Source organism: Herpailurus yagouaroundi, unplaced genomic scaffold (genome assembly GCF_014898765.1).
Source record: "Herpailurus yagouaroundi ecotype Mexico unplaced genomic scaffold, PumYag 194, whole genome shotgun sequence".
NCBI classification, from domain to species: domain Eukaryota; kingdom Metazoa; phylum Chordata; class Mammalia; order Carnivora; family Felidae; genus Herpailurus; species Herpailurus yagouaroundi.
This window is the reverse complement of record NW_024412425.1, coordinates 6,716,076-6,860,254: the sequence shown is the minus strand read 5'-3', so window position 1 is coordinate 6,860,254 and position 144,179 is coordinate 6,716,076. Positions and strand designations below refer to the sequence as shown.

At 41.2% G+C, this 144,179-nt stretch overlaps 2 protein-coding genes, 1 long non-coding RNA gene and 2 pseudogenes across 10 annotated transcripts in view; all 5 read left to right on the top strand.

Moving 5' to 3' along the window:
• The window catches only part of ZNF507 (zinc finger protein 507), a 47,442-nt gene extending 4,587 nt beyond the window's left edge, over positions 1–42,855 (top strand). For all 3 annotated transcript variants that reach the window (XM_040446267.1, XM_040446268.1, XM_040446269.1), the window contains 5 exons: positions 3,196–5,327; positions 6,690–6,807; positions 10,620–10,734; positions 38,775–38,909; positions 39,025–42,855. In XM_040446267.1, coding sequence (XP_040302201.1) covers positions 3,198–5,327; positions 6,690–6,807; positions 10,620–10,734; positions 38,775–38,909; positions 39,025–39,400 — 2,874 coding nt within the window. In that variant the 5' untranslated portion in view covers positions 3,196–3,197 and the 3' untranslated portion in view covers positions 39,401–42,855. The remainder of the gene's footprint in view (positions 1–3,195; positions 5,328–6,689; positions 6,808–10,619; positions 10,735–38,774; positions 38,910–39,024) is intronic.
• Positions 23,501–25,528, top strand: LOC121011642 (uncharacterized). The gene is made up of 2 exons (XR_005781677.1): positions 23,501–23,551; positions 23,785–25,528. It is a non-coding gene; the product is annotated as an uncharacterized LOC121011642 (long non-coding RNA).
• A 4,596-nt stretch (positions 42,856–47,451) lies between the features above and the next one.
• Positions 47,452–47,949, top strand: LOC121011640 (60S ribosomal protein L23-like; annotated as a pseudogene).
• Positions 47,950–56,459: 8,510 nt separating this feature from the next.
• DPY19L3 (dpy-19 like C-mannosyltransferase 3) lies at positions 56,460–134,556 on the top strand. 6 transcript variants are annotated; one of them, XM_040446263.1, is made up of 19 exons: positions 56,460–56,680; positions 58,451–58,539; positions 60,915–61,048; positions 83,829–83,919; positions 89,921–90,042; positions 90,987–91,132; positions 92,612–92,735; positions 93,681–93,815; positions 106,042–106,173; positions 107,551–107,652; positions 109,394–109,467; positions 109,636–109,794; positions 112,645–112,767; positions 113,148–113,259; positions 114,017–114,073; positions 117,933–118,015; positions 126,427–126,559; positions 128,977–129,135; positions 130,753–134,556. In XM_040446263.1, exons 3-19 carry the CDS (start codon positions 60,953–60,955, stop codon positions 130,912–130,914), a joined length of 2,010 nt encoding a protein of 669 aa, XP_040302197.1. In that variant the 5' UTR covers positions 56,460–56,680; positions 58,451–58,539; positions 60,915–60,952; the 3' UTR covers positions 130,915–134,556. The 6 variants fall into 6 exon arrangements, with proteins under 6 accessions (XP_040302197.1, XP_040302195.1, XP_040302196.1 ...); XM_040446261.1 differs by having other exon boundaries at positions 58,398–58,539; positions 91,038–91,132; XM_040446260.1 differs by having other exon boundaries at positions 56,461–56,680; positions 58,398–58,539.
• LOC121011649 (uncharacterized) lies at positions 124,700–124,777 on the top strand (annotated as a pseudogene).
• Positions 134,557–144,179: the final 9,623 nt, after the last annotated feature.

Below are 144,179 nucleotides of genomic sequence, written 5' to 3'. Positions count from 1 at the left end.
TGAAAAGTTGTAAATATTTACACAAGTAGAAAGAATAGTGTAAGGAACTCCTAGATACTTCTTACTAAACTTTAATTACAAAATTTGCTATTCTTGCTTTATTCCTACCCTCTCCACCCACCCTGACCATGTACTTGTATTGATCACGTGAAGGCCATCGATAGTATGCCGATGATCATAATCTGTGTTGTCGTCATTATTGAGCCACTGGGATTGTGTTTGTACCCTTATTTTCATCTCTGTCTTTTTTTTTTCCAAATAAATTTTACTTCACTTGACATAGGATCCCATATATATGCACATTGGTGGCCTAAGAGAAATTTTTGTGAAAATTTAAAGAGTTGGCCTTAAGGTCACAGGCCTTCCTCCCTGTGTATACTTTATTATGAACTATTCATCTAACCTTTTCTAAGAGAGACTTTTGTTTTAATGAGATTTAACTCCTATATCGATTCTGCCATGTGGACCCAAACTGGTTTTTCAGGTGTTTCTTGATGTATTTTATGTTGTCATATCTGTTTTATAGCTGCCATTTCTGTACTTATCCCCAAATGTATGCAGCCTCTAAAATGAGATACTTACATAAATGTTCAGGGAAAATTGGAGCATCTGCTGCAAATTTCCATTAGCTCTTAATGCCTGAGCAGACACAGCTTTTCAAATCTGAATGTTTTGTCAGTTTCTTTTGTATTAGTTTTTTTCTTGAGATGACTTGAACTCCTCCTCCTCTTCATTCCACACTCTTTTTAAGGTGCACACTGGAATATCCACAGGGAGCAGTTGCACTGCTCTCTTTCCTATTCTGTCATTAGGTAAAAGAGGGACCACGTGAGTCACCTTTGTAACCCTGTGGGTACGCAAAGTCTGTTGAGCAAATCTTCACTCGTTAACCTGCGGACTATCAATCAGCCTATATGGATGTCATATTTCATGGAAGAGGAGACCTTAGATCTACAGTAGACCACCAAATCTTGGGCAAGAAATTGAATGTCAAGGATTTCTGTTATTAACAATGATTTAACTAATTCCCATTTACCAATTGAACTGAAAGAAATAAAGCCTTAAGTGAATGGTCCTAAAGTGAAATCATTAGTCACAGAAACAGCTACAGCTCCCCTTGGCCGAAAAATTGTGGAATTCTCAGGCAATAAGGTGACTTAAGACGTCGCAAAGGATTTTCCTAAAGAAACAAGTTGTTCCCACACTGGTCCCTCTTCAGTGATTTAAGATTGAGTGTAGAGATTTAAAAATACTGTTTTTTCTGCTTGAGAAAGATGGAGAGGAACTACATAATCTTTTGAGAGGTAATGACCTCAGGTTGTTTAGAGAAGAGAGCGGCCAAAGGGCCGCAGTCACCCAGACTTCTAGGTCTGTGGGAGCTGGGGTAGTGGCCATCGCTGTAATGGCTGTTGGGTGCATTCCCTGCCGCGAGCGCAGTTGGACATGGAAAAGAAACGAAAGCTGATCCCATTGGACAGAGTATCAAGAAGGAGGGAAGAAGCCGAGAGGAAAATGTTTGCGTTTGTGCCTGATGTGGCCCTAGATATAGAAAGTTTGTGTGCCAGAAAGAGCAGAAAATAAGAGGAAAAGCTCTAACTGCTGCCAAGAGTAGATACGGGAGGGCTGGCACTGCAGCTGGTCAGAGTGCTGGTAGGTCCAGCAGGAGTTCGGTGTGATCTTGGCAGGGGCTCAAGGGCCCTTCCGTGTTGATTCAGCCACCTGGGGGGAGGGAAGCCATGATTCACCTCCTAAAATAAGAATTCAGAGCCTGTGATTGAGGTTTAAGAATAGTATGGTCTTTGGTCTATAGCTGGTGCCACTAAAAATTTTGCTGGCATTTATTGAATGTTGTGAGTAAGACTCCAGAATGCACCTAAAATGTGGAAAAACAAAACTTGTTGCTGGAAAAAAGCCTAAACTGAAAAATGTGATCCAAGTCAACAAATTAATCTCACTTTGAGCCAAAGGAAATGTTTGAAATGAAAGTACTGCCAGGAAATAGAGGATTCAAGATTTAGGGAGAAAGATATTGTGAGCATTTTTTGTTTTGTGACTTCCTTGGCTGTAATGCATTGCTGGAACTTACAGAGAACCCCTTTTAAGGACTCTGAATATTTAGACCTGAAACACAACTAGAATGTCAGGTCTTTTTCCTTCTCTGATGCCCCTTTCCCTTTCAGGAAAATGAAATTACATATATTCGTGCATGAGTAGCAGTTGACCACTAATATGGCCTCTAGGAAAAAACCACAGCGTTGTTTGTGGTTTATCTTCAGGGAAATCAATCGAAGGAAGTAAAAGAAGGAACTGGATCATTGCTTTTATGTAGTTTCGTTTGCATCATACTTCTCAAAATTCACTCTGCCATTTACAAGAGGTTACCAGACTATCTTTTCATAACTCCAAAGATTTGGAGTGAAAAAAACAAATTTATGATTTTAATAATAAGACTATAATTATTTTTTTTTAATTTTTTTTTCAACGGTTTTTTATTTATTTTGGGGACAGAGAGAGACAGAGCATGAATGGGGGAGGGGCAGAGAGAGAGGGAGACACAGAATCGGAAGCAGGCTCCAGGCTCCGAGCCATCAGCCCAGAGCCTGACGCGGGGCTCGAACTCATGGACCGAGAGATCGTGACCTGGCTGAAGTCGGACGCTTAACCGACTGCGCCACCCAGGCGCCCCAAATTATTTTTGATATAAGTAGTTGTCTCCCAAGAATTGTGTCAGTCATGTGTTAGTTTTGTTTGTTGGTTTTGTGGTAACTTGAGGTGGTTCCACATACCCTGGGAATGCTTGTGTCCCTTCAGTCAAGGAATAGCAGTCCTGTTTTTTTGTTTTTTGTGTTTTTTTTGACATTGCACAAAAGAGAGGGCATACTAATTGGGTCCAGCTAGATGTCTGGGGGAAAGAAAGTGAAGAAAAAAAGGATATGCATATTGTTAAAGTCATTTCCAAAGAAAGAAATAGATGGAAAGATCATCCTCAGTCTTGATAGGGGATGACATTCTCTAGAGAAGTTCCAAGCAGTTTAAGTCTCTGCTGGGGATACAGGTATGCTGATAATGGAGCTCCCAGGTTAGAAAATAACTGAGATTAGCTTAAACTCTAGGAGTAGCTCAGGTTTCCTATAATTGCATTCGTATAATACCTCTAACCCGATATTTCTTCCTGTTGTATATTATCCTTTCTAGATATGGAAGAAAGCAGCAGTGTTGCCATGTTGGTGCCAGATATTGGGGAACAGGAAGCTATATTGACTGCTGAAACTGTCATCAGTTCATCACTGGAAATTGATGAACAAAGAAAAGTTAAAACAGATCCATTGATCCATGTTATCCAGAAGTTAAGCAAGATAGTAGAACATGAAAAGTCACAAAAATGTCTTTTGATCGGGAAAAAACGCTCACGTTCAAGTGCTGCAACACACTCTCTTGAAACCCAAGAACTTTGTGAGATTCCAGCTAAAGTAACCCAGTCCCCTGCTGGGATCAGAAGGGCTGAGATGTCTCAGATACATTTTACCCCTGGCTCTCTTGCCCAGAACGATGGGAAGACCATGTCTTACCAGTGTAGCCTTTGCAAGTTTCTGTCATCATCGTTTTCTGTGTTAAAGGATCATATCAAGCAGCATGGTCAGCAAAATGAAGTGATATTAATGTGCTCAGAGTGCCACATTACATCTAAAAGCCAAGAGGAACTTGAAGCTCACGTGGTAAACGACCACGAAAACGATGCCAACAGTCACACTCAATCCAAAGCCCAGCAGTGTGTAAGCCCTTCCAACTCTTTGTGTCAGAGGCCCACAGAAAGAAACCATGAAACCATTTCTGATGTCCAAGTGAGTGTGGACAGTGCGCAAACGCACGCTGCCCAAAACGCACCCATGGCAGAAATGGGTAAGAGGAAATGGTATGCGTATGAACAGTATGGCATGTACCGATGCTTGTTTTGTAGTTACACCTGTGGCCAGCAGAGAATGTTGAAAACACATGCTTGGAAACATGCTGGGGAGGTTGACTGCTCCTATCCGATCTTTGAAAATGAAAATGAGCCCCTAGGCCTGCTGGATTCTTCAGTGGCTGCTGAACCTGGTGGGGTGGATGCAGTCGTCATTGCTATTGGAGACAACGAACTGAGTATCCACAATGGGCCTTCAGTACAAGTACAGATTTGCAGCTCAGAACCGTTATCCTCTTCGTCTCCTTTAGGACAGAGTGCAGAAGGTGGAGTTCATCTGACTCAGTCAGTTACCCTTGACCCCAGTGAGGAAGAGATGCTAGAGGTGATATCTGATGTGGAGGAGAACCTGATCGCTGATAGTCTGCTTTCATCCGCACAGAAAATCATTAGTAGTAGTCCAAATAAAAAAGGTCACGTTAACGTGATAGTAGAACGTTTGCCAAGTGCTGAAGAAACTCTTTCACAGAAACATTTCCTCATGAATGCTGAAATCGAAGAGGGAAAAAACCTGAGCCCGACAGAATCCCAGATTGGGGGTGAAGGAAGAGATGAAGTTTATCATGCTGATAAATGTACTGTTGATATTGGGGGGCTGATCATAGGCTGGAGCAATCCAGAGAAGAAAGACAGTGAGTTAATAACCAAAGGACTGGCTACTGATGAGAATGCCCCACCAGGCCGAAGAAGGACGAATTCTGAGTCTCTCCGACTACACTCGTTAGCTGCAGAAGCCCTCGTCACAATGCCCATAAGAGCCGCAGAACTGACAAGGGCCAACCTTGGGCACTATGGGAATATAAACCTTTTAGATCCAGATACCGGACAAAGGCAAGTGGACAGTACGTTGGCGGCTTATTCTAAAATGATGTCACCACTTAAAAACTCTTCAGATGGATTAACTGGTTTTGACCAAAGCAACTCTACGTTGGTAGCACTCCCAGAGGGTAGGCAGGAGTTGTCAGATGGGCAAGTGAAGACGGGTATCAGCATGTCCTTACTGACTGTGATCGAAAAGTTGAGGGAAAGGACAGACCAAAATGCTTCCGACGATGACATTTTGAAAGAGCTGCAGGACAACGCCCAGTGCCAACCCAACAGTGACGCAGGTTTATCGGGAAGCAACGTGGTGGAATACATCCCTAATGCTGATCGACCCTACCGCTGCCGCCTGTGTCACTACGCAAGTGGTAACAAGGGCTACATCAAGCAGCACTTGCGGGTCCATCGACAGAGACAGCCCTATCAGTGTCCTATCTGTGAGCACATAGCTGACGACAGCAAAGATTTGGAGAACCACATGATCAACCACTGCAAAACAAGAATATACCAGTGCAAGCAGTGTGAAGAGTCATTTCATTATAAGGTAAGCATTGGTTCGTGAAATCATTCGGAGAACCTTAGGCTTTTTAGAGCAAAGAGGGAACTTGGCAGAGAGTCCAGCCATCTCATTTTATAGATAAGGAAACTGAGGTGAGGCCTAGGAAAGTTTGGCAATTTGCCCAGGGGATCCCAACTAATTAGTATTAAAATTGGGACTGAAATCTAGGTCATCAGGATTGGTGTAGGATTGTTTTCCCGTCTGCTTCCTCCTTAACAGTGTCTGTGTTTATCGCTTTTAGTGTTTTAGCGTGTATATCTTTTTTTAAACGTGTTGACTTTAAATTGCAAGGTAATTTCAAGAGAATGTACAGGGGAAGGACTTAACAGTTGATTTACCCAGATGTAATCCTACATCGATGCAAACAAACTCCATCTTCCATGTCCCCAAAATGCAGGTTGCTCGCTTCAGCCATACAACCAGCCAACAGTAATCTGTGTCCTTGCAAGAGGGAAAGTGTGCTATGTTGGACTTCATGACAAGACAGTAAAGTGGAAATAGAGCCACATGTGTTTAATGGGCAGTTTAAGGGACTGTAAGGATTTTGACCGTGATTTTCATCCTATGTACTACCTTAAAACCAACAACCAGCATGAGATGCTGTTTTCCTAAAGGAAACAGGATTCATTGAATCATTAGTTTAGAACTTTTCTTCTCCAGTGTTGCCAGTTGACTGTCTGGAGGGCAAAAAAAAAAAAAAAGAAAAGAAAAAAGTGTCCTAAAAGGCTAACTGGGATGTAGACTTCTCTCAGCCTTTGAGTCTGAGATTCACTGCCTCCTTGGATTGCCCTCATGGTGTTCTGAAGTGGCCTCAGGCTGCTAGACAACCAGCACATCCAAATGGGCTGTAAAAGCAAGTTCCAGAAGTTTCTTTTGTTCCTGCACTCTTGATTTGTGGGGGTAGTGGTGAAGGAAGAAGATATCCATCAACACGTTAGCTGGTGTTGAAAGGCAAGAATTAGCAGGAGTCCAGCAGTTACTGGTTGGATTTATTTTTGTGAAAGCATTGGGTTATTCCAAACGCTCTGCTCTTCCCTCCTCCGGGCCTGCCAGTGGTTCAGCAAGCACGCACGTGCCGTGCAGAAACCCCTCTGAAGATAGCGGGGGCTTGCTTTTGGAGAATGCAAAAAGAACTGCCTTTTTGATGAGATTGTGATTTCTCCAGTGTATTTCTTTCCGTAAACTGTCAAATAAATCAGATAATCTTTTAGCACATTTGGTTTTAAAATATTGGTAATGTGTTCTAGGTACCACGCCATGAAAGCAATTAACTGCTTCAGCAGTCTCTTAGTAACAGTGCAAGTATATTTATTGAAAGTTACGTGGGACTATTTCTCAATTTTTTAGAGTCAACTGAGGAACCATGAGAGAGAGCAACACAGCCTTCCAGATACCTTGTCAGTAGCAGCTTCTAATGAGTCAAGAATTTCCAGTGATACAGCTGATGGAAAAGGTGTTCAAGAAGGTATCTGCATTTTTTTGACTAGCGTATTAGGTTTTTTAAAAAGCCCTTAGTTGTCATGTGGGTTATTTTCAGGACTAAAGCCGCATATGTTCTCTGTTTTCATACTGTGGATGTGAATGAATCTTACCTGTGTTCCTGAGGTGATTCTGAGCACTAAATGAAATGCTATATTAGCAAGTAGTCAACTGTGTAGGTAGATAACACGTTGAAATTTATGCTGCCCTATAAGAGCCGAGTACATCACGAACCCTTGGGTGACACCCCAGCAAGCCAGGGAAGCTGCAGTGTGGAAAGCAAGCCCTCCCCTCTCTCAGTACCAGTTGACCCACTGAGAATATAGCAGCTTTTGCAGATGGCAGGGCCCCCACCTCAAACTGTAAGTGAGGCTTCCTGCTGTGATCTTATTCTTATCCAAGTATGACTGCCAGATTTCATCTGCATTATTTAAAAAAAAAAAAAAAAAAGCCAAAAAAACAGAAGATCTTTTTGTGTACTAGTTAGGTACCAGTCGGCTGAGTTTCTGCTAATAGGAATATTAGAATCAAAAGATTTAATTAGAGTTCCATGAAAAAGCGGATGCCACATCCGGAGAATGAGGGATAAAGTGTAATAAGCTGTGCTTCCTTGCATCAGCTCTCTTAAATTGATATACTCTAAATGTCTCAAGTGCGGTACATAGTGTTTATGGGAAATAAAACATATTGGGGTGACTTTCCTTTTTAGATTTCCTAAGAATTAAAGTTAGAAACAACTGCAGAGTAAAATGTTTTACCATAATGGTTCATTAAATTATACCCCAGAAAGCATAACTGATTCAAGAATGTTTCTGAAAGAACTGATTTTGACACCACTGTAGCACCAAAATTCCCTTGTCAGACAGATGTCATCCCTGTAAAACTATCCAAAACAAAAGGAGTTTATGACATAGCATCTGTTTCTGGAAGAGATGGCTGAGCTAAAACCGTTTTGTTTCCTTTTTACAAAATAGCCCTAAATGCCTCCTTTTATTTTAATTCATTATGTTTCCATATCCCCTTAAAGGAGACATTAAAACATTTGATGTCATTGGACCATAAATCCCTAATGAAGGAATAAAGTAAATACTACTCAGCGGCACCACCTGCGTGCGGTTAACACTAGCGGCGGAATGTGTCTTTTCTAGCACCGTCTTCAAAAGCGGTAATTTATAAAACTGTCCAAATGGGTTAACAAATCAGAACTCACAATTTTAATAAAAAAGATTAAAATGTCAGCTCAAAATTAAAGTAACCAGTTTGAGCTTTACCGCGACGGCATCTGTCCACCATATTCCATTTTACGGCATCTTTTCTTTGTGCGTCCTGCTGTTTCTTGTGGTTGAATGTATGGGTTTTAAATTGCTGCCATGTCCGTTTTTCTCTCACTTCACTGCATTTGCTTTTCTCTGTCATAGTGGTCCAACAATTCAGGTGACTGCTTACCGCCTGCACACTTACACCGATACTTGATGAATTCAGTATTAGCACTTTTGAAATCTGGTTGTTGAGCCAATAAACAAGTGTTTAGCTCACAAAGAAGGTCAGAATAATTCGTGTTTTACTCTAGATTTTTTAGCCTTGTAGTAAACTTCCTGGACAAGTTGGGGGAAGTGTGCCTCAGTGGTCCCCAGCCACTGCCCATTATGATGGCACAGATAACTTGGGACAGGTTTTTGACTCAGAGACCCAGTGTAACAGTACTTCAGACATTGTTCTGCCAGAAGGCATGGCGCACCCATCCCGAGCTGGATACCAAGCTAGGTGCAGGGAGTACGGTGAAGGCCTCACTGCCTGTAAGAAACCCAGCCCCGGAGGAAGACAGAACCGTATGACGGCTGTGTCGGCAGAGAGCACACGTGCTGTGTTAGAGCCATGGGCAAAGCATTCTCATATGATGTTCCTTCGCAGACATCATTAATGAAATCATTCGTTATTGCAAACATACGATTCATGAACCCCGGGGGATGCAATGTAGACAGAACGCACAGATCCCTGTCTTCAGGGAGTCTACAGCAAGGGACAGGTCAGAGGCCTGACACAGACCTGCATGTGACGTACAGACTGCAGCGAAGGAAGAATAGAGTTCTCCTAAAGCTTACTCAATAAACCATGCTGGGAGATTCTAGAATTTCCATCCTGTAGCTGAGAAAACCGAGTCTTCAGGAGGTGAAATGCTTTGCCCACAATCATCCTGGTACTAGGTAGAAGAGCAAGGACGAAGCCCAAATCGTTGAACTTTAAATCGTGTATTCTTTCCATTGGAAACAGTTGCTTGAAGTAGCACAGGCTCTCGTTCTGTGCTATATTAAGTTTTTCCATCTGTCATTTTTATTAGTTGTCATTGATCTGTAATATTTCTCACACAAAACCATTATCCAATATTTCACACCTCATTTTTTTCAGGGTTTTAAAAAAACTGTATTTGGAACAATGCCACTTATAATCAAGTCCAAGTTTTTAACCTAGCAATTAAGAGCGATACTTACATTATAATTATGATTAGAGTGTATATTAACGTTGTAGACGTATACCAGGAAATTAGGACATTTTGTTCTGCCTGACAAAAGTAGTTACAGGCGAAAGAGAATTTCAATTTTAGAAAGCTTAAATTTCACTTAAGAATTTTCTTTGTTAAAATTTCAGCGTGGGATTCTCTTCTGCCACCAATTTTACGTTTATGCACTGTGCGCTAATATTCTACCTAAGCTTCCTTGCGGCTCTGCCTTATTCTTCAGGTTTCCATGCTTGCTTTGTTTCTGAATGTAAAGCCATCGGCCTGTGAATGGCCCACAGACTTTGTGCTTACAGAAGAGTAAAGAAGGTGTTGAATATCTTCAGGAACAGTTTTACATGATCAAATCATTCAGCTTGTGTTGTCTCAGGCTTACCCTGATTTAAATTACCCAGCCTTGTTGGTGCAGAGTAAGTGTGGTGACATGGCCTATTTCCAATCGGATCCATATATTCTGAATTTCAGAGGGCTGCAGATTCATGTTAATGATAACATTTGTCCTTGTAATGTGTCAGTTTGCCAGGCATATGCTACATTATATAGCACTTAATAATTTGCGGTTGTTTTTCCTCCCATTGTTGCACTGGTACCTGACATTTTTATAAACAAAGGAAACCCATAGGGTGGAAAAGCTTTGGGCTTTTTTATTTATTTATTTTGAGAGAGAGAGTGTAAGCGGGGCAGGGGCAGAGAGAGAGAGGGAGAATCCCAAGCAGCCTCCAAACTCCATGCTGAGCCCAACACCAGTCTCGATCCCACAAACCATGAGATCATGACCTGAGCCGAAATCAAGAGTTGGTGGCTTAATCAATTGAGCTACCCAGGTGCCCCAAGCTTTAGGCTTTTTATGTTGAGTTTGTTATATATGCTATGTAGCCGTACTGTGTAATATTGTCTTATAGTGTTAGATCACAGCTTGTTGGCAAATCAGTGTTTCCTTAAGACAGTTTATCAAGTTAACAGTATATCTCTGGTTAATTCAGCTGCTGCACAGTCAACAGGGCATCTGGCATCAGCTTATTTTATTGTAGCATTTTGTACAAGGTCATGCAGAAACCAAGTCAATGTATCTATATTTGCAGGTGAGATGATGTTCACTTTGTATCTGCTGATAGTCCAGTTGCAGGAGAAACTGGAAAACCATGTTCAAACTTGTTAACTTTATTAAAAGAGAAAGCCTTGTTGGAAATGTTGGTACAATGCACTGTAAATATTCATTTACAGTGGAGATGCTGTCATTTCTATCTAAGTATGTCACTAAAGCTCTCCAATCCCTTGTCTAGGGAGTAAGTCTTCAGTACAGAAACAGTATAGATGTGACGTGTGCGATTATACAAGTACAACCTACGTTGGTGTCAGAAACCACCGGCGAATCCATAACTCTGACAAGCCATACAGGTAAGTGTGACGGTCATAGAGCTTTAATGCTTGTGTTAGAATATCTTATAGTAAAGGAAACAAGTAGAAATAGTTAAAGATTCATAACACTTATTTAAACACAGATTGTGTGCAAAGAAACTCACTACTGGTTTCATGAGTGTTTGTTAAGGAACATGAACTTTAAGCTTGGGTCTTAGGACAATAGGCATTTTGTCTAGTTAAAATGTAGGAAAATGTCTACTTCTGTCAGATATGTTTTCAGTTTCAGTTGGGTATAAATTATCATAGCAGATTTTCAGTGCTTAGACTACAGTTCAGTAATTTGGTGGGTTCAGTAGTCAATATTTCAGAAAAGATGCTTAAAACTAAAATTCCCTATGAAAAACTCTGTGTTTGAAAATTAAGCTGTCATTTAATAGAATTTTGTTTCGTGATTTTTCACAAAAGCCAATTCTAACACATATTTTCAGGAAATACAGGCCTTGTCAGGTGATCGAATAGAAAAGTAGAAATCATTTCTTAAGTAAACTTTGCCTCTTGAGAATGCACTGTGTGTTGTTTATGTCTGGTAAAGGTTCAAACGTTTCTGCGGAAGCGTGTCCAGCTGCTACAGAGCAATCTGTTGCGCTTGCAGCCATGATGGAATGTCAGGTTCCTACTCAAAACTGACATAGTCACCATGACTAACCGTGCTAGGCCACGGGCGTGAACTGTTTCAGCTGCCTATCAAAATCTGCTTCACATTTTAACTTGTGTCCCCAGCCATGGTATGGGTATGACACAAGTAGGTGTGGGGGAGTCACAGTATTAGCAGCTAAATGAAGACTTGACGGACTATGCCTGAAAATGCCATTGTTTGACGCTCGAAGTGTGTGTCTCTCTCTATATATATGGCTTTTAATATGTAACGTGCTTAATTTCCTAAGCAGCAGACTTGTGTATAATCACTCTTCTTCAGACCGTATGTCCATTTGCAAAGACTCGTAATTCTGTGGAAGGTGTTTGGCCTTGCCTCAGCGTGTCTGTGTTTATTTCAAACACTTTTAAAACTAGGATCCCTAGTTTCCCCAGAGTACAATGAAGGCCATTAACCATTATTAACAGTAACTCAGTGCCAGAAAATACATATGAGAGTGATAGGTGGTATTTGCATGTATCATTTATGATTTGCACTAGAAAGTATTTAGGAGAACATTATGAAAACAGGGGACGCTAGTTCATCTGATAGGAGAAAGCTTTGCCTTTATATTTTGGGTATCTTTATTTTTAAATTCAATGACATACCATGCCAATTCATGTGATCCAGGCAAGAATAAAATTAGATATAGACTCTTCATTCAAATTCATTGAGAAAAATTTATTGAGCAGATAATTGTGTTCCAGGAGCTGTGCTAGGCTCTTAGACTGTAGTCATGATAAAAGGGATATCGTCCCTCTGTCATGAACCCTGTAGACAAACAATAAACAAGTAAACTCTCAAGAATACAATTAGGATAAAAGAGGTTAATGATTGATTCCAAGTCTGTAGAGGAAAGTCTCACATCTACTTGAGTAGATTAGTCTTATAGCTTAAAGATTTATCTTGACAGTTTTTGGTGTCCTGGGGTTTGTGTTTTCTTGTGTTCTTAAAATATTCACAGACTCCTAGGATTGGTTGTAATTGTCCTAAAGTCTTCCTGCCAGTGGGCAGTGCACTCTGAGAACCCTTTTCCTCTTAAAGCAGAGAAGTCTCAGCGTGTTATTTTCCAAGTTTATACACACTACACTTTGTCACTGGGTTTGGCTGAGTGTTTATGTCTCAGAAGAAATGTCATACATCCCCCTTCCCTGTAAATATAACCAGCTTTTGCTCATAAGTCTTATTTTCCAACTGTCAAATCTTGTGACTCCTTTTTTAAATACTTTAAATCCACATAGGATTTGCAGTCTACAGAGCACTGTGAATTAACACACTGTATTCCAGTATGCTTCTAGGATTTTCTGTTCCTGGTCATAAACTTTGTTTTAAGCTAAGCTAGTAAGCATAGCCTTCTTGAGGTCTAATTTGATCTAAGTTATCACAGTAGTTTTTCTGGCTTATTGCACATATAGGCTTCATTCAGTTTTGCTGCCTGGTACACTTCCTGGTCAGAGTTTGGGCTTATTTTTCTCAGAATCCATACCCTACACATTTCTGATTACCTACTTTTTTGTTAAGGAACATACTCACCGGGAGCAATGGTGAACTCCTCAGAGTTAGAGTGCCTTATTGCACAACTTGTAGTCTTTGCACAAAGGCAGAACAGGTGTGGTGTGTGTTTGAATGTGCCTGCTTTGTAATAGATTTTCTGCAATATTTATAACTGTTTTTTGCTCATGCCTTTACTTTTTATGTTGCCGTTCCAGTCCTTCATGGAACCTATTGTGTGATCTGGGCAGTACATTTTCATGTATAAGAACCCTGGTTGTGGGGACAGATAGTCTCGGGATTGAATCTGAGCTCTCTGACTTACGGCATTTGTTACCTTGAGCAAACAGTTTCACCCTGCTATGCTTGGTCTTGTCTTTTCTAAAATGAGGATAATTAAGACACCTGCTTTACAGGGTAGATGTGAGGACTAAACTAAACAGCATACGTGATGTACTGGCACAAACTAAGCACCCAGTAAGTGGTGGCCATCTAATACTCATTGGCCCGGCTTCTGTCCTCGTCCCCTCCCACTGATTCATTGTCTAACACCACCCCCCCACCAACCCCCTAAAAATGCTGTTTACCTCTCATTTTGGAAAACAAAGGATAATCCTGTTCCTGGACAGACAGACATAGCTTATTTATTTTACAAAAGGGATGCTATCCCCAGGTAGAAGTATTGTCACAGCTGAGGTCCCCGTGCCGTGTTGCCTGCCTTGAAGGCAACCTAGTGTCCTGTGTAGCACTTCTGCTTTATAGTCTCAGGCCTGGGCCATGGACCTCCTTTGCCCAACTGGGTGACCTTGTGGAGGTTATTCCAAGCTAAGCCTCCTTTCCCATACAAAACGGGAAAATACTGCCTAGCTCATGAAGCTCTGTGAGGATTGGATGAGGTTATGTGTATTAAGCACCCAGCATATTTCCCGGTGCATCAAAGGGGCTGGTTTTCCCCTGCTGCTCCTGCAGTTGTACAGGCATCTCAGAAACTCTGTCCTCATTACAGAAGGAGAGCTATTTTCCGTTCTTGTGTGAGGACAGGGAAAGATGAAAAAGGCATCATCCCGCCTCAGTCCTACCAAATCAGCAAACTTTGTTTTTCAGTGCTTTAGTAAGGAACGTTCTATGTAAAGCACATACCCATTATAGTTATACCTGATGTTTAGGACATTGGCCCCACAGTTACTAAAAGGTTCCTTTCAGGATTTTCAAACATTAGATCATCCTCAGTTTAGTGTTAATATTGCGGTTCTAGAATTCCCCCTGGTTTACATCCCTCAGTATCGCTTTTGTGACTGGCTGGAGATGGAAGATGGCATGACAAAATATTTTCCTCAAGTTACCGAGTTTCCTTCTAACTATATGACATTGAACCATTTTTCCTTAGAAACACAGTTGTGTTGGTACTTCGTTCTGAAACTCCACCATGGCACAGTGAGGGGTAGGTGCGACAACATGACGAAGAAGGAAATGGGCTTTGGCATAAAGCACTTGGTATATGACCTGGCAGGTATTAGGTGCTCAGGAAATGGTTACTGATAGTTATCTGTATACCTCAGTTTGCCTTATCTAGGAAATAGCTCTGGTTCTGTAAGTTTTTTGTACTTTGAAAAAAAAATGTATAATGGTGTTACTATACTTTTTCTTCTTTAAGTAGAAAAGCTACCCACATAAGTATGTTGAATTTTTTAAAAGTCCTGTTTTAATACCTAGGCCAAAAATACCCAATGTTTCCCTAAATGTTTCAAAAATGTAGTTTTAGGGGCACCTGAGTGGCTCAGTGCGTTAGGTGTCCAACTTTGCTTCAGATCATGATCTCGTGGTTCATGGGTTCGAGCCCCACATTGGGCTCTGCACTGACAGCTCAGAGCCCGACGCAGGGCTCCAACTCCCGGACCGCGAGATCATGACCTGAGCCGAAGTCGGCCGCTTAACCGACTGAGCCACCCAGGCGCCCCTAAAAAACATTTTTAATATACCTTTAGAGTTAGTTTGTTCATATCAGAAGCTAAACAAGGTCCAAATGTTGCATTTGATTGAAAACTCTCTTAAGCCTTTCTCTCTCTTTAAAATTTTTTTTTATAAAATTTCTTTTTTTTTCAATGTGTTTTATTTATTTTTGGGACAGAGAGAGACAGAGCATGAACAGGGGAGGGGCAGAGAGAGAGGGAGACACAGAATGGGAAACAGGCTCCAGGCTCTGAGCCATCAGCCCAGAGCCTGACGCGGGGCTCGAACTCACGGACCGCGAGATCGTGACCTGGCTGAAGTCGGACGCTTAACCGACTGCGCCACCCAGGCGCCCCTCTCTTTAAAATTGTTAATACTTTATAATTTAAGGTGGTATATGTCCTGAAAATTGCATAAATTATAAGTGTGCAGTTTGGCCAATGGGTCACATTCACTCCTCCTCTTAACTACTCAGACCATGAAATAAGCCATTGCCAGCCCCTCTGCAGCACTTTTCTCGGGGCCCCCAGGCACCAGCTCCCTTTCTTCTCTGCCCCTCCAACCATCTTGACTTCTAACATCATGATTTTGCCTTTTTTTTTGACTTAACAGAAATGATATCATGCAGTACATAGTCTTTTTTTTTTTTTTTTTTAAGTTTATTCATTTAAGTAAGCTGTATACCCAGCACAGGGCTGGAACTCACAACCCTGAGACTGAGTCACATGTTCACATGTTCTTCCAACTGAGCCAGCCTGGCGCCCTGGTGCCTATTCTTTTATATCAGGCTCATCATCATTGTGTGTAATGTAACGTAGAACTAACACTGTCCTTTTCGTTGCCATATAGTATTCCATTGCGAGACTGGCTATTTATTCATTCACTCTACTAGTGATAGGTATTGGGATTATAGCCAGATTTTCCCGCTATTGTGAATAATGCCTTTTGAACATTCTTTTACGTGTTTTTGGTACGTATATGAAATTGAGTCCATTTTCATTGGGTTTATATCCAGGAGTGAAATATCTGGGTAATAGGGCCTGCATATATATTCAGCTTTGGTAGATCTCAACAATTATCCAAAATGGCTATACCAGTTTACAGTGACTATACCAGCTCATAGTCTGACCAACACTTCATATTGTCAGTCTTTAATTTTGATCGTTCTGGTAGGTGTGTAGAGGTATGTTGTTGTGGTTCTGATTTGCGTTTTCCTGATGATTTATGAGGTTGAGTATCTGTTTTGCCTGTTTGTATACTATTGCCCATTCCCTTATTGGTTGTCTGCCTTTTTCTTACTGACTTGCAACAGTCTGTTCTGAATACAAGTTCCTTGTCTATTATGTATATTGCACATATCTGCTAAACTATGGTTTGTCTTTCTACTCTCTCAGTTATGTTTCTGACAAACAGAAATTCTAATATTTAATGTAGTCAGATTTATGAATCTTTTTCTCGTGATTACGGCTTTTGTGTCTTTATACTCTGAAACTGATGTTGATGTCTTTGAAATACCCTTGTAAGATACATGATTCGAAGTAAAAATGTGTACTTATAAAGTAAGGATTCTGATTTTAGGGATGCACATCAGCTGGGTCAAAAATATTGTGTGCTTATATGTTAATGAGCCTATATTTTGTTCTAATATAGCACAAACACTAAGAGAAAAATTTTAAAAATCCAGAAAAGTTTTAAGCAGCGCGAATCACATTTTGGAATGACAGGGGTTGCCACTCAGTGTGGTCAGTCATTAAATAAAGTCTAGTCTTTGTTTAATATAAAAAATATTACGAGTAATAATAACCGTTAACATTTTTTAGACATTCTGCATGGACCAGACAGTGTGCTAAGCACTTGATTTGTATCAGCTTACTTAACCGTTACTTAGGAATGTTGCTATCCCAATTTCATAGATGTGGAAAGAGAGACTGGGTAGATGAAACTACTTTCCCCAGGTCTCCCAAATGGCAGAGCCAGGGTTTGAACCTTTGCTTCTACCGGCTGTGTGTCTCTGTTATGCCAGAAAGAACTCTTTGTGAGGCCTACTGCCACTGCATGCCATACTATCCCCAATTTAGTGGTATATTATAATGCAGCAGAAGTTTTATTAAGCTCAGGGTTTCTGTGGATCGGGAATTGAGGAAGGCTACTGTAGGGATGGCTTGTCTCTATTCCATAAGGTCTGGGCCTTTACAGGGAAGACTTGAAGGCTGAAGGCTCCCTCACCAGCCTGACTGGTGGTTGATGCTGGCTGTTGGCCGGACCCTCAGCTGGGGATCTCAGCTGGAGCACATACACCATTTCTCCACGAGGTCCTTCCAGCTACGCTAGTGCCCCAAAGTGAATCCTTGGATTAGAAGTAGGCAAGCACTGGGGTGCCTGGGTGGCTCAGTCGGTTAGGCGTACAACTTTGTCTCAGGTCATGATCTCATGGTTCGTGAGTTCAAGCCCCACAGCGGGCTCTGTGCTGACAGTGTAGAGCTTGCTTGGATCTTCTGTCTCCCTCTCTTTCTGCCCCTCCCCCGAGCGGGCGTGTGTGTGCACTCACTGTCTCAGAAAAATAAATAAACATTAAAAAATTAAAAAAAAAAAGCAGTCAAGAATGTTAAAAAAAAAAAAATTAAGTAGGCAAGCACCGTATCACCTCTTATGACCTGTTCTGGGAAGCCACATACCATCACTTCCACCATAGTTACAGATTTCTTAAGTCTCTCTTAATCTGGAGGCATGTTGAATTTCAGTTATTTTTCTTGGCTTGGGGGAAAACTCACGTCTTTGAAAAACTTGAATTTATTTTAAGGAAACAGTTTAGCAGATAGTTTAATGTGGAGGAAAACAATATGTGTTGTTTCTGAGGGATGAACCAAAGGAGTTTGTTTTTCACAGTGGCACAAAGATTTCTTGGGTTCTTCACAAAATCTGAAGTGGCCATTTCTCTGGACCTTAGTTATTTACTCCTTTGAAAGCACAGAAAACAAATTAAATGTGGTAAAACAAACCCTACTACAGAATTTTTATTGAAATCTTTTTATGCACGTTCAAATCCTTCTCAGGTCACTTCAGATCTTACAGAACATCCAGGTTCTGCTTTCTTTCACCTAATCCCCCAAGGCAGTCATTTCCAGTTGAAGAGACCTGGAGTAAGGTCCAAGTAAGGTCCCAGGTCAGGGGAATAGGGTGTTTGAGCCACATTCCTATTTTTCTGGGGTTCTGGGACTATAAAGTAACTGACCCATGAGCAGTAGGAGAAAGCCTATAGAAAAATTCAGTCTTAGGGGGTTTTTTTAGCCAAGAAAAGCATTGGGTTTTCTTGTTGTTTGTTTGTTTGTTTGTTTGTTTGTTTGTTTGTTTGAGAAGCACTGGGTTTTCTGATGTTTTTTCTCCACCATCAAGCAGTTGACTCAGTCATCAGCAGACACTAACTGGGGGTCCTGCAAATTTAATCCTATTCTAACAGTACCAGGAGATAGCATTGGATCCCACTGGTTAAGGGCTCAGTTCCACAAGACTGTCCCCACTTCTAGGTTGTCACCTGTGCTCCTAACCAACTGACCATAAAGCAGAGGTTTGCTAGACCTGCTCACAAAACTCAGGAAACCAGTGTACTAATATTTACCAGTTTGTCATGAAGGATGTTGTAAAGGATACGGATGAGCAGCCAGATGAGAGGTTCAAAGGGCAAGGCCCTGGAGGAGCAGAAAGTCCATGCCCTCTCTGGGTCACCACCCTCTCAGCACCTTCACCTGGTCACCAACCCAGAAGCTCTCTGAACATCCTTTGGGTTTTTATGGAGGCTTCATTATGTAGCCGTGATTAATTACATCTCCAGCCCCTCACCTCCCCTAGAGGGTGAGACAGAAAGTTCCAACCCTCTGATCCTGTGATTGGTTCCTCTAGCAACCAGCCCCCATCCTTAGGTTACCCAGAGGGCTTCGAAAGGTCACCTCATTAACATGACAAAAACACATTGTTTGCTCTCCTTACGTATGGAAATTCCAAGGGATTTTGGAGTTTAGTGCCAGGAATGGGGGCAAAAACCAAATATATATTTCTTGTTAGAAATCATAATATCCCAGGTTTCTTCATCGGCTTTCTTTTGGTTGCCAAAATAGTTTTCTTGCATTGGGAAGAAATCTCATTTTTCATACAGATATGGATAGGACTTTATTGGTTGACAGAGGCAGTGTTCATTCTGGCATTCCAAAGCTTCCGTCCAACCTTCTGTAGAGATTACACCAGGAAACCAGCACTTGGTCTGTTAGGATGCTCATGTGTTTCCTCACGTCACGTATACTTTGCCTTGACAGATTTGAATAATTGAAGTACCAGATGGGATTGTCATGGGAAGAAAAAAGCAAAACAGGGGCGCCTGGGTGGCTCAGTCTTGGGGTGTCCGACTTCAGCTCAGGTCATGATCTCACAGTTCATGGGTTCAAGCCCCGCATCAGGCTCTGTGCTGACAGCTCAGAGCCCGGAGCCTGCTTCAGATTCTGTGTCTCCCTCTCTCTCTCTGCCCCTTCCCTGCTTCGCGCTCGTTCTCTCTTTCTCTCTCTCTCTTAGAAAATGAAAAACAAAACAAAATTGTGACGGATGATGTCCTGTAAATGTGCTGCTGTTATTCTTATGTCACTAAGGTTTGTTTTTGTTTGCTTTGGGGTTTTTATTATCTTTTTTTTTGCCCAGTGTGCAGGGTATTTGGAAATAGGGATGTTGACGGTCTGCTGGTAACATGGTTAGAAATGATCTGTTAGACATAATCTGTTATGCCCAGAATTCGTGATCCCCAAAGACCACTAGGGAGCCGAGTCCGATGCAAAAGCAAAGAGCCTTTATTCGAGCTAGCTCGAGCTCAATCCCCTACCTGCACCGACGCAGCGGTGAGATACCAGGGAAAGAGCGCGAGTTTCAAAAGGACAAAGGTTTTATTGGGGCCTGGGGGCAGTTGGTGAGGTAATGGCTATGGCCTCAGCCGATTGGCTGGGGAAGGGTCCTGGGGAAGGGTCTGAGTCCTGTTAGGCAGGTGAGGGGGGGTTACTCAAGGGGAGGAGGTGTGGTCAAGGTGAAGGACACAGAACAAGATGGAGTCGGCTGGCGTAGGCCCGCCCTTTCAAATCCTCTGTTTCGAAACATTTTTTATGTTTTTTCTAGGTACTACATTACATGTATTTTGGTCAGGTCGGTGTTACCTGTTCATTTTCTGACTCATGACATATACGCTCTGAAGATTAATAAAGGGAATCCTCATTAGAATGCATTTGGAGGTTCAGCAAGGGGAGCTCTCCTGCCCTGCCACTCATTGTCAGTTGCACACCCCAGCAGGAAGAGGAGGACCTTGCAGGTGGATACTACTTTACGATCCCGGCAGGAGAAAGAAAGGCTTACAGGCCTCCAACAGCTCAGCCAGTCAGAGACTGTTTATAACAGCCCTCCTAACCTCCTGCTTTCCTCTGTAAAAGAACATTCCTATCTTTGTTTGGAACTCTTGCCAGTGGTTTTCCCAAACTTCTTGTCCCAGATTGCAATAAACCCATTTTTTTTTTTTTGATGATAAAATAACTGGCAGCTTTATTTTTTTTATTTAGGTTAACAATACCTTCATGAAAGAAGATAGACAAACAACAATTTCAGAAAATAAGGGTATAGTAAGGTGAATAAAACAAGATGACGGTACAATATTAGTTCACTCTCATGTTTTAAACTAAGAGAATTTGGTTTGCTCCATGGAATTGTAAAGAGAGAATGCAGAGGGAATGGAAAGTGAGAGAATAATGCTTCAGCTAAAGGAAGCTTACTCCGTAAAAGGAAGTAGAAATACATATAAGCCGCCTTTACATAACTCTGAAGTTGAGGTTCTTTTATAGTATCTCTTGTCCTCTACTCAGTTGAAAATCACTTTAATAAGTGCTTAATCTTGTCAATTTTTTTCCACACTCTTCACACTTAGATCTTTTAATGAATAATTTGCATTGCAAGTGTCTCTTCAGAATAGCCTTTCTACCAGGCTAAGTTTGATGCTCCTAGAATTAGGGCTCAGTTGTTCCATATACTGCTCTTGCTTTCTTTATCTTCCTCTGTCAGGAAAGATTTTAAGGAGTTCTTCATATTAAAAGATATTGAGTAACCAAATCAGAATTTATAGAAGTAAGGTCTTGTCCAATAGGATGGGAGAGAGCAATTTTAAAAGGCTAGATAGAGCAGGAAAGCAAAAAGGCTTCATCTGTGTGTGTTGTTTGCATAGGAGAACTAATGAAAGTGATAGACTCTAGGTGAGCTTCTAGATCACTGTATTAGGAAAGAGCATTTCTGGGACACCTGAGTGGCTCAGCTGGTTAAGCTCCAACTTCAGCTCGGGTCATGATCTCTTGGTTTGTGAGTTTGAGCCCTGTGTCAGGCTCTGCGCTGACAGCTCGGAGCCTGGAGCCTGCTTTGAAATCTGTGTCTCCCTCTCTATCTGCCCCAACTCCACTCACGCTCTCTCTGTCTCCCCAAAATAAATAGACATTAAAAAAAAAAAAAAAAAGGAAAGAGCATTTCTGATAGTGAATAATATTTCACTGTAAATTTTAGCTATTCTCAAACTCTTCAAAGTGGCCTTGTCCTCTGTAAACTATTCTAAAAGTAATTTTAGCATTTACTTCTGGAATATGTGATTTACTGCTTACATAAATATACATTATTAATTTAAATGTACTTTATCATTCCTCATTTCTACCTCGAGTAGTAAATGATGACAGTTCAAAAGCCTTAAAAATGGCTGTATCCCACAGTTCAGGAATGTTCTTACCTCTGGGAAAGGAAGAAGAGGCAATCGAGAGGCACACAGGGAGTTTCAAAGATGTATTGGTTATATTCTATGTCTTAACTGTGAGTGTTTATTTTTTCTTCTCTCTTAAAAGATTCTGATGGAGGAAAATATACTGTATCCTACAGAATAATCAGTGATGCATGTAGATTGTTTAAAATGTTAAAAAGATACAAAAACGTTCTACTTTATTTTTGAATATTCTAATTCTTAATAATAATAGTACAGTGATTAACTTATGATACTTGCATAGGATGGAACATCATGCCCCATTGAAAATACATAACTTTTAACTTGAGAAAATACTTATGGAGCACTGTCAAAAATACAATGAAAAATCTTTCATAAGATTCCACTTTTGCTTCAGATCTACATACGTACATTAAAAAGAGTGGGAATTTTCTAGATAATTTTTTTGAATTTGTATTTGTACTTACCTGTAAATTCCACCTTTGTGTAAGGAATATAGATTATTATAGGGGTGCCTGGGTGGTTCAGTCGGTTAAGTGTCCAACCCTTGATCTCGGCTCAGGTCATGATCTCATGGTTTTTGAGACTGAACCCCAAATTGGGCTCCGTGCCCAGCCTGGAGCTTGCTGGGATTCTCTTTCTCTCCCTTTCTCTCTGCCCCTCCCCCACTCATTCCTTCCCTCCTTTTCTCTCTCTCAAAGTAAGCAAACATTTTAAAAAAGAGAGAAATAAAGATTATAGGGGCACCTAGGTGGCTCAGTCAGTTGAGCATCCAACTCTTGATTTCAGCTTGGGTCATGATCCCAGAGTCGTGGGATCGAGCCCTGTGTTGGGTTCTGCACTAAGTATGGGGCCTGCTTGAAATTCTCTCTCCCCCTCCTCTGCTCATGCTCTCTTTTTCTCTAAAATAAAATAAAATTAAAATATATATATATATAGTTTATATAATCAGGAAAAATTTTAAAATAAAAACAGCATTTGCTCACCAGTTGAGTAAGACAGAAATTGGCGTAGCAGTTTAAACATCTTTAAGCAGGGGGCCCCCATTTCAGATAGCACAGCGAACTAGATAGCCTGAACAAGTCTCCCAGTGAAGTTAACTAACATGCTGGGTCAGTGTTTAAATGTATAGCTCATCTAGCAGGGAAATCAAGAAACTTTACAGGTAACAATAAATCAGGTACTCTGTGAGGTAATTGAGCTGTACCTGTCACCATGGATGAATCTCAGAAACACTGAACTAAGGTACGGTAAGTCACACAAGAACACATAAAGTATGATTCTATTTATATGCTCAAAATCATGCAGATAAACAATTATTTAGGAATACACTACAAAATTCAGAAACATGATGCTTCTTTTGGGGAGGAAGATGAGATCTTGGAGGAACACATGAAGAGCTCTTAAGATAGAGGGAACGTTCTCAAGCAAGTATGATGTATACATTATTTTTTTAATTCCATGTAGACACCTTATTCTCCTTTTATACAATGAGTTTCATACACACACACAAAAACATTTTTTCAATTGAATGTCCAAATTAAACCACATTCTATGAGAGAAGTGATAGTAAGGAAATGAAGTTAAGTGTGTGGATTTTGTAGGTACTTCATTTTTTTATTTGTTGTTTTAATTGGGTAACACATATGAACTTCAGAATCAGCTTATCTAGTTTCCTCTAAAAATAATTCTCTTGGGGCACATGGGTGGCTCAGTGGGTGAAGTGTCTGACTCTTAATTTCAGCTCAGGTCATGATCTCACAGTTTGTGAGATGAAGCCCTACATCAGGCTCTGCCCTGACCGTGTGGAGCCTGCTTGGGATTCTGTCTCCCTCTCCCTCTCCCTCTCCCTCTCTCTTTCTCTCTCTCTCTCTTTTTCTCTCTCTCCCCCCCCATTTCTCTCTACCCCTCTCTCACTTACACATGCACACTCTCAAACTTTAAAAGTAATAATAATTCTTTGGGGCGCCTGGGTGGCGCAGTCGGTTAAGCGTCCGACTTCAGCCAGGTCACGATCTCGCGGTCCGTGAGTTCGAGCCCCGCGTCGGGCTCTGGGCTGATGGCTCAGAGCCTGGAGCCTGTTTCCGATTCTGTGTCTCCCTCTCTCTCTGCCCCTCCCCCGTTCATGCTCGTCTCTCTCTGTCCCAAAAATAAATAAACGTTGAAAAAAAAAAAAAAGGTAATAATAATTCTCTTATTTGTGTTGGGATCATGTTAAGCTTCTAGATTAATTTAGAAAGAATTCACAACTTTCTACCAACAAGGTATGGACTTTACTCATTTGTTCAAATCATCTCTTGTGTTCCTCAGTAGCATTTAAGTTTTGTCCCTGTATATTGTGTACATTTCCTGTTTTCATATGTGTGTAAATCCACGCACACATTTGTGTATATAGAAGTACGCAGGTAGTCCATCACAGTTATTCTATAATCCTTAATTTTTTTTCTTAAAGCATTTAAAAACTCTCTTACTGTTATAAATGTAGAGGGAAATGAAAAATACTATAAGATATACAGCACACTGTAACTTAATGCTTAAAAACATTAAGAATTAAAGTGTTTTACTTCTTTTGTGGGAAACTTACCCAGAATAGTCTGCTCAGTGCTCGCTTCTCCTTACAGTATTATAGGTGAGCGTGTTTTCGGTGCCTTGGCCATTTGTCATACTCCTTTCTGGGTATGGATCAGCTTTCACCATTTTATCCTTTGCTCTTTCAATTCAATTTGATTACAGAGAGTTTCTGTACTGATATTTTTCACAGGAATAACTTCTTCCGGGAACCCACTTTCTTCATGCATGCCATCAAGTTCACCTTCATGTAGATCCTCTGGCTGCATATGCAGAGTTTCTTCAGTGGCAGCCGTGTCAGCATTCCTGTGGTCCCCTATTTGTTCTATAAATGCATTTACATTTGAGCCTGATTTCACTTACAGGGTTACAGGTTTCTCCTGTATTTCCATTTTGTTGGCCAATTCCTTCTGTTGGAGTCTACATTTTTGTAAAAAGGCACACGGGACATTTTATCAGTGGGAGATTAGGAGGCACCACAACTTAATGCTTTGCTGTCTGTGAGTGACCAGTTACTGACTGAAAGAAATGACATGATTGGTCACTGATCCCGAAGCATGTCTTTGCCTAGTGGACTCAAAAGCTACCAGTGAAGTCTGTACTCTACAATTACACAGTTAATATATTTTGATAACTGAAATTTGAACAGTTGTTAGGGGGGAGTGGTGACATTTAACTAAACCATAGTAACCAGGATCCGTGCATGGCAGAACCATACAAAGCAAGGACTGCCTGCTCACCCCCCCCCCACACACACACACACTGGTTGTGAGGCATATGCTTATGTATTTCATTTTTTCTGTTGCTGCTATAACGTGGGTCTTTTCCTTCCTTTCCTAGTTTTCAATTCAATATTGTTTTTATATAGGAAAGCTGTTGATCTATACAGAACGTTCACTTTATGCCCTTATTGAATTTCTTTTTTTTTTCTCTTACTGAACTTCTTATTACTTTTAACAGTTTTTAATTGGTGTTTGTGTAGATATATAATTATATTATCTGCAAATAATTTTCTCAACCTTTCCTATATGATATTTACACCTCTTATTTCTGTCTCTTACCTAACTGTACTGGCTAGTGTTTCTGCCACATACTAAATAATAGTGGGGATAGTGAAAATCCTTATTTTGCTCTTGGGCTGAATGGATATGCTTCTAGTGTTTTCTCATAAAGCTTTAGACTAGTTTTGGGGTTAAGATAGATATGTTTTTTCATGAAGAATTATTCACCTACCCTATTCTGTGGAGAAATTTTATTAAGAATGTATATCGGGTATAGGTATTGTCAGCCTGATGTAAGTGCCTCCTAAAATATGGTGCTAGGGAGTACACAGCTGTCCCTAGGAAGTATATTTGTAAAAAAGAAAAAGTGGGGAAAAAATTTTGATCCTGAATCTAATGAAACCTTTATGTCAGTAGTTCTTAACCAGGGAGAAGGCTTTTCTCCCTCATCCCCCCACAAAGGACATTTCACGGTGTCTAGAGACATTATTGGTTGTCATAAGGGGGAGAGAAGGTGCTACTAAGACTTAGTGGGTAGGGGCACCTGGGTGGCTCAGTCAGTTGGGCGTCCGACTTCGGCTCAGGTCGTGATCTCGCAGTCCATGAGTTCGAGCCCTGCGTCGGGCTCTGTGCTGACAGCTCAGAGCCTGGAGCCTGTTTCGGATTCTGTGTCTCCCTTTCTCTGACCCTCCCCCGTTCATGCTGTGTCTCTCTCTGTCTCAAAAATAAACGTTAAAAAAAAAAATTAAAAAAAAAAAAAAAGACTTAGTGGGTAGAGGCCAGTGATGCAGATAAACATCCTACAGTGCCCAGAACAGCTCCCACAGTGAAGAATTATCTAGCCCAAAATGTCAGGAGTGCTTAGGTTGAGAAAGCCTTTTCTAGGTCTCACTGTCAGATTATAAGAAATGTGAGGGATACAGGAACATATACTGTAACATCAGAAAGTAATCAGTGCAGCACATGATATGAAAAATTCTACAAGGCAGATGACCTGGTTTCTTTAGCACATAAACACATGAAGGGGATTGGGAAAGAAAGAACTGTTACAGATTAAGAGACTTAAGATATATACCAACCAAATGCAATATGTAGATCTTGTTTTGATCCTCATTTGAACAAAACATTCCTGCAGAAATTAGGGAAATTTTAAGTGGGGGTTACATGAAACAAGACTGGTAAAGTGTCAGTCATAATTGAAGCTGGGTGATGGAATTTCATTATAATTTCCTACTTTGGTCTTTGTTTAAAGATTTCCATAGTAGGGGTGCCTGGGTGCTCAGTCGTTTAAGCATCCAACTCTTGATCTTAGCTCAGGTCATGATCTCACAATCTGTGAGTTCAAGCCCCGGGTCAGGCTCTGTGCGGATGGCACGGAGACTGCTTTGGATTCTGTCTCTCTTTCTCCCTGCCCCTCCCCAACTTCTGCACATGCACACTCTCTCTCTTAAAAAAAAAAAAAAAAAAAAAAGATTGCCATAGTAAAAAGTTTTGTTTAAATGGATATTGAATTTTAGATTAAGTTTCAGCAATAACAGTGAAAATATGACTTCTCTGATCCTTTCAAATGGTGAATCATCATGATAAATTTCCTAACACTGAGTTCTCTGTATTCCTAGAATAAGCTTCCTTTCGTCATGGTATATTATTCTTTAATATACTTGGGAATCTCTTTGCCAGCATTTTATTCAGGATAATCTACATTGATATCCGTAACTGAGATTTGGTGTTTAGTTTTCTTTTTTCTGTTGCCTTTGCCAAGTTTCAGTATCAGTGTAATTCTAACTTCATAAAAAGACTCAGAACAACTTTTTTTCTTTTAAACTCCCTGGAACTGGAAGATACAAGCTAATTTGAATACAAAGAAACTGGCTATTTTCTATTCACTTTAAATATTCCACTGATAGTCCTTTGAAAACATTGATAACTCGTTTCTTTTCCTAATTTCTACTCTAAGTGTCTTCCAAAAGAATGAACATATACTGTTGCAAACATTAGAGCTTATGGGCAGTATTCTCAATGACTCTTTTGTATCAAAAGCTTTAAGTGCCTAAAATTCTTACTATGTAAGATGACTGTCAACTTTTAATAGTCTTTATTTTTTTTAGAGCAGTTTGGGTTCACTGCAGCATTGGGCAGAAGTACAAAGACTTCCCATATACTCCCTACCCCACTCGCTTATGGCCTCTTCCGTTATCAGCATTCTCCACCAGAGTGGCATACTCATTACAGTTGATGAACCTGCACTGACGAATCATTATCACCCAAAGTCCATAGTTTACATGAGGGTTCACCCTGGGTACCGTACGTTCTGTGGGTTTGGACAAATTTATAATGGCATGTATCCACCATTGTAGTAATATGGTATGCAGAGTAGTTTCACAGCCCTCAAAACCCCCTGTGCTCTACCTGTTCATCCCTCCCATACACACATCCAGACTCCCGGTGACCACTCATCTTTTTACTGATTCCATAGCTGTGTATTGTCACTTCTTCAGCTTTGTTCTTCTCCTTCAGTATTGTGTTGGCTATTCTAGATCTTTTGCCTATCCATATAAACTTGAGAGGCAAAAACAACAAAATAACTTGCTGGGATTTTTAATGGGATCACATTGAATATATAGATCAAGTTAGAAAGAACTGACAACAATATTGAGTCTTCTTAATATAGAATATCTCCATTTATTTAGTTCTTCTTTGACTTCTTTTGTCACAGTTTTGTAGTTTTCCTCATACAGATTTTATATATATATTGTTAAAATTAGGTATTATATTTGGAGAGTGGTAATGTAAATGGGATTGTGTTTTTAATTTCAAATACCACCTGTTAATTACAGGAATATGGAAAAGTGATTGACTTTTATTTATATTAACCGTGTGTCCTGCAATCTTGCTTTAATTGTTTATTAGTTCCAGGAGTTTGTCAGTTCTTTTGGATTTTCTATATAGACAATAATGTCGTCTGCCAAGACAGTTTGTTTTTTTCTTTCCCAATCTGTGTATCTTTTATTTCTTTTTTTTACTACATTAACTAGGACTTCAAGTACAATGTTGGAAAGGAGTGGTGAGAGGGGATATTCATCTCTTATTCCTAAACTTAGTAGGAAAGCTTCCAGTTTCTCATCAAGTATGATGTTAGCTGTATATTTACTGTGGATATTCTTTATTCATTTGAAGAAGTTCCTAGTTTGCTGAAAATTTTTAACATGAATGAGTATTGGATTTTGTCCAATGCTTTGTCAGCATCTATTGATACAATCATAAGATTTTTCTTTACTTGTTAATACGGTAGATTACATTGATTTTCAGATGCTGAATCAGGCTGGCATGGCTGGGATAAGTCTCACTTGGTTGTGGTCTAGAATATTTTTTTTACACGTTGTTGAATTCAGTTTGCTAATACTTTGTTGAGGATTGTTGCATCTGTGTTCATGAGAGATACCGGGCTATCGCTTTGTTTGCTTTTTCTTATAATATCTTTGTCTGGTTTGGGTATTAAGAGTAATGCCGACCTCATAGAATGAGGTAGGAAGTATTTGCTCTGCTTCTATCTTCTGAAAGAAATTGTAAAGAATTGATATAATTTCAGGGCGCCTGGGTGGCTCAGTCAGTTGGGCATCCAACTTCGGCTCAGTCATCTCGCAATTCATGAGTTTGAGCCTCGCGTCGGGCTCTGTGCTGACAGCTCAGAGCCTGGAGCCTGCTTTGGATTCTGTGTCTCCCTCTCTCTCTGCCCTTCTCCCACTCATGCTGTCTTTCTCAAAAATAAATAAACATTAAAAACCTGTTTTAGGGGCGCCTGGGTGGCTCAGTCGGTTGAGCATCCGACTTCAGCTCCGGTCATGATCTCACAGTTTGTGAGTTCAAGCCCCGCGTCGGGCTCTGTGCTGACAGCTCGGAGCCTGAAACCTGCTTCAGATTCTGTGTCTCCCTCTCTCTGTCCCTTCCGTGCTCATGCTCTGTCTCTCTCTGTCTCTCAAAAATGAATAAACGTTAAAAAAATTTTTTTTAAATAAATAAATAAATAAATAACCTGTTTTAAAAGAAAAAAAGTTGGTATAATTTCTTCCTAAATGTTTGATAGAATTCACCAGTGATCCCATCTGTACATGGTGCTTTCTGTTTTGGAAGAGTTATTATTAATTATGGATTTAATTTCTTTTTTTTTTTTTTTTATTTTATTTATTTTTAAGTAGGCTCCATGCCCAGTGCAGGGCTTGAACTCATGACCCTGAGATTAAGAGTCATGTGCTTGGGGCACCTGGGTGGCGCAGTCGGTTAAGTGTCCGACTTCAGCCAGGTCACGATCTCGCGGTCCGTGAGTTCGAGCCCTGCATCGGGCTCTGGGCTGATGGCTTGGAGCCTGGAGCCTGTTTCCGATTCTGTGTCTCCCTCTCTCTCTGCCCCTCCCCCGTTCATGCTCTGTCTCTGTCCCAAAAAATAAATAAAAAACGTTGAAAAAAAATTAAAAAAAAAAAGAGTCATGTGCTCTACTAACTGAGCCAGCCAGGTGCTCCAAATTATTGATTTAATTTTTTAATAGATACAGAACCTCTTCAGATTGTTCTTGTGTGAGTTTTAACAGATTGTGTCTTTCAAAGAATTGGTCTGTTTTACCTGGGTTATCAAATTTATGGGCATAGCACGGTTCACTTATTCCTTGAATACCCTTCTAATGTCTGTGAGATCTGTAGTTGTGTCCTCTCTTCCTTGTGAAGTAGCCTAGTTACTTACTGGCTTATTGATATCATCCATCTTTTCAAAGAATCAGCTTTTGGTTTTCTTGATATTCTCAATTGATTTCTTGACTTCCTGATTTCAGTTTCATTGATTTCTGCTCTTTTTATTATTTCTTTTTTTTCCTACTTACTTGGATTTAATATGCTCTTTTTTCCCCCTAGTTTCTTTCCTCAGGTGAAAACTTAGTGACTGATTTTTAGGTATTCCTTCTTTTCTAATATATGCATTCAGTTCTGTAAACTTCCCTTCAAGTACTGCTTTTGCTGCATTCCATACATTTTGACGGGTTGTTTTTTCATTAGTTCAAAATACAGTAAAATTTTTCTTCATATTTCTCCTTTGACCCATGTGTTATTTGTAAGTATTTGTTTAATCGCCAAGTATTTTGAGATTTTCTACTATCTGTGTTGTTCTACCTTAATTCCATTGTGATTTGAGAACAGACATTGCATGGTTTTTCTTCTGTTAAATTTGTTCAGCTGTGTTACAGCCCAAAATATGGTATTTCTTCATGAACATTCCATGTGTATTCTGTTGTTGGGTGAAGTAGTCTACAGTTGTCAGTTATATCCAGCTAATTGATGGTGGTGTTGAGTTCAGTTATGTCTGCTGGATCTGTCTATTTATGATAGAGAGGTGTTTAAGTCTCCAGCTACAATAATGGATTCATCTGTTTCTCCTTGCAGTTCTGTCAGTTTATTTATGCCTCATATAGTTTTATCCTTTGTTGTTTGACACATTCGTGTTAAGTATCATCTGTCTTGGAGAATTGACCCATTTGTCATTATGTAATGGCCCTCTTTTTCCTTGATCACTTTCCATACTCTGAAGTCTGCCTAGTCTAAAATTAATATAGCTACTCTTGCTTTCTTTTGATTAATATTAGTGTGGTATATGTATCTCCGTCCATCTACTTTTCATCTCTATGTGTATTTATATTTAAAATGAGTTTCTTATAGATAGCATGTAGTTCTTGTTTTTAATCCACTTCAACTTCTGTCTTTTAATTGGTGTTGTAAGACTACTGACATTCAGAATTATTATTGATACAGTTGAATTTGTATCTACCATATTTGATACTATTTTCTGTTTCTTTCCCTCATTCTTTGTTCCTGTTTTTCTCTTCTGCTCTTTTTCTGCCTTTTGTGGTTTTAATTGAGCATGTTATATGATTTCATTTTCTTTCCTTTCTCAGCGGATCAGTTACACTTCTTTTCTTGGTGGTTTCCCTAGAGTTTGGAATGTACATTTACAACTAGTTCAGATCCACATTCAAATAACATTATACCAGCTTCATGGGTAGTACAAGTACCTTATATTAAAATAATCCTAATTTTTCTCTACCATCCCTTGTATCATTTCTGCCGTTAATTTCATTTAAACATAAGTGTGTGTGTGTGTGTGTGTACACATACATGAGCGTAGGTAATCAGTAATCAGATACATTGTTGCTGTTATTTTAAACAAACTTGTATTTCTTAGATCAGTTAAGAATAAGAAGAAAGTTTTTCTTTTTTAATCTTCTCATGCCTTCTCTGATGCTCTTTCTTTATCTATATCCAGGTTTCTGACCTATATCATTTTTCTTTCTAAACTACTTCTAACATTTTTTGCAAGACAGGTCTACTGGCAATAAATTGTTTCAGGTTGTTTGTTTGTCTGAAAAAGTCTTTATTTCTGCTTTACTTTAGAAGAATAGTTTTACTGGCTGCAGATTCTAGGTTGGTTGTTTTTTTCCCTTCATACTTGAAATATTTTACTCTTTCTTGCTTGCCTGGTTTCTGAGAAGTCAGATGTAATTCTTTCTGCTCCATTATCTAAAGTATTTTCCCCCTCTGGCTTCTTTCAGGATTTTTTTCTTTTTCTTCTATTTTTTGTAGTTCAAAAATGATAATGTCTAGGTGTAGTTTTTCTGCCATTTATTCTGCTTGGTGTTTTCTGGGCTTCACGGGACCTGTAGTTCGGTATCTGACACTAATTGGGGGAAATTTCCAGTAATTGTTCTTTCAAATATTTCTTCTGTTCCTTCTCTTTTCTTCTTCCTGTTACACGTATGTTATGCCCCTTTGGGTTGTAAATTTTGTATTCCAGTCTTTTTTCTGTTTGCTTTCCAGTTTTGGAGATTTCTATGGAGATAACGTCAAGCTCAGAAATTCTTTCTTCAGTCAAGTCCAGTCTACTAATAAGACCATTAAAGGCACTTTTCATTTCTGTTACATATTTTTTTATCTCTAGCATTTTTTTTTTTGGTTCTTTGTTAGACTTTCCATCTCTGTTTTCATTACCCATCTGTTATTGCACACTGTGTGTTTTATTCATTAGCACTCTTTGCATACTAATCTTAGTTGTTTTATATCACCAATCTGATCATTCCAATATCCTACCACATGTGAGTCTTGTTCTGATGCTTGCTGTCTCTCTTTAAAGTTTGGTTTTTACCTTTTAATGTATCTTGTAATTTTTTCTTGATAGCCAGGCATGATGTATTAGGTAAAAGGCACTGCTGTGAATAGCACTTTAGTAGTGGGTAACCTGTGAGGGGAGAGCAAGTAGTCTACTGTCCTGTGATTAGTAGGTCTCAACATTGTAGTGAGTCTGTGCCTCTAGACTGACTTTTACTTGTGCTACTGAGTCCCCCATCCCTTTGGTGAGACAAGACAGCTGGAATGGGCTGGAATTGGGCATTTCCTTTTCTTCAGGTCGGTGAGGCTCCAATAAACTCCAGCAGGTTAGGCTCTGGTTAAATGTTTGTCCTAGGGGTAGACCTTGTTAAAGACAGAATGCTGTAGCGTATTTCAAAGTGGTTGTTTTATCCCTCCACCTGGATTTTTCTCCAACATTCAGTAAGAATTTGGTAGAACTATAGGAGATAAACTCAGAGAAGTGTGGAGGATCCTCTATGATTGCATCCCTTCACATTTTTTAATTTTTATTTTTTTAATTTAGAGCAGGGGAGAGTGGCAGAGGGGGAGGGAGAGGGAGGGAGAAAGAGAGAGAATGAGAGTGAGAATGAGACTCCAAGGCAGGTTCCATGCTCAGCGTGGAGCCCAACACAGGGCTCGATCTCACAATCCTGGGATCGTGACCTGAGCCAAAATCAAGAGTTGGATGCTCAACCAGCTGAGCCAGCACCCAGGTGCTCCTCCCTTCACATGTTTACTTCCCCTAATTGTCTACACTTAGCTGCCAGCAAATCATCAATTACTGTTCAGGTCGCCCTGTTCCGGCCCTACTTCCTTTAGGAGTAAAAGGCCTTTCCAGTTTGGGGTGCAGGGGTGTGTCCTGTAACCTCGGTTTTCTTACAGATCTAAGATGGGTTGTTGACCTTTCAGCGTGTTCAGTGTTTTACTTGTTAGGACTGAGTGGCAATTTCCAGTCTTATATGCTAAACCAGAAACCAGAAGTTCCTGATTGTCATGTTTAGAATTATATATATATATTTTTTTTTTGCATAAAATTATAGGGAATTGTGCATTGAATGTCACCAATTGCTTCCAGGAATAGAATTGTGGGCAGCTGTAAAATATTTTATCATGGAAAATTTAAGTTACATCGGGGAATATTAACAAAATAGTCAACTTGCATGATCACAGTTTTATAAATATATGCATTTTAAGACTGGGAAAGGGGCACCTGGTTGGCTCGGTCAGTTAAATGTCCAACTTCTGATCTCGGCTCAGGCCATGATCTTACAGTTTGTGAGATCGAGAACCGTGTCAGGCTCTATGTCGGTAGATAGCATGGAACCTGCTTGGGATTCTGTCCCTTTTCTCTCTGCCCCTCCCCTATGCGTGTGTCCTTCCTCTCTCGCTCTCTCTCTCCCCCTCTCTCACTCTCCCCCTCTCTCCCTCTCTCTCAAAATAAATAAGTAAACATTAAAAAAAAAGGACTGGGAAATAAACATCAAAATGATAATATTGGTTACATCTAGTGGTTAGGTTATAGGTGATTTTTGTTTTCTTTGTAGATTTCTAATTTCCTACAGTGAATTTTTGAAATCCGGAAACTAAATTATTTATAGAAATAAAGCAATTCATTCAGCACCTAAATCTTGGTTTCTAATACTAATAAAAGTAACAAGAGAAATGGCTTAGAGAAATGATTGATCTCTAGGTAAATAAGTGAACCTGGAACATCTTACGGTGCCAGAAAGTAAGGAAAGTGCTCAACAAACAAAAGATGGGAGTATGTCAGCAGGACATGGGACCTGGAGGAGCCCTCAGTAACCTCCGCAATAAGATAAATAATGTAGTATTAAATTATATCCGAAAGTGTAAAATACATATCCAGGAGTCCATACTGACATTAATGATTGAATAATAAATGGGTGAGAATAGAGGAAATCCCTTTGCAGACTTCCCAGTGATTTTTGTAGATAACTCTACTGTCAGTAGGTGGTAACTTTCTTCCAAAGTATATACAGTGTGGAAACAGGGGATAAGAAAGTGTAACTTCCCTGTGGAGAAACTCGATCTCAAGATCAGCATCAATGGCGCTAAGTCGTGTTGCGACGGTATTCTGTGCCGAGGCTCTAGGATGGCACTGTATCTCTGGGGTCTTCCTCCCAGGAGCCCATTACCCTAGCCTAAACTGAGAAAAACCTCAGACATACCCAAATTGAGGGACATTCTACAAAATACCTGGCCAGTGTTCTTCAAATCTGTCAAGTCATTAAAAACAAAGAAAGTCAGAGAAACGTTAAAGTCTAGAAGATCCTAAGGATATGTGATGACTAGAATTGAAGGACAAAACAAAGGAAACCTGAATAAAGTATGGACTTTAGTTAATAATAACGTATCAACTTTGGCTCCTTGTTTATGATAGCTATACTTTAGCAATAAAAGATTTTAATAATAGGAGAAGCCCAACTTTTTTTATAAAACTCTAAAACTATTCTGAAGTTAGTTTGCTTTAAAAAAAAAAAAGATAATTATTTAATTGAACAATTTACTCTTACTTTGAAAAGTTTTGAGTAATAATGGAGATGTTCCGTGGGATAAATTTGCAATTTCTGACATTTGTTTTTTGACCCATTTTTCTCAGAAGTATGAAATTCTCATTGCATAAGCCTGACTTTCCATTCAGAGGACGCTTTGATGTGCAGCATTGTGTGGTTCATTCCGGGTACAGAGTTTTCCAGTGAGGTTTCAGGGCAGATCCTGAATCCAAAGTAATCTGAAGAGTCAAGAGTTTATATTTCTCCTTTCTTTAATATAAACATAAAGGTGTTCGTATTATCAGTTACCACGTAGGTGTTTGACATGTATGAAGGCATTGTACTTGGTGAAAGTCCTGAGGGGGAAGGAACGAATGGCATCTGTTGGCCTTGACTATTCACTCCTACTTGCTCAGTGTAGACCTGAGTGCCAGGCCACTGTGGTGCAGGGCAGTCTCTACTTTCTTTAAAAAAAAAAAAAAAAATTTTTTTTAACGTTTATTTATTTTTTGACAGAGAGAGACAGAGCATGAGTGGGGGTGGGGGAGGGGCAAGAGAGAGAGAGGGAGACAAGGAATCTGAAGCAGGCTCCAGGCTCTGAGCTGTCAGCACAGAGCCCGACGTGGGGCTCGAACTCACCGTGAGATCGTGACCTGAGCCAAAGTCGGACACTCAACCGACTGAGCCACCCAGGCGCCCCGAAGGGCAGTCTCTGCTCTCAAGGGACCAGGGCAGAAACGCTTGAGCCAGGGACTCAGCACATTCATCACATGGTGTAACTAGTGCAGTCGCATAAGGACACTGAGCTGAATGGCATGGAGGGGGGTGTGATCACCAACTGCTGGCCCTTTTCTAGATGTTAGTGAAACAGATTTATTGAGATGGATGGGTCCAAAGATATATATAAATGGGCAAAATAAAATGAATTAAAATTAGTTTTCTGTGTGTGGCCAGTAATAAAATTATTATGCAAGCTATAAAGTCTTTCTTTTTAATGATTTTTTCATGTTTATTTATTTGTTATTTCTGGGAGCGAGAGAGAGAGTATGTGCACGAATGGGGGAGGGGCAGAGAGAGAGAGAGGGAGACAACAGAATCCGAAGCAGGCTCCAGGCTCTGAGCTGTCAGCACAGAGCCCGACGCAGGGCTTGGACTCAAAAACCACGAGATCATGACCTGAACCGAATTCACTCAACCGACTGAGCCACCCAGGCGCCCCCAGGCTACAAAGCCTTGAAGAGAATGGGATAACGGTCTTAAAAATATTTCCAATAATAAAACATTTCAAACATTTTACCACATTTTGAAGAAATAAAACGGGGACAGCTAAAACTTGTTCTGCCCTTCCTTCCTGTTGTGCTGATGCTAATATATATCATTTCCTACCGTTTTTTAAAACTTTATTATGTGTGTGTGTGTTTACACATGTATGTATGTATTAATAATATATACTGGTTTGATGTTTTAACAGTTTATTTAAATGATACACCAAAGAAATCTTTTTTTTTAACTTTTTCTTCTCACTGACCATTATTAAAACTTCTTTTTTTTTCAACGTTTATTTATTTTTGGGACAGAGAGAGACAGAGCATGAACGGGGGAGGGGCAGAGAGAGAGGGAGACACAGAATGGGAAACAGGCTCCAGGCTCTGAGCCATCAGCCCAGAGCCTGACGCGGGGCTCAAACTCACGGACTGCGAGATCGTGACCTGGCTGAAGTCGGACGCTTAACCGACTGCGCCAGCCAGGCGCCCCTCACTGACCATTATTGACATCAGTTCATGGTAATAAGTGTACATCCAGTTCTTTTATTTTAAGCAGAGCATAATGTTCCATTATATGAAAATAAACCATTTTATTTCCACTGTGCTGTGGCAAAACAGTGGTTGTGAGTTGCATCCTTTTTTGTCTTTTTTTTTTTAATGTTCATGGCTACAGTGAGGCTTCTTGTATATGTGTCCTTGTGAACACGTAGCCGCCTAGAACTAAAATCCAGGGTCACAGGTGTGTGCCTCTTCAGCTTTAACAGATGCTACCAGGTTGCTCTCCAGAGTTTGTACTCTGCACGCCATCTGTGCGTTTCCGCTTCTTCACACCTGTACAGAAATGGCATTATCAGACTTACTCATCTTTCAGGCTTATGGGTGTGATGCATTTGTCTGTGTATTAATGAAAATCGTATATCTTCTTTATGTTTGAATTTATGGAAATTCTTCTAAGAAATGCACATTTATTGCCCTTAAGTAGCTTGGTGTTTGCTGAGGTAAAAGGCCCTTCCCTGGCCTTGGATCTGATGTCTCAGGACCTGTATTAAAAGATAACACTGCTGAACCCACCGTAAAGCGGAAGGTGGGTTAGAGGAAGAATTTAGTCCTTGCCGTATTTAGTTGTCTTATTTATTCCCTATTGTGCTTTTTATTTTCTTTGTGCTTCATTATCAGTCACTGTGTCTCTTACTGTGAAGGGTTCAAGTAAGCTACCTGATTTGTTAGGCTTCTACTTAAGTATTTACAGGGCACCCGGCTCGGTCATTCATTAGAGCTTGAGACTCTTGATCTCAGAGTCGTGAGTTCGAGCCCTGAGTTGGGTGTAGAGATTACTTAAAAATAAAATCTTTAAAAACATTTGCAGTTGTCCAAAAAGATAAATATAATTTTATCATACAATTCAGCAGTTCTGCTCCTAGGTATTTACCCAAAAGATGAAAACTCCTATCCATACAAAAACCTGCATGTATATATTTATAGCAACTTTATTCGTAATTGCCAAAATGGGGAAGCAGCCAAGATATCCTTCAGTAGGTGAATGGATAAACAAATTGTGGTACATCTGGACAGTGGGGTATTATTTGGCGATAAGAAAAGAGCTATTGGGCCATGAAAAGAGATGAGGAACTTTAAATGTGTATGGTTAAATGAGAGAAACCTTTCTAGAAAAACTACATACTGTATGATTCCATCTATGGGACATTCTGGAAGAGGCAAAGGATCAGTGGTTGCCAGGGATTCAGGGATTGGGAGGGGTGAACACGCAGAGCGCCGAGGATATTTCAAGCAGAGGAATTACTCTTCATGATTTATCATGGTGGATACGTGACATTATGCACTTGTCAGAACACCGAGAACCGTGTAACACAAACAGTGAACCCTAGTGTAAACTGTAGACTTGTTAATGATGGATGATGTTCCCATATTGGTTCACCATTTGTATCAAATACTCCACGCTGATGCAAGACGTTACTAAGATGGGCAACTGGGTGCTGGAGAAAGGGGGCATAAACCTACAAGCGTTCTGGAAGAGTCTATTCAAAAAGAGAGTCTGTTCCTTTTTTTACTTGTTTTTAAATGTTTCATTCAGTTCAGATTTTACCAAGTGTAGCCAATTATGTGGGAACAAAATGTTATTTTGAATAGAAAACGTTTTTAAGATGATTAATTATCCATTTTATTTATGAAACTTAAATTGTTGATGCTTTTCAGGACTACGACTTCCATTTTGTGTGGATCTGTAAACAAGCAGAGTTCTTGTTAAAATTATCTAATTCCTTTTTGCTTTCTTGAGAAATAGAGTGGTATAGAGAGTATCGACTTTGTGTTTTTTTCTTTCTGTGTGTGGTTAAATAATTCAGAGCAAAGATTTTGTATGTTAGTATGTTAGAAATCTTTCCAAATACTGTAATAGCCAAAGTAATCTGGGATGTTTGTCATGATTCTAATAATTTTTTTACAATATAAAATCCCTAATTTTATCGATTGTAGGATATCTGTTCTAGGACACGTTAGCCTCTGAAATCAATATGTCACTTACAATCAGTAACATCTTAAGCTTAGTGAAATACCATGTCTCATAAGGCTTCAGGGAAGGAATTCCTTAATTGTCTTTAACTGATGCTGGGGATGGTTCTGACTCACTCGTGTCTTTCAGATGTTCTCTGTGTGGGTACGTGTGCAGCCATCCTCCTTCTTTGAAGTCTCACATGTGGAAGCATGCAAGTGACCAGAATTACAACTACGAACAAGTAAACAAGGCTATCAATGATGCCATTTCACAGAGTGGCAGGTATTTATCCTGTCCCTTTCCTTGTTGCTGTATGTAAACCAAAGTGAGGGTTGAATCTGCCAGGCTTACATGATAACCAACTCAAGGTGTGGTGTGTTCTGTTTTTGTTTTTAAGAGTTCTGGGGAGATCCCCTGGAAAGATGCTCTTAAACAGCAGTGAGGACAGAGCCGATCGAGCCGATCCTGTCACTGGAAGTTCTGAAAACTTGGTGTCAGCCTCAGAGCTGATTTCCCAGGCCCCCGGCGAAGTTGTAGGTTCCAACGACAACGAGAAACTGAGCCCTACGAGTAATACCTCATACAGTTTAGAAAAAAACTCCAGTTTGGCCCCTCCTGGCATGGAGTATTGTGTTTTACTCTTCTGTTGTTGTATTTGCGGTTTTGAATCTACTAGCAAAGAAAATCTCTTGGATCATATGAAAGAGCATGAGGGTGAGATTGTAAACATCATCCTAAGTAAGGACCACAACACAACTCTAAACACAAATTAGATTGAATAACTCCTTGAAGAGGGACACGGTAGAAGAGAAACCCTTTAAACCACAGGTTCACCTTTGCGCTATCAAATAACTTACTAGACACAGAAGAAATTGTTGGTGTGGGGTTTTTGTTTGCTTGTTTGTTTGTTTTGAGGAAAAGACAGATGTGACTTTGGAATCAAATTTGCAGTGTAATAAAAAGAACTCCAAATGGATAAGTGGGAATGCTATTCAAGTATCGTGAGTGAGGGAAGGTAGGTTGAGGAGGAAGCAAAAATGTAACCCTGTGTTTGCCCTGTCACCTCTGCTTAGTGGTGGGTGTATTTATTATTCAAAGCTTAATGTAGTGTAGAAATGCAAACAAAAGAGTTAAACAGCTTTTCCGGAACTTCTAAAACTTCTTGTTCCAAAGGTGTCACATCTTAAGCAGAGCTTAGTTCTCTTTGTTGTGAACTCGGACACGCCAGCTGTGGAGGGCCGGGCCGCTCATGAGGGGCGGGAGGCAGCTCTCTGAGGGCTTTTCACTGTGACCAGCAGAGTCAACAAGGAAAAGATCACCAGAGGGCTGTGAAATGATCTACCCAAGTCTTTTCCCAAATCGATAGGAATGAATCATATACTCAATCTAGGATATATTTCTCCCTAAAACAGAAAGAGACCTCTGAATCCAAATCTAGATTGTAAATAGGCATTTAAGAAGTAAATTGTTGTCTTAAATTTACAGTGAATGTCTTGTGGGCAAAGGAGAAAATAGGTGAATTCCCACCAGCCTCAAACCAAATCGCAAGGTGTATGAAAACGGGGACTCATTTAGCACAGCGCCCTTCCCAGAGGCCCTTTCCAGGTTTGACAGAACACCGCACTTTTCTCCGTAGTTACACAGGCTGACCCTCTCTTGTGAACTAGACCAAGTGTCTCATCTCAAAGGTCTGTTCAAGCAGCCAAGTGTGAAGATTGGCATTTGATCATCAGACCTCGGAAATCTTTGGAACTCTTAAATAAAAATCATTTGAGGGACAAGAGGTGAAATTCAGAGGCTCCTTAAAATGAGTACTGCTATTGAAGATTTTACTGCCTGGAGTTTATTAATCTAGTTATACTTAGCATAAGAGGTATAATCAAATGTGGCTAAACTATAGTAAAAATTCAGGTTGTTTATAAAACTTTTAATAACAGGCGATTTGGCGCAAGTCTACAGGGTTTCTCCTATCTAGGATGTTCCATTTTGTTAGTGTGCAATAGGACATATGGACAACCAACTACAAGTGCTTTTGCATTAAAACTCGCCATCAAATACATGTAATCTTCTCATTAATTACACATTTTGTATTATAATGTATTTCAAAGTGAAGAGAACAGGGGTGGTTTTGGTTTTGCTTCTGTAGTACTGATCATTTATTTTTGTGTTGTTTTGTTGAAGTAAATTCTGCATACAAGTCAAAGGCTGGTGCACCGAGCAGTGCACTATCTTCATGGTGCTCTTTCTGAACTTGATCTCTAACATGTTCTAGAGCTGAGGCTGTGAGTCTGATAAGTTTAGAAGACATTGATTACTCTGTAGACACATTTTAGGAAAGAATTCCCTTCCCCAAGTCCAGGTATGGACTGAATGAATTAATATTTTTAAGATAGCATCAGGAACTATTACTTGGGGCCAGGCCATCTTGAAACATTGTTCAGTTTTTTTCTACATCTTATTTTGATGATGATATTTAAACAAACAGAATCGATTGTAATTGCCAGCTGTTTGATTTAGGTAGCTTTATTTATGAGAGTTAATCCGGTTCTGATAGGTGGTTTTTAAAAACATAAAATGAATTTATATATACCAATTATATATATTATCCAAATTCACTGCATGTGGATTTATGGTCATTTTCTCCTGTTTTCAGAATTAAAAGACAATTCTATTTCATTTCACGTTTAAGTAAATATTTTAAATGGTTCCATTCTTACCGCTCATTCTGAAAATTAACAACCCTTATTAGCAGAATTTTGTTTTATAAAGGTTCCTTGGTTTTAATTTCATGTAATCGTTTGGAAAATACTAATAACCAAAAAAAAAAAAAAAATCCCAAAAGCATTCATAGTGAGTTTTTAAATAACCTTCAGTTTCCTAACCCATTTCTGTTGATTGTTACTTAAATTTTCCATTTGGAATCATGAATTTAAAATTTCCCTAGCTCGTGGGAAAAGATTCACCCAGAAGTTCCAAACCTTTCAACGCTCATCTGACTCTGGCCTAAAATGCCCTCAAAAGCTTTCTGTGGGGCTTTGGGAAGAACCATATGCCATGGGTGTTCTGTACCTTCCTGTGACCATTTTGTGGCGAGCTTGAAGTTAACCGCGTCTCCACCAAGAACAATTGAGTGTTTCTAAAAGTAATAATGAAGGCTGAGTATGCAATGTTAATTGTAAAAGAGATAGGTATTGGAATAATCATCAGGAACTCCCTTCATAGGAATAACTATTTAGTGGTACTAGGTCATTTGCCATATAAAGATCATAGTATTTGTTTCCCACTCTGAACACCTACCAGTTGTAAGATTTGATAGTAAAACTAGTTTTAAAAGAAACTGACTGGATAAGGCAAAGGCGGGGAGGGCGGAAGACGGTGCATTGCGTTCTGATCATCACAAGTAATACTTTCCAAGGGTCAACATTTTCTCTCACTCACTACTAGTCCAGAATGTGGTTGGTGTCCCCAGCGTTCTAACAGTCCCATGCCTGTACTCCAGTGGATCCCTAGACGTTAGTTCTGTGCGCAGCCAGTGCGTTGCAACGACACTGGCAGAAGCTTTTGTTCTAGATCCTCTCATCCTATTCGAGGTAGCTGTTGGTTGCTTCATTATTATTTTCTCTGTCTTTTCTCACAAAGCAGATGGTGGGCACCCATGTTTACATTGTATCTTCCCACAATGTACTTGGCTTGACAAAGACAAGCAGTCTTCTCTATTGAGACTTATTATATTTTTAGTTTTCATAGACACTTATTTAATCTTTTTTTATTGTACAGCAAGGTGCTCTAAGTAATATTCTATAAAATATATTTAATAGAAATTTGAGTTTGATATTCATGGACATGAATACATGTATTTTTTTAAGAAATAAGTATTGTGTAACACTATGGCATTGCTTCTATAGCCAAAGTCTAAAAATTTCTGGAACACTGACATGTAAAGACTACAGTTAATTCTGACACTGTATCTTATTAAAATAGGATGATTTGCATTTTGTAAAATTATCCTGCACATCGAGCTGCATGCCTTAAAGCCTAAAACTCTAGGATCGTGTTCATGGTAGAACAGTTCATCTGTTCAACAAACAGTGAAGCAAGGTCTATAGTGCTTCTTTAACTACCTTTGGAAATACTGTACAATGTTAGAATAATTTATTTTGCTTTACAGGAGTTTGTCATGTATTGACTTTAATATTGTATTTTGGTAATAAATTTTTTGTTAAAAACACTCGCCTCTGAAGTTTTATCGCCAAAGGTTTTTATCATTTTTATCTTGGAAATGTTGATTTGGTCACTTGGAAAGTGGGGTTTAAATACTGAAGAGCTTCCCAAGGGTTGGACTTACGATTATGGCTTCTGATTACCCTTTGGTGACTTCTTCAGCTATTGCTGGCTAGCATGCAACTCTGTTACACAGAGATGACTGAAAAAGTATTTAGATTGTTTTAATCACTGTAAACATTCACTCTGGTTTTGAAGCTTTTTGCCCTTACTACTCGGTTCTTCATTTTCTCTCCCGAATCGCATTTTTCTGTGCTCTCAGTTCTACAGTGACAGTGCTGGAGACTAGCTGTATTCATGACAATTAGCATTCTTTACGGAAGGCCCAAAACGACAATCATGTGTTCACACCTGATCGTTTTGTGGTCTACATCAGATACGTTCTCCAGTTAGCTTTGTTGGCTGCATTGAGAGGTAAAGCTGACATCGTCTCACTGTGTCATTGGTCTGGTTATCCTGGGCCACCTCAGCTTAGAGTCGAGAGGCCAAGTGTTTCTTCCCAACCCCTATTATCCGCTGTCCTGTCTCCCTAGAGGCAACGTAATTATACCCCCTATCTTTTAAGACCCAAATGCCAACACTTTGTCACTAAACTCCAGGTTAGTTGTAGAAATCCCATCATGGAACTTCTAGAACATCGGCTGCAGTTGGTTAGCCGCTGTTTCCAGTGAGCACTTGAGATACGACTGGCATGCAGTGAGTATACAATGCACGACCGTTTTGAAGGCTTAGAACAAAAAGTGAAGTATCTTATTAATAGTTTTATATTAATTACATGTTGAAATGATATTTGGGGTTAAATAAAACGTACTATTAAAATTCACTTTTTTCCCAATGTAGCTACTAGAAGAATTTTAATTACGCAGGTGGCTAAAGTAATGTTTCTGCTGGACGGTGCTAGTCTAGAAGAGGGATTAGTAAACTACATCCCTTGCTTCAGTTCAAGCCTGCCACTGGTAAAAACCAGTAAATAAAGTTTTATTGGGGGGCACCTGGGTGGCTCGGTCGGTTAAGTGTCTGACTTCGGCTCAGGTCATGATCTCACGGTCCGTGAGTTCGAGCCCTGCGTCAGGCTCTGCGCTGACAGCTCAGAGCCTGGAGCCTGCTTTGGATTCTGTCTCCCTGTCTCTCCGCCCCTCCCCTGCTCACACTCTCGCTCTCTTGCTCTCAAAAATAAACATTAATGATAATAATAAAGTTTTCTTGGAATATAGCTGTATTTATTGGTTTACATGTTGCATGTGGTTATCTTCAAGGTACAACAGCAGCATTGAGCAGTGGTGACAGAGACCGGATGGCCCACAAAGCCCAGATTACTTACTGTTTGTTTGATAGTAAATAGTTCCATAGAAAATGTCTGTCTGCTGACCGCTGACCTGGAGGAATAATGGTGTGATCCGTGCTTTAAAGCTACCAGAAAGAAAAAAGCTTTTTATAAAGAAAGCTTTTTATAGCACTGTTTTCTAGCTAAGTTGTATTATTTCTCCCCCCGTACTTTTTATAAAGTCTTCCTGTTTTTCCACAGCCGTTATCCATAATTTATGACTTTAACCTGTTTCATCGTCTCTGCTCTTTAAAGCCAAACACAATTTGTTTAAAATAACAGTGCACGATTAAATAATGCTGCTATAAAAAGTACTGTCTTTTCCTCCTGCCAACCTTGCGGTGTCGCTGGTGCCCTCCCTGCCTCGCCCTTTCGGTGCCGTGGGCACCACTGCCGATAGTGTGGCAGTTCCAGGGACATGTCTCACTGCGGTGCACGGCAACCATGGCAGCTAATCCACTCAACTGGGGTGACAACTGACTTCAGTAATCCCGGACACACAGAAAAGAGTCTTTGATGCACCGCTTTGTAACGGATAAAAGCCAGATTCACGGAGGTGGTAGTTGGCTTTCGTGTAGATCTATTGACTAAACCGGCCAAGTGAAGAAACAGTCAACAGTACTTTTTGACCTACATGTCCTCCAGATCTGTCAGCAAAGACATAAAATGAACATTTTCGGCCCCGTAAATTCTTTGAAAAGTTTTTAACTGGGGCCATATGACAGGCTTACTCAGGTCATGTGTTTTGGTTTATATCTCAGGGTCCAAATGACTGTAAGGTGCTTGAGCCATTGCCAGAGTCCTACCTGTGCAGCAGAATCCACTTCTTTGTATATTGTGTTGGGGGACTCGACCCCACTTTTGTGATGGCACATTAATGTGCTGTGTCTCGTTTTCTCATCGAACCATGAAGTGTTTGTGAGATGATGACCTACTTGATTTTCTCATTTACTGAGTTATTTCTTCCAGTAATGGGTAATCATGTTCACTTGTTTGCCTTACAAAAGTAGATCATAGTAGATCTTCTCTGGAATTAAAGAGTTTAATTTTAGGCATCTCCTATAAATTCTTAGATGTATATGACAAAATTAGCAAATGCTGGTGTCTTTTTGCTTCCTAACCCAGCCACGTTTATGCCAAGTGTCGCTGAATGCAGATAGTAAAGGCACCATCCTGTAAAAGTTGGCAAAACTGGATGTATGACAGAAGCTTCTAGGGTAATACTGAGGTACGTGGGGCCTTTGTTTGGGAAGGACATTACATAGGTAGCTGGAGTTTGAGATACACAAATCCGAAAATAATGAATCCTTGACCATAAGCTGAGACTCAACCATTCCATCTTTCCGATTCCTCGGTTTTATCCTTTCTTCAGAAAAGAAAAAGGAGGCGTGCCTGGGTGGCTCAGTCGGTTGAGCGTCTGACTTTGGTTCACGTCATGATCTCACGGTACATGGGTTTGAGCCCGTGTCGGTCTCTGTGCTGTCAGCTCAGAACCTGGAGCCTGCTTCAGATTCTGTGTCTATCTGCCTCTCCCGCTTGTTCTCTTTCTCTCTCTCTCTCTCTCTCTCTCAGAAGTAAATAAACATAAAAAAAATTTTTGGGGGGCGCCTGGTTGGCTCAGTCAGTTAAGCGTCCGACTTCGGCTCAGGTCACGATCTCGCGGTATGTGAGTTCGAGCCCCGCGTCGGGCTCTGTGCTGACTGCTCGGAGCCTGGAGCCTGTTTCAGATTCTGTGTCTCCCTCTCTCTCTGACCCTCCCCCGTTCATGCTCTGTCTCTCTCTGTCTCAAAAATCAACGTTAAAAAAAATTTTTTTTTTAATTTTTTTAAAGACAAAGGATACTTGCCCATGTCATCACCATTGGTATCAAATAATAATGAAATGGCTTTTTAAATTATTAATCTTAAAAATTGTGACCTGAAGAGACCCTCAGCAAAATAAAGTTGTTCATTTTTCAGGTCTTTTATTAGTACCGAACCATGTTATTTAAAGGCTCATTGTCACTACAGTGCACATCTCCAGATTTCTGTATTTTCTACTTGTCATTTTATCAATTCTGGTATCTGTATTTCAGAAACAACGTGGCTGCCTTTTACTGAAATAGGCACATCGATCCACATCTTGCTTTCTGTTTATATCTCCAGCCCTATTTAAATTCAGTATTTCCAGCCACAAAAGGTGTTAGAAAATTCTATTTCAGGCTTATGAGAAAAAGTACAGCAGGACGTGGCTCAAACCTTAAGCTGTATTTATTTCTGATCTTCTGCAGCTAATGCACAAAAAAAGTTATGCTGGAATAATTAAATAAACCAGTGGTTTCAAGGTTACCTTCATGTTTTTAAGCCCTTCTCCACTGGGAAGCAGGAGAACACGGTGAGGTAGTGTCTGTCTACAATGGTGATACTGGGGCCCGTGCGGAGAATCACCGTAGAGGTCAAGAAATCTAGGGCTTTTCGGAATCTGTGCCCACCTTGGGCTCAGTGTGCAACTGCTGATTCAGAGGCTCCAGCGTACTGCCTGGCAATTTTTAAAACGGAACTTTGTAGCAGTGGGAAGAAAACACAAGTAGGAATCTTCCTAATGGGAAAGCAGTCACCACATCCCATCTGCGACAAGCAGAGGAATGTCTAAGAGACAGCGCCCCAGGGCTGCCCACGAAGTGGGTACTGCTACCTCGGGTGGTTTGGAATACAGTCTGGCTTTACCCTTTTGAGTGTCTTTTAAGTTCAATTATTCCTTTTTTTCCCTGACCTGTAAAGCTGACAGTAATACCTACCTCATAGAGTTGTGGGGATTAAATGAGATGGTCTACAAAACACTTCGTCAAGTCCTGAGAGTTCTGGACCATGCTTGGTTCCAAGCCACGTGATCCTGAGTAAGGCATTCAAGCATTTTTGAGACTCCGTTTCTTCTTCGGTAGAACAGATGGTAATACGTAAGCCCTGTGGGGTTGCTGTGAAAGTTCATAACCATGTGTATATAGGGCCTGGCCGTCTAGGGGCTCAGCAGCGGTTGCTTCAGTTGATGCGTTCTGTGACAACCTTGTTCTTGTTACAACCTTGGAAGGAACCGAAGAACCATGCTGGCTTGTGTCTTGAGGAAGAGCACTCAAAACATCCGATCCCTCCAAAGACGCCAAAAAAGTCAAAACCTATTTCCCAGTCCCTAGGATATTGTAGACAGGTCACGTCACATCTAAAAGATAGTCCAGCGTTCAAGATGTCAAAACGCGGACGTGGTGGGTGGTCTGGTGGGAAATTCCGAGCTTCCCCGGGTCTTCCAGTAGGAGGCGATATCAACTGTGCTGACAGCACAGGAGCCAAAAATCTGTGTGTCATCTCTGTGATGGGGGATCAAGGGGCGACTGAACAGACTTCCTGCTGCTGCTGTGGGGGACACGGTGATGGCCACAGTGAAGAAAGGCAAGCCAGAGCTCAGGAAGAAGGTACATCCGGTGGTGGTTAATTCGACGAGAGTCATACCGGAGAAAAGATGGCATGTTTCTCTAAGGATATCACAGAGATCATAGTAAACAACAAAGACAAAATGAAGGGTTCTGCTATCACAGGACCAGCTGCAAAGGACCGTGAAGACTTGTGGGCCAGGATTGCATCCAATGCTGGCAGCATTGCACGATTTTTTGGTGTATTAAAACATTTTTTTTAATGGGGCGCATGGGTGGCTCAGTCGGTGAAGCGTCCAACTTCATGTTAGGTCATGATCTCACGGGCCCGCTTCAGGTTCTGTGTCTCCCTCTCCCTCTGCCCCTTCCCTGCTTGTGCTCTGTTTCTGTCTGTCTCTCAAAAACAAAAAAAAATTTTTTTAATTTGATAAAAATTTTAAATTATTTGCTCCCCCCCCCCCCCCCCCCCGCGCCAAAAAAAAAAAAAAAATCCATTAAAGGGAAAAGCACAGCGGGGCTCCTGGGTGGCTCAGTCGGTTGAGCATCTAACTTTGGTTTCAGCTCGGGTCCTGATCCCAGTGTCATGGGACAGAGCCCTGCATCAGACTCTGAGCGGACAAGGAGCCTGCTTGGGATTCTCTCTACCCCCTCTCTCCCCCTTCCTCGCTCTCTCTCAAAACAAATAAAGAGGGGGAAAGTGTATCTCCAGGGTGTGGGTAGCGCTCCAGCCACCAAAACTTAATCCATACCAGTGTTTGAACCTTTTTTTTTTTTTCATTATTACCACCCTAAGGAGCCCTATTATGGTTTTCTTAATCAGCCCCCCAACCCCTGAAATTTGAATACCTTAGATATACTGTATATCTGTGCTTGATACATAAAAAGAGTAGGATTTTTTTTTCAACCCCTACCCAGACCAATTGCCTCCCCATTGGGGGTGGGGGTGGGGGGTGGATATTACCACGGAGAATGCATGCTCTTATGTAAATGACCTGGTTGATGATAGTTGTGGGGAGAGTAAGATACTACAACCAACTCAGCTTTCTGGTTTCTGGTCCAGACTAAAAATGCAAAAGGTAGTCAAGAGATTTTGATTAAAAACCCTCTCCAAGATGGCTTTATCTGCTCTTCCATCATGTGGGGATCACAAAAGCACTGAATCCACCCAGTACAGTCTACACAGCTGCTGGGGTTCCAGTGGTCCTGGCTGACAGTCCCACCTGTGAATTCTTATGCATAAAGGAGTCCTTTGAGCTGACTTACCAATATTCATGGGGGGGACCCAGGAGGGTCGCAGAAGAACACTTCATGAAAATCCAACCCAGTGCTAGATTAGCCACAATTTAAGGCAGGATAAAATATCTTAGTTTGAGAGTGTTAGAAACATATACATTTCTGGCTCAAACTCCTACTTCTTCCTACAGAAAAAAACAGAACTCCCAAGCCAGACAATACGCTTTGGCATCTGTTGGTAGGAAATGTGTACTTCTAGGAGTTTTAGACACCTGTTGTGTTACGCCTGTTGCAGGGGATGACATTAGAGCAGTCCAAAGGAACAAACTGGAAAGACCAGCCAAGGCCACTGGACTAGAACAGCCAACATCTAGGAATCATCACATTTGGCAAGAAGCTTATGTGATAAAGCATCACCATCTGCTTTAATTGAATAACTTGACTATTCATGTCCTCATTTGAAATATACAAGTACGACATTATTCTAACCATGGAAATTAGAAAAGAAGGTGTAAGGGGATGGGGGACCCTGGGCGGCTCAGTCGGTTAAGCGTCCGACTCTTGATTTCGGCTCAGATCATGATCTCACGGTTCGTGGGATTGAGCCCCAGGTCGGGCTATGCACTGACAGCTAGAAGACTGCTTGGAATTCTCTCTCCCTCTCTCCGCCTTTCCCCTGCTTATAAATGCTCTTTCTCTCTCTCTTTCAAAAGAAACTTAAAAAAAAAGGGGGGTGTAGGTAGGAATAACAGACAAGTAGAGCTAAGAGTATCAGGTATTAAGGCAAATGAAACCAAATCGGTAATGCTTAAACACTTTTAAGTTTAGGGACGCCTGGGTGGCTCAGTCGGTTAAACGTCCAACTTCGGCTCAGGTCATGATCTTACAGCTCGTGCATTTGACCCCTGCGTTGGCCTCTGTTGCTGACAGCTCAGAGCCTGAAGCCTGCTTCAGATTCTGTGTCTCCCTCCCTCTCTCTGCTCCCTCCCCTGCTCATGCTCTCTCTCTCAAAAATCAACATAAAAAAAAAAAAATACCGGTAACTTTAAAAGTCAGATAATTGTGCACCTAGCTAATCTGCCTATGAATTTCACCATTTTTAATTTGATCTAATTTAATTTTAAGTAGGCTCCACACCCAATGCAGGGCTTGAACTCATGACCCTGAGATCAAGTGATATAGTTTACCAACTGAGCCAGCCAAGCACCCCTGAATTCCACTATGTAAACCACTACAAATCTAATACAAAGTTGATCAAAGGAAGAAAAAAAAAATCAACAATAACAATATTTCATAATGCCTTTTTTAAAGAATCTCACAGGGAAGGACTCCAGTGTAACGTCAATGCCTGTGCAACTCTGTAATGATCTGTGTGCACTGAGGAAGTGGACCCTTGACTCGGCACAGGTGCCCTAAGACGAAGCACACCGAGCCAGGCTCCAAAGGATGCTGCAGGCACAGCCTGTCTGCAGCCTCTGGTGTGGGTTGTACATAAGGGGTGTATAGAATAATCCAGTGGAATGCAGACAGAACATATTAGGACTTCCCTTTGTATTTACCTCAGTTAAATATATGTATGTGTATACACTGACACAAAGAGGACAAACTTTTTTATCTGATGAAGGTATGCGAGCAAAAGTCTGCTCCTTTATCAAGACACGTGAAAAGCTAACCCTTGTGGACAAAAGAGGGAAAAACACGAAGTGCATGAGAGCACTGTTAGAAAAACATATGTGGTTGGCCAAACTGTCTCCAAATGAATAGGTGTTCCTATAATAGCATACCCAGTGTTAAAAAGATCTCACTTTGCCCAAACGTTCCTATCAATTTTATACAATTCTAGTAAAAACCTCCATAGGTTCTTTGTTGGAAACTGATAAATGGCTGGAGTTCATCTGAGCCAACAGATATGTAAAACTTGCCAAAACGTGACTTTTTAAGAAGTGTTTATTTTTGAGAGAGAAAGAGCAGAGGAGAGGCAGAGAAAGAGAGGGAGAGATTGAATCCCCAGCAGGCTCTGGGCTGACAAGCACAGAACCCGATGCAGGGCTCGAACCCATGAACCGTGAGATCATGACCTGTGTCAAAATCAAGAGTCGGATGCTTACCTAACTGAGCCACCCAGATGCCCTGACATGTGTTTAAAAGAAATATACTTGGGGCGCCTGGGTGACTCAGTCGGTTGAGCGTCCGGCTTTGGCTCAGGTCATGATCTCACAGCTCGTGAGTTCAAGCCCCGCATCAGGCTCTGTGCTGACAGCTCAGAGCCTGGAGCCTGCTTCGGATTCTGGGTCTCCCTCTCTCTCTGCTCCTCCCCTGCTCACACTCTGTCTCTCTCTCAAAAATAAATAAAGATTTTTTTAAAAAAATTTTTTAAAAAGAAAAGAAATATAATAAAGGGGGCACTTGTTCTCGCAAGTATGAAAGGCTTTCTATAAAGAAACAGTAGTTACAAATATGTGGAACTGTTACACAGAGTTCCTTTTTAAAGTCACTTAAACATAATAGTTAACAAACAGGCCATATACATACAGGAATTAGTATGTGATACAGGTAATTCGAAGAATAATGGGGAAATAGCTGACCAACCAGCCAGAAAGAAATTATATCAGACCGCCATCTCACCCCATATTAAAAAGATGCCATATTTTTAAAAACTGGAAGAAAGTATTTTTAACATTTTCAATCTTGCAGTGAGAAAGGTTTTCCTAAGCATGATGGAAAAACCCAGAAGCTATAAAGGGAAAGGTGACAGATTTGACAATATAAAAATGGAAAAACTGCTACATAACAAAAGACACCTGACGAGGCATACAATAAGGAGGAAACCTCTGCAGGGTATGTGACCAAAAGTTCATTTCTATAATCTGTAAATACTCCCTTCACATCAAGATTAAATCCATGACTGGTCAAAGAACACAAAAAGACAAATCATAGAAAAAGAAACACAAACAGCCAATAAACCCCTGATACAACTGTCCCACCTCACAAATAGCATTACCTCGGGGCACCTGATAGGATACGGGGTGGCTCAGTCGATTAAGAGTTCAACTCGACCTCAGCTCAGGTCTTGATCTCAGAGTCGTGAGTTTGAGCCCCATGTTGGGCTCTGAGATGGGGGTGAAGCCTACTTACTACTAATAATAACAAAAGTGAGACCTCACTTGTCACATAAGATCGGCAATGACTAAAAATATCCGTTGTTGGATTGTTGGCAAAGGCACAAAGAGATAAGCAGTGGAACACGCATTGGTGGACGTGTAGAATCGTTAACCTTTTTGGAAAGTAGTTTGCCAATGTTTATCATAGTATTTTCAAATGTTTATTTTTGAGAGAGAGTGAACACAAGCAGGGGAGGGGAAGAGAGAGGGGGAACAGAGGATCTGAAGCGGGCTCTGCACTGACAGCAACGAGCCCGGCTTGGGGCTCGAACTCACAAACCACGAGATCATGACCTGAGCCAAAGTCGGATGCTCAACCGACTAAGCTACCCAGGTGCCCTATCATAATTTAAAATAGGAATTCTAGCAATTCTACTTCCAGAAATATGTCCTAAAGAATTACATAAATATAAGGATATTCTTGACAGCATTGCTTGTAATAGGATAAAACTAAAAAATAACCTGTATGTCCAATCAGAGGGGAATAGTTAAATAAAATTATGATATATCCATGCAGAGCAATTGTTTTTAGGTTTATTTATTTACTTAGAGAGAGAGAGCGCGCGCACAAACGGGAGGGACAGAGAGAGAGAGAGAGAGGGAGAGAGAATCCCAAGCAGGTTCCACACTGTCAGCACGGAGCCTAACACAGGGCTTGATCCTACGCCCGTGAGATCATGACCTGAGCCAAAATCGAGTTGGACACTTTAGCAACTGAGCGACCCAGGCGCCTCCCCCCAACCCCGACAGAAGAATATTACGGGATTGATCACCTATCATTGTGTAACAAAATTACCCCAAAACTGAATGGCTTAAAACAGTAAACATTTCTTTTCCTGTTATTTCCATGTCAGATATTTGGGGGTGGCAGGTGGGCATTTCTGGCTCGGGACCTCTCATGAGGCTGCAGTGTCTGAAGGTTGCCCTGGAGCTGGCAGACCCTTCCTCTAAGGTGGCTCACTCACATGGCTGGCAAAGGGGTGCTGGTTGTTGGCCGGGGTTGGTTGCTGCCCAAGTGGCCTTCTCCACTGGCTGAATGTCCTCACAACGTGGTGGCTGGGGGCCCCTAAGTGACTGATCCAAGAGGGGCTACGGCTGAAACTGGGAAATTTGAAGACTGACTGGCATGTTAGTCAGGTCAGAGAGAGTGCAGGGAGACACTTGCAAAACCTCCAACAGAAATTTATGAATGGGAAGTGAGATGAGGCTGGAGAGATAAATGGAGGCCGATTCGTGGCAGTAATTCCAAGCTGTGTTAAGGAGCTTGATTTTTATATGAAGCTGGTAAGATCGCTCTGGTTATTACATGGAGGGTGGAATGAATAGACAAGGACAGGGGGCAGGGATGGAGGTCAGGCCATCAGTTAGGAGGCCATTAAAAGTGATCCTGACAAGGAATGGTAACTTGGATTAGGGGGGATGGCAATAGAGGGGGAGAAAAATCAGGGAGCTTCTGAGATATTAGGAAAAAGTCCAATAGGACTCCATGTTTAGATACGTGGATTACACAACAGGAAGGAACCACGTTTGGCTCCTGGGGTTGTGACTTGAGCAATTAGGTGAATGGGGCACATGGGATGAAGAGCAGGTTGGGGATTAGAAAAAGTTTTTAATGAGTTTGAGATGCTTACACACATGGAAACGTTGAATAGTCAGTGGCCACATGGGACCTGGAGGTCAGGGAATATATGCCTGGACATAAAAACGTATGAGCCATCAGGACATTAGTGGACAATAGAGCCATGAACCAGAGAACCGTTGCTTTGAAAAGGAAGAGTTTACAAGAGACTGAAAAGGAATGCCAGAAAGGTTAATAGGAACACCAGGAGTCTACTGTCACAGAAGATACCGCCGTGATCAACAGTGGTCACACCACTAAGCCAAGCAATTTAAAACAGAACATCGTATATCAGATAGGAAAAAGAGCGCTCTCCCTCAGTCCCAAGGTGGAGTACTTTTATAGGAAGGACGTCAATAGCATCGATGACTTCTGGTGTGGTGCTTCTCCAAGTGTGATGTACAAATAACCTGGGGACTATAGTAAAATGCAGATTCTGGCTCAGTAGGTCTCAGTAGGGGAGGGCCTGAGAGCCTGTGTTTCTAAGAAAGTCCCCGGCGATACTGATACCCCTGGCCCACAAACATTTTGAATAGCGAGGTTCTGCTGTGGCTTTCAAACTTTACTCAGCACAGACTCACACGGAGAACATTTTAAAACAGATTATTGGACCCCATCCCTACAGATTATGATTCAGTGGGTCTGGGGCAGGATCTGATAATCTGCATTTCCAACAACCTCCCTGGAGATGGTGACAATGATGCCACAGGTCCCCAAGACCACAGTTTGAATTGCACACTTCTACAAGACCACAGCTTAACTACTGCAGGCCACAACAGGGAGAAATCCATATGGATTTCAAGACATAATGCAAACAAGAAGTATTCTTGAACACCACTGGAGTCAGTCCATGACCAGAGCTCATTGAGGGCAGGGCCTGCTAGTTACCCATCACCCCCATGGTTACTGTATCAAAGCTAAGTACTCATCCATTTTTTTTTTAAATATTTTTTAATGTTTATTTTTGACAGCGCAGACACGTGCACAAGCAGGGGAGGGGCAGAGAGAGGAAGACAGAGGATCCAAAGCAGGCTCTATGCTGTCAATAGAGAGCCCAATGCGGGACTCCAACTCAAACTTTGAGATCATGACCTGAGCTGAAGTTGGACGCTTACCTGACTAAGCCACTCAGGCACCCCAGGACTCATTCTTAACTGATTTATTAATTCTGAAGACTTAACCCTCAGCAGTAGATACTTTTTAAAAGTAAGTCTCAAAGCTTTATCTTGCTGGAAAAACCATTTCATTAATACTAAAACAAAGAGCTGTTATTGAGGACTGTTTCCTTTACTCAAGGGACATACACTGCACCACAGACACATTCTTCCCCAGAGCACACAATTTTAGAAATACACAATCTTGGAAAAAACCCCATATACAGTAAGAGGGGGGAAAATTCTATTTAAGGAGGAATCAGGTCACATATGTATTTTTTAAGCACCCAAAAGTATTTTATGGAAGGCATCTAAACGCGAAAAAGATGGATTACAAATACAAGCTCTGCTCTCAAGTCTGGAACATCAAAGACACCAGCAATCAAGTTAAAACGTGACAAATGCCATCTGAAAAAACAGCTGACACTTATTTTTCTTAAAGCCACCCAGCAGATACCTCAATCCATTCGCACAGAATGTGTTTGGTATTAATAGCACCAGACGCACCGAGGAGGAGAAAATACCCAACAGGGGTGACTGACTTCCTGGATAAAATAATTTCGTGTTGGAATTAGACAGATGGACTGTCTTTTCACAGGTGGAGGACCTAGACGACCATTCCTTAACAAAAATCAATTAAACATGTGGCCTGGGCATCTGCTGACAGAAGGCTTCATCTACCCTTCTATGCAGTGTGATTAAGAAACGTAGCCAGGTAGGGGCGCGTGGGTGGCTCAGTCTATGAAAGGTCCACTTCCGCTCAGGTCAAGGTCTCATGCTTCGTGAGTTCGAGCCCAGCGTCAGGCTCTAAGCCGACACTACAGGGCCTGCTTGGGATTCTCTCTCTCTTTCTCTGCCCCTCCCCTGCTCATGCTCTCTCTCAAAATAAATAAATAACCAAAATTTTTTTTAAAAAAATAAATAAATAAAAAGAAAAGATACCCAGGTAAAAGCACAGTACCTGCCCTCAAAAAAGGCTTCACTCTAGTCCTGGAGACCAAGAGAAGCATATCCTTGAAGGCAAGATTAAGGAAGGGGCGCGCCGCCCCCACCCCAACGGTAGGGGTGGGGGGAGTCTCCGGAGAGGCCAAAGTGTCTCTGCGGGTGCTCTCTACCGCAGTGGAAGCGCCTTCCAAGCACACACCGGCGGCCACTGGGTGCTGGGGGTCTGCCAAGACCTGCAAACAGGGCGCCACAGGCCTGAGACGCGGGAGGCGGGAGAGGCCCGAGCGGTCAACCGCTTCAGTCCGCCAGACCCTTCACCGAGGCCCCCGCATCCACCAGCACCCGGGAGCAGGAAGCTACGGGAACAAGCAAAAGGTTTCGCGGTCTCTTGCAAGCACACCTAAGGCGACCCTTCCTCGGAGACGGGCCCCTCCTCCCCCGGGTGGCCACCACTCGCTCTGCCCTGGGGCTGGCGGGCGTCCCCGCGGCTGAGGAGGGCAGCCGCGTACTACCGCGGCAGCACCTCGCGGGTCAGGGGTCTGTGTGCTCGGGGCACGCAGAGGCTGGACGCGGGGCGGGCGGGGCGGACGGGGCGAGCGGAAGTGTGCCGCTTCCTTCCGGCCGGCGCCGCACGAGACTGGGCGGGGCGCCCCTGGAGAGGGCGGGGACTTGAGCTGACGGACGGCTCCCGGGACCTATGGGCGCGCCCGCGGCGGCCCGGCCTCCCTGGCGCGCCCCTTCCTCGGGGCCGCGGACGCCCCCCAGTCCCCCATTTCTCTGGTGTCGCGCAAAGCTCCGTCGCTGCACGGTGGCCGCTGCTTGGTCCTCCCTGTCCTCACGGTGCGTCGCGGGCGGTTGCGCGGCCCTCGGCACCCCCGGCCGGCCGGCCTCTTTCCCCGCCCGGAGCTGCGCCCCAGGACGGCTGAGGCCGCAGGTCTGTGACTGCGTGTCGGGCCGCGGGCGGAGCGAGGGGTCGCGCGGGTGCGAGGCTTCGGCGGCTGGTCGGGCTGCGCCCTGCGTTGCGATGTTTCGCCGAATCAGCCGCAACGACCGGGAGCCTGCCGGTCGCCCCGCCGCGTCGTGCAGTCGGGGGGCGCGGCCCGGGCCCCGCGGCGCCCTGGGGCGCCAGGGTGGGGGACGCGGCGCTCGCGGGTCCGCTCGAACTGCGGGGCGCGGGGCGGCAGGTCGGGAGTGAGGAAGTTTGCCGAGGGCGGGGCGGGGCGGCGCTCGCGGGCCACTTCGGGCTCCTGCCGCGCGGGCGGAGGGAGGGCCTGGTTGGTGCTGGCCTCCGCGGCCGCGCGGCTCTGCCGAGCTGGAGCAAGTGTCTGAACTTGGGCGGCCGCTGCCGGCCCCTCGGTGTCCGGTGGGGACACTCGGCGCTGTGAGGCTGGGGTGCGGCGGGAAGCTGAGTGTCGTGCCCTGCAGTGCCCGGTCGCTCTGTGCGTGCTGGTCCTTCCGAGTAGAGGACGAGCATCGCTCTCACTTCCCTTTTCCAACGTCGAAGATGGCATTCCCTTTCATTATGGGGAAACTTTTGTTTCCCCAGTTGGTGCGATTGTCACATTGCCCGACACAGAGTTGGCGCGGAAATGTTTGTTGCCCTTCTGTCCTGACTTGTTAGAGTGTATCCGATGTGGGATATTTACAACTCCTTCCCGAGCCCTTAGGAGGACGTGATTCTTGGCTAAGAATCCAAGTTATCCAGTTGGGGGATAAGTCCACCTAATGAATGCAGTACGGCTTTGCCTAACACTCCTTTTTCCTGCCTCGCTGCTCCAGATTCATTTTCGGTGCTTGTACTTAACTGTTTTTGTGTCTCACATTTTTTTTTTTTTTTATGAATGAATGAATAAATTGTATAATGTTGGTTGGTTGGATTGTGCTTTCTCTAGAGCAAGTTGGTTATTAATAAACTGCCCAAACAATCGTGTCCGGTAACTGGTCATATTTAATAGTAATTAGTAAAACGCTGTTCATTATTCAGAGGAGTGAAGCAAGATGTTCCTGGGGACCGTCGCCAGCTTACTCACTGCCACCACTCCCTCGCCTCCCACTCACTGCTTCCAAACCAGGCTCCTGCACCCTGCCTTTACTCCCACTGTTGCTCCCTGGGATAGCAGCTGCCCTGATTGGCACACCCCCGCTGCCATCACCACTCAGGCATATTCGTAAAGTTTCCAGTGTGAATTGTTTTAAAGAACGTCGGTATTAAAATTCAGATACCTAAGACGAAACAGTATTTCACTTCTTCAGAATCAGGCTATCAACAGATTTACTACCAAATAGTATGGAACTGTGGAACATAATATAAAACTGCATAATTATGTGACCAATTGCGTGGTAACTGCAGTGGCTCAGGATGGAGAAAGATTAGCAGTGGCTGGCACAACCGAGAGAGGAAGGTTTCTTGCAGGAAGGGCAGGGGCTTGTCTGGGATGCTTACCTGTATTCTTAACTCTTAATAATAGGTTTTAAGTAAATATTTGCGTTGTGCCTTGACAGTAGCTTTGAAGGCTGGTAAAGATTTGATGGGAAAGTGGGGAGGGCATGCTAAGCCAGGGACAAGGCTCCAAGTCACAGAGGAGCAAAGCGTGTGTTGGGGAGACGGTACTGGCGTATGGATGGGCGGTTTACTTTTATGTTGTTTGTAGGAGTGGTTGGAAGAACAATGCACGTAAGTCTTTGACACCATGATATCCATCAGGCAAAGAAAAGGAGTAAAACCCACGGAAGTTCCTGAGGATTATGCAGCGCAAGAAGCAAATGTGAAGTTGGAAAATAAATTGCCATCTGGTAGGTGACTTAATTAAAGCAGCATTTTGGATTGCTATTATTTCTTCAATATTAAAATATCACTCTCCAATAGGGTACAGATTTGGTGAGCTCTAACATTTGAGGAAACTTGTTCTAATACCCTGATGTTTTAGTTTGACAGATGATTTGACTGCAGTTTGATGATCCTGGTTTCACAGTTGTGACCAGATAAAAGGTCACAGAGCTCTGATTGGAACCCCTTGTTTGTCAGCTGTCTGTGCAGTGGGTTCTGGTTTTGCCAATCTTTGACTTTCTAAAGTAATGCTTTCCCCCATGCTTCAGATTTTAGTATGTTTCTAATTTTTCTGGTTTGTGTATGCTGTTCACTCTAGACAGCATTAGCTTGGGTGACTTTCTCATTTCGTTAAGGTATTGAAAGATGAATCAAACATTTTTTTATTCCTTGTTTGAATTCCTGACATTTTCTCCTTTGGTTTGTGAGGGAGCGGTGGTCAGAACTTGGTTAAGTTGTTTACGTAATGCTGAAGATTCTTGCTAAGTGTACATCAAATGACCTTAATTATGAACTTCCCCAGTCCAGAGTTGCTTTCTTAACTAAGCATGGTCAAGGATTTTTAAAAATAAGCATGAAAAATTCCTTGTCTCTTCACCATTTTGGATATCTGACAGAATTCATATTAACTCAGCCATGTTAATTCTTATCAGCCAGAGCTAGTAATTTGGGGGGAGCAGTTTTATAAACTAAATCTGTACTGAGAAGTCAAACCATTCAACCATCCAATAAATAAGCAGTTTTGGACAAGATAGAGTACTTTCTGAAGACTTACACAATGTAACTTCACGTTTGCCTTTTTATTTTTATACGCTTATTTATTTTGAAAGAGAGAATCTCAAGCATTCTCTGCACTGTCAGCGTAGAACCTGACATGGGCCTCGGTCCCATGAACCGTGAGATCATGACCTGAGCCGAAATCAAGAGTCAGACACTTAACCAACTGTGCCACCCAGGTGCTCCCAAGTTTGCTTTTTTTTTAAATTAAAACATAACTTTGAGGATTCTTCATTTTACTGAGGCAATATTTATTCATGTCAGAGAAAAAAACCCTGAAAACTAAAGAAAAGCAAAAAAAAAAAAAAAAAAAAAAAGGAAAGAAAGAAAGTATTCCCACAAACAAACCCATCCTGAGACTGTCATCCATGAAACTTGATGTTGCTGTGGAAATGGTGTTCTTGCCTAGGCACACCTTCAAGCAGTCACGTGGTTTTACAACGTTGGGATCCTGGCTGTTTTGTAATTTGCTACATTTCTTTTATTATGTTCCAGTCATGTCACAAGTCAGTCAATGTGTTTTAAAAATGTTACTGGTGTAGTGGCTGTGTGGCTATAGCATAACTGATTTAAGAATTCCTGGTTGAATGAGTGGTTTTAAACCTTTCACTTATACGAACAGAACTAGAGTAAATGTTCTTGTGGCCAAATGTTTGTTTAAACTTTATTTGGGGTTATATGCCAAGATTTGGAATTGCTGGTCAAATGGTATGCTTGTTTTGGTAGCTTTTCCAACTTCCTGCCCTCTCGTGTTCCAGAGAGCTGCCACGTTATTCTCCTACTAGCAGTGTTTGAAAACTACTCATTTTGTACCCTTGTTAAAACAGCGTTAACATTTTTAAGCTGTCAAATTGACCAGCATCTAAAAAATTGTAGCGCATTGTTTTGATTTGCATTTCTTTAATACTAATGAATGTGAATATTTTTTGTCTGTCTGTTGGCCCTTTTTTTTTTTTTCTGTGCATTGCCTGTTTGTCTCTGTAATCTCTTTCCAACTGAAATATTTAGTTTTTTAATCCTGAAGGTGTTCATCCCATATTGAGGATACTTAAGCTTTCTTATACGTGCCATGAATATTTTTTTCCTAGTTTGTGTCCTTTAACTTGGATGTTTTTCTCCCGATGGGTTGTTGAATTTTAAGTAGTCAAGCTTTTTGGTAGCTTTTAATGAATAAATCACAAATTATACATAGATCATCTGAAAGATTTTCTATATCCTAGACCTGCACCCCACTTAACTCCTCCATTTGACAAACTTCACAGTTGAACTACAGTTACTAAACTATTCCAAACACAGACTGTAGGTACTAAGATAACTAAGGTAATGAATAAGCTCACGATTTCTGCCAAAATGGACAAGTGAGCAATTAGATACCGTCGGGTAAAAACTGTAATGAAGTATGAAAACAGGTCTCCGGAGTCACAGAAAGGAGTTCCTAACTGTGTCCTGGGAATAGAAGCTTTGCCAGTGACAGGCAGTTGGAACTTAGCATACTTGATAGTCTGAAGTGGCACTATTAAATTCTACGTTGTTTATTGACTTAGTTATTTATTTTTTCTAAAAGGTGGTACCAGTAGAAGATTATGGAAGCTTCTGTCATTTATGGTTGGTGGAACCATTGCCCTTTGCATTGGACTTCTTACATCTGTCTACCTGGCCACTTTACATGAAAACGACTTATGGTTTTCTAATATTAAGGTATGGCATCCTATTACTGTTGTATGATTTACTCATCAGTATCTCCAGTAGTTAAGTGTGTAGATGAAGGACCAAGATAATACTGCTTTGCTGTAAAGAATCTAACCTCTTAAAAGGTTTGCCTATAGCGTAGACTTTGTTATTTAAAATAACATCAGAATGTTTGTCATCAGTGAGTTTTTTCATTTCATGAACTTGCTCTAGTTATGGGACAGTAACTCTAAACCGGTATTTTCCCACTGTACGTTGTGAAATTGGTGCAGTAAATCATGAGTAATGTTCATAATTAAAATAAGATGCAAGAGGATATTATCATATACACTAGGGTTGAGAATTGTTTGTGTAACTGTTAATTATATGTATGTATGTACAAGCTGGGTCACAGTATGTATATATATATATTTTTTCTGTTGGGCACAGTAAAAAAATCAAAAGCCAGTCCTCTAAACCATGGAGTGTTAATCTGGCTCCATAGATGACCTCAGTGTGTTCCTACCTTTCTAATTGTACATGCAGTGGTTAGAGGGTCGGGGAACCATTATTTTCATCACATTCTCAGGAGGGTCTGTGACTTCTTAAACACCAATTTCCTTGTTCTCTTTTTTTCTCTTTTTAAACATTTCTAGATGTCTTTTAATTTGCCATTGTTTTCAAAACAAGCATATCACTTAAGCAAGGAAACTTTTATATCACCAGGGGTTTTCAATCCAAATATACTTTGTTTTTTTATCCCAAGCGTCATCATCTTTGACCCTGTTTACTATTGTGGCTTCTAATGACTAGTTGTTATAAAGGTAAAATTCACTATCAAAGGTCAAATATTTATAGGTGAATATTCAAAAGAATCAATGCAGAATCTAAAACAGTTCTCGGGGTACCTGGGTGGCTCAGTCAGTTAAGCATCTGACTCTTAATTTCGGCTCAGGTCATGATCTCATAGTTCATGAAATCGTTTTCTGTCTCAGGCTTTGCACTGACAGCATAGAGTCTACTTGGGATTCTCTCTCTCTCTCTCTCTCTCTCTCTCTCTCTCTCTCAAAATAAATAAACGTTACAAAAAATTTTAATAAAAAAAGTAAAACGGTTCTCAAAGAGAGTTTTCCAAAATATTTTGAACTTTGGTTCCATTACTGAAATGAGTCTCCAAAGGGGACTACTTTAGGGGCGCCTGGGTGGCTCAGTCACTTAAGCATCTGACTTCGGCTCAGGTCATGATCTCACTCATGGGTTCGGGCCCCATGTCAGGCTCTGCGCTGATGGCTCGGATCCTGGAACCTGCTTCGGATTCTGTGTCTCCCTCTCTCTCTGCCCCTCCCCTGCTCATGCTCTGTCTCTCTCTCACTCAAAATAAATACTAAAAAATTTAAAAAAAAGAACAAAAACAAAGAGAAGTACGTTGAATGACAAATTTAATTTATACAGATAACTTATAGTATGTTTATTTTAAAAACCTGTCCTTCTTACTCTATAGGTGTAGCATGTATCTATGTATATATTTTTATACAAAAATATCATGGTACAGGGGCGCCTGGGTGGCGCAGTCGGTTAAGCGTCCGACTTCAGCCAGGTCACGATCTCGCGGTCCGTGAGTTCGAGCCCCGCGTCAGGCTCTGGGCTGATGGCTCGGAGCCTGGAGCCTGTTTCCGATTCTGTGTCTCCCTCTCTCTCTGCCCCTCCCCCGTTCATGCTCTGTCTCTCTCTGTCCCAAAAATAAATAAACATTGAAAAAAAAAAAATATCATGGTACAAAGAATAATCCTTATCTTTCAGGAACAGTGGGTAGTTTTTCTTGTCAAGAAAAATTTCACTCACCTATATCTCTTTATTTTTTTTATTTGTTTTTTTTTTTAATGTTTATTTATTTATTTTAAGAGAGAGAGCATGCGCTAGCCAGGGAGAGGCAGAGGGGGAGAGAGAGAGAGAGAGAGAGAGAGAGAGAGAGAATCCGAAGCACATTCGATGCTCAAAGCCTAAGCCGAAATCAAGAGTTAGACTCTTAACCAACTGAGCCACCCAGGCGTCCCTCACCTATATCTCTTTAATACAGTGCTTATAAACAGATTCCCTATAACTAAACAATCTTATACTTATTTATCAACACCAACATTTTGAATAAAGACTGAAATATCCCTGTGTGGGCATATAGCTAAAATTAAATGTTAGTAACTGTGTAGTAAGTAAGGAGAAGATGCTAAAACAGGTCACATGGCTTAATTTCAAATTGTAATTTTAGCTCTTTAAAGTTTTTAGGTGGCCTTGCTAGTAACCTTAAATAGATACACCCCATCATCAAGAAACCTGAGCACCCTTGATTTTCCTTTTTATTCTCACCAGGTTAAAGAAGTCATTATACTTTTACCTAGTGTTTATGGAGCACCCCTTCTGTGGGTAGAATTTATTGAAACACTATGGGGAACATGGAAAGAATAACAGAGACTAATGAATTTGCCAGCAGGTTTTCCAGTGTAATACACTGATCCAGTAAATACATATTAAGCACCTATAGTATACCTGCAGGGACTGCGTTCGGTTGTAGCGATACCTCCAACTGCAACAAGGCCCCTGCCTGCAGGGAGTTCACACCCTTGAGGGTACAGGCAAGTTGGCAGACATTACAGCCCATCCCAAATCAATACCTTGCTGGGGAAAGACATTGCGGGAGCACAGAGGAGGGGTAGCCTAACCCAATTTTGGACGCTCAGGGAAGGTTTTCTGGAAGAAGTGATGGTTAAGGAGACCTGAAGGACGAGAAAGGTTAACCAGTCAAATTGGGGAGGAGAAGTCAATGTCATAGGGAAGGGACATGTGCAGGAACTTTGAGAGGCAAGAACGTTGAGAGCGTTGAAGGTGTTGGCAGTAGTCAGCCTGACTGGAGAACAGATGGGAAGAGAGAATGTACAGGGGTGATAAACCGAGGTCATGAAGGTACAGCAGTGTCATTGTCTTGGCGTGCTAGAAAGATGGCTCAGGCTGCAGCGTGGAGAGTGGACCTGAGGAGGACAGCACTGCGGGAAGAGGCAACCACCAAGAAAATCCAATTCAGTGGATTCGGTAATACCTGGATGTCAGTAAACGCACGTCATCTGTGCACCAGACACAGATCTAGGCCCTGAGAAAACAGCCTTTGAATTCTGTTCAGAGGAGGGAAGAAACAGGAACCAACAAGAAATAAGTCCTATGGTAGAAACCAAACAGGGTAGTGACATAGTTATGGGGAGGGAAAGCAGACCATTTTGAAGACCAGACATACATCAACACTTAAATCCTAAGAAGAACAGCCAAGCTAAGATCTGTGAAAACGTCCTAAGCAGAGGGAACAACAACCAGAAAAGCCGCAAGGTAGGACAGAACTCGTCCAGCCCGAGTATCAGAGAGAAGGCACGTGTGGCCAGAACTCTAGGAGCACAAGGAGAACAGGACCAGAGAGGAAAAGACCAGATCATGCTGGAGAGAAGTGGATGAACTCAGAGTTTATTAGAAGGTGGATTTAGAAGGATCTATCGATTCATCATTTGTGTGGATGGTGATTGGGAGGAAGGAATCATCAGTGGTGATCTAGTTTCTCCCATTAGCAGCTGAATAGTTGGATGGACATACTATTCACTGTGATGCTGAACCCTGTTGGGAGGAACAGGTCTGGGCAGTGGAGTAACGTCTGACACCAGCTACCCAGAGTTAAGCCAGACTTGACAGGCTAAGAGCACAGCCCACTACAACACCGCCCTCACTTCAGATACCAGTCACAAGTTTGGGGATCCTCAGGCCACCTGACTTCTGACCATAAGCAGGCTATAAATTTTGGGATACCCACTATCCCCTCAGGTTCAGTAATTCACTAGAATGACTCACAGAACTCAGGAAAGCGTTACACATATGATGATAGCTTTAATACAACAATGGGATACAAATCAGAATCAGTGAAAGGCAGAGACTCATTGAAAGTCGGTGGTGGGGGGAGGTCCCTAAATTCAGACTTTCCATTGTCCTTTCCTTGTGGAGTCAGGACATGTTGTTCTCCTGGCACGTCAGTGTATGACAGTGTGTTGACTATTGTCAACCAAGAAAGCTCACCTGGGCTCTGGTGTCCAGAGTTTTTACTGGAGTTTTATTATGTAGGTGTGATTGATTGAACCATTTGGCCACAATGTTGAATTCAATCTCCAGCTCCCTCTCCTCCCCAGAGGTTGGGTCGGTGTCAGCTGGCTCCAAGCCCCAACCCTCTGATCACACATTTCTGGTCTTTCTGGCTTGGCCAGCCCCCATCCTGAGTCATCTCCTTAGAACACGCTATCAGAGGTGGTCCTGAGGAACCAACTGTGAATGACAAAGATGCTGTTATCACTTGGGAAATTCAAGGATTTATTGGCTACCTCCCAAGAACCAGGGACAAAGGCCAGCCAAATTCTTTAGAGGGGACGGTGAGACAGCAAATGATAATCCATGTTTGGATACGTTATGAGTCACTTTCGAAACAGTCCAAGGAGGGAGATATGGAGTAAAGGGAGCTGGATCCACGGATGTGGAGGCAGGAGTTCCATCTGTGTTGGAAATGGACATTTTCATATTACCAGCTTATAGACGTGTGGGCAAGATTGTTGGAGGAGTGTGCAGAGTGAGAAAGAGACCCTAGGCTAGTTTCTTGTCTCTGCCTCAGATACCATCTGGAAGAAGCTATAAAACAGGAACGTACTCGAATCTAACAGGTTTCTTCCCACCGACACCTCCATCCCCTGAAATGTACAGTTGAGCTCAGTCTTATTGCATCTTCTTCTCTTTATTCAAGCAATGGCTTATAGCACAGACTTGTTTTCTCTGCATCACAAGAGGAATCCTCAGATGTTTGGACTGTTTCGCAAACCTGATGGTACCTCTGTGTGGGCATTTGGCTTGTTTTTCATCTTCGATCACGTAGACCCAGTGCTGTCCAGTGGAACTCTGTGCAGTGAAGGAAATGATCTTTTTCCACACTGTTCAGTACAGTGGCCACGAGCCAAATGGAGCTGTTAAACACTTGATCTGTGGCTGTTGCACCTGAGGAGCTGAATTTTACATTTTACTGAATTTTAAAATGTGTAAACATTTTCTGTGAATAAACCATGAAGCTGGTAGCCATTAATGATCAAAGACATTGCTCAGTCAGAGGAAAAGCTCATTTTCTGAGTTTATATATGCCTTCATAAATTTTACTCCTGTAACTTACACCATTTTCATATTGGGGGATTATGGGAATACTTGAGAAGTGTAAATCTGTTTTCCTTTTGTACTTGTGGGTTAAAACTTAAAATTGCTAGGCTACTTTTTTTTTTAAGTTTATTTATTTGTTTTGAGAGATCATCCCAAGCAGGCTTCGCACTGTCAGTGCAGAGCCTAACGTGGGACTCGAACCCAGTGAACCAACCTCAGGTCAGCGAGATCATGACCTGAGCTGAAATCAAAAGTCGAATGCCTGACTGACTGGGCCACCCAAGTGCCCTGGCTAGGCTAATTTTCATGAAAATACTTTGATCTCTGAATACTTTGAATTCATTGTAATTATTCAGAGAGTAAAAACATTGCTTATAATATAGACAGGGGCACCTGGGTGGCTTAGTCAGTTAAGCATCCGGCTCTTGATTTAGGCTGAGGTCATGATCTCACAGTTGTGAGATTGAGCCCCTACGTCAGGCTTTGCACTGAGCAAGCATGAACCAGCTCTGTCCCCAAAATAAATAAATAAATATTAAAAAACATATTGAAACAGGCAAATCATAGAGTTTATTTATGTGTTCAGAATGATTTTTTTTAAGTTTATTTATTTTGAGAGAGAGAGAAAGTGTGATGGGAGAAGGGCAGAGAGAGAGGGAGAGAATGAGAATCCCAAGCAGGCTTTCCATTGTCGGCACCAAGCCTGACGCAGGGCTCGAACCCAAGAATCACGAGATCATGACCTGAGCCAAAGTCAGATGCTTAACTGGCTCAGCCACCCAGGCACCCCCAGAATGATATTTTAAATGTTAGTTGCTGATCATAACAGCATTAGTATTTGAATGAAGGAGAAGATGTTGGTTTTAAGTGGTCATGGGAAATGTACATATACTATTCTTTCTTGGCATATTTTTAAATTTTATTTTTAGTTTTTATTTAAATTCCAGTTAGTTAACATACAGTGTAATATTAGTTTCAGGTGTATGGTATAGTGATTCATCACTTTCATACCAACACCCGGTGCTCATCACAACAAATGTGCTCCTTAATCCCCATCACCTATTTCATTCATCCCCTCCCCTCCCCTCTGGTAACCATCAGTTTCTTCTCCATAGTTAAGAGTCTGTTTCTTGGTTTGCTTCTCTCCTTTTTAACCCCTATGATCATTTGTTTTGTTTCTTAAATTCCACATAGGACTGAAATTATAGGGTATTTATCTTTCTCTGACTTACTTCACTTAGCATAATACCCTCCACCTCCATTCATGTCATTGTAAATGGCAAGACTTCGGTCTCGTTTATGGTTGAGTGATATTCTGTTGTATGTACGCACCACCTCTTCTTATCCATTCCTCGGTCAGTGGACATTTGGGCTCTTTCCATTATCTGGCCGTTGTCAGTGCTGCTGTAAACACCGGAGAGCATGTTTCCCTTTGAGTTCGTAGTTTTGTATTATTTGGGGAAACCCTAATAGTGCATTTGCTAGATCATAGGGTAGTTCTGTTCTTAATTTTTTGAGGAATGTCCATACTGTTTTCCAGAGTGGCTGCACCAGTTTGCACTCCCACCAGCAGTGCACCGGGGTTCTCCTTTCTCCACATCCTCGCCAGAGCATGTTGTTTCTTGTGTTACTGATTTTAGCCATTCTGACAGGTGTGAGGTGACAGCTCATTGTAGTTTTGGTTTTCTTAGCCTATTTTTTAAATTAAAAGTTCTTCTCCTACTGTGTTAACAACTGTGTTCTATTTTCCTTGCTGGGAAAATGAAAGTATAAAGTTTTTAAAAATAGCTTTTATTGAATGTCTGCTATGTGCTTAGCACTGTTTTAGGTGCATTTTGAGCATATTTAATCTGGCTGTGTCCAAGGACCAAACATTCTAACTCTAAATTGTCCTTTATTTAAAAAAATTTTTTTTTGTTAATGTCTATTTATTTTTGAGAGAGAGAGAGAGAGAGAGAGAGAGACAGAGCATGAGTGGGGGAGGGGCAGACAGAGAGGGAGACACAGAGTCTGAAACAGGCTCCAGGCCCCGAGCTGTCAGCACAGAGCCCGATGCGTGGCTCGAACTCATGAACCATGAGATCATGACCTGAGCCACCCAGGTGCCCTTCTAAATTGTCCCTTAAATGCAACCTGCTTTTTTGTTGCCCTTTATTATAAACAAAACAAACTAAAAGGGTTCAACGCCCATGCCTTACTTGCTGTGCTACTCTATGGTGTCTGGCACATCATCAGTGCTGAGTGATAGTGGTCTGTTTGGAGTAGTTCACCTCTACAGGTGAGGGAAGCGGTCTAGGCAGGGGGAGGGGGGATGGGGACAACGGCTGCTGTAAAAGATCTGGACCAGCACTAGAGCGAGCAGGGGGATGCAGCTTTGGGAGCTGCCTTCAGGCAGAGGACACAGAAGTGCTGGCAAGTGGGGAGCCCATCAGTGTGTTTGTCATGATTTGTGTTTAGTAGACGCTGGAGTGAAAATACACATAACACTGATTCCTTTTAGTTTTTGAACATGTATTGTGTTACTTATTGCACAAACTGTATCGTGACAACAACAAAAAACTTTTAAGTAAAAGACATTACTCAGTTTTCATTACCTCATCAAACACCAGTTTTCAGTTTTCCCTTCCATTCTGCATCCTACATGTATATATATTTTACTTATGACTCCAACATAGTTTTCAAAATCAGACTTCTCTGATGTTACATCATATGCTTTTTCCATATGTACATAGGTATACCAACTTCCACAATTATTATGGACATGATTGTTTATATAACTCAAAATTAAAAAAAAAATTATACTCTTAGTTATTTCACTGTTTCTAAGCCCCCCAATTTTGGGGTAGTTAGATTGTTCCTAACTGTGTGGGTAAAACCCCTAAAATTGCTTGTTAATCAACTTCTTGTTTTAAAGTGGCCATGTAAAGATGTCAGTTCCTTCTTTCTTTAGAATTACCTCAAAGCAATAAGGAAAATGAAAAAGAGATGGTTATTTTCCAGCCTTGACAGAACTAAGAGTGGTCTCTGATCTGGAACCATAGTGTATGAGGAAGGGCCACCTAACCACGTGAAACTCAGAGGAGCATAGAAAGGTAGGGAGAGAGGATTTTGGAGGAAGCCTCCAAAGCCGAGTTCTCCAAGGTTACTGGCTTATCCTGAGGGGGTGAGACCGAGGTCCGCTGTGGAGAACCACGGGGCCAGATGTGAGCAGTAATGACGGAAGCTTTCCTGGAGACGCCCTGGTATGAAAGAGAAGTAACCTAGGCAGGCTGAAAGGAGTAATCACAGAGACAAGCCATTTTTATACAAGTGGAATTTCAGAAGACCAGGATAAAGAGAGAACTTGCGTGTTGCACAGCTCTGAGGCTGCCAATCTTGGTTGGCTAAAATGAGGAAAAGACTAAAGAGCTCACTGTTGTAAACCACGCTGAATCACAAGGAAGATTCTCACTGGCCTGACTTGTGGCCCTGGCCTGTCCCCCACATGAACTTCCTGCAAGAAGTTGGTTTGGTAAGAACTTGTCACATACAGAAGGGAACTAGCACAGGATCTGTACAATGAAACTGGAAGAAAAAAAGGAAGAGAAGAACCAAGACCCAGTGTTGGTGAAGAGCAGTCACCAGAAAAAATTTATAGCAGGGACATGAAAATTGTGACCAAACAGGTCCCATTAAAAACCAGACACAATAGGGGCGCCTGGGTGGCTCAGTCGGTTGAGCGTCCGACTTCGGCTCAGGTCATGATCTCACAGCTCGTGGGTTGCAGCCCTGTGTCGGGCTCTGTGCTGACAGCTCAGAGCCTGGAGCCTGCTTCAGATTCTGTGATTCCCTCTCTCTCTGCCCCAACCCACTCTCATTCTGTCTCTGTCTCTCTCAAAAATAAACATTAAAAAAAAAAAACCAGACACAATAAAAAACAAACAAACAAACAAACAAAAAAACAGACACAATAGGGGGCACCTGGGTAGTTCTGTCAGTCAAGCTCCTGATTCTTGATTTTAGTTCAGGACATGATCTCACCGTCGTGAGATGGAGCCCGTCTGTCAGTGCAGAGCCTGCTTGGGATTCAGTCTCTCTTCCTCTCTCCCTGCCTCTCCCCTGCTGATGCTGTCTCTCTGTCTCTATCTCTCTCTCTCTCAAAAATAAACAAATAAAAAATAATAATAAGCATTTGCCACCGTAGAAGATGGATTCAAAGCACAGATGTAAGAAAGTCTATACCGTCTAGGAAGACAACAGAAAGAACTGAAACGTGAACTGGCAGAATTTAGGCAAGAAGTAGAATCAAAAGATAAAACCGTAACAATGACGATGGTGTTGGAAGCAACACACAGAAGACTAGACTCTGCAGAAGGCACAGAAAGAGAAATGTTGGACTGATAAAAGTAAACAAAATGAAATGGAATTCGTACAGTCACAGTAGTAGGGAGAAGCTGACAGCTGAGGAAGACAGCAGCAAACACACATAATTTGTGTCCCAAAAGAAAAGAACCAAAACAATGAAACAAGGGAGAATCATGTTTAAAGATATAATTCAAGAAAACTTGAAAAATGAAAGATGAATTGAATCTACAGGTTGAGGGGCGTCAGGAAAACTTGGCCTCGACAGATCATCAGCAGGGTATAGTTCTGTGAAATTGGTGGCCTTCAACAGTAAGAAATCCCCAGACATCCAAACAAAAGGGAGACAAGTCAATCTGGCTTCCAACTTTTCCATGGTGACATTTAATGCTTAAAAGATCTTGAATGATGTCTGCAGAAGACAAGAGAATGTGATTTATATGTTTTAATGCAGTCATTCCATCCTGCATAAAGCACCCAACAAACTGTTTTGATTCTGAGAAATCTATTTTTTTTAACACCTGAAGAAATTGTTAGAGGGAAAACTTTATCTGGCCAAGAGATAAAAGGCAAAACAATGGCAGAAGGCCGATCGGTGAAGTACAAACGTATTTAACTGTAGGACTAGCACCAAATATTTATAGACAAAATATATATGATGTAACAATGTAGTAATACTCAGCGACGTTATAACTATGAAATAGTAGCAATAACAATGTAGTAAAAAGAAGAGGAAGGAAAAGAGAAGGTAGAAGATGGTGGAGGTATCCATTTCCTTATTTTTTATAGCTAGAAGTCAAGTTTCATTTAAAAATGATAAGAAACATGGGGCGCCTGGGTGGCGCAGTCGGTTGAGCGTCCGACTTCAGCCAGGTCACGATCTCGCGGTCCGTGAGTTCGAGCCCCGCGTCAGGCTCTGGGCTGATGGCTCAGAGCCTGGAGCCTGTTTCCGATTCTGTGTCTCCCTCTCTCTCTGCCCCTCCCCCGTTCATGCTCTGTCTCTCTCTGTCCCAAAAATAAATAAATGTTGAAAAAAAAAATTAAAAAAAAATGATAAGAAACAGATGTATATAAAAGAAAATGCCAAGAAAATATCAAGTAAAATTGGGCAGGGGGGAAATACAAATTTCATGAGATTGTAATCACTCGTTATAGGAACTCAGTAGATACTATCCATAGAAATAAAGAATTAAGTCATCCTTGAAAGTTACAGTTCTAGAGGTAACTCCTACAATAAAAACATAAACCTTCGAAATTAAAAGACACACACAAGCAATATAGTAGAGGATTTGTTCTAAAAACTGCGACAGAAAACGTGTTAACACAAAAATGTCAAAATATTTTTGTATAAATAAATATACGTCTGCTTTACTCACCTGATGAAAACTGTGTGTCACAGAGCAAAATCAGATCACTTACTATATGCATAAGATTCTCCCAGAACAGTTTCTTGGATTAGATCTAAGGTGTAGATAAGAACTTATTGAAATACTGCAAAAAAAGGGAAAGAAAGTCTCAGAAAAATGAGGCAAAGAAAGGCAATTTTTCAGTGATAAAGATGCCGACCACAGATAGGACTATCTATGTGTCAATAACTTAACAAAATTTATAAAGCAAAAACTACAGGAAATACAAGAAGTAATAGAGAAACCCATTACTATTGAGTTTTAATTCTTAGTCCATAAAAAAAGCAGGTGGTCAAAAATGAGAATATAGAAGACCTAGAGAAAATAGTAAAATCTAATTTATAAATATCTAATGACAGAATGTATGTTCTTTTTAAATTATCCACAGAACATTAACTAAAATATTCATATGTTCAGCCCTAGAGAAAAATCTCAGACCCAGAAATAGTATTTCCTTATCACGTTGTGGTAGCGCATAGAGTTGTCTTGTTCTCGGCTTTGGGGATAATGGTCATAGACTCACAGTATGCTCTTTTAATTTATTCATTCATTTAAATGAAAACTGGAGATAACTAATTAAGAAGAAAAAGCTCACTTTCTGGAAATGGAAAAATAACTTCATAAATAATTTTTCGTTCACTTTAAAACTGAACTTATAGGGGCGCCTGGGTGGCTCAGTCGGTTGGGCGTCCGACTTCAGCTCAGGTCACGATCTCACGGTCCGTGAGTTCGAGCCCCGCGTCGGGCTCTGGGCTGATGGCCCAGAGCCTGGAGCCTGCTTCCGATTCTGTGTCTCCCTCTCTCTCTGCTCCTCCCTTGTTCATGCTCTGTCTCTCTCTTCTCAAAAATAAATAAACGTTAAAAAAAAAAAATTAAAAAAAAAACACTGAACTTATAGAAATTATAAACAAAATCTAGAAAATGATGAAAACCATGTTTCTGGATTATGGAATACAGCTAAAGCAGTATTCAGAAGAATTTATAGCTTTAAATATTGTATTATGAAATAAGAATGAATAAATAAATGAATTCATTATTCCACTTATGTAGTTGGAAAGTAAACAAAATCTAGCAACAGAAGGAAGGATAAAAATAAAATAAGAAATTGATGAGTTAGAAAGTAAGAAAATAATAAATGAGTGATTATTTGGGGAGTAAAAAATAAGAAGGATGAAGATAGGGTAGGGAGTACAAATACCCAAGATAAATACCAGAAATAATTGCCGAGATGATGAAATGTGGGAGCAGAGAAATAACTATAGAGACTGTGAAATAGGAAGGAGCCACATGGTCTGTTCTGTTTGATTCCGTGCAAATTAGATGAATGGGTGAAATGGATGCTTTTCTAGGATATAAATTGGCAAAACTAGCCCCAGAAAATATAATTATTTCTGCAGATGTGATAGAGAAGACTTAATAAAGAACTACCCATCCTGCACTCCCCAAAACAGCAGACCCTGTTGATTTTATGGAGGAATTTTACCAAACTCTTACTGAAGAACCAAAATATTCCAGTACTATTTCAGCCATTCTAGAACACCAAAGAGAAAGAAAACTTCTAGATTATTTTTATGAGTCAGGCATAACACACCAAAACTGAGGATCAGAATATAACTACAGTCAATTTTTCTTATTCCCAGCAGTTATATTCTAAAAGTCACCGAGAACACTGAATTAGAGAATACTAGTCATTGCTCCTGGGGAAATCGCGCGCGTGCGCGTGTGTGTGTGTGTGTGTATGTGTATGTGTGTGTGCATGCGTGTACGCGTGCATGTGTGTCACACATAGGTCTTAAGTTCTAAGAACTCCTGGTAGATTCTGTTTTCTTCATTTTATAAAAGAGAAAATGAGGTTCAGAATTGTTAAGTGACTTGCCTAAGGCCGTTCCACTAACAGGTACCAGAGTTGGATAGAAACCCCATCCACCTGGGCGCAGAGCTTCTGGCACTGTGCTGCACTGCCCCTTAGCGCAGTCACCTTCGGATCACTTCTGTATGACAGCTGGAGCAATAGGCAGAGCACAGTCGGAACCGTGCGCATGAGGCAACTCAGAATGTCACTGCTCTGCACATGACTGCAAAAGCACAGCGAGTACTTTTTGTCAATCTTGTTACAGATTTTAGTTAGTAGGCAGGTTTGCAAATCAGAAATCTGTGAATGATGAGAATCAACTGTATGTAATGTAGGTAATATAAAAAAACAAAGCTCAGAGACTAATCCCACTTACATATATGTTGAACCAAAAATTCTAATTAATACTAATAAAGAGAATCTGGTTGCACGTTCAAAGTGAAACGCTCCATGAAAAAGTCATTTTTCTACCAGGAAACTAAAGGCAATTGCTGAGAAATCTAGTAATACACTTGTTTGTTCTGTTAGTACTTCAAAAGATGCAAGAAATGGTATTTGGAAAAAATATAGTATCATTTTCTTGTAACACACATAACAAAATAAGAATTGGCCAGATGAGCCCACGACATCAATGGAATAAAACACAAAAACCATGTGATTATCTTAAAAGACATTAAAAACGTATTTAACAGAATTCAACAACTCTTCATTTTTTTTTTAAAGTTTATTTTTGAAAGAGACAGAGTGAGAGGGGGAGGGACAGACAGAGAGGGTGATAGAGAATCTGAAGCAGGCTCCACACTGTGAGCTCAAAGCCCAGCGCAGGGCTTGAACCCACGAACCGCAAGATCATGACCTGAGCCACAGTCAGATGCTCATCCAACTAAGCCACCCAGGAACCCCTCACCAACTCTTCATAATAAAAAACACTCAACAGACTAGAAATAGAAGGGATCTTTAGCTTCAGAAAGGGCGTCTGCCAAAAATCCAACAGCTAACATCATATTTAATGGTGATAAATCAAAAGTTTTCCCCCTAAGATTAGGAACAAGACAAGAATGTCTGCTCTAGCCGTTTCTATTCAGCACTATACTAGAGGCCCTAATCAGGGAAATCGGGCAAGAAAATGAAACAAAAGACCTCCAAATTGGAAAGGAAGAAGTAAAACTGGCTCCGTAGAAAACATGATCTTCTATATAGAACCCACTAAAAAAAACTATTAGAACTAATAAATGAGTTTATCCAGGTTGCAGGATACAAGATCAATAAACAAAAGCTAATTGTATTTTTATACAGTAGCAATGCGCAAACCAAAATTAAATTAACAAGAGTTTCTTTTAGCAACAAGATAATAAGATACTTAGGAATAAATTGAACAAAAGAAGTATAAAATTTAAACCATGTTCATGAATTGGAAGACAAGATTGTTAAGATAGCAATACGCCCCAAGTTGGTGTACAGATTTGACAGATCCCTCTCAAAATGGGATCTTTTTGCAGAAATTGACAAGCTGACCCTAACATTTATATGGAAACTGAAAGGACCCAGAATAGCCAAAGCAGTTTTGAAAAAAAAAAAAAGTTAGAAGACTCACAACAATAATCAAGACAGTGTGGGACTGGCATTAGGGTAGACGAAATAGCATTGAGAGTCCAGAAATAAACCATTACATTTATGACCAATTGATTTTCAGCAAAGATGCCAAGACAATTAAATGAAGAAAGAATAGTCTTTGCAACAAGTGATCTGAGGACAAATGGATATTCATGTGTAAAATAAGGAAATTGGACCCCTTCCTCGTACACACACACAGATTAACTCAAAGTGGGTCAGAGACCTAAATGTAACTCTGAAGCTTCTAAGAGCACACTGTACACCCTGTATGTTGGCCAGTTTGACAGTAAATTATATTTAAAAAAGTAAAATGCAAAGAAAACATGAATAAGTCATCATGGCTTTGGGTTAGGCTCGGCCATCCTAGATACACCAAAAGCACAAGTGACTAAAGGAAAGGAAAAATAGTTACATTGGACTTATTCAGCATTAGAAAGTTTTGTGCCCCAAAGCATACAATCAAAACGAAAAGACACCACTCAGGGAGAAAATATTTATAGATCATATGCCTGATAAGGGATCTGAATCTGGAATGTAGAGAGAACTATAACAATTCAATAATAAAAACACAGCCCAATTTTTTTTTTATGAAAAAAGGACTTGAATAGACATTTTTCAAAAGATGATATACAAATGGCTAAAAAAGCACATGCAAAAAAGATGCTCAACATCATTAGCCTGTCAGGAAGTTCTACTCAAACCCACAATGAGATAACACTTCACATCCACTGGCAGGGCTGTAATAAGACATGTAATAACAAGTGTTGACAAGGATGTGGAGAAATTGGAATGTTTTACAGTGCTGATTGGAATGTAAAATGATGCAACCACTTTGGTAAGCAGTCTAGCAACCCTCAAACAGTGAAACAGTTCTCAAATGATCTTAGCCGTCCCGTTCCTAAGGAAATACCCAAGAAAAAGGAAAACCTACCCACACAAAAACATGTACATGAATACTCATAGCAGCGTTTTTCATAACTGCCCAAAGAGGAAACAACCTCAGTGTCCACTAAGGGAGGAATGGGTAAGTAAAATGTGCTACATCCATACAATGGAATATTATTTGGCGATTTTGCAATGAGTGATACATGCCGCAGCATTAGAGGAGCCTCGAAAACATGCCGAACGAATGAAATCAGGCCCAGAGGACCACATATTGTATCATTTCATTTTATGGACTGTCCCGGAGAAGCCAACCTAAAGAGATAGAAAGTAGATTAGTGTTGCCCAGTGCTACAAAGCATGGGGGATTTGTAGGGTGATGACTCGGAGTGGTGATTCTTTTTAGGGGTAATGAAATGGTCTAAAATTGATTGTAGTGATGCACGTATAATTTTGTGAGTACAGTAAAAGCCATTGAATTGTACACTTTAAATGGGTGAATTGTATGGTATGTGAATTCTGTCTCGGTAAAACTTAAAAAAATAGATGCATCCTTTTTTTTAAAATATAGCATGAATACATTTCAGACCAGATGCTAAGACCTTCCCCATTAGGAAAACACTAGAACAGTGCTATCTATCTAGCAGAACTTTCTGTGATGATGAAAAGTTCTTCATGCTGTATTACTAATACTGTAGCCGTTAGCCATTTGTGTTCAAAAACTGAGAAACTGAATTTTTAGTTTTAATTAAATTTAAGTAGGCACATGTGGCTAGAGGCGTATCCCAAGCCAAAGCTATCTGTTAGTACTATTGTTTAACATTGCTTTGGAGGTACCAGCAATATAAACAGGAGAAGTAAAAAGTATAAAAATTGGAAAGGAGGAGGTAAAATTACTTGTAGGTCATGTCATTATATACCTGGAAACCACAAGAGAATCTGAAAAATTATTACAAGCAATAAGAAAACTCCGTAGCAGGGACTAAATACACATTTAAATATACAGAAACCAAAATATTTTATTTTAAAACTTGTCAGATTAAAAAAAAAAAATCAATGCTTTTATTTATTCTTGAGACAGAGCATGAGCAGGGGAGGGGCAGAGAGAGAGGGAGACAGAATCCAAAGCAGGCTCTGGGCTCTGAGCTGTCTGCATAGAGCCTGACGTGGGGCTCGAACTCGTGGACCGCAAGATCATGACCTGAGCTGAAGTCGGATGCTCAACCGACCGAGCCACCCAGGCGCCCCCAAATTTGTCAGTTTTTAAAAGTGCTGCCTGGCAGTCCTGTTACACTTCCTTTGTCCATTAACCCCCCAGCTCTCCTAGACGACCGTTCTAACCTGTTGTTCCCTGCTTTTCCCCCCAGACCTTCCCCAGGGTTACATTGCTTCCTGTTTCACTGTGGAGGGGAACCCACTGCCCTCCTGCGTCCTCTGGCTGGGGTTCTGTCAGGTGAACTGACAAAAGACAGATTAACAAGAGAAAAGCGTACAAATTTACTTAAGACAAGTTTTACGTGACACTAGAACCTTCATAAGGAAATGAAGATGTGAAGAAATGGTTAAACCTGAGCGTTTAATACTAGTTTTGACAAAGAGTAGAACGCGGAAAATATCATAGGAAGAAAAGGGCTGAACTTAGTTAGCAAAGCCTGTTTGTTCAGATTCCTCTCCATGCCCCTCCACCTTCGGAGATAAGGATTTCTTTTCCTCCGGGTAGAGGGAGTGCACCTTTCACAAGACAGTCTTAGGACCTGCTTCAGGGGACCAGGGAGAGGCAGAGAGCCTTCCTGCACCTGCCATTTCTCACATTCCTTCAGCTTAAGATACTCAGTAAGTCAAGGTGCCGTATTTGGAGGTAGCATTTTGGGAACCCTGTCGACTGAGGAAGGAGGAGCCAGCTGAAGAGACCTCCCACGTGCTTCAGCCCCACATCTGCCTGGATCTGTGCCCGTGTGCACCGACTTGTCACCCTGTGGGTGGCATCTGCTCCCCTGCCTTCGGCCAAGTTACATCCCTCTGGCAGTTGAGTCTCCCCTGCCTTCTCCCATCCTGGGGTCGGGAAGGCTCTTCTGTCCCCATCTTCTCTTTCAGCTACTACTGTCCGTTGCTCTGCTCACCTTAACACCCAAACACAGCCAGAAAGTGTGCAGTCCCACAGTCTCTATTCCTCTCTTCTTAATCTCTGTCTTGAGCCCACCCCAGGCAGGCTTCAGCCATGGCACTGCTCTCTAAAAGTTCCTGTTGTTCAGTTTAGTGGTCATGTCTCAGTCCTCATTTTTCCTGGACTCCAGGACGCAGGTTCTCCTGGATTTACTCCCCCCTCTCTGGGTGGTTCTTTGGCTCCTTCACAGGCTACCCCTCAGCCTTCTGACCTCTCGTTGGCAGAGAATCCAGGGCTCATCTCTGTACTTTTCTGTCCATTTGTCATTTCTAAGAACAATCTTACCTATAGCTTTAAATGCCATCTCTACGCTCATGGCCCCCGAATGTCTGTCCCCTGCTCATACCTTCCCCTGAACTCCAGACTTGTATATACAGCCGCCTGCTTGACCACCTGAGTTGGGATGTCCAACAGGCATTTCGAACTTAACAAGTCCACATCAAACACCTGACTGTACCTGCCCTCAGGTGTTTCTCCTGACACCTCCATCTCTGTACATTGCAGCTTCGTCCTCCGGTGGCTCGGGGCTCCTGCCCTTGAATGGTCCTGGTTCTCTCAAGTGAAGCCCTGTCCGTTTCCCTTTAACAATGTGTAGAATGTGATCACCTCTCACAACCCATATCCCCACCGGGATTATTACAGCAGCTCAGAGCCCTTCACAGTCCAGCTCAGCAGGTCTGAAACCACACTCCTGACCTCCTTCACCTCCCCACGCACACACCTAGCTCAGAGTACAAGCCTGGAGTCCTAGTTAGCTAGCAGGACTGGGTGTCCAGCCCCATGTTATTTCACACCACTCTGCCTTACCCCCCGACCTTCCTTGCTCCCTCCACCTCAAACCACACTGCCTTCCTCATTGTTCTTCAAGGTGTACATGAGCTGTCTTGTGCGACCCACAGGCTCTCCTCCACATGGCTCACTGCCCCACCTCTTCAGATCTCTGTTCAGTAGTCACTTCATCAGTGCAGCCTTCCCCACCCAACTGCAAGATCACAACGCCCGACCCCTCGCCATCTCCCTCTTCTGCTTTTTATATTTTACACGTTTATTTGTTCTCCCTCTGTTCTAGATTATAAATTCCATGAAGACAAAGATTTGCGTCTCCTTTGTTCCCTGCTGAGTCTCAGCAAGAGAACGCTTGTCACTTTTTGGTCAGTAGCTGTTTGTTGAATGAATGAATGAATGAATGAATGAGGAAGATAGAGGAAAAAGAGACCAATTAGAAATCCAGAATCCAGTGGGAGCTGGTTTAATAGTTCAGGCAGGGGCACCTGGGTGGCCCTGTCAGTTGGGCGTTCTACTCTTGATTTCAGCTCAGGTCATGATCTCATTGTTTATGGGAAGGAACCCCACATCAGGCTGTGCACTGACAGCACGGAGCCTGCTTGGGATTCTCTCCCTCTTTCTCTGACTCTCTCCCTCGTGTGTGTGCTCTCTCTTTCTCTCTTAAAATAAACATTTAAAAAAAAATAGTGCAGGCAAAAGGCTCTTCATCCCTTCTAATTGATACCTTTCCTTCAATAGTCATTTTCCTTACAAAAATGCATTATTCTTTCTCATTGAAACCTAAACCCCTTGGAGTCGAGGACTAAAGTTTTGTACCTTTGTTTCCCCAGCAAAGAAATGTTCAGTGATAAGGAAAAATAATTCTCATTTAGCTAAAAAACCACTCATGTCACTCAATTTTTACCAGTTTTTTTCAGTCTTTTCTTATGCTAATATTTTCCACTGTTATTCTCATATTCGTTTGATGTTACAGAATTTGCATATCTTCCCACTGAATACTCTCACTCAGCAAGGACTCTCTAGAATACGTAGAGTTAACTAGCCAAGTGGTAAGTCCAGTGGTACCAAGAGTGGTGGATGCTTCTGTGTGAGCCCGGTGGGTGCCGGGGGTGCGGGGGGGGGGGGGTGCTGTCAGCAGTAGCCCAGCCTGTCCCCAGCCTGCCCCCACACGAAGCTCTCAGCCCTAGGGCAAGATCATTCCACTCTGACAGATGGACAGGAGGCTCACCAGACAGTGAACAGAGTACATGCCTTAAGAATGTCTGCTAAGGGCTTGGTTCCCAGTACGAGACTTCAAGAACAGCTGTCTTATCGTGAGCTACTGTTTCTTGGTGAGATGATTTGTTACCTGCTCCTGAAACAGACTGCATTTGTAAAGTTAGTCTTTCCGTGGCTTCCCCACCACCAGCAGCCTACTCAGTTTGGACACAGTTTTTGTAAACAAAAGTTATTTACATGAAGAGTCTTAAAAACTAACGCGAGGTTTCCTTTGGCAGATGTGGTGTCATTTGCCTAAAAGGCGCTGTTACATTTTGTGTGTTTCTAGGGGACCCAGATCACTCACTGTGAGCAGTCATTGTTTTAATGCTTTTTCCTTTTAGTATTTTTGTCAAATTACTATATAAACTACTATTAAATGGTTTTCGTTGTACAGCTCCTTAAAAATAACACCGCTTTTGTCTGTTTCTTTCTGTCATTATCTCCAGAAGAAATGTTTTCATTCTCCCGACATCACTTTCCCTGTGGAACTGATGGAAATGAAAATATGAAGTATTTGTTCATGTTGCATTCTTTAGAGGGTAATTTCTATTGGTGTACATTTTCATTGGCACAATCCACCAGGCAAAGTGTAAATTGCTGTAAAACTGGAAAAGTGTTTGAATGAGTAAAGCAGATGTTCTCTTAGCATGAAGCAGATGTAAAGCTTGCAAGTGTCTGTCTCATGAAGTATAGCATTTGGTTCCATACAGCTGGTGCCAAGATTACCAATTAATCATGTGTGAATGCTTTTTTACTAATTAGGACCCCCTCTGTTCCTTACGCTTTCTGGGTGTATTAAAGAGAGGGGTGGGGCACAAAAGCTTTCTACCTTTGTACCTGGAGTGGTGGGTTTTTTCTGTTTTTCCATCTTTATGAAGTCACTCTTCCTGTATTCTTGAGCCATGTTGGATATAAAGCCCCCTTCACGTGAGTGATTGATCTGGCTCTCCAGTTTGATTTGGGGATGTAGGTTTGACGTTAAGAGTATTCCATTGAAGACAGCCGTGCTTTGAACACTGAAAGGCAGCTGGAGAGAAGAAACCGAATGTAATTAAACTTTGTGGGTTTTTTCCCTGATGTGCTTGAACAAAAGCTAACATTTGCTCAGTTAACATCAATTCACAGCCTCTATGGCTACTTGACCTAGTAGGAGTGTGAACATTGTAGAAACAGGCGATACCAGTTTAGTTTTGTGTTATGAAAAGCAGTAGAGCAGTTTTTCTCAAAAATTAAAGATGAACAGATTAACATGACTGCTAAGAATCGCCTTTACTGCTATGAAAGATAACAACACAAATCAGTAGCAAATGCAGAAGCTAAAAGAGCTCCATCACATATTGTCCTTTTTATAAAGCGAGGGTGCCAATGAAAGTGAATTTCAGAACCCGCCTGGTCCTTGTTTTCCATGTTTGATTTCCCCAAGATAAATTTGTTTTCTACAGAAGGAAGCCCAGTAAATAAGGTTTGCTACTCCACCCTCCTCTTGTTTTTTATTTTTTTATTTTTTTAATGTTTATTTATTTTTGAGAGAGAGAGAGAGAGAGAGAGAGAGAGAGAGACAGCATGAGTGGGGGGAGGGGCGGGAAGAGAGGGAGACACAGAATTCGAAGCAGGCTCCAGGCTCTGAGCTGTCAGCACAGAGCCTGACATGGGGCTCGAACTACCTCGAGATCATGACCTGAGCCGAAGTCGGACGCTCAACCGACTGAGCCACCCAGGCGCCCCTCCTCTTGTTTTTTTAAAGAAGGGTTAACAATGATAAAACATAAGTTTGTTTCTGAAGGTCAATAAGTGGACATTTATACTCGGATAACTGAGTACTTATTCAATGCTTTATTCATGAATCGATTTATATATTTTTTAAGGATAGGAGAAATATTTAAAGGGTAGAAGGAGTACATTAAATAATTTCAGGTCTGAAGATAAATAGCTTGGGTGGCTCTTTTCATGAGATGTTTATTATGATTTGAAAAATAGTTAGAGATAGGGGAAAACAAAGATGTATTAGAAGCAGCTTATCCTCTAGAACATACCATGTTTCGTGTTTATCATCTTCCCCCAATAAAATTGGGTTTGTGGAATAGGGATCTGTTGCAGTAGGAAGCACATAGATGGAAATACATTTCAGACAGTGTGTGCCAGATTCCAGGACCTGGCTCTTTGAACGTTGGTGTAAGAGAATCTATAATGACATAAGTTGTAATTTTTGTTCACTTACACTGTTTTTTACATATATGAACTACAGTATCTAAGAATAGTAATATGACTAGTCCAGAATGTCTTCCCCATCCTCCTTACCAGTTGCCTCCGTATTTTGTTAATTTAAAATTTAAATTTCTTGATGGCACCTTACAACCAAATTGACTAATAGGTATCACTTTAAATTTTCAGTTTTACAAAACTGAGTATTTCTTGTATCTGTTTCCCTACAAGAGTGTCTTTCCACCAAGGTTATATTTGTCAAACTGAAATTCACATGTAAAAGGTCTGTCTCATTTTACTAAGAGTACCTTATGTTCTTAGAATAAAAAGAAAATTATTAATCTTACATAATACTGTTAGCTTTTAGGTAGGTGTCTAATGCAATTATAGTTCTTTTCACTTGGGAGATTTTTTTATACTGTCCCTATTTTGATTCTAATATTACATAAGAATTGGTGGTATGGTTTTGTTTTGTTTTTTTTTTTAAGTTTTAATTTGTGTGAAATAAAAGAAAAACCTTAACTCTGAAACATCAGTGCAGTTTTAAAATGTTTTAAATGGTTTTAAACATTTAAACATTTAAAACATGTTTTAAAACGGTTTGTTATGGGGGTGCCTGGGTGGCTCCGTCGGTTAAGCAGCTGACTTCAGCTCAGGTCGTGGTCTCACGGTTTGTGAGTTCAAGCCCCGTGTGGGGCTCTGTGCTAACCGCTCAGAGCCTGGAGCCTGCTTCAGATTCTGAGTCTCCCTCTCTCTGCCCCTCCACCACTTGTGCTCTGTCTCTGAAAAATAAATAAATGTTAAAAAAATTTTTTTAATGGTTTGTTATGGAAAATTTAAACATCCACAAAGGCAGAGAGAATTGTATAATAAACTCCTGTAATACATGCCCAGCTTCAACAATCATCAGCCTTTTATTGTTCTTGTTTGCCAAAATTTCTTAAGATTATATTTTGAGAGGTTTTGTATGTTTGTTTGTTTGTTTGTTTTCCTTTTAAGTTGTAGTTCTGGATCCCGTTTCTACAGTGACGATAGATTTAAAAAAACAAACTAGGTCATGTAAACCCAGTAGACCTCACTTTATTTCAGGAAGTGGAGCGAGAGATCTCATTCAGAACAGAATGTGGACTGTATTACTCCTACTACAAGCAAATGCTGCAGGCTCCGACCCTCATGCAAGGTAATTACAGCTGATGACTTTAGTGGGATCTGCTTCACCCCTTCCGCTATTTCCGCCAAACATACTTTTGCACTAAAGCATTTAGAATGCTTTATAGAACTTGTGTAGCTTTTCTGTGAACTTGTGTCGTTTTTCCCTGCCAACATCATCAGTGTTTGGCTCTGGAAGCAGTTATATGATACTTAATGTAACTCTCCTCTCCTCAGCTCTACTCCATCTCTGAATTCATCTGTTTCTGATTTCCTGGTTTTGCTGCTGGTTTTTCTCCTGATCATTTTGGAAAAAGTCTTCGCAGGTGAAGGAGTAGTGTCTAAAAACAGGAAGCGTTTTGGTAATACAAACAAAAATTACAGTTGTCCTTGTCCCCAGTGTTCCCATTCAGTCCCTTACCTTGCAGTTGCCATTTCCCCACATTTTCACTGTTTGTAAGTGGTTTAGAGCCCGTACCCGTTACCTTTACTCCATCTAATAGAACCCCAAAAAGGATCTCTCCTACTTAATCTGTGTTTGATATGCTCCACCTGACAGATGTGCTCCAAATGCATATTTGGACATTTGCTAGGTTTTACTTGGATTCAGATAGATTTTTGGCAAGAATTCTTCACAGGTGATGTTTTGTACTTCTCCTAATTTTATTACAGTGGGAGACATGAAATGTTATCTTTCTTTTTGTGCCATAAATATAACCAGTTGGTTCCTATGCAATAAAGCTAATTACCCATCAGCCTTTCACTGAGTGGTTTTAGCAGCCACTGATGCTCACTGCCTATACCCACTATTTCAGTAGTTAACAAAAGTGACATTCTGCATTCCTCTTGTATTTGTTAGCTGGAACTCTGTTACTTAAGAAACCTCTTCCTCATCAACTATTTGGTGACCCTGAGGTACGGTTTATACAAAAAGGCAGGCTAAGTGCTGATTTTCTTTCCCATACAGTTGATCTTCGTTATTCATAGAGTCCATATTTCTAAACTCACGCGCTAACACGTATTTGTGACCCCAGAATCAGTATTTGTGGTGCTTTTGCAGTCATTCGCAGGCTTGTGCAGAGCAGCAAAAAATTTTCATCACCTGATGGGCACGTTCCCAGCTGAGGTCCAACAAGGTGGAGCCCTGCTGTTGTGTTCAGCTCTCATACTACAGCGTCCTGTTCACAGTCCACCTGAGGCCATGTTTTTTGCATTTTTGTGCTTTTTGTTGGTGATTTTGTGGTTTAAAATGGCCCCCAGCGTAGTGCTAAATCACTGTCTGGAGTTCCTGAGTGCAAGCAGGCTGTGAAGAAGGGACACTGAGAAAACACGTTTGTCAGATAAGCTTTGTTCAGTTATGAGTTAGATACTGTTGGCCATGTGTTCAATGTTAATGAATTGCTAGTATACATTAAAGAAGACGTCTTTAAACAGAAACATGTAAATCAAGGTGATATGTTGATCACTTGATGACCAGAGGCTCATAAGAACATAACCCTGTATTTCCTGCAGGGCTCAGTATTGCTAATTCAGTTTTCACTGCAACTTAATAGAATGTGACTACTGAGAAAAATGAGTCAGTGAGTTCTCAAAGTTGTGATTTGCTTCTCTAGCATCCTCTAAAGTGGTGGTTCTTATGGAGGGTCAGTTGTGTCCCTAGGAGACATCTGAAACATGCAGATACATTTTTGGTTGTGACAGCTGGGGTAGATTGGGAAGATCGTGCTACTGGAATGGACGGAACTGCGACAGATATTGCTAAACATCCTACAATGTCCCTAGAACAAAGAATTATCAGGCCCCAACTGTCAAAATACCAATAGTGTTAAAGTTCAGAGTTGCTCTTAAAGGTAAATATGAGTATTTTCTATCACCACAAACTCATTGGTTCCTCTGTTTCATTTCGTCTAAGTCATTTGTTAAGATCTTCCTTCTAGAAAATTCCAAACATATAGAAGGGTAGAGAGACTCCTCTGATGGATTTCCACCCGTCTGTCACCAGCTACCACAGTTACCAACTCATGACCAATCTTGTCTCCTCTCTACCCGCCATCTTCAGGCCGGATTATTTTGGAAAAACCCCAAGACGTCATATTCCGCATTTGTAAATATATCAGTGTATTTCTTTAAAGGGTGGCAACCCCTTTCATAAGTATTACCATGTTACCATTATCACACTTGTGATATCCCAATTGTTATTGGGAAATTTCTTACTATCAAATACCCAGTCAGTGTTCTCATTTTCCTGATTGTCTTGCAGATTTTTAATACAGTTTTTGAGATCCAAATAAAGTCCACACATTGCAGTCATTTGCTCTGTCTCCTTGTTTCCTTTAATCTGTAGGTTTCTTTCCATCTTTTTTTCTTGTAATTTTTTGTTGAAACCCCAGATTCATTTGTCTGATAGTTTTTCACTTTCTGGATATTGCAGGAGCCCCGTGGTGTCATTTCATGATTCTCTGTTGCCTGTATCTCCTATGAATTGGTAGTTGGGTCTGGAGGCGTGCTCACGCCTAGGTTCTGTCAAACACGTGGTGCCCACTTCCACAGTGGGGCACATAATGTGCACCATCTCTTTTAGGGTTTAGACTGATCCAATACTTACTAAGTTCTCATTTAGCCTTTCCTCTGATGGGTTAGCACCATTGGTGACCATTACCTAAAGCCGTTAACTTCATAAGGACAGTAATATTTGAATTCTATAATTCCTTCCGTCATTATCAGAGGGAATTCATCTCTAGAGAACAATGATTTCTCATCAACTGTTTGGTAACTCAGAATTTCAGTTCCTAAAGAAAAGGTTGGATTGCTCCTTTCCTGTGTTTTAGCATGAGTTGCCTTCTTGCATCCGCTAAAGGTTTTGCCTTTTATATATCATCAGAAAGCATGGGTTTTTAACATCTTTGATGTGTTTCGATCTTTTGCATTATTCTTCTTATTTAAATTGTCCAATCTTTGGTCAGCGGGATGCCCTTCAGATTGGCTGCTGTCTTTTTGACATGATTCCAGGAGTCGTTGAAAACTCCCTCGCTTTTTGGCATGACAAGATATTTCTTATCCACTTTGTGTATCTCCACCCTGACCTAGGATCCACCATTTCTCCAAGGAACCCAGTTCTCTTTAGTGGCTATTTAGAGCCCACAGTTTGGATGGATGGTAGGGATACTTTTTACTATTAGATTGGTCCTTGTTTCCAGTCCTTTTTAGTGAGAAGAGGCAGGAGATGTGAATTTTTTTTCCTAGAAAAAAATAGGAATATAGTTATTTTCAATTCAAAGTTAGTATAACAGGGTTTTTACTTTTTTTGATTTTATATTTGTATCTCTTCTTAAGTTGAAAATTTTGGTTTCTTACAATATTAACATTTATCATTTAGCTGTTGTGTACAACTATGCATATACACACAGTGTGTATACACACACACACACACACACACACACACACACACACACACACACACAACACTTTCAGTGCAGTAGTAATTATGTTGCTTCTAATATGATTACCTGAAAACAATTCAGGCTGTCTTCGTAGTTCTTTTTGTCCTTAAGATAAAACCAACTACGTGTGTATGTCTGTGTGTGTATATATATATACAATTTTTTTTCACGTTCCTCTGTCATTGGAAAGAGTTCTTTCTGTGTGACCAAGCCACCAACTTAATAGGTTTGTTTTATATTTCTTTTGTTTTTTCCAGGATTGTTTTGTAAAAAAATTTTATTTTGGTTTTTTATACTTCTAAAAAAAGTTTATTTTACATGGTTCCAAAGTCAAACAGTAAAACAGGGAGCATTCAGGGAGGTGTCCTTCCCCCCCCCCCACCCCTTCCATCTTATTTCCTTCTACACTCTTTAAGTAACCATTTTTTTTAGATTTTGTTTTATTCTTCTACTATCAGTATTTTTCCCCTAGTCTCAGTATTTTTAACATAAACAAATACTTTATATATTCATGTATCTCCTTTATTACTGTATATACTGTTCTCCTTTTTTTGCTTTTTCATTTGTCAAAAATCTGATCACGCTATAATATAACATGAAGATACTCCTAATTCTTTTTGTAATTGCATAGTACTCTGTTTGTGTGGATAACCATAGTTTATTCAGGTAGCTTTCTTGTCTTCATCTGCTCACGCTGCCATAACAAAATACCATGGACTGGGTGGCTTAAAAAAACTAATTTAGCTTCCTAGAGTTCTGGAAGCAGGAAGTCTGAGGTTAGAGTTCCAATCCTGGTTCTGGTGAAGAGTCTCTTCTTGGCTTGCGGTTAGCCACCTCTCGCTGCACCCTCACGTGGAAAATAGAGACAGAGAGCCAGCTCTGGTGTCTCTTCCCACAAGGTCACTAGTCCTGTCACGAGGGCCCCACTGTTATGACCTTGTCTAACCCTAATTACCTCCCAAAGGCCACACCTCCAAATACCATCACGTTAGGGGTTAGGGCTTCAGCTTATGAGTTCTGGTGGGACACAGACAGTCTGTAGCACGCCTCTGTTAGTCTGGCAAGACTGCCATGACAGACCAGGTGGCTTAAACAACACAAATTGATTTTCTCTCAGGTCTGAAGGCTGAAGTCCAAGATCAAGGTACTGCCAGGGTTGGTTTCTGGTAAAGCCTCTCTTCCTGGCTTGTAGATGGCCACCTTCTTGCCGTGTCCTCACTTGGCCTTTCCCCTGTATGTGTGCACAGAGAAAGCAAAAGAGCTCTCTCTTGTCTGTTCCTCTTCTGAGGACACCAGTCCTATCATATTATGGCCCTATCTTTATGACGTCTCTTAACCTTCATTACCTCCTTATAGACCCTATCCAAATACGCATTGGGATTGGGCCTTAATACAGAAATTTGGAGGGATACAGTTCAGTCCAGAACACCTCCTGCTGATGGACATCTGGTTGCTTCTGATCTTTTGCTTTTAAAGAGGGCACTGCAGGAATGATCTGAGGCCTGTGTTCTTTTGTGTTTTTGCCGGTCTGTCTTTAGGACTGATTTCTAGGCCAGATCAAAAGGTAAATGCACATGTAATTTTGCTTGGTGGTGCTAAAATTGTTTTCCCGACTGTAGCGTATGAGAGACCTTACTTCCTTAGAACCACACTGAGTATGTCGTCAGACTTCTTTAAGTTTTTTTTTTTGAGAAAGAGCGTGCCGGGGAGGGGGAGAGAGAGCCGGAGAGAGAGAATCCCAAACAGGACCCAGTGCAGGGCTCCAGCTCTCGAATCATGAGATCAGGACCTGAGCCAAGATCAAGAGTCAGACGCTTAAAACGACTGAGCCACCCAGGTGCCCCTGTTGTCAGACTGAATTTTTTTTCCAAGCTGATAGGTGAGAAATGGTATCTCAGTGTAGTGTTAATTTGCACTTACAATAGGAGCAAGGTTGAGTGTCTTTTCATATGTGTAAGGACTATATGCATATTTTCTTCTATGAACTATCTCTTCATGCCTTCTATTACTTACTCAGCTTGGTTGCAGTGGTAAATGACCTCGATATAGCCATAGAATTCTGCAACAACAGGTTTATCTCTTGCTTTTATTATCCAGCCCCCATTTGGAACCTGCTGTTGTCATGACAGAGGGAAATAGCCACACTGCTGGTGGAAACATGCATCATCTTTTATTAAAAGATGTCACATCCTCTCACATATGCCATTGGTCAGAGCAAGTCAAATGGCCAAACCTATCCCAGGGAAGCGGGGGAGGCTACTTACACCCCCAAAAGAGGTATTGTAGGCCTCATGGCAGGAGGACAGAGCAGGGATATAAAATCCTCTTGCCTACATTATTATAACAGAACATAGGAGCTTTTCTTTTTCATTGTATGCACGAGAATTATAATTTACCTATGTTTGTGTAAACATGTAAATGTCCATCTAATATACAGTAAGCTCTTTGAGGGTGGGACTGTGTTTTTGGCTTACTATTATATCCCCAATGCCTAGCACATTCTCTGGAACACACTAAAGAATCTATGGATGGTTTTAAATGAATGAATAATTTATAATTATTTTTTCCTGATCTTTCAAATATCAACCTTAGGTTTTCATGGCTTAATATATGATAACAAAACTGAGTCTATGAGGACAATTAACCTTCTCCAACGAATGAATATTTACCAAGAAGTTTTTCTCAGTATTTTATATAGAGTTCTACCCATACAGGTATGTTATGTTCTGTGACACTGAATTGTTAATATCACATGAAAGTCAAAATCTGCTATCTTAAGTTGAAACTTTCACATATGTTATTCTGATATTCAGCTGGCTTGGTAAAAAAGCAACAGTATCCCAGTGTTCTCCAGATATGTTGTGAACTTTGCTTTTTACTTGTTTTTATAAGGTATTTTTTACATAGATACTTCCTGACTTATCATATATGTGTGCAGTCTAGAGACTGGTACATATTTTCATTTAGAAACGTGTAATCAGTCACTCCTCAGTTATCCTTGAAATTTAAAAACTGGAAATTAGCAAATCACAATGACCGCTTCGTGTGAATAAGGCAATCCTGGGCAAAGGTAGACGTACAGTTTGTCTAAAGAATGAAGCCAGAGCCCTCGAGGGCTCCTTTCCCTCTTCTACTCTGCTGGGGGGAAGAAAGGCTGCCTGCCCACGCACTTTTGCACAAAAAGGATTGATGATGTATGTTTATTGCTTGTAATTAACACCAAGATTCCAAATATTACATTTCCAGTGTCATATATTTTTTTAATTTTTTTTTTTTAAGTAGGCTCCACGTCCAATTTAGGGCTTAAACTTGTGACCCTGAGATTAAGAGTCAACGTGCTCTGGGGCATCTGGGCGGCTCAGTCGGTTAAGTGGCCAGCTCTTGCTTTTGGCTCAGGTCATGATCTCACGGTTCATGAGATTGAGCCCCACGTCAGGCTCCAATGCTGACATCACAGAGCCTGCTTGGGATATTCTCTCTCTCTCTCTCTTTCTCTCTCTCTCAAATAATAAACATCAAAAAAATAAATTAAAAAAAAAAGTCATATTGCTCTGTTGACCGAGCCAGCCAGGCACCCCTCTACTATCATATTTTTTAAGTGACAGTGAAAAGGATTAGGGCTTCCGTAACAAATATTTTTTCTTGTTCCTTTCTTCAGAAATATTTAGAGCCAGTTTATTTTTATATTTACACCTTGTTTGGACTGCAGGCGATCTATGTCACAGCCCTTTACATAACCAGCTGGCTCCTTAGTGGCACGTGGCTGTCAGGACTGCTGGCAGCTTTCTGGTATGTCACGAATAGGTGAGTTGGAATCCGTTTTCCCATCTCCCTTTTGAAGACGTAAGTTAAAACACAGTTACCTCATTTCTAGTTCAAAGGAAGTTGTTCTGCCACGTTTGTTTATGTAGGAGTATTTTCTCTTTGGTTTACGTAGTGCTGTGTACTTGTCTTCTTTAGCAAGGTAGAAAGTTCTTCTTATATATATTTCCAGCTGAGGAACAGAACATTGAATTATAGGTCAGGAGAATCACCATGATAATTCCAGTCGTACTACAGTTTGATGTGTGATCAATATTTCTCCGGCCACATATCTCATCTCTTAAAGACATATAATGATATCTTTACTGTTAACCTTAATAGATAGGGCTGTGTGTCGCTCATAATTAACAAAGCATAAAGGACTGTTCAGATGCAGGGAAGTTCTTATGTTACTTAGTTAATATCTATCATTCTAAATACAAGAGCACTAAATAGCACTTTTTAAAAAACATAGTCAAGATGTATTGATTAATTTCCTGATCTACAGTAGCAACACCAATGTTCAGTACGAGTCTTAAAACTTGAGCACAAGTTCTAATATTGATTTTACTTTATAATCCTAAGCAAATTACTTTTTAATATAACCTTATTGAGTGCTTACTGTATGCCAACCACTTTACAAAATGCTTTATTTATATTCTTTTAACAACCCTATAGGGTAGGTACTATTAACATTTTAGAGATGAGAAAATTAAAGCTTAAAAGGTTAAGCTTACACACACACACACACACACACACACACACACACAAACACACATATTACTTACAAAATTGTGTCTTTTTATATACTGATAAAGTCATAGACACATACACCCAGCTAAGTCTCAGTCAGAATTCAAATGCAGGGTATGAAAACACCCAAGAGTATACTGCCTCTTAACATTTTAACATATTATTCCTGCTACGAGTAAATGAAAGGCAAATTTGTTGTTCTATTAAAGTAAATAAAAGACATGTATTGAGTGCCCAGTATGTGTGGGGATGCTTTTGGTACTGGCTAACCAAAGGTGAAAGCTCAACTGTACTTGCCCTCTGGCGGTTTCCCTTCCAGAGAGACAAGAGGTTCCTTCAAAAATTATTACCAGTGACAAATTTAAGATTCAGATTTAAGCACTAGAGAAACACGGAGAGGGAGAATGCAAAACAATGCCAGTTTGCACTAATGAAGTTGGAAGGAAATAAACGTGCGAGGCAGTTAGGCATGGGGTTTGGAATCACCACTGTGGATTGGACCCCAGTTCCACCACTTAGCTAGCTGCATACCTGGGGACAGGTTCCTTACATTTTCCTGGTGCAACTTGGTATTACAGGGATGATAATGATGAGGACATATCATGACTGTCGAGAACTGACAACCAGAATCTAAGTATAGTTAATGTCCTATATCTTTCCCTTTAGGAAAGCTTTCAGCTAATTATAGTAAAAATGATTCCTTTGGCCATTTGTGTTTTCTCTGTGCAGGATAGATACTACGAGAGTTGAGTTTACCATCCCCTTGAGAGAGAATTGGGCTCTGCCATTCTTTGCAATTCAGATAGCGGCAATTACATATTTCCTGAGACCAAACTTACAGCCTCTTTCTGAGGTAAGTTTTTATAATACTTTATATATATTTTTAATTCTCCAGTTTTGTCTCAGAAACTTCGAAAGATGTGACATGCACAGTGTCGCACTGCACGGGAATAGTTCTTATTCCGTGACCAGTTTTTAACTTGAGTCAAACGAAGTTTCCTCTTCCTGAGCCCTCTCCTACTTTGCAAAGAAAATGTTTTCCTTTCTGATGTTAAAAATGTACTCTACATAATCTGCCCTTAAATAGCTGCAGCAAACCCACACACAATGTCTGCAAAACTGTCAAGAGTCCTGAAGCCGTTGCTCTTGAGATGTGAGTTGGAGCATTAGCGCCTCCATAAGACTGTGGGGTACACGTTCCCTATGTGGATGTTTCTATGCACAGTGTACACATTCCTTACTTATGTGGATGTTTCTATGCACAGTGTACACGTTCCTTACGTGGATGTTTCTGTGCACGGTGTACACGTTCCTTATGTAACTATTTCCGTGCACAGTGTACACGTTCCTTGCGTGGATGTTTCCATGCACAGTGTACACGTTCCTTATGTAACTATTTCCGTGCACAGTGTACACGTTCCTTACGTGGATGTTTCTATGCACAGTGTACACATTCCTTATGTAACTATTTCCGTGCACAGTGTACACGTTCCTTGCGTGGATGTTTCCATGCACAGTGTACACATTCCTTATATGAATGTTTCTATGCACAGTGTACATATTCTTTATGTGGATATTTCCGTGCACAGTGTACACGTTCCTTATGTGAATGTTTCCGTGCACAGTGTCACTTTAGGACAGTTAGAGCTCAAATAACAAGTGCGAGGGTTTTCAGAGCAACAGTTTATGGTTTTTCTATTTGGTTTATATAGACATTGGCTGCTTTTGAGAAAACTTATCTGCAAGGCTTTTTTCTTCCTAGAGACATGTAAATTATACTCAGGTTTTCTTTTTACAGAGGCTGACACTTCTTGCCATTTTCGTATCAACTTTTCTCTTTAGTCTGACATGGCAATTTAATCAGTTTATGATGCTGATGCAAGCATTAGTGCTGTTCACACTGGACTCCCTGGACATGCTGCCGGCAGCGAAGGTGAGCCGCGCTTTCTCCTCTCAGTGGGGACAGTCGTCATTTAGCGCCGTAGGTCATAGCGCGAGCTCCAGAGGTGCACATGCTTAGCAGTGAAGTTGAAGCTGCTTCTTAGCTACAGTATAAATCTGCTGTGGCCAACTGAAGTTGAGTAATCTGTGCAGCCTTGTTTGACCAGCTTAACTTTTATTCTGTCTCGATCAATTGTCCTTTGTAGAGATGACTTAAATTTTAAAATAGAAGCTAGCTCTTGTAAAATGTCTTATGATATACTCCCTTTTCCCCCCAAGGAAATCAGTGGGTAGGCGACACCTTTCTGTGGTACTTCGTAAAATTCTCATAGTAACGTTTAACAAGCGTGGGAATCCCTGCTGCCTGGCCAGAGGTCACATAGGAAACGGCAATTTTAAGGAAGCCGTTGTTTGTCTCACCATGTGTGACAGCGGTATGCGCCGCTATTATTTAATTGCAAGGTATTTTTCACCTGCAGAAATTCGTTTTAATGTATCGTGTATGTTTTAAAATTTGTTCATCATTAGTAAAGTAACAGCAACTAAGTATTCTCTCAGTGTAATAAAATATTCTCTCCAAGTCTAAGGCAGCAATAGAGTTGAATACAGAAGAGTCATGTTCATTTATTCCATGTCCAGAGAGACCAACGGTCTTTAGAGACTGACTGAATCTGAATTAGGAAACATTAAAGCCAGCCAGCAAGTGGACGTTGTCCTAGGCAGCTAGGACAGGATAGGCACGTCAGGGCGTCACCACCCACGTAAGACATTGTCCCATCCGCAAGGGTGTTGCTACAGCCTGGGAGATATAGAGACAGCTAGAACAACTAGATGTCTGTATGTCTGTAATGTTAATTTGTAGTAATAGGAAGTGCTGAAGTCTAGAAGAAGGTTCTTTTCAGGCCAGAAAGCTTCCACAGAAATGGGAGGCTAGGGCCGGGCCACAAATGAGAAGAGTAGAATTTGGATGGAGTGTGAGGGGGCAGGTTATGAAGGTAAAATACAGGAGGGAAAGCAAGTCGGTGGAGCAAAGGTAAAGCGGTGTTTCTGTGTGGAAAGTATGTATACGTGATACTAAATCATGGTTATAGAGCTCCACGTGCCTCAAAAGCCTCGTGTACAAGTGAAGTGAGTCTGTTTATATTTGCTTTTCCTGTTTTGTAACCTGTGTACTTTGGTCATGGTGACCTGTAGGCTCCAGGGAAGGGGTGCCTGGTGCCTCTGTTCCTCCTGGGCCGCATTCCTAGGCCAGCTGGTCTGCCTTTCTCTCTTTGTATGTAATACCACGTTTCCTCCCTTTCCAGCAAGGACTTTTCAAAAGAACTCTGTACATTTTCATATAAAAAATAAATACGTTGAGCTATTTTGAAAACTAATACATAAAATTTTTCTGTAGTGTAATTTCACAGAAAAGCCTAAAAATGTGCTTTCCCTTTCCCTGACACTTTCACTTCTAGAGATTTATCCTTAGGAAATAACAACCATGTCCATTTAAGTTGTGCCGTAATAAGAAAACCCTAGCTGGAAACAGTCTAAGTCAATGGCAATAGAATATTGTTAAATAAATATGGTATATTAGTGCAACAGAGTATTACATAACCTTTATTTTCCCTATCTGGTTTTTAAAAGTAAAACACATATAGGGAAAGTGAGAAAAGTTTCTGGAAAGATATACATCCAAGCATTAGCAATCAGCTGTGTGATTGATGTTCTTAAATTCCTTTTGTCCTTTAAATCTTTTTAATTTTTCTGTAAAGAACACGTGTTTCTTTTTCTGTTTTCTTTTAAACTAGAAAACAGAATAAAAGATACAGTTTTGACACAGTTTTGACGTGTACGCGTGCACACACACACAAAACCAAAGAATAACAGTTAATTTATGTCTTACTTGGTTCTAAACTTTGCTAAACTTTTATCATTGAAACTGTGTCAATGTTAGTGGTGGTCATTGTAAGTATGAAAATTTAAGGAGGGGCAGCTTAGTAAGGAAAGAATCCTGAGTTGCAAAACCAAGCTGCTTTTATCAAGTATGAAAATAACTAGCTCTTTAAATTTCGGCAAGTGTTTTAACTTCTTGCAGCCTCAGTGTCTTTATAAATTGGAATCACTGATCTCTAATCATGCCAAATGGGAGAGTCAGAATAGTTGGGAAAAAGGTAATGCAGATTCAGAGCCTGATGTGGTGACAAGAAAGAGTAGCCTCTTCAGTGTGTGTCATCTTTTCATGGTCGATGGAAAGAAAGAAACTCTCTAACCATCAAAAGCTCAAGTTTCACTTAGAAATGTGTATAGGCTTTGAAACTATAGAGCAGAACAGTTGATGGTGTTATAAAGCATATACTTTTTTATATTAAAGCCCAAGAATATGGAGGCTGATAAAGTTTTATTAACCCATTGTGAAAACAACAAGACGCATTAATGATCACTACCTAAGAAGAAATTTTAAAGTACTCCATGTGGTTCCAGACAAGATAGAGTAAATGCACTCCCCTCTATTCCTCCCACTAAGTACAACTAAAAGCCCTGGACAATATATATAAAAGAAACATGAGAAGATTTTAAGGGGCGAAGAAAAGAAAGCAGGCTGCTTAGAGCCCCGGCGACTGGAAGAAGAACGTAGCAGTGGGTTTCTTGGATTTTCCTTTTGCCTCATGTATCCCAGAGTAGGTGCTGGAAAAGTCGGCAACCAGGAAACCCCAGTGGACTCAATCAGAAGTCCCAAGATAAGCCAAAGGACCAGAAAAGGGGAGGCGGGATATCTCTAGCAAGATAGAAAACCTTTAGACATTGATTGTGTACTTAGCCAAACACCACGGAAAAAGCTTCACTCCCACCTCCATCGGCAGAAGTTCAGTGGGGAAGCTGGACTTCCGCCCTCACCCAGCTGTAACAAGATAGTCCTCACTTCCTGCTGGGGCTATGTCAGAAGAAATGTATTGGGGAGGCAGCGCTTTCACTGTCTCCCAGAAGCGTCAGTGAGGGCCACATCCAGTGGTTAGTGAGATATCCCTTCCCTTCATCCAGTAGTAGTGACATATCCCTTCCTCTCCCTGACAGGATGGTGTCGGAAAAGACCAACAGGGAAGCCAGAGTTTTAACCACCATAAGCCTTGGGGCACCTGGGTGGCTCGGTCGGTTGGACGTCTGACTCTTGATTTCTGTTCAGGTCATCATCTCACCGTTTGTGAGTTTAAGCTCCACATCAAGCTCTGTGCTGACAGTGCAGAGACTGCTTGGGATTCTCTCTCTCTCCTTCTATCTCTGTTCCTCCCCAACTTGTGCTCCCTCTCTCTCTCTCTCTCAAATATATAAACGTGAAAAAAAACATTTTTTTTTAAAGTAACAAACCTCCTTCGCTCCCTTCACCCTCCCCCCAACCCCCAACAGTGTCAGTGAAGGGCCATGTGAGGAGCAGTATGGAGGCGTCCCTTCCCTTCCCAGCCAGGATGGTATCAGCAGAAGCCTTGTAGGGAGCCTAAAGTTTCATTATCTCCCAGCCATGAGACACCCCTCTCCCCTGTCTCCCAAAAGTCAGCAGAGGCCAAGTGGAAAACCTAGATCTAACCCCATCTGGAAATAATGAGACTGCATCCTTCTTCCCCCACTGGCATGGCACAGAGGACGCCTCCTGATACAGAAACTTAAATAAGATCCAGAGTCCAGTAACATAATACAGTGCAAGTGAAGATCACTTCTTATACTAAGAACTGGGAAAATCTGTCTTGAGTGAAAAGAAACAATCACCAGATCTCAACACCAACACACAGAAGTTGGATTATCTCACGAGGAATTTAAAGCAGCCATTATAAAAAATTTTCATTGAGCACATACAAACACTTGAAACAAATTAAAAATATAAACTCGCAACATACAGAAGATACAAATAAGGAGCATATAAGAAATTTTTTTGCTGAAAAACTCCAGTAATGAAAATTTAAAAACTCAGTAGATGGGCCCAACAGCAAAATGGAGTGGTCAGAAGAAAGAACCAATGAGGGGCACTTGGGTGGCTCAGTTGGTTAAGCGCCCGACTTCGGTTCAGTTCATGATCTCATAGCTCGTGGATTCGAGCCCCACATCAGGTTCTGTGCTGACAGCTCAGAGCCTAAAGCCTACTTCAGATTCTGTGTGTGTGTCTCTCTCTGCCCCTCCCCTGCTCATGCTCTGTCTGTCTCTTAAAAATAAATAAACATTAAAAAAAAATTTTTTATAAGAAGAAAGAACCAGTGAACTTGAAGATAGAACAGGTTAGAAATTACCTAATTTGAACAAGAGAAAATAGAGTGGGAAAAAAAAAAAGAGCAGCCTCAGGTTCCTGTGGGACTGTAACAAAAACTCTAATATTCTTCTAATCAAAATCCCCAAAGGAGAGATCGAGTGTAAGACTGAAAAAAAGTATTTGAAAAAGTACTTTCTGAAGGTGTTTGAGAATTTCCCAAATTTCACAAAAGATGGAAACTTACAGAATCAAGAAGCTGAGCTAATGTCAAATAGGCTAAACCCAAACAAATACATGCCAAGACACATAACAATCAAACTTCTGAAGACTAAAGATAAAGAGGGGTGCCTGAGTGGCAGAGTCAGTTAAGCATCCAACTCTTGGTCTCAGCTCAGGTCTTGATATCAGAGTCATTAGTTCAAGCCCAGCATTGGGTTCCACACTAGGCATGAAGCTTACTTTAAAAAAATAAAAATAAATAAATAAATAAGATAAGATAAAATAACATTAAATAATAAATAAATAAATAAATAAATAAATAAATAAATAAATAAATAAATAAGAAATCTTAAAAGCAGAGAAAAACAATACTTATCCAAAGGGGAAAACTAAGTTGAGTGACAGCAGGTTTCTCATCAGAAACAATGGTGCTGAAAGAAAAGAATGGTTAACCCAGAATCCTATGCCCAGCAAAAATATCCTTCACAGAAGGAGGAGAAATGAAAACATTCTCAGATGAAGGAAAAGAGTTTGTTGCTCATGGAACTACCCTAAAAAATGGCTAAAAGAAGTTCTTGAAACAGGAAATGATAAAGAAGAAATGTTGGGACATCAGGAACAAAGAAAAAGCAAAAGAGTAAAACTATTAATAAATAAAACAGACTTGCCATCTCCTCTTGAGTTTTCTAATGTATGTTTGATGGCTGAAGCAAAAATTATAATGTTGAATGTGGTTCTCATTGTATGTAGAGGAAATATCTAAGATAATTGTGTTATAAATGGGAAGAAAAAAGGGATTTAAGTAAAGTTTCTATACTTGATTCAAACTGGTAAAATAGCCACACCAGTAGACTGTGGTAAGTTATGAATGTATAATGTAATAACCCAGAACGACCATTAAAAAATCTGTACAAAAAGATAAATTCAAAAATACTATAAATAAATAAAAATGGAATTCTAAGAATGTTCAAGTAACCAACAGGAAGGTAAGAAAAAGAAAACAGATGAAAAACAGTGAGCAAACGGAAAACAAAATGACAGGTACGACCTAACAAATCAATAATTACATTAAAGATGAATGATCTAACTACAACTACTTAAAGACAGAGATCGGTAGGGTGGGTTAAAGAAGCACAAGAACTTATTTCAAACACAACATTAAGAAGATTGAAAGTAAAAGAAACTGGGAAAGATAACACTATGCAAACATTAATCAGAAGAAAGTAGTAGTAGCTATATTAATATGAGATAAAGTAGGTGTCAGAGCAGAGAAAATTACCAGGACAAAAGGGTTGTTATAACAAAAGGGTTAATCTACCAAGAAGACATAGCAATCCTAAATATGTGTGCACTGAACAGTAGAGCTACAAAATATGTGAAGCAAAAACTGGCAGCCAAAAGGAGAACTAGACAAATCCACAAATAAGTTGAGGACCTCAACACCCCTCTTTCAACAATTGATAAAACAGAAAATCATTAAGGATGTAGTACTTAACACCAGGAACAGGATGTAATCAACATTTATAGAACACCACACCCAATAACAGCAGAAGAGCCAATGGATTGAATCAATAGAGTCAAACTAGAAATCAGTACAGAAAGATTAAAAAAAAATTATAATACTTAGAAACTAAACAACACACTTCTAAATAACCTGTGGGTCAAAGAACATCAATATCTATGGTCTCAAAGCCTTGAGATGACACTGAACTCAGTGACAAAAGGCAACCTTGTCATATCAAACCTTGTAGGATACAGCTAAAGCAACAATAAAGAGAAATGTATCACATTAGAAAAGAGGAAACATCTGAACTCAGTAATCTAAGCTCCCACCTTAAGAAATTAGAAAAAGAAGAGCAAAATAAACCCGAGACAAGCAAAAGGAAGAAAATAATAAAAGCAGAAATCCGTGAAATTGAAACATAAAAGCAATAGAGAAAATCCGTGAAATAAAAAGCTAGTTCTTGGGGTGCCTGGCTGGCTCAGTTGGTGTAGTATGCAACTCTTAATCTCGGGGTTGTGGGTTCACGCCCCACGCTAGGTGTAGAGATTATTTAAAAAAAATTTTTTATTTTTTATTTTTATTTTTATTTTTATTTTTTTCAACGTTTATTTATTTTTTGGGACAGAGAGAGACAGAGCATGAACGGGGGAGGGGCATAGAGAGAGGGAGACACAGAATCGGAAACAGGCTCCAGGCTCCGAGCCATCAGCCCAGAGCCTGACGCGGGGCTCGAACTCACGGACCGTGAGATCGTGACCTGGCTGAAGTCGGACGCTTAACTGACTGCGCCACCCAGGCGCCCCTAAAAAAAAAAAAATCTTAAAAGCTAGTTCTTTCAAAAGCAAAATTACAAACCTCTAGCCAGACCTCATAATTGCCTTGGAGCGTTAGAAACTCAATCTCAACTCATTTTGATACCAAAGTTTGAGTCTCTGTTCTAGCCTGTATTATAGCATAGTTAATTAAGAGCACAGATTCTGGAACCGGACCACCTAGGTTTGAGTGAGTTGATATATTTGAGTCATTTAGAACAAAACTGCCTGGTATTTTATGAATGTTACACAAATGTTAACCATGGCTAATTCAAAATGATTATGGAGAGGGGCACCTGGGTGGCTCAGTCAGTTAAGTGTCTGACTTCAACTCAGGTCACGATCTCGCAGTTCGTGAGTTCTAGTCCTGCGTCGGGCTCTGTGCTTACAGCTCAGAGCCTGGAGCCTGCTTCGGATTCTGTGTGTGTCTCTCTCTCTGCCTCTCCCCCACTCATGCTCTGTCTCTGTCTCAAAAATAAACATTAAAAAAATTTTTTTTAAATGATTATAGAGAGCAGGAGCAAGACCCACTGAAGAAAATTCCAGTTACTCTACATAGAAAGAATATATTAATGCTACCTCGTTTCTAAACTCTACTGGACTAATAAAATCTGAGAACAGACATCAGATCTACCACTGATAATTTAGGACTTTCTAATATGCAATACTACTCAACGTTATATTCCGGCGGCTCACTAGCAATGTTTCTTACGAACCTTGAATATTGTTACATTTATAAAACCATACAACCTTGTTGTAACACAAACTGTTCTTTTTTCTAGAAGTATGCCTATTTGACCCAAAAACTGGCAACACCAGAAAACACCATAACTCAAAAAGGCAAACAAAAAATTGTTTTATTTTTTTAAATGTATTCGTGAGTGATTTGTTATCCTTAAAGAGGATAATGAGGAAAATATTTGCACTCCAGTAGGAAAGAGAGCAAAAAATACAAATACTTCCTAGAAGGAAAAGCAGCAAAAAGAATAAAATACTTTGATATAACTTGAACAAAAGAATTGCAAACTTTCTTCTACACTGCAAGCTACAAAACATTGAAAGTTTTAAAGACCAACATAAGTTAGAAGGATACTCATGTTTATGGATTGGAAGGCTTACTATTTTTAAAATGACAGTACTCCTAAATTGATGTACAGATTCAACACGATTTCTCTCAGAATCCCAGGTGATTTTTTTTTTTTTTTTGCAGAAATTGACAAGCCAATCTTAAAATTCATGGGAAAACCCAAGGGACCCAGAATAGTTGAAGCAGCCATGAAAAAGAGGAATAAAGTTGGGAGACTCACACTTTCCAATTTCAGAACTTATTTCCAAGCTACAGTAATTGGGACAGTGTGATACCGGTAGGAGGACAGACATAAATCAGTGGAATAAAATTGAAAGACCAGAAATAAGTCTTCACCAAAAATAAACAATTGATTTTCAACAAGGGAGCCAAGATAATTATGGAGAAAAAGTAATCTTTTCAGCAAATGATGCTGGAATAACTGGATATCCACATGTGAAAGAATTAAGTCAGATCCCTCCCTCCCAACCCACCCCCACACACATACAATAATTAACTCAAAGTACAGCAAAGACCTACTTTAAGAGCTAAAGCTATAAAATATGGAGAAGACAGGAAAAATTCTTCATGACTTTGGAGTAGGCCAAGCCTTCTTACAAGGATCAGCACCAAAAGCATGAGTGACTAAAGAAAAACATGGGTGAATTGGACTTCATCAAACTTAAAAACTTTTGTGTTTCAAAACAAATCATCGAAGTGAAAAGACAGCTCACAAAATGGGAGAGAATATTTGCAAATCCTCTATCTGATAATGCACTTCCAGGATATATAAAGAACTCTTTCAGCTCTTTCAATAATAAATACGGGCAAAAGATTGGATAGACAATTCGAGAAGATATGTAAATGTCCAGTAAGCACATGAAAAGATGCTCAGCATCATTACTCACTAGGGAAATAAGTCAAAACCAAAATAAGATACACTTTCACCCCCACTCGGATGTCTAAAATCTAAAAACAACAACAAAGACAGATGATAAGCGTTGGCAAGGATGTGAAGATGTTAGAACTCTCATTGCTGGAGGGATACATAGAAGGGTGCAGCCTCTTTGGAAAACAATGTAGCACTGGCTCACGTGTTAAACATAGAGTTGCCATGCGATCAGCAATTCCACTGCTAAGTAACATACCCAAGAGCAATGAAAACGTGTATCTGCATAAAAATTTGTACATGAATGTTCATAGCAGCGTGATTCAGAATGGCCAGAAAGTGGAAACTACCAAAATGCCCATCACTTGATGAATGGGGTAAACAAAATGTGGTACAACGGAATATTATTCAACCGTCAAAATTTAGAATGAAGCACTGATACATGCTACAACATGAAGGAACCTTGAAAAAACACTGTGCTACAAAGCCAGTCACACAAAAACAAATATTGTGTGGTTCCACTTGTATGGAATGTCAAAATATGCCAATCCTTAGAGGCAGAAAGTAGATTGGTGTTGGATAGGAATGATGGGAAGGAAATAAGGAGTGAGGACCTACAAAAAAAAAAAAAAAAAAGGAGTTACAGCTAATGGCTATGGAATTTGGGGGGACTGGGGAGATGATGAGGATATCTTAAAATTAGATTTTGGTGATGTTTGCACAACTGTTAATACTAAAAGTCAGGAATTGTTCCCTTTAAAAAGGTGAATTTTATGGCATGTGAATTCTATCTCAATAAAGCTATTAAAAAAGAATAACTATTCCTTCGCTATCTAGTAATTGTACTTTTAGGAATCTGTCCTAAGGAAATGCATTCATTCATTTGTCCCTCCAATATTTATTGAGTGTCACTGTCCTAGTGGGTGTTGTTTTAGGTGCTAGCTATACAACAATGAACAAATTAAGGAGCTACGGAAGCCTCCCCACCCCCACACCTTATCATGTTTTCAGTTATGTGAGGTCATCCACGGTGAGAAGCAGATAATCCACCTCTGACCTATAGCCAGAATGACAGTAGTAGCCTGATTCAATGTCACATGCCTGCATCACTCACCTTATTTCATTCATCTCATCACGTAGGCATTTTAGCATATCACAAGAAAAAGGGTGAGTGCAGTATAAGAAGATATTTTGAGAGAGACTACATTCCCATAAATCTTGTACAGTATATTGTTACAATGGGTCTATTTTATTATTGGTTACTGTTGTTAATCTCTTACTGTGCCTAAATTGTAAATTAAACTTTATCATCATGTACAGGAGAAAACATACTATCCATCCATTCGGTGCATTCATGGTTTCAGGCACGACTAGGCAGGAGCCCACTGGGATCTTGGAACAGATCCCTCGCAGATAAGGGTGGAGGAGTGTAATCAGATACAATGATTTGAGGACTTTTTCAAAAGGATGTTCGTAATAACATTAACTTCAACAATAATAAAAAGCTGGGAACAAATGATCCACTGGCAGACAAATTACGGCATATGGTAGAATGTTATGTAACCATTTAAAATTAAGTTTTCACAGAACAGTCATTGATGTGAGAAAATGATACAATATAATGTGAAATAAGGAAAATGCCACATGAAATATCCTACCACCACTATGAAATCAATATTATTTCTGTAGGTAATGATGTTGGATTTTGATTTTAGAGCCCACTTTTCTATCCATTATTGTTTCTTTTTTTATGTTTTCCTAAATCTCCTATAATGAAATATTGTGCCATTATAATCCTAAAATCCACATTTCTGTGAACAACCAAGCAAAAGCACTGAACTGTTACAGGTGTTGCCTTCTAAATGCTTGTTATAGGTTTGTTTCCTTTGAAGTTAAGAAAACAAAGCTATGAGGGAAATCTGGTTTGCTGCTGAATGAAAGTGGGATTTTTCATATGCCGATATGAATATGGAATTGTCCAATCTCAAAGAGGAGAGAATCAACTCGTTATTAGAGGCTGTCAGTTTTTCTTTGTGGCATATTTTCTGTGTTCAAGTTGGTGGAGTTTTGCTTCTTTCATATCCACCTGTCAACAATTCTTATACACCGAGAGCTGTCGTTAGCGAGTGCTCATTATGTGCTAGGCATTTTAAAACAGTACCACATCCGGGCCTTCCGCCAGGCCTCACGGCAACTCTGAGGAAGAGGGATGTGCAACATCCCTCTTTTGCACATGAACCAGTTCCAGCACATGAAGGTCACACAGCTGGTTTATGTCAGAATCCGCAAGCTAGCACAGGTGCTATTGACCCCAGTTGTGGGTTTTTTTTTTTTTAATGTTTATTTGTTTTTGAGAGAGAGACAGAGCATGAGCGAGAGGGAGAGACCCAGAATCCAAAGCAGGCTCCAGGCTCTGAGCTGTCAGGACAGAGCCCGACGTGGGGCTCGAACCTGCCGACTGCGAAATCACAACCTGAGTGCAAGTCAGATGCTTAACTCACTGAGCCACCCAGGCGCCCCGACCCCAGTCGTGTTCTTGACTGCTGCACTGTGCCACCTTCTAGAGACCCCCCGAAGTGGAAAGTCGAAGGCCTTGCTCCAGGAGGGCTTTTCAGCCTGATGGAATCAGGTGCACACACAGAGAAAAGGAAGCAATAGGATAGTCTGGAATGTGGAAAATTCGGAAATAACAGAACACCAGAAGATTCTGTACATAGTAACTGTAAGAGAATTTAGAAGGAAATTGCGGACTGCATTTGCCCATTTCCAGAATATGTTTATGCCATTGTCTGCTTCCTGTACTTCATATTATCTGTTTGTTTCCTCTTTAACTAATGTTACAAGGTTTAAAATGCAGTATATCATGGGGCGCCTGGGTGGTTCAGTCGGTTAAGCGTCCGACTTCAGCTCAGGTCACGATCTCACGGTCCGTGAGTTCGAGCCCCGCGTCGGGCTCTGGGCTGACGGCTTGGAGCCTGGAGCCTGCTTCTGATTCTGTGTCTCCCTCTCTCTCTGCCCCTCCCGTTTATGCTCTGTCTCAAAAATAAATAAACGTTAAAAAAATTAAAAAAATAAATAAGGGGCGCCTGGGTGGCGCAGTCGGTTAAGCGTCCGACTTCAGCCAGGTCACGATCTCGTGGTCCGTGGGTTCGAGCCCCGCGTCAGGCTCTGGGCTGATGGCTCAGAGCCTGGAGCCTGTTTCCAATTCTGTGTCTCCCTCTCTCTCTGCCCCTCCCCCGTTCATGCTCTGTCTCTCTCTGTCCCAAAAATAAATAAAAAACGTTGAAAAAAAAATTAAATAAATAAATAAATAAATAAAATGCAGTATATTAAAAGGTAAATAAGCAGTATGTGTATGATTTTGGATTTTAGATGGAATTGCTTGAAGCTAGGTGTGCTTTCTGCTTTATTTGTAACTTGAAATGTATCCAGCCGGCTAGTTGCCCACGTGCCAGCATGTGGTAGGCTTCTGATAAAGTCTTTAACCACCTAATCTTTGCTTGTTGCAGGCGACATGGCTGTATGGCATACAAATGACAGGCTTGCTCTTGGTGTGCATTCTTCAGTTTTTTAATTCTATGATTCTTGGATCATTGCTGATCAGTTTTAATCTTTCAGTATTAATTGCAAGAAAACTTCAGGTAGGACATTATTTTTGTCCTTTAAGCAAACTCTTTTTTAAATTGTGTGGTTGCTTGGGCCTTATTTTTATACAGCACACAAAGGAAAATTTATGACCAGATTCCCACTGAAAAGCACCGGACCCATTATTTAGGGGTTTTTTGTTTTGTTTTGGGTTTTGGTTTTGTTTGTTTGTTTGTTTGTTTTTATGTGCACGGTGTAGCATCTCTGTTTTCAAGCTTTCTGATGTGCCACCCCTTGTTTTGACATTTACTTTTGTCTTAGAGAATTGGAATCTCAGTTCAGGGTTTAGCTAGAGATGCTTATTTGAATGCATGCCATTGATTTAAACCTGAAACGAAGAAGAAAAACTTTTTTACTTCTGGTGTGTGTGAATTCAAGAGTAAGAAGAACCTGTTGCTTGGGGACATATGTTCATCCCAGTGTCTTTCGAGTTGCTGGATACCTTATTATTGGCGACACAGTAGCACTGCTCCCTACCGCAGCGTTCCGTATCGTGGTATTGATTTTTAAGTGAATTTAGATCAACTCTGAGAATTTTGAGAATCCAGATACATACATTCAGAAATAAGGGGACATTCCTAGAGTGTCACATTTGAAAACACTGACCTGATATTTTGGTTTTATTAAAGAATTCAAATCTCTTAAAGTTACATGAGATTTAATTTGTTTTTCTTCACATAATGTCACAAGGCCTGTTTGCTTTTTCATAAGCATATGAGAAACATTTCTCATAAGTACTTTTATATCAAGAAGCTGTTTTACCTTCTGCTTTAGGAAGAAAATATCCTGTCATGGACAAGCTGTCACAAAGATTTTTTTAAAAAAGGCCTCAGTTGATGATCTAAAACAATAGTTCTCATTCATCCTTCTAACTTTAGTTATAAATAAACATCATGCCTATTTAATTCTTCAAAATTATTAGATATTATTATATTTGATGATCTGTAAAGTTAATCTGACAGTTATAAGAAGACTATTATAAAGAGAACAATTCATCTTTTATTATACTGGTAGGTCTTTAATTTGCTGTGTCATCTGTGATACATGAATTAATGGTTAAATGACCACAAGATTTGTTCAGTCAGTGTATCCTGAGTACCTCCTGGCAGACTCCATACTCTAGTTGCAAAGGTCTAAAAAAAACGACTAGGACAGTTTTCTGACATTATGAAGCTTATTAAGGGATTCATTTATATTTATATTAGACGTTTACACACATTAAGACAGTATATAACCTCGTGAAAAGTAGGTGATATTTTCCACATATTTTCCCAGTATGTTGCATGATCTCATGTTTTAAATCCTTAAGTAATCTCATCTTAAATGTCTCTGAAGTAATTTAAGAATTAAGACTCAGCTGTTTTCATTTCTAGAAAAATCTGAAAACTGGAAGCTTCCTTAATAGGCTGGGGAAACTATTATTACATTTATTTGCAGTTTTATGCTTGACACTTTTTCTCAACAACATTATTAAGGTAGGTTAATAAAATGACATTTAATTTATGAATTAAAGTTACCTAAAGAATGACCAGTTCTCCTTTTAACAAGCTCAGTTTTCACTTTGTTTCTGAAACAGTTATTCTCTATCTCAGTCATTGATTTCTGCTCATTTTTTAAATATGTTCTAACCTGAACTCCCTTTTTGAGTTACTACACTTTTTAAAAGCTCAACTTTAAAGGCATTAAACAAGTGTCTCTCTAATTTTAAAAAATTCTACTTTTTAGAGAGCGTTTTCTTGCACTGTGGTACAAAGAAAAAGATGACATGGTTTTCACTGGGTTAAGTTGATAGATGAACAGGCAGGGCGCCTGGCTGTCTCAGCTGGTGAAGCGTGCAACTCTTGGTCTCGGGGTCATCAGTTCGAGCCCCACGGTAGGTATAGAAGATTACTTAAAACAAAAGAAAAGAAGAGAGAGAAACTAGCTTTACTGTTGGAACCGCAGTGATTTATTGAAACGATTTTGCCCCTCCTGGCAGGCTGGTTTCAGGGCAGGAGACATCCGCATGTACGTTGGCAGTCCCTCTTCCTGTCTGTTGACTCTCAGAGACTCTCACTCATCCGGCCACATTAAACAGTTCCACTCCAGGTCCTTTGTCGCTAGTTCTTAAACCCCACACAGTTCAGTACTTATCAGAAGCTTACTTGAGCTGAGCAATCAGCGTTTCCGAAAGATTGGCTGAAAGATACGCGGTTCACCCATTCCCCCACTCTAGACATTTAGTCATCCGTGCCTGAGTGAAGCCAGTAGAGCGCTGCATGCCTGGACCATTGATTCTTGACTTCCCAGAGAATACCATCTATTGAGTCATACTTGATGTCTTGCCAGCTACATACAATGAGAGGAATTAGAAAAAATTCGTCTTTGAGACTCCTGCTGTTTTTTCCGTACCCATGGGGAAAATTTCTCTTGAGTCTCAGTCTTAGGAGTGTTAGGATCTGTTTTGAGCAACTAGTTTGTTTTAATCTTATGACCTATGCTTTTATCTCCCTCTGCATTTGCTAGTAGAATGTGTAAGCCCAGATTTGCAGCTCATCTCTAGCAAACGTATTTTATGTACTAACCTCACTTCTGGATTCATCTTACTTTCTTTTCTATCTTCATTTTCCTTTTGATAGAATTTCTTGACCGATTTATGTTATATGGATTTTTGTAAAGCGTATGTTAAAAATAAAATGATGTGAATTAAAATCCTAATCACTAATGATATGCGCTGGCATTTGTTCACTCTGGGGGCCACCACTGAGCCTTCAGTTGTCATTGTGTGAATGAGTCTTCTATCAATTGTGTCTCCAGACAGAGACCCCAAAGCCAGAGAGGCCCTGTGGGCTCTATACCTGTTTGAGGTCTCAGATCATCAAATTATTGGTTTTCTGATTAAAAAAAAAATTGTACTCACCTGGCTTCAGCCATCTCCTTCCTGAGACCAAAGAAGCTCATCTTTTATCTATTTTACGTGTTGAACTTCTTTATAAGGTTGAAAAAAGTGATTCTGCTTATAAAAAGGGGGGGCGGGATGAAGGAGTGTAAAAGTCACTGTGTTAGAATTCCTCATTTCTGACAACTATTGAGAACATTTGCTATAAACACACACGCACACACGCACACACGCAGTCCTGTGAAACTGGACACCAGATGTATGTATTCATTGGGAAATTACCAGGAAATCATGCATAAGGCGCTAATAGTAATTTTCATTTTCTCCCTCCCTGATAGAAAATTCTTAATCTGAAGTCAGACGAACACATATTTAAATTTCTGAAGGCAAAATTTGGGTTTGGAGCAACAAGGTATGGCTGAATTTAAAATTTATGTTTGCTTTTTTATATTAAATCAGCAGGGACTTTCAAACTTCATAGTGCCTTGAACTATTAATTCCAGGCTCATTTTGAGGAAAAATGTGTGGTTTACTGATCTTGTTTTGAATTTAATATTTTGCCTTTTCATTTGTTCCCTAGAGATTTTGATGCAAATCTGTATCTGTGTGAAGAAGCATTTGGCCTCTTACCTTTTAATACATTTGGAAGGCTCTCAGATACTCTACTTTTTTACGCTTACATATTTGTTCTGTCCATCACAGTGATGGCAGCGTTAGCAGTCGCCTTCCATAATCTCAGGTATGGCGTGTTTCTGAAGCCTATGCTGTGCTTTAACGAACTTGCTCTCTGTTGCCAAAAAAGTGCTCAGTTGAAAATCAATCTATCAGACACAGATGCGGTATTGTGCAGCTGAAAGGGGGGACGTAGCCAGTTTAGATTGGACTCCACTCAGTCATTAACGATGGACCAGCTAAGAGATAGCAAAAAGCAGGCAACACCGAATAGGCTGTCCCCTTTGAGCCCTTCCCGTATGCCCCTTTCTATAGACACAGGATACTCAGAGGACTTACTCTACAGGGTTTGTGGGAAGTTAAAATGACATACAGTGCTTAGAATGGTGCCTCACGCCTGGAACATTCTGTACATTTTATATGTCATTAGCTCGTTTTACTATTAGTGACTCATAGTCTCTCTTTGGTTCTCATTGTTAGTTTTCCTGTTGTTTTTCTGCCTTTCTTTGTCTAGCTGCCTTTTTTATTTCTCATGAAGCATCAAGAGTTAACTGTTGTTTTGTTGCATGTTGTTAAAGGGCTTGTAAAGTTGGAGTCCACCAAAGTCTTCAGCAATAATTGGCTGTTTCTAAAAACTTAACATGTCTACTAATCTGCTAAAAGAAAGAGCCAGGGAGTATAAAGACTTTTTAAAAACGTGTGGAATACCTACCTACAAGGCTGATGGAGGGCTTCTGCATTTACTGTCCGTGTTAAATTGAAAGAAAATTAAGTGTAAGAAATTGAAGCTGCTGTCATTTGTGAAAACTTAATGAAGCTCAGAAGGAAGCCCTTTTTCTCCATAGTTATCTTGCCAATTAAGGTGCTGGTGGGCTGTGATTCGCAGCCACCGGAGAGCTGTGCTGGAGAAGGGCATTAAAATGAGTCCAGATCAGTTGAGATGTTTTATGATTATTAAGAGAGTGAAGCAACATTGAACCATGAAAATACTTCATTGACTATAAACTATTTTAGTATCTTTCAGAAGTGTTCTTAGCCTGATCTCTAGCCCAAGATAAAATCCAGCCCTGTGAAAATAGATGGAAATTATTCTAGACAGTGTAATTTAATATTATTCCAGACACGCCAAGTGTCGGCAGGACTCTAGACTGCATGCAAAGCAGGAAGTTGAGTTGGCCTGCAGTATTTTGTGAAAATGTCTGCCATGCTCAGTGTGAATCTGGGAGCCGTCTCTGCAGGCTGACTTAGTGTATGATTGTGGGTGAGGTTTTAGAACATCCTCATCTACCACGTAGGGGTATTAGAACCTTATTAGAGGAAAAGTACTACATTAATTAAAGTAATTTAAGAATAATGGTATCTTAAGATGAACTTCTAAGTAATTTGAAGGATATTTTATCAATGCCAAGTATTTAAAATATTTCCACCGTCTTAATACTAGGAAGGATGATACTGTTCTGTTCACGCAACACATCTGTGTTGGTGTAAAGGCTACGACTGAAAAGGAATTAACTCATGGGCTCTGTATTCATGGGATTAATATGAGCTCTCCAGCTTAGCCAGGGAGATGGGGAGAGGTGTTGCAGAATTCTCTCAGGTATCAGGGGGAAATGAGAACATATGTTCTTGTCTGGAGCAACCTTTTAGTAGCAACATAGAAGCCAGGGTTTGGGTTGTAATGTATGACACCTAAGTAAAGATTACTACCAGTGGTGAAAATTACCTTCGAATACCAGTTTAATTTTCATATGTATCTAGGGTGGTTGAAAGGATTTCTAGGGAAGAATAGTTTTCTAGTTACATGGAAGCCTCCTACGTATCCAGGTGTGTTGGATTTTATGAAGGCTAAGTGGGGCCTTTACAAGGCATTGCTTTTATCTGAAACTGATGGCACTTCCTGTTGTTTCCTTATGCCCTTGACAACACACTGGACGACATCCGAACCCACTCGTCCATCTCAGCATCTCTAAAGTGGGGACCACCAGAGATGACAGTATGTGCCTCCCCGGTATGATCCAGTTAGAGTACAGGAGGTCCCCCATGGAGTATTCTTGCCAAAATAAATGAACCTGACTCTAATAATTAACCTCTAGATCTAATTATAAGTTTATAAGCAGGGTGGGCATAGAGAAACGTATTAAACACCACCACAAGGAGAAAATCAGCCAAATCCAGAAGGTGGAAGTAGTTACAGGACAAGTGACGTTTCTTTCAGCCAATAAACAGCTTCAAAGCAGAGGATACTTGTTTTGACTGAGAGATAACTTAAAGAGACGTTGATGAAATGCAGTGTGAAAGCTTCGGGTCCTAATTCAAAGAAACCACCTGAAAAAAGCAATGGCGGCACATGAGAAATAGAATACAAAGTGGGTGTTACGTGATAAGGAATTATTGTTAATATTATGGGTGTAATTACTTTAACATAGCCATATTTGATTTAAAAAAATCACATCAGACATCTGTAATGAGGCATTGATAGGTTAAAATGTGATCATTTGTTCATAAAGGAACTGAATTCCAAGTTTATGGACACATTTTTATTTTTTCTTATTTATGAAAACTTGCAAAATACTAGCAACTCATGAAATATCTTTAAAGATATCTTTATCTTTTTGACTCCAGAAGACTATTATTTCTATTTTCTTATAAAGTGTTGAAGTACTCTAAATTTTTACTTACAATGAAATTTGTTAAATTTTAGTTAGTGATGCATTTTAGCACTTTTAGCTTCACAAATTCAAAATTGATCAATGCTGACTCATTTTGTCTTAGAACAATAATACATTTCTAAATATATGAAGGGATGAGTTTCTAAATACATTTGTATATATATGAAGGCGTAAATCTTTTAAAAAGATTCACCTAACTTACAGTTATGTATCCAGTTTCAGTTTTGTATGTGTGCTGTTTTATTCAGTGATTCTGCAAATCAACAATCCATGGGTCAAATGGGAAAGTGCACGATCATCCTGAAACCAGAAACTGCCTACAACTTAATACATACCATTCTGTTTGGATTCTTAGCATTGAGTACGATGAGGTATTTTGTCTTATCTGTTTGCTTGATTAATGTTTTTATCTGACCATTCTTTACCTGACATATTTTAGCAATGTAACTTGGAAACTGACGGGCATCTTCATTGATAATTATGGTTGCCATAAAATTTTTCTTGTTTGCTACCTTTTCCAGTACAAAATATTATTAATAACCACTTTTTTCCTAATTACCCAGATTTGTCTATTTTTACCTATATGATGGTTCTCAAAAGGCAGTGAAAGTCGTAACTGATCCTTTGGCAGACGGTTCCTGCACAGCCTCAGTTAGATTTTCCTGTCCCAGACGGTACAACTGTCTCACACCGCGGGTCTCTCCACGGCTGGCTGGCACTTGCTGACCTTTGCCTGTTTCTTTTCCTACAGAATGAAGTACCTCTGGACGTCACACATGTGTGTGTTTGCATCGTTTGGCTTATGCAGCCCTGAAATATGGGAGTTACTCCTGAAGTTGATCCATCTTTATAACCCAAAGAGGGTCAGTGCTATTATCCCTTTTAGTTTGATGACTTGCAGGATTTCTTTCCTACCAATGATTGTTGTTTTCGGTAGTTGCCCCTACATCGGTCCAATGAAACAGATACTAAAATTTGAGGCAGAAAATAGATCACTGGCACCTTATGGTTTTCTCCCGTCTAAGTACTAACCAGGCCCAACCCTGCTTAGCTTCCAAGATCAGACGAGATCGGGCGCATTCAGGCTGGCGTGGCCGTAGACCTTAGGATTTTCTCTAAGGAGTTATTTCTAAAATAATTTTATTCTTAATTTTATTTTTTAAATTATTTTTTTCCCAAACCATTGGCTAGATTTGCTTATTATACTGAATTTGGAAATACTGTAAAGCACACAAGGAAAAATTACAAATCCTCAAGAACTCCATTATCCAGTTATCACTATTATTATAATAAATTATCCTTAAAACAAATATTAATAACGGGGGATAGGAAAACAAAAATATGAGTAAGCATATGGTTATGGTTAATAGCCTATAACTGCAGTTTTGAATTGTTCTCCCGTGTGAACTCACAAGGTGGCAATAGAGTAGAAGCTACAAGTATCTCATGAGTGATTGGGACCCTTACGTTGACCCAGTTGTCTGGCATATTGGAGACTCATGCTCCGTGAAATCACATTTTTGTTGCTTTAAAAAGAATGGGTCCTATGTTTACAAAACAAAACTGTAAGGCCAAAGTGTTCAAAATACCTGTGATCTAAATAATGTCTTTCTTATATAGATATGTATAATGCGATATTCAGTACCGATATTAATACTGCTGTATCTGTGCTATAAGGTAAGACTGATTTTCCTCATTGTTGCCATTGATCAGTTTAGCAGAATAATTGCTTTGACTCTGTACTCTGTATGTTACTGGCAAATAGAATGGTTTGTGGAGGTTACAGACCTCTCCTTGGCTTCTTATGAAGCCACCTGGCATTGATAGGAAAACCCATCTATTTCCCAAATAGTATTTAACAAGTAAAAACATTGTAGCAAAAACGACTACAGGTTAATTTTTCTGATTAACTTTGGTTTTGACTTACTATTCCGCTGATGCAAATTCCGAAAGATGTTTTCAGACCTATGTTGAGGTAAATTAAGAAGAAAAATAATTCCCTGTTACCTGCTTTAGAGAGAGTAAGAGATCCTAAAATGCATCTTACTTTAACCTACATATTTTATTAGATGCTTAAAATCACTTTGTAAGAGGCTGGGCATATGTAAGTAAGTACAGTCCCAGGCTAGCCTCGTTATCTGTCCTTCAGTTTCAATAGGAAATAAGGAAATTCCTCATATTCTCAGTTGACTAACTCCTGAAATAGCTTTAACTGTGCTTCAGTTCTGAGAATCCTTCGTAAGAGACAGGGAGTCGCCAGTCAGACGGACGATTTGGTGACTCTTGACACATCTTTGAGATTTAGAGGCTTGAATCAGTACCCGGGCAGGGAGCCCAGACTACGCCATCCAACTGAGCTTTTACCCTCTCTTTTTAAACAATCTTACACATATTCTTAAGTTTAGAATTTTTCCTTCAAATTTGGTTTTATGTCAGAACGAAGAGTAGATCTCATCCTCTACTGTGTATCGCCCCTCATTTGGGAGGGAGTCTCAAGGGAGGAGGGGGCTCAGCCACGGGGAGGATTAGCGATTGCAGCTCAGCTTTGGGTTTGGCTTATCCTTTCATGTAAGATTTTACTCAAAGCCAGAGGTTTTAGGCTAAAAATAATATGTGATAATCACACTCTTGGATGATTCTGCTGTAAATATTTTAAAAAATCATGCTCTATCATGTTCCTATCCATCAAGACATTTATTGTCATAGGCAGAGCACTGTGCTAACTCAGATATTAGAAAACCTAGAAATAGGTTATTTCTACCACCCTGCCCCTGGGAATTTTCTTGCTCTGATGTAAATAAATGAAACTTCTTTAAAACATCTGGAAAGCAAAAACGGAAGATTAAGTAGAATTTACGTTTAATAAGGAATGAGGTAACTTCCCCTCTGCACGTTGGTTCTGGGTGATAAACCCCCTCCTCCCAGAGAAGACAGAGCTCACCACGTTTCTGGTCTCACGCTAAAGATGTATGCACACGGTAGCAGCCTTTTTTCCACAGCCTCTCTGTGTGTAGGCTGAGTTCTTCCATGTCTCAGCTGTGTATTTGGAATTGTGTTCATTTTTTACAGCTATTTGAGGACTTCAGTCTCTTGTTCTTGGCAAAACTGAGGAAGGGCATTCTAGAAGAAATAAACTACGCTATATGGCATTGGGTCTCAAAGTGTGGTCCCCAGACAAGCAACATCAGCATCACCTGGGAACTTGTTAGAAATACAGATGTTTGGGTCCCACTCCAGACCAGACCTACCGAATCAGAACCTCTGGAGTGGAGTCCAGAAATGTGTTTCCCCGGCCCTCCAGGTGGCACTTACGCACAGAACAGGGCTTCCCTGCACTATTGACATTTTGGCTAGGTAATTCCTTGTCATAGGGGGCTGTCCTGTGTGTTGTAGGATGTTTAGCAACATCCCTAATTTCGACCCCCTAGATGCCAATAGCACTTCTCTCCTGTTGGGACAATCAAAAACCTCCAGACATTGCAAAACATCCCTCTGGGGGTGGGGCAAAATCCCTCTCCCCACCTCTCTTGAAAACCATTACTATAGAAAAACCAGTGAGAGCACCAAAAAAGCCATCATTTCCAGGAAGTCTATGTTGATATTCTTTGAGTGAGAGAGTTAGTAACTCGGAAGAATCCTTCCGAAGACTTGCCTAGAATCAGCGTAGCCCTTCTCAGTATCCGACTTCAGGAGAAATCTTCATGCGTCCAGCTTCCACGGTACAAAACCGTTGAGATATTCCAACCTCTCCACATTTAAAATCACAAAGAAAATAAAGGTGTTATGTATATTAAGAATTACCCCGAAACTGAATCTGTTTTCCAACTATTGAACAGATTTACTGATAAGTAAAATGAACTCCTCTACTTCAAAGCCTCATTTGAGTTTCACAGAACAATTGTAATGAGGATTTCAGATTTTCTTGTCCATAGTAGCAATTTTGCTATATGTCTCTTTAGGACAATCCTATTTAAAAGGGAAAAGCATGCACTTCACTCTAAAATCAGGAGTTATTATTACGCTCACATTGATTAATTTATTTGCATCGCTGCATTCTCACAGTATTGCTAGTCATTTAGAAACCGCATTTAGTTAATTCGACACTTTCACACTGTTTAAGAAGTCTGCCACAAGACAGTGTTACTAGATTTTAACATTTTCAGAATTAACAACAGCAACTTTCAAGCTAGAAAAATATCTACTATCCATTGAATTGATAGATTTTAAAATGTTTTATACCCACATAATTTGGACCTATCATTAAAAAGTTGGTATTCTATTGATTATCCAAATTAATAGGGATAATTGAAATATTACAAAGGTATCATTGAATCACTATGATTACATCTCTTCTAAAACTTTGAGACAGTAGTGCTGTCTTGGTTTTCCATCACCAACAGTTTTCCAGATTCACCCACCCAGAACACTAGATGAGAATGAGCAGTAAAAATGGCCAAAGATGAGATGGTAAGAAAGTGACAGGGCTGAAAACACAGCCTCCAAGCAGTCAGGTTTCACTCGGGTTCTAGTTAGTGGTTCCTAAATAAAATTCCTGTATTTTCAAAATTAATGAAGCACGGGCACTTTGTCATTGGCCTTCTTCCAACATGGGAGTTCTGCTGTTCACCTCAGGACGTATGTAGATTATCGAGGCTTCTTAGCCGATTATCATTCGATACAGCAGTGAACATTTAATTAATTGTTGGATTAAATAGGGAATTGTGGTAGAAAAGCAGTAAGCTCAGAGTGTGATGTTCGCACTCTGCTTCCCCTTCACCACCTTGAGTTGAGTAGGAGGCACCAGTGGCATAAAATGTTCCTGATTTCTTGGAGAGTCCTACTTTCAAATATTCTTCTCTCCCATTGTACCTGTAATTATATTAAAATATGCCAGGCTATCCTGGATTTGGATTTGGAGTCAGGTTTCAGGCCATAGCTCTGCCAGTCCGTGGGCTGGTCAAGTCAGGCTACCTCTCCAGCCAGCGTCTCCACACCAACAAAATGAACCGTGAACAGCAGTAGGGATGGTGCCCTCTTGCGTCCACTTCCTCCCTAGGTAACTGTGGGGATGAGAGGAGATTCTGTCCCAGAGCGTTTCTGCAGCTCTAACGTCTTGTAAGGGCACATTCCGCATCGAAGGGTAGATTGCATGATGGAAGATCTGTTTTTCTAACATACCGGGAACCTTCTCGCGGTTGCCATTTCCTGTCCTATCGAAATGAATGTTTCACTAGATACTAACACCACATACAACAGGTTTTTTATTAGAGTAAAGTAAAAGCTCATTGTAAAAAGTTGCCAACCTCTCTAGCCCTGATTAGCTTTGGCTCAGAATAACTCAGGGAACCTTTTACGGACTTTGGCTGGCTTCTGCTAGGAGGGTCCACTGCCGCGGTGAAGTCGTTCAGATGCTGCGGTTGCGTGTTTATTTAGTTCACAGGCTATATGCCGTTTGTCCCCTTTCGTTTTAATCTTAGTGACAGTTGTGGGTGTGGGGGTGGATTTTGTTTTTGTTTTGTTTTGTTTTTAATTTCAGTTCTGGCCAGGAATGATGGATGAACTCTCCGAGTTGAGAGAATTCTATGATCCAGATACAGTGGAGCTGATGAACTGGATTAAGTAAGAGGATTTTTTTTAACCTTTAAAATTTAAAGTGCCTTTTAAGTGTCACCATAGACCTCATTTGGTGTTTTCTTTTTTTCTGAAATCTAACTGAAGATACATTCATTTCCAAGTTTTTCTTTAAAGCTCTATATTTGGAAACAATTTCTCCCCATTCAAGAAATATTCTCTCTAACCACAAACTCCGGAAGAAGGGAAAATACCTGTAAGGAGAGGAAGTCAGAGCTGGAGGATGCTCCCCAGGCCACTGGCAGCAGTGGAAAGGAAGCTTCGTAGTCTAGGCCAATTTTACCTTTAGCGTGTCTTCCATTTTGGTACCATTCAGATTTTCTGTTACTGCTGACACATGAAAGTATTCTTTCCTTGTTAATCATTGAAAAGTTATACCGTAAACGACGGAGTCCTACTAGCTGCGTGCACATTTGATTTCAACGAAGCACACTGCCCGAGCCCAGGCCTAAAGAAAACTAAAAATCCAGACTCTTTCTGTCTTGAACATCGTCCCGTTTAGCATCCTCTCGGTGCCTACCGTTGCCTGCGTTCTGTTGCTTTGCCTCAGCACTCAGTGTCAGCGTGAAAGTCATGTGTTCGAAAGCTTTGTTAATGGAACCTGCCTCCCACCGGAAATAAACTTTGTTACCCAGAGCAGCATTCCTGTGCCCTGTAGTACTGCATTTCCCTACTTTGTAACCAAAAAGCAGCAGTGTGATTATTCACATGTAAATAGACGTCGCAAATCTTGTGTGACATATTCTGAAGGCATCGGTGGTATCGTCTCCATCACTTAGGGTTTTAGTAGCCATATTGGCACTTGCTCATGACTAATGTTTACTAACCAGTACGGTTTAGCACTGCTTGTGTATTAAGAGATGGTAAACGTTTGATAGCTTCGGTCTCTTGAGTGCAATACATGGATTTTATAGAGATTTATGTCTAAAATATATATGTGGCTTTGGTCCCAATGTCGGACTGGCTTTGACTAGATGCAGTGAGTATAATTTTTCATGTACTTCCAGTGCTGAGATTACTAAGCAGTGCTTTGTCTTTATTTATTTATTTAACTTTAAATCATGGCAGACGATTATAGAGTAAATAATTCCTTCCGTATTTATTGTGTATGGGAAAAGAGGGTTATTCGTGTAAAGAAAAGCTAATTACTTTTGCATTAACTATAGTCACCCGGAAATTTATGGCACGTACCTGTGAAGGTGAGGCTGGTGGTGTTCTGGTTTCAAAGTCACACTATTGATCGGAAGAGCGCAGGGCGCCCCCTCCTGGTAGAGCCCTGAAGCTGGCGGGCCTGCCTTGGTCATTCCTGTGAGCAGCCCACCTCCGCTCCCCGGTCCCTGGGGAATGAATGGAGCCTCAGTAAGAACGTGTCCTGGCGGAGGCCAGGCGGTCCATGGCAGTGTCAGGCTACTGCGCTTACTACAGTGCCTGTGTCTCCGTGCTTGTCCTCAGGCAAGATTACTTACAGTGACATTCCTGGTTCTGAGAGATGGCAGATGAGAGGTTATATTCCGAGTGCAAAGAAGACAGTCTGTTAGTCTGTTACTTCTCTCCTTTGCGAAAGCGATCTTTGTTCCTTACTTTATCATCCTCTTACTAACATGGTCCTCTCCCTGTATGGAAACACGTTCTTTCTACTTTTTAAAAAATCCTCAGCAACTGGAAAGCTTTGTATTGTTCCAAAATATTGGCCCCATTGTGATCTAATCTTGCTCGTTTTCCCTTAAAATTCTTCAAATCTTAATTATTGTTTTTGTAAAAATAGCTGCTGGGCATGTTTGTGAAATAAGCTTAAGTGATGATGAATATATGCCAAAATTGGGTCTAGTTAGACGCAAAATGTATTTGTTTAAATCAACATTGAAATCAGCTCTGGTCTGTAGCCTTCGGTTCCAAACACAAGGGAAAACACACTTCATATTCTTTGAACTCGCCTTGATTTCTTCTGTTTCTGAAACGTAACATATGACCTTCCGCTTCCATTTTACTACTCTGATGAGTCACCTGTGCCCGGGATACTAGCAGGTCTGAGCTGTGCTGGAAGCAGGCTGTGGCCGAAGGATGGCATGGACTGTACCTGGGAGTCGGTCTGAAGTTGTCTGAGGGCAGCCGGCAGAGCTCTGGCGGGGACTCGGCCCCCTTCTTCCCACGTCGTCTGCTGCTGTTCTCGGACAGCCGGCACAGTGGTGCCATGTCTGTCTTTCGTCAGGGAGGTCATGGCAGCGTGTACGGGGCGGGATGTAGCTTCCGTCACAGGACGGCTGCGGGACGAGTCAGGATGAGAAGCCGTGACCTACAGGAACCCTCGGGGACACCTCAAGTGACCCTCTGTGATGGCACAGGGCCCCTCCTCTGTGACGTGTTGAGAAGAAGCCTACCCAGCACGTCCCGGTCTCTGTTCTGTATACTTGATGCTGGGGCAAACCACACGCCTGCCTTACGCATCACCGTTGTGCTCTGGGACACTGGGCCTCTGTTTGGAGATCAGGGCTGGCCGAGTATTCACTTGGGCTTCTCGGGCTTGGAGGATGAATCGAAGGATTCCATCACCTCAGCAGGAGTTAGTTATTTCCTCCTCTTCTGGAGGGCTCGGTTATGACCCTTTATTGGCCAACCAGACAGCCTCTGGGGAAGATAAAGGGCATGGCTTTAGGACACCACATATTAATAGGAGAGGGGCCGTTCTGAAGGGATTCGGTTTCTGAGAGACTGTTTAACACCTTAATGCGTAAAGTTATATCTGAACTTGTACTTACTGATAGGATTTAACAGATACTTATTGAGCACCAACGACACATAGGACATCACGTGGCCGCCCACTCTCACCACCTCTCCGCTAGAGTTGAGTCTCTTCTCAGCACTGCTGTCTTCACGCCTTTTTTCCATATTCTTACTGTTGACTCCAGTTTTAAGGTTTTTAGAGCCTTATCAGGTTTCAACTGAAAACTTTTTTAGTAATAGAAATGTCCTATCTTTAGTTCCTTCGAGATTTCAATGTAAGTAGAAAACTAATAGAACTTTGAGAGTCGATCCCTCGTTAATCAGCAAGGACATTGTGTTGAAATCAGCCCCAGAATCTTCCCTGGGAGAACCAGGAGGCCGCTTACCCCGATCCTTCCTCGGGGCTGGCCTGTGTGCTCCTCTGGCCGCCTGCCCTCCACACGGCGCTCACTGCCGCATGCTCGCTTCCCAGCAGATTGAGGGTCTCCCAAACGCAGAGATTAAAAACACGATCGATCGATTGATTGATTGATTGATTTTAGTTTCTGGCAGCTCTTTCAGCAAGACCCAGGTGGTACTTGCTGTGCTGTGTGTGTGACTAGGAAGCACTTTTACTTCCACGAGGCCAAACGCCACGGCAGTGGTGCTTCAGACCTCGTTCCTTTGTGACCCGTAAGTGTTTCATTCTTGTTCCTGAAATTCTTCTTTGACGTTGTGCAATGAAGACACTCCCGCAGATTTGAATATTCTGAGATGTGACATTTTAACCACGGGGCTTTAGAAGATTTTTCACTAACGGTAGTCCCTTTTCAGTGATGAAGCCTGCATGTGCAATATATTCTCAATGGGACTGAGAAAATGGACCACACTTCCTTAGCATTTTATCAAAGCAGAAAGAATTACTGTGTATCTTAAGTATGATGAAGGTTAAGTTGAGACCTTAAATGCCTATAAGCCTCTTTTATATTTAATGAATCATTTTGTGGTATTTGCATAATTCTATAAATTTTTGAGGGGTAGATAAAGCAAATGTTCGCACATTATATTATAATGCTCAGTTTACCCATTAGTTCAACAGTAATTAACTTGTTGAAGCTTAGAGCTTCAAAAGTAAATGAGATTATTTGTTCAAAATGCCATCAGGTCTTCCTGGAATGACATTTAAATTATGTAATGTAAATCCGTTTGACCTGTGAGTCCTTGTCATTATTTAGTGACATTTCTTGCAGAATAAATTGTTTGCAGGTTGGGCAGCCTGCTATAGAGCTTGGCAGAGGGCTATAAAAACAAATTATCCTTTCATTTTATACATCATTTGTTCAAACATTGGTAAAAATTGCTTTGTTTTTCTATAATAGAGAAGTGTCATTCAATGGTTAAAAGCACATTAGCTGTTTTAGACACAGACCACAGACTGTGTCAGCAGAAGTATCTGTGAAGGCACAATACTCAGCATTACACCTGTCATACTGCATATTTTAAGTTAAGGACAAAAAAATGCCTTTTCCCTTTGCCTGCTGAGTTCACCACAGAAAATATAAACCATAGCGAAGCTAGCTAGGTTTTTAAAGTTCAGAAAACGTGTGATTGTTTTTCCTTTTGTTTCACTTTGCTTGTTTGTTTTGCTTTGCATTGGCTTTATGGGTAAACTTGAATCTTTAAAATGTGAAATATCCCAGGTTTGCAATGGGGCTAGCTTATGAAACCAAGTCACTAGAAGAAAGCGAATAAACATCGTCTCTGCTATGCTCAGAAGTTCCTGGTTTTCAAGGAAGTATTACTTCTAGTTCATTTTATAGGCGTTGGGGTACTTGTATTTACTGCTTTAAAGTAAAACCAAGGGGGTGCCTGGGTGGCTCAGTCGGTTGAGCGTCCGACTTTGGTTCAGGTCGTGATCTTGCAGTTTGTGAGTTCGAGCCCCGCGTCGGGGTCTGTGCTGACGGCTCAGAGCCTAGAGCTTGCTTCAGATTCTGTCTCCCCTTCTCTTTGCCCCTCCCATGCTCATGCTCTGTCTCTCTCTGTTTCTCAATAATAAACAAATTTTTAAAGTTTTAAAAAAAATAAATAAAGTAAAACCAAGGAAAGACTGCTAACAGGCCACAGGATTGTTGTGCGAGCGGCTGAGACAGATTGCTTTACTTTTACACTTTCTGACTCTTTGCTAATGAGGCCAAACATTAAAACACATCACAGAAGGGGCGCCTGGGTGGCTCGGTCAGTTAAGCGTCCGACTTCAGCTCAGGTCATGATCTCGCGGTTCGTGAGTTCGAGCCCCGCGTCGGGCTCTGTGCTGACAGCTCGGAGCCTGGAGCCTGTTTCCGATTCTGTGTCTCCCTCTCTCTCCAACCCTCCCCCGTTCATGCTCTGTCTCTCTCTGTCTCAAAAATAAACGTTTAAAAACACACACACACACATCACAGAAGAATGTGGTTTAGTTCTTTTTTCTCTCCGTGCCTCTGAGCAGTCCTGCGGCACGTGGCTGCACCGCTGTGGGGGCGGGGCGCTCCAGTGCTCCCTGAGCACCCAGTGGGGAGAGGCGGGATTTGCCAGGGTGAGCCAAGTCTGATGTGTTTCGTTCCCAGGATCGCTCAAGGCCCACAGAAAGCACTAGTAAATATGTGCTAGACTAATGACTGGTTTATATGGAAGTGTCTGCCTATAGTGGGAGCTGAGTCTGGCTCTATTAGCTTATTAGCTAGAAGGCTTCTTGAAGCCAGGTTACCATCATACCACGTTTGCCAGCCCAGCACACAGTAGGCCCTCAGCAATAGATTTTGACTGAATAAAGAATAGCTTTGTAGCTTCCCAGCAAGCAGTTCAGGACTTTGGACATTTTAAACCTTTGAGAACTATGTAATTCATCCAAGTAGTATGATTATAGTCTAGGAAGGGAGATGAAACCTGGGTCATTAGCCATGAATAGATAAGAGATCAGTCCTAGATCGGTCATCTGTGTCTGCCACAGTTATAAAATATATACTAGAAACAGCTCTGTGCATCTCCCTGACGCTGGCTCCTGTTCTAATTCGAAACGGGGATGTTAAGACAGTCTTGAGATCTGGATGGATGTTATCAGCTCAGCTGCCGGATTTGCCATCTGTGTACAAAGACCAGTTGGGCACTCTTTAGGCAGTAAGACTGTAAGCCAGGACAGCTCACCCACAGCCAGCCCTCGCCTCTACCCTGTGCTCTGCCAGACGTGGAGACCAGACTTGGTATCTTCAGTTCAGAGGCCCCAGAGACAGCCACTTTGGGGCATTATTTAATATGGGATATAATTATATTATTTATTGCGGTGGAATGGTTTAAGCCAGTTAAGAGTATACAAAAGAAAAGAAGACTGGCTTGGGAAAATGATGACACTTTTCTTTAATTAATATTTGTCCATATTCTTTACAATTCTTTTTTTTTTTTAAGCTTTCCATTTTTTCTTTTTCTTTTTTTTTCTTGTTTTTTTTTTTAGTTTATTTATTTATTTTGAGGGAGAGAAAGAGAGAGAGAGAATCCCAAGCAGGCTTTGTGCTGTTAGCACAGAGCCTGATGTGGGGCTTGAACTCCCAAACTGAGAGCATGGCCTGAGCCGAAACCAAGAGTTGGACATTTAACCCACTGAGCCATCCAGATGCCCCTTTTCTTTTTAAATTTTCATTTAAATCCGTATCGGTATTGGTTTCAGTATTACTATTGGTTTCAGGAGTAGAATTCAGTGATTCATCACTCACAACACCCAGTGCTCACCACAAGTGCCCTCCTTGATGTCCATCACCCATCTAGCCCATCCCCCAGCCACCTCCCTCGGTTTGTTCTCGAGCACCCTTGGTTTATTCCCCATTGTTAGGAGTCTCTTATGGTTTGTTTCCATTAGGGACTCTTTTGCAAGTCTGGCGCGGTGATGAGGGTGGCTCAGGGTAGGCAGCCCAGACAGACTAAGTGCTTAGTAAGTGTCAGTTGATCGCTTCTCGGCCTTTTGGCTAAGATCAAGTGTAGTAAGTGTCAGTTGAATTAAACTAAATATTTGTAGAATCTCCTGCTAAGGAATGCTACACCTTCACAAGTTGTCATTGAAACCCGCCTGTCCCACCCACCACATGGGACAGAAGTCAAGAGTTCCCTGTAAATTGCCAGCTCAAGGAGACAGGGCAAACATTCGTCTGTTCTTGCACTCTTGGGTCTGCTTGTTGGAACGATGACCACCCACCCAGCAGTCAGGCTCACTGAAAACCTGGTCTGTGCTAGTCCACACTCTAGCCTCTGGCGTCCATAAGGGAGGACGCAGGTCACATGTCGTTCCTGTTGCCCATCATCCTTCTGTCCACGTCTTGTCACTTGAGAAAGCCCATTGAAATCCAAGTGAGAGGGTCATTGGTAGAAAATCTGAGTTCTTCAAGTAAGTTGTGAGCGTTACAACTTGAACTGTAGGATGTACCATAAGGCCTTTGTCAGATGGCGTTCACACTCTGGTCTTAGCATTGCACTGAAGGAAATAGAACATCCGCATGTGATGCGGGAATATGATGGTGGCTTCTCTTAGAAACTTAGCACCAGGGTAAGTTTCTGCCCTGATCTCCCAAAACGCAAGGAGAACAGCCTGCTCTTTCTCTAGAGTATTTCGAGTTTTAATATTCAGTGAGACTTCTCGAAATTATCTGTGTCCTTTACCTCCCCCTGGCAAGCCCAGACTGCTCTTTTCTTAGCACAGGCAGGGCTCGCGGTGCCCCCAGTGGCCCCCGCAGGAAGCAGTGTGCTGAGCAGTCTGCACAAAGGCGCTCGGGGTCGTCCCAGGGAACTGACACCTCGTTGATTTGCAAGGCACTCCAAAAAATGGAAGGGAATTAACGTCAACCACTAAGATTCTTTTCTTTCAGGGGGAACAGGAAAAATGAGTTCACTGGAATCAGGGACTCTTTCCTTGATCCTCCGTCAGTGTCCGTCACACCCCACAGGGAGGCAGGGAATCGCAGCTTGGTGGCACTTAGCAGGGTCATGATTTAATGATACGAGAGTGCCCGTATTCCTCCAGATTCCTCAGACTTTCATAATCAGGGCCAAGGAGAGGAGTATGGGAAATGCTTGTGTGTGTACGTCCCCATACTGAGTAATAAATTATTTGCCTTTTCAAAATCTTCTGTGTTCTTTTGTTTCTACTGATTCTGGTTTCTTTTTTTTTTTTCTGGAAAGCTATTTATCATAATATCTGTGATCTTTTTTCTTGTTTCAAATGAAAACCGTTGGAATTGACTCGTGATTAGCTGCAGTTTCTGGCTTTATAATTTGTTTTACTCTAGGCAGCCCTTTAGTTAAGTTTAATACAGAACAGGATGACAGTCTTCTAAGTTCTTTTTTGTCAGAATCTGACCCTCTGGAGCAAGAGAGGGAGAGGATTATGGGATTTAGCCCAGAAGGCTTAGAGCCAGGAGATGCCCACATCCTAAGCCCATTCATTATAAGGGTAAACCCATCAAAACAGTAAATTAGAAGTTTCCCAACCATTGTCAAAAACAGACAGGAGAAGTTTCATGAAACGGTTTGAAGGCAAATGTCAAGCAGCCTCCTGTGTTTTTCCCAAAGTCTCAGCCCTTCCTGACGCAGCTGGGTGATTCTGGGAACATGATGTTGTTTTCTTGTTGTCTTTGAGGAAATCTTAGTGGTGGAGTTAATTCAGACTCTGAATCTTCTAGCTCCAACACCCCAAGAAAGGCCGTGTTTGCCGGGAGCATGCAGTTGCTGGCCGGAGTTAAGCTGTGCACAGGAAGGACCTTAACCAACCACCCGCACTATGAAGACAACAGCCTGAGAGAGCGGACCAAAGCGGTGAGGGCTCATGGCTTCTGGTGGGCCAACAGTGGCTTGCTGTCGTGTGTATGTTGTCAGGGGCAGTCGGACCTGAAGGCCACAGGCCTTTGTCTCCTGAGTCTGCCCTGCCCCCCACATCCATTAAAGGCAACATATATATTCCTCTGGATTAAAATAACAAGAGAAACGGCTTGAGATGTACAGAAAAGAGCATTTAAGAACAAAACCCTCAGAGCTTTTGAATTAGGGAAAGAAAAGGAGTAGAGACACGCTAGTAACTTATTTTATGGACCATTGTATGTGTGTGTGTGTGTGTGTGTGTATTAGTTGGTAATATAGCTACATAGTTCAAATTTCAAAATAAAGGAGAACTTAGTGAAAAGTCTACATCTCACCCTCTCCCAGCTACTGTCTCCCCTCACAGGAGACAAATGCTTCGTTGTGTATCTTTCCACAGGCATTTTGTGCATATACAAATGTACACACACTGTATTCACATTCTTTCCCCCTCTTTTACAAAAGAACATACTAAATCTTGGTTTCTTTGGCATTTCATATACTTCGCAGCTCGTTCCATATCAGTTATTTTTTTTAACTAGTCACTTCCTTTTTTTTTAATTTTATATTTTAGAGAGTGAGCGTGAGTGGGAGAGAGGGGCAGAGGGAGAGACAGAATCTTAAGTGCAGAACCCAGCACAGAGCTTGATCTCACGACCACGAGATCATAACCTGAGCCGAAATTGAGAGTTGGATGCTCAACTGACTGAGCCACCAGGCGCCCCCCCCCCATATCTGTTATTGACAGCATTGTATTTTTGAATCATATTTTATTTAACCATTTAGGTTGTTTCCCTGTCTTTTGTAATGATGTAAACAATGTTCCAAATGGTAAACTTGTATGTGTATCACTGTGCACAAATACAAGTGTTTGTCTGTACATCAGATTCTTAGAGATGAACTTGTGGGACAGAAAGTACGGGCATTTGTAATTGAGCTAGACAGATAGTCCTAAATTGCCCTCTGTACAGATTATACCACATACATTCCAGTCAGCAGTGCAGAGAGGTACCCCTTTCCCCCAGTCCTCTCCAGCAGTGGGCTCAAACTTTTTAATGTTTTATGTCAGTCACTTCATAATCTTAGCGGCTGAAAAGTTGCTGAAAAGTCTTGTTTTGGCAGGAGATTTAACTAGCCTAAAAGCAAATGATTTTTTACTAAGTCCCCTGTTTTTTATGAGAATCATCTGAACCTAGATTCCTACTAAAATGGGGATTTTTCAGTTGGTGCAAGTACCTGAGATCGCCCCAGGTTAGCTGGAGGAAGCAGGGAGGGCACCGGCTCCACAGAACTGGAGTCCAGGCGGGAGGTGGCTGGTGCGGCTCAGACTTGGCAGAAGGTGCAGAAGGGACACGTCAGGCACACGGGGGCTCCTCCTCGCACCACCCTGTCCAATATCCAGCCCTTGTCTAGGGACTGAGTTTTGTGCTCTAACCAAACACATCCTTAAGGTCCTGGTGCCCTTCTTCAGTCATGACCTTCAAATCCTGGGAATGGCTTTGGTGTGAGGCCGCTGCTAAACTACAGCGAGGATGGCCTCTGGCTTCAAGTCACAGAAGGAGACCACCTCCTGGCATTACAACTATCAGTACAGGCACACTGGCCCTCAGGGCCCAGTCTCTTTGGTCAGAAAGGCATCATGAGACATCAGTGTGCAGGGAAGGAGTTGGCACCCCTGTCCATCCCCCCGCCCACGTGCACACACATGCACACACACACACACTCTGCAGTCACTTAAGGTATGTGACGCTGGTGATGAACAGGGAGGAGGCGCCTCCCACTGAACTGCCACTGGTGCTGCAGGTTGTTCGTGCTCCAGGAAGCGTGAGAGCGAAGCACGGGGTCTCCTGGTCAAGCCAGGGGCAGCCTAGCACCGAGGACCCTATGGCGGTGCTTTTCTCCATTGTCAGAAGCTGAGGATCCTTACAAGTAGAGGTGCCCGCAAGCTGTACCATCATGCCTGATGGACCTTTTCTTGCAAAGAACCCCTTTTTAAACGTAGAGATTGTGTCTTCTTTACTCCACTGTTTATTTACCTCAGGGAAGCATCCTTAGAACGGGCATCTACGGATACATAGCTCCCAACAATACATTCTAAATCCGTATCTATTTGGTGTCTAAAGCCCAATGTATTCAGCATGACTCACTCTCTTCTTCCCCAAAGCTGAGTGATTGTGACTTGCATTCTTTTGGAAATTTCCCCCACACACCCCAGGACTGCAGATGAGTGAGTGGCCTGCACGGGAAGGGGTCGGGGAGCTGGGTGTCGGATCTTAGCCATAACCCCTGTGGGACGTTACCTTATTAGATACTCGTCCACTAACTTCCTGGCAGTTGAGTGGTATTTTTCGCTATTCCACTTTCATCTCGTTTTGCAGGTTTATCAGATCTACGCAAAGAGGTCTCCAGAGGACGTGCACGCCCTCCTGAGGTCCTTCGGCGCTGACTATGTCATCCTGGAAGACAGCATCTGCTACGAGCGAAGACACCAGCGGGGCTGCCGGCTGCGGGACCTGCTGGACATCGCCAATGGGCACGTAAGCACGCCCCCTCGCCCCGTGCGGGGCTCCTGGAGTGTTGGGGGGGGGGTCCAGTCTCACTCTCTGTACGTTAGAGAATGATGTTGGGAATCAGTTCACCATCTTCACAGCATCCCACAGAATTCCTGGCTCTGGCACATCAGTGACAGCCGTGCGGGCCGGGCAAGGGGACAGATAGGGGGGTTCAGACCCCAACTTCACATTAAATAGAACAACTCTGTCTTTAGCTGATTTGTATCATGAGGCTATGTATAAAACTCATTTTTAAAGGTTTTGCCGTTAAAAGCAGAACCTCAGCCTCTTAACACCACTGCCCCAGAGCATTGTTTTGGCTGGCACGTGAGTATGACCGTGACAGCAGGGCCCCCATCTCCCCTTCCAGGCACCACTCCCGCCAGCGTCCCCTTTGCCCACTGGCACCATGCCACCAAGATGGCTTTCTGCAGCCAAGTCTTCCAGAGCAGAAGAACAAGCTATTGCTCCCTCCAGCCTTCTGAGAAAAATGTTCTCGGACCTATGCCAGGCCTCAGATTAGCACAAGCAGAAGCTTTTCACCCTGTAGAGGTGCTGTAATTATTTGGTATAAAAGCTGATAGATATTTAAGAAACAAGTGGGGGGAGAAAAACTTGACTGTGCAGATTTTGAGATTCAGGACACTTAAGTCTCCTCTCAGCAAATCTCAAGTCTGTGGTATTATTGACTGTTCTCCCCATGCTGTACAGTCGGGCCTCAGAACTCATTCACCTTGTAACTGCAGGTTTGTTCCTTTAAGGAACATGGATTTTTTTTTTTTTTTAAACGTTTATTTATTTTTGAGACAGAGAGAGACAGAGCATGAACGGGGGAGGGTCAGAGAGAGAGGGAGACACAGAATCTGAAACAGGCTCCAGGCTCTAAGCTGTCAGCACAGAGCCCAACGCGGGGCTCGAACTCATGACCCATGAGATCATGACCTGAGCCAAAGTCGGACGCTTAACCGACTGAGCCACCCAGGCGCCCCGGAACATGGATGTTTTAATTAACTTGATGGTGGTGATCATTTGACCATGTCCATGTGTATCAGATCATCATAAATATATACAGTTTTGTCTGTCAGCTATGCCTCGGTAAAGCTTGGTGGGGGGTGGCGGGGACAAACATGAGCTTCAGTTTTTGCTGGAGGAAAGTAACTGTCCCTAACCATCTTGAATTCACAGGAGGTAAAGACCAAAGACGCGCATTTAAATCTTGATTTGTGTGTAACTTTTTCTAACGAGGCCACCTACTGAGTTGGAGGATTTCCCCTGGTCATAGTCATTCTTCTCAGTATTTTATTCTTGTGAGAGCCACAGCGTGTTACATTCCTAAGAACAAGGGGACCCAAGTTCTGCTTCTGGCTTGTGCCATTAGAGGGGATGATCGAGTGGCAGAACTCCCCTCTCCAGCTGTGGTTTACACCTCTGCAGGGGAAAGAGGTGGGCCAGATCGTCTTTAAGCAGCCACTGACATTGAAATTGGACGATTTACGCTCACCTAACGTACCAGTCTCAGAGGAGCCCGTCACCTGTTCCTTCTTCTCTTGTAAATGTAATTATTTTTTTCCCAAATTGTATTCGGTTTTGTTTTGGCTTTAGATGATGGATGGCCCAGGAGAGAACGATCCTGATTTGAAACTCGCAGGCCACCCTCGCTTCTGCGAAGAGATAAAGAGAAACCTGCCGCCCTACACGGCATACTTCACCAGAGTGTTCCAGAACAAAACGTTCCATGTTTACAAGCTCTCTAGAAACAAGTAGCCGAGCTCTTCGGTCAATCTCTATTTTTGATACGTGAAACTCCATCCTAATGAAACTCAACAGGTAACATTTCATCTGTCGTTAGGTAGCCTGTACCACAAAGCTGTGATATAAGTAAGTTGTAGGGATGTTTACACAAGCGTTACCGTCCTGGGAAGTATCTCACACAAGCTTCAGTCTTTTTTATCTTGTTTCATTAATGTTCTGTAGCCTAAACATTCTCCACTTTCTAAGAGTGGTCTGGAAGTTTTGCTGGTGGGGGAGAACAGGAAGTGTTCCACGGGAGCCTGGACAGACACCCCTCTTGTTGGAAATCAAGAGGCTCTTCAGGATTTGACTGAGCTGATTGACTTCAGACAGCTATGGTTGAATTGAATCAAGGGGATGCATAACGCAATTCTTTAATGTTGTTTCCCTAGCAAAGAACACCTGGTGGTTTTTTAAAAGCCCTTGATCGCCCTGTTTCACCTAAAAACTTTTATAATGTTTTCCGACTGTCATGCTTTTAATATTTTTTTTTTAATCACGTTAGGTCTTTGTATATATACCTAAAACCTTGTGTTGTGCCGTGTCTGAAATGTAATGTTTCGCACTTCAGCGTATGCATCCTGTCTGTGTGTGTCTGTCTGTGTCTGTATGCGCATGTGGGTGCATGTTTTAATGCCGGATACAGAAAAGTGTGGCAAATTCCTTATTGTAAGTCCTTAAAGGAGCAAAAATGTTATGTAGCCAAGCAGAATTTGTTACTGTTTAGTGTTATTTTAAAACCTATTGATACTACTTAACCTATCCTGCAAGTAAGAAAATTTTTCTTCATTTCTTACTCATTTAAATTTACTGGGTTTGCAAAATTTTGTAAACTTTTTGTTTTTAGCCTTTGTATTTTTTACAGCCTAGAACCTTGCAAAGTCTGAATATTTTTAAAAGGTTATATCTTAACTAATTCACTAATACAATATTTTTGGCAGAGAGCATTTTCATACCAAATTTGATTTGTGGTCTCCAATCTTGCTGTGAGGGCCCAGGTAGTGTGATTCTTTTTCTTACTCAAAGGTAACCAAGTGCCTCTAAGTCATGCTTATTTGTAAACAACAAAGAGATTATGTATACCTGTTCAAAAATTTTTTGATAATTGTTTTATAATTAATTTCTAATGATGGGGACATGTAAAAGTTGCTGATAAAAGCATATTGCGTGTTTAATTAAATCAAGATGGCTAATGAAATTAACGTTCTCCCCTGTACTTGCCAGTTGGAAATGATTTAAAGGTTTCTCCTTGCAGTTGTATTGAAGTAAATTACCCTCGGCATCAAGATAGATCTATCGCATGTTTAAATGATGTTCTATTCAGTTACTATTATTAAACAGTATTCAAAAAGAAATTTTACACTGTCATGTTGGACTCAAGGATACTCAGCTTTTTTAATCAAAACTTATTTAAATTAAAAAAATGACACTGGCTGGGTTACTAAATTATGCAGCTGAAACTCCTGAATTATGTCTTTCCTGTATCCCTTAATAAGGTTGGAGACCACTGCAGTTTAGGATAATACAATAATAAAACACTTTAATCAGTACTAAAACTTTAATTAAGCCAGTAATGATGCATGCCCGGTGTGGCTGACAGCATGGGTCAGTACATCCTTCAGCGAGTGCCTTACTCTTAATTGAAACGAAGCACATGTAAGGTACATGTTAGACTATGTAGTTTTGTTTTTAAAGTCCTCTGTTACCTTCCAGATATGTTTCAGTTTTATTTTAAATGTTTCTATATGCGTTCATCTAAGCATTTGGGTATGTGCAGTTTCAGTATAAGAAACATGTACTTCAATTTTTATGCTTCTCCTCACCGCCGTGATGGCACACAGTAATCTTTTTCTCACAGTCTACGTGCCATTTTTGCCAAAACATAGCGTTCAGTCTTCTGTGAAAAAAACAAAGTGCCAAAAAAAAAAAAAAAAAGGTCTTGCAAGACAGAATCCATACATATGCTCTTTCCAAGACACTGTGACCTTGTAGAGTTGACATTTTTATGTCCTGATGACCAAATTTGCCAACAAATCATGTTAAATCTTCTTAGTGCTCATCAGTTGTCTCTTTTATGACCTTCTCGTTGGAGTCCACGGGAGGAAAGAGGAAAAGTGACTGACTCCTGGCTCTCCACCAGGCCAAAGTACGTCACCTGGGGCCGTCCTCGCTCCCCGCCATGCAGATCTCAGTGGCTCTGTTAATATTTGGTAATAGCCTCATACTGTGGCTGGTTTTCATGGGTAGAATAACCACTTGATCTTGCTTCGGAGTTAGCATTCGAAAGAACGTCTACGTACAATAAGTGCTCTTAATCATCCTCTACTTAACGTGACTCACCGGACTCCCCGACAGACTCCATCCCTCCTGTAAGCTGACTGCCCAGGCTGCTGCCCAGTGTCCGCCCACGGCATGTGCTCCGTCCCGTGAGCTCTGTGCCCGTACGCAGCTTCTCTGCAAGTTCTACTTCCTACTGTGAGTACACAGTTCAACACAAACCTAGGAGATACGGGTGTGGAAAAGAAAGGGTTATTTCTGTGCAATTTAACTTGAATGCTTTGGTAAGATTTGATAAAGGTTGAGTTGCTAGTCAAAATTGCTTTTAAATACATTAGGCGTGGTTGAAAAAATTATAAAATATTGGGAAAACGTAAAATTCAGGGACATTTCTAAGCTTAGATTGCTTTATCGATTTAGGTACTTATTCCACCTTTAAAAATATCTAGACTGATCAGAAGGTGTTAAGATGTACCCAAATCATATTATTGGTGTGATTTATTCAAGAATAGAACTGCAGTCATTGAACCCCTATTGCAAAGGAAAGGCCTTGGCTTCCCAGCAGAAGGTTATTAAATGAGTGGACAGTTACACATTTAAAATGATGATTCCCTGCATAAATCTACTTACTTCGTTAAATGACTGATCCTGATCACAGTGGCTGAGATTCTACTATAGTTGAAAGGTTACAGTCACTTTTATTACAGACTTAAAAAATAGGGATTAATTTCAGATATATTAGCCAGAAGCATAATTAGGTGTTTATCTAGGCCATTTGTTGTCCACTTAAAGATGATTTTCTTGAACTTTGTGAGGTCAACCAGATGTGCGTGTGTGCGTGTGTGTGTGTGTGTGTGTGTGTTTGGGGCAGGTGCCGCCAGATGGCAAAGACATGCGTAATATTTCATCCAGTCTGCATCTTTACTTCATGATTAACTAAAAATGTTTATTCTGATTCCATATGAACTTAGTTTAAGATGTACCAGTTTTAGCTCATCTTTGGCCAAAGCCTCCCTGAGTTAACATAGAAATATTCCATTTTTTAAAATTTCATTCAAACCTTGGGATTGTTAGGAAGATATTAAAATGTTCTCAGATCACGTATGTTGGTTAGTATTCTCCCAAAGGCTTTATATATGACAACCTTTTGGCCTAGAAGAGAGTGCTTATCTGCTGATGGAAAAAAGCTTTTAAGATGAGAGTGGCTTGCTGTGTTGTGGCAATTGATTTTCTGTATTTAACATCCTAAGGGTAAAATCTTACAAAGAGCCTTTATAATTTGTTGTACTGAGTTGTACGGAGATTATATACTAAATAAAGCTCTTTTAAAATACACAAGATGAGTGTTTTTCCTTTCTTCGAAGGTCAGAAACCAAGGAACCAGCTTATTGAAGTGTATTAAGTATATGCTAAATGGAGTCTAGTCACTGGAGGGATGTGGCAAGGTCTCGACTGGACTTGCTAATGTGGAAGGAGTTTATTTTTTCATGGAATTTGGTTTCATAGCTGCTTACTTGTTTTACTTGAACCTCAGGGTTATAGTTTAGATTTCTAAAGAGAAGGCTGCTGTCAGCAGAATTTATCCTCAAAGAGATAAATGCTGTTTTCATTTTTGAATCACGTGTACTTCTTGATTAAATTGTCAATCTTTAGTAATTCGGGAAGATTGGTGGTAGTCCATTTTGGTCAGAGTTTATAGATAACAAATGTGCTTGACTGTTACATTGTCCAGAGCAGATACTGAAATTCCAAACAGAAATAGGCCAGTACACTTCCTAATAGAAGAAACTGTCAGTGGGGCCTCAAATACGCTGAGCTCTTAGAAAGCTCTTAAGCTCTTAAGCTATTGAGTACACCCCGTGGGAATGGCCTCTAGCACCGGAAGCGCTACAAACGGGTATAGATAAGTGAGAGACTCCGGATCCGAGTGAACGGAACAAGTGTGATGTTCTGGCACGTGACACCAGGCACGCAGCAGTCGAAATGCTGTTTCTCGTGCCTCCCTTTCTTTTTTTTTTTTTTTTTAATTTTTTTTTTTTAACGTTTATTTATTTTTGAGACAGAGAGAGACAGAGCATGAACGGGGGAGGGTCACAGAGAGAGGGAGACACAGAATCCGAAACAGGCTCCAGGCTCCGAGCTGTCAGCACAGAACCCGATGCGGGGCTCGAACCCACGGACTGTGAGATCATGACCTGAGCTGAAGTTGGATGCTTAACCGACTGAGCCACCCAGGCGCCCCTCGTGCCTCCCTTTCAAGAGCGGTATCTGAAACTCATCTCAAACCTTTTCATCTGATTTAATACTTAGCCATTTGCTTTATAGGATTGTCTTTCAAAGTGCAGATAGTAAACTACAGTGTAATGTGGAATCAGCTTAGTGGGTTGCAACCAGCATCAGAAGATTGAGAAAGAAAAGCAAGGGAGAGGAGAAGGGGAAGGCACAGTCCCTGTGGGAAGTGTAAGGATTGCTTTGTGAAGTAGTTTGGTTTTTGAATTTTCTTAATGTTTATATATTTTTGAGAAAGAGACAAAGTGCAAGCGGGGGAGGAGCAGAGAGAGAGGGAGACACAGACTACAAAGCAGGCTCCAGGCTCTGAGCTGTCAGCACAGAGCCCAATCTGGGGCTTGAACCCATGAACCGCGAGGTCATGACCCGAGCTGAAGTCGGACGCTTAACCGACTGAGCCACCCAGGAGCCCCAGTAGTTGTTTGTTATACGTGAAAGCATTATTGTACTGAGGTGCCATATAAAATGTATTTCTTACTGATTGAAAGCCACACCCTTACAGCACAGAGTAATCTGAGAGGATTGCATCTTGAATTTGGCTCTGTCCTTGTCCCCCCAACTCTAGTAAAACCCTTTGAACAGTGATGATATTGAAGAATTATTATATATTTTTAGGTGTGAAATGGACATTGTTATTTTCTTAAAGTCCTTATCTTTTAGAATATATACAGCCATACCTTGGAGATACTCTGGGTTGGGGTCCAGACCACCACAATAAAGTGAACATTGCAATAAAGCAAGTCAAATAAATTTTTTGGTTTCCTACTGCATATAAATGTTAAGTTTACATCATACTGTAGTCTACTAAATGTGCAACAGTATTATGTCTAAGAAAGCAGTGCGATCTGAACTTTCATCAAGTCCTAATCATTGATCACAGATCATCATAAAAAATACAATGAAAAGTTTTAAATATTGCAAGAATTATCAACGTGACACAGAGACACAAAGTGAGCTAATGCTGTTGGAAAAATGGTGCCAATAGAATTGCCCAAAGCAGGGTTGCTACAAACCTTCAATTTGTTAAAAAAAAAAAAAGTATCTGCAAAGTACAATAAAGCAAGCTCAATAAAACGAGGTGGGCCTATACTCAAATATTCACAGATTGAAAAGACTAATAAACACCGGATAAATCTGATTAAGAAAGATAAAAAATATATGATTTAAGAATGTGAAAGGATGGGGCGCCTGGGTGGCACAGTCGGCTAAGCGTCCAACTTCAGCCAGGTCATGATCTCGCGGTCCATGAGTTCAAGCCCCGCGTCGGGCTCTGGGCTGATGGCTGGGAGCCTGGAGCCTGTTTCCGATTCTGTGTCCCCCTCTCTCTCTGCCCCTCCCCCGTTCATGCTCTGTCTCTTTCTGTCCCAAAAATAAATAAACGTTGGAAAAAAAATAATAATTTAAAAAAAAAAAATAAGGGGCGCCTGGGTGGCGCAGTCGGCTAAGCGTCCAACTTCAGCCAGGTCATGATCTCGCGGTCCATGAGTTCCAGCCCCGCGTCGGGCTCTGGGCTGATGGCTCAGAGCCTGGAGCCTGTTTCTGATTCTGTGTCTCCCTCTCTCTGCCCCTCCCCCGGTCATGCTCCGTCTCTCTCTGTCCCAAAAAAGTAAATAAACGTTAAAAAAAAAAAAAAAAAGAATGTGAAAGGAGGGGCACCTGGGTGGCTCAGTTAAGTGACTCTTGGGTTCCAGCTCAGGTCATGATCTCAAGGTTCATACGGTCCATGAGATCGAACCCCACATCAGGCCCTGTGCTGACAGCACAGAGCCTGCTTGAGATTCTCTCCCTCCCTCTCTCTCTGCCCCTCCCCAGCTCTTGCTCTCTCAAAAGTAAATACACATTAAAAAAAAAAAAAATGTGTAAGAAGATACAATCCCAGAATCAGAATTGTAAAAGAATTATATGAAATAATGTCTGCAATTCCGTGGCAAAAAATGAATCGGTAGCAGAATTACCTGAATTACGGTGGTGGCAGGAGGCCAGGAGCTCCTGGAGGCCACTCTTCTTCATTCAGTTTACACATGGCTGGTTTCCTCTGAGGCCTTTCACTTGAGTAAATCACACCCCCCAGGATAATCCCCACTTTTATTAACTCAAAATCAACGGACTTGTGACCTGAATTACATCATCAGCAAACTCCCTTCATTTTTGCCATACAGTGTAACATAATCATGAGAATGACATCCATCATATTCACAGGACCCACTCCTCTTCAGGGGGAGGAGATTATATAGAGCATGTTACCGGGGGGGGGGGGGGGATATTGGGGGCCATCTTAGGATGCTACCTACCAGAAAGTTAAAAAGAAAACTAGGGTCTAGCCAAAACTGAGCATTTGATAGCACCTAACCCAGGACTACAAACTTCCAGAGAAGGGAGGCACACAGGAGAGTGCCAATCTCACCCTGGCTTTCTTCCTTGGAGTCTTTCAAGCCATGGCACAAGGAAATGGAGCTCAAGCAGAGAGTGGCAAATGGATTGGAGTTCACAGCTAAGATGGCTGGGATTTGGTGGGATTTGGTAGGAGTTGGAGGAGCAAGGCACCAGGGAGGAGGGAGTTGCAGGAAAAAAAAAAAAATCTGAGAAGTTCCCTTTAGGTCCTCTGGTAATTCCTAACCTTCACATGTGTGGCTTAGCAGAGAAGCTGAACAGAGGTTTCAGAGGTTCCACGGTGCTGAGGAAACATTAGAATTGTGGTCCAACCAGTGTGGAGAGATTATGGTGAACCTCTCTAGCCAGTGAACTGACACACCAGAAAGGCTATACCTTACCCTAGGAATAGAAGCTGCTATCCTGCCTGTCAAAAGCAAATGTAATGTAACTTCAAGTTATCTCTATGTTTCCAAATATATAATATATAGCACTCAATCAAAAACAACAAGGAATATGTGCTTTGCAGATACTGTCTGATTTCGGCTCAGGTCATGATCTCATGGTTTATGAATTCGAGCCCCACATCAGGCTCCCTGTTGTAAGCACAGAGACTGCTCCGGTCATCTGTCCCCCTTTCTCTCTGCCCCTCCCCCACTAGCACTCTCTTTCCCAAAAATAAACATTAAAAAACATTATAAAAAAAAACAGGAATAAAAAAACAAGACAAACAGAATTGAAATAGAAACAGCCACAGTCTAATCAAATATTGGAGATTAAAGCACAGACTGTAAAATAACTACGCTTACTATATTTAAGAAATTAAATGACAAGAGAATTGAGGTGAACTGAAAACCATGAAAAAACAAAATGGAAATACTAAAACTGAAAAGCGTAATAAATTGGGGCATCTGGGTGGCTCAGTCAGTGAAGCATCGGACTTTGGCTCAGGTCATGAGCTGGTTCATGAGTTCAAGCCCCACATGGGACCCTGCACTGACAGAGCTGAGCCTGCTTGGGATTCTCTCTCTCTCCCTCTCTCTCTCTCTCTCTGCCCCTCCCACACTTGCATGTGCACTCTCTCTCAAACTTTGAAAAAAGTAATGTTAATCAGTAATAGCAAATTAGATGCAGCTGAAGAGAGAATTGATCAACTGGACAATAGGTTAGAAGAAAATATGCAGACCAAAGCCTGGGAGGAAAAGATGAAAATGGAAAGAGCATGAGTTGTATTAGAGCATGTCACTTTATCCTGGAAGTGTAACCGAAGTCCCACAAGGGAAGGAAAGAGAATGGATCTATATGACTTTGGGCAAGCTACTTATACTCAGCTCCAGTTTCTTTTTTTTTGCAAATGCAAGTGCAATAATAATCTACAGATGGGGTTCAATGAGTGGATTGAATGAGCTAACACTTAAAACACTAGGCCCAATACTTTGCCCGTGGGAAGTACAGTAGTGGGAGCCACAGGATATCATCATTGTCCTCCTTATCATCAAAATTAGAACGTCAAGGAAAACTGTCTGAAGAGCAAACTTATATGAGTCATACAGATACTAAAGGGCCCTTAGTAATTTTATGTGAACTGTTCTTGCTGTAGAAAAGATATTAAAAAATAAATAAAACCCTTTACAGGCTTAGAAGATTAACAAGAACAGTTTGTCAGGAAACCAACTTCTTAGTAATCTTTCAGGTATGTATTTACATCACAAAGAGAGATGTGTCTGTGTCTCTGTGCGTGTGTATATGGGGGGTGGGTGGGGGAGCCATGGACAAAGACTAAGGCTGTTGACTGAATGGTTTTGGAAGAGACGTTATCATTGTTGAAGATAAATGTCAAAGCCCTGCCAAGATACACATATAAAGAACGTAGAAGCATCTGATCTGCTTTAGAGAAGAGAAAGAATAAAATAACGTGATTTCAGGGCTGGCACAGTAATTAGAGCAGCAGTGTGCTAATTAGGGCTCATACATTTAATGAAACTATTAGCATTTCCTCCTGTGAGAAAAGGCGGATTTTCTTCCCCAGGAAATGACACCTGTAAACAATTATCTCTCTTATCATTGCTATTAAGATTATTTACATAAGTTGTGCTCATTTAGCATTCACTGCTGTTAATTATTTTTTTTACAACACCTGATCTCACAGTAGATTCCCTCTGGCTAGAGAAGTACTTTGGGATTATTGATAATTAATGGTGTAGGACAAATAGTTAAGACCATTATCAGGGGACCTGCCGTCCAATTATTTTGCTCTTTGTGGGCAGCATTTTTGTTTCTTTAATACAATATGTTTCAGAATCTGAGTATCTGTAAGAGCCTGGTGAATGACAAACATCACAAAACAACCCTCCCTGTGTCATTCAGCTCAGCAATTCCTTCCAAGAGAACTTACGGAGCACCTACTCTACAGAAGGGTGAGACCGGAGGATAGGAAAGGCCCTGGCTATAAACACAAATTTTAAAATTTCTGTCATTATATTGAATACAAATGTTATGGTGACGTGTTTTGACAGAGTTCTAAAAACTCCTCTAACAGAAAAAGAAAGAATGTGCCAATTAGGAATTTTCACGTTGGGAGTTCCAGAATACCTAACTCAAATTGGTTAAAATCATAAAAGGATTTATTAGCATGTTTCACTATTTTTTTAGGCCTTCAGGTAAGACTAAATCTAATGTCCGACTGACTGAATTCATTCACGCGATATTTATTGAGACCTCTAGGCCCTGGGAACACATCAGTGTACAACACAGACAAGGTCCATAGCTCACTGAACTCACGTTTTAGTGGAGGATACAGACAACAGACAAACACATAAGAAAATGCCAAATGTTTGAAGGGAATTAAAATAAGGCACTGTGACAGAGTGTAACTCAGTGGTTACTTGGTTCTAAGTGCTCAGAAAGGCTTCCCAGACCTTTGGGCTCTAAGCTGACTGGCAAGAAGGAGGTTGCCATGCTAAACCCAAGGGGAGAAGGGTTGCAAGTAAGTGGGAGGAGCTTGGTGCAATTAAGGGTCAGAAATAAGAATATGGGGAAGGGAGAGAGGAGTCGAAGTATGCAGAAGTCAGACCACATGTGCCTCAGTAAATAGGTTGAATTTTACTCCAAATGTGATAGAACAACACTGGAGGATTTTGAGCAGAGTAGTGGCATTATTTCTGTTTCATAAAACATGGCGGTGGATGCTGTATTCATTCATTTTCTACTGCTGCCATATCAAATACCAAAAGTTCCTGTGCTAAGACATTACAGATATATTGTCTCTCCATCTTGTAGCCAGAAGTCAGCATGGCTCAGCTGTGTCTCTGCCCGGAGTCTCATGAGGAGGAAAACTAGCCCCGCTCTGAGGACTGGGGGGATGAGTCTACTTCCAGCCTCATTCAGATCACTGGCAGAACTCATTTCTAGGTGTTTGTGGAGCCAAGGTTCTCGTTTCTTTGCTCTCAGCTGGGGACCATCCTTAGTTCCTAGAAGCCTTCCCGGGGTCCTGGCACACAGCCCTCGACCTCTCAGACCAGCAACAGGGATCGGGTACCCACCTGCTGCACCTCTTCTTACCCCCCCCCCACCCCCGCCCCGCACCCCGCTGTATCTTTTTTTTTTTTTTTAATTTTTTTTTTTCAACATTTATTTTTGGGACAGAGAGAGACAGAGCATGAATGGGGGAGGGGCAGAGAGAGAGGGAGACACAGAATCGGAAACAGGCTCCAGGCTCCGAGCCACCAGCCCAGAGCCCGACGCGGGGCTCGAACTCACGGACCGCGAGATCGTGACCTGGCTGAAGTCGGACGCTTAACCGACTGCGCCACCCAGGCGCCCCTCCGCTGTATCTTTTTAAGTACAGCTGGGAGAAGTTCTCCACTTTTAAGGGCATGTAGCATTAGATTGGACCCACCAACAAAGACAGGGTGATCTCTTCATCTCAAGGTTTGTAACTTTTGTCACATCTGCAAAGACCCTTCTCCCAACTAACATGACAGAGTCACAGGTTCTGGAGATTCGGAAGTGGAGATTGGGGACGGGGACAGATTCAGCCTACCACAGATGCTGTGTGGAAATTAGACTTGGGTGGGCAGAGGGTAAGATTGCATTAAGCGTCTCTCAGTCATCCAAGTAAAAGGTTATGGTTTGGGGAGCAGAATGGTAGGGGCGAAGAAGGAAGAGAACCAGGGTTGATAGAACTTGCTAGAGGGTTATACACTGGGAATAAGGGAAAGTGAGATCAAAGGTAACACCTCGATTTGTTTTAACTTGGGTAACTGGGTATATGATGGTAGTGCCTTTTCTTGAGATGGAGAGGATTGGCCTGGGAGTCATTATTGGTGTTCAACAAGTATTTCTGGTTCTCTCTTCCTTCCTCTTTCTGGTTGAATGTGAACTTATGACTAGTTCTGGCCAATGGGATGTGTCACTTCTGGTCAGAATGGCTCAAAATCCTCAAGATTCTTTCTCTCCCAGATGGTGGCTGCTTCTCCATCAGCCTGGGTCCTGGAGGAAGGGTGACGTGGAACATAGAACTTCCTGCTAATTTGCATTCAACATGCAATTTAAACATTAACCTCTGTTTTAAGTAACTGAGATTCAAGACTGTTATTGTACCTCAACCTTGCTTATCCTGACCTAACATATGGAGGAGGAGCAGGCCTTTTTACAGGAACAGGAATCAAGTGTTATGGATTTGCATGTTAAATTTGAGATGTCGGGGTGCTGGGTGGCTCAGTCAGTTGGTTCCATCAAGCACCCCTGTTACCTTTCCAATAAATTGCTTCTTTGACTCTTGATTTTGGCTCACGTCGTGATCCCAGGTTCATGGGATCGAGCCCCTGCACTGAGTGTGGCGTCAGCTTAGGATTCTCTCTCCCTCTCTCTCTCTCTCCCCCTGCCCTTTTTCCCTTCTCTCTCACTCTCTCAAAATTAAAAAAAGAAGAAAGGTGAGATGCTTAATCAATAGTGTGTCCAGGACGTGTGTGTGTCTCTGCCCAGTTCACTGCTCTGCTTCAGTGAGTATTAACATACTCCCTCCATTCTCACAGACTTGTTCCTGTTTCTAGAATAGCTGCCAGCTGCTCTCAAGGTCTATATGCTCCATGGTCCAGGTTCAGAGGGGAGAGAGCATACTTCCCAGATAACTCAAAGGTCTCAGAGAATCTTTCTGACGTGACCTCCTTCATGTGTCCACCTTACAGCCAATCACTAAGACCAGAGGGATGAGTTATGTTGACAATTTAGGCCAATTTCTCCCTCTGGAGTTGAATGTGAGGCCAACTCCACGTAAATCACATGGCTAGGAAAACCAGAGTATTATTGGGAAGAGAGAAGGTGGGAATTGATGCTGGAAATGCACGTCCATTTTCAAGTTCCTGTTACAGGTCTAGCACCATCCTTGGTACTTTGCATGTATCATTTTATTGGTAATCCCATCCTTCATGGAATCCATATGAACACTGGTAGTCTCAGCTAAAATTGACAGAGACGCCATGCATGTAGCCTTTATTCGCCCACAGATTTATCTTGACAAGCTCAAGGTAGAAGCTGTGAAAATAAGTAATTTTTCTCCCACTGTCATGACTGTAACAGCCCTACAGAGACCCTGCAAACCCAGGGCCTGCCCGTCTGTAGCAAGTGTGTGTTGCCTGCATGGCCCATATCTCCTTCCCAAAGAGTTTGTCCCCTCAGCCTCTGCCTAATAGGCAGGAGACCACATTCATGATCCCTGCCCACAGCTGTCTTCCCCAAAGAATCTTACCCAGACTCTTCTTTTGGCCTTTGGCATAAGACTTAAGGACCCTGATCACTCTCTGGTGGCAACGTGCATTACCAAATCACAAGACTGGAGCAGCTGTGTGCATGCCAAAGCAAACAAAGCCAGCCTGCTGAATGCGAGAAGCAGATACAAAGAAGTAGTGAGAAGAAGCCATGTGTCATTCCCTACCCCTCCCCCCCCCCCCCCAGAGGAAAGAGAACTCCAAAGTTGCACACTCCCAGCACCTACTCACATCCCCTTCTGAGGCTGGCCTCCCTCACTGTTCTTGGGTTCCATGAAGCACCCGTTACCTTTCCAATACACTATTTCTTTGACTTGACCTAATGTGAGTGTCCATTCTTTATAACCAAATAATCCCTGATGAAGACGCTAATGAAGGCCAAGAGGTCTCACGAGTCTGGTTTTCTTGAGGCAGACATCTTTTTTTCATGTTCTTTATTCTCATAACACCCTTTCCACCTGTTTCTCATGGCACTTACCACCCTGAATGCTGGTCAATTACACACGTTTCTACCCTTCTCCCTGTGCTGTCAAC

What these genes read in the sequence shown, in the direction of transcription:
- DPY19L3 (XM_040446260.1), top strand. Translation starts at nt 58,437, where the DNA reads ATGATATCCATCAGGCAAAGAAAAGGAGTAAAACCCACGGAAGTTCCT. An exon ending in GGAAAATAAATTGCCATCTG is followed by an intron (nt 58,540 to 60,914) that starts GTAGGTGACTTA and finishes TTTTTCTAAAAG; the next exon opens with GTGGTACCAGTAGAAGATTA. An exon ending in TTCTCAACAACATTATTAAG is followed by an intron (nt 107,653 to 109,393) that starts GTAGGTTAATAA and finishes CCTCCCTGATAG; the next exon opens with AAAATTCTTAATCTGAAGTC.